The sequence below is a fragment of the Cricetulus griseus genome, chromosome 5 (genome assembly GCF_003668045.3).
Source record: "Cricetulus griseus strain 17A/GY chromosome 5, alternate assembly CriGri-PICRH-1.0, whole genome shotgun sequence".
Lineage (NCBI taxonomy): Eukaryota > Metazoa > Chordata > Mammalia > Rodentia > Cricetidae > Cricetulus > Cricetulus griseus.
The window spans coordinates 88,379,380-88,523,558 of NC_048598.1; the positions used below are offsets into that span (position 1 = coordinate 88,379,380).

A 144,179-nucleotide genomic window follows, 5' to 3' on the forward strand; every position below is an offset into this window, starting at 1 on the left:
GCCTTTGCTGGCCTGGAACTCACTGTGTAGACCAGGCTGGCCTGGAACTCGCAGAGCTCTATCTGCCTCAGCCTCCCAAGTGCTGGGATTAAAGGGGTGTACACCATGTCCCAGCTGCAAACTAAGCCTTTAAATGTATTGGACTTGTGTTGCTTCGATATATAACACTAACTGTTTTCAGTTCCTTCCCAGGGTCCTTTATCTTCTTCATACACTGCCTTTGAAAACTCATTGTGGGAGCTTCAGATGCAATCCCGACACCCCCCCCCCGCCTCCCTCCTCCCCCCCCGCCCCAGAAGAGAGGGAGAGTTGAGCCAGGATGATTGCCATGAGACCAACCTACACTACAGGGTAAGATTCTGTCTCAAAACAAAACAAAACAAAACATGGTGTAAGAAACACCAGGATATGGGATCATCATATCCACAATAGTTATACTTTATAGTGTCTTTGGGCTACTACACTTGACCTTATCTCTAAGTCAGTGAGGTGGAATCTTTTCTTTCAGACAGGAAAGCTGGGCCTCAGACATGTTTGTAGAAAGTTGAACCTGAGTGACCCTAAGAAGTGGAGGCCAGAACTTGAGCTACAGGCTTCCAACTCCAAGCTCCCTGAACTTCTAGGCCAAAGGAAGACACTGGGTGTGGAAACTGCGTTTAACTGCATGGCCGGCCCAGCACACAGTGCCTTGACCTTCTCAGATTTGAACCCATCCAGTTTAAGCACTCAGACTTGTACACTCCACTGTTTCCAGTACTCGTCATTTCCTCCTCCACCGTGCAAGGAAGAGTGACTTCCTTCGTTTTAGCAGAAAAACTGATTCAGAAACAATAGGGAAAGGGAACTCTCTCCTAGCTCCTTCTCTGCCACATTTCTCCAGCAGCCCCTGACTCCACGCCCATTCTAAGGTCCAACATAGAGCCAAGTTGTCAATACTATCCTGAGTGACGTAAGGCCACCAAAGCTGGCTTACCACATGACACCTAGCTGCCTTTCCCTCCAGTTCTTCCTACACAGAAGCCTGGTGAGCTCTGCTGTCTCCCACAGGGAAATAGCTCTCGCTGGACAAGGCTTCCTTATCTAACTGATGGATCAGCAGGGTTGTAACCAGTGTGCTCACTGACACCTTTACACTCAGTAGAAACTTCTGGAGATAAAGAGATATTCACTAGGAAGGAGGAACAGGGAAAGAGAATAAAAAGGGGAGGTGAGGGGAAGGGGGGGGACTCAGAGAGCACAAGTCAGGGTGTGTGTACTCCAGGTGGGATGTTTAATGAAAACCTAAAGGGTTCCAGGTGTTCCTGATATGCCCTCTCCCGGCTCTTGAGCCTCCCTCTGCCATGCATACCTACACTTTGAGACACTTTGATTTGCCTTTGACCCATTTAACATCCCTAGGATGGTACAGCCAAGTGCTGCTTTGCTCAGAGGACTTGGCTCTCAGAGGGTCTAACACTCGTGAGAATTTCCCTCGGGTGTGAATGAATGCTTGTTGTGCAAAAAATGCCAGGAGAAGAAGAAGAAGAAGAAGAAGAAGAAGAAGAAGAAGAAGAAGAAGAAGAAGAAGAAGAAGAAGAAGAAGAAGAAGAAGAAGAAGAAGAAGAAAAGAAAGAAGAAGGAGAAGACTAGAACGGGGTTTGTAAAAGTTGTGCTGAACAAAAACAATGTAAGCTTTGCTCTTGAAGGACATGAAGTAGCTTCCTGGCTAACTGAGCAGGAGCTTCTTGGGCCAAGCAAGTAGCCGCTACTTGCCAAAGGATTGCTCACTCACTGCTATAGTTAGGTATCATTCCTGCCTCAGTGGTCACTGAATTATCAGGAACAAAATGCAAGGTGGGAAACTGCAATGCTAGGTCTGAAAGACGAGGGTCGTGTCCAACTCACACAGAGCATAAGAGCAACCACAGCCCACTCTACATAACTGGTAGCCACTAGCCTAAATGTCCCAGGACTGTAGAAACTAGCAAGAGCTAGAGATCCAAGATGGCTGGTGACCAGACTCTACCAAAGGTTTGAGCGCCTTCTATAGGGCTGGCCCTTGGCTATGAGTCTGGAAGAAAAAACTCACTTGCCATCTTCAGCTTCTCTTATTAGGAAACTCCTGGTCACCCTTCAAGATTCATAATGTCACCTTTTCTAAAGGCTTTCCCTAGCTTCTCTCTCCCTCTTCTATTTCTAACCAGTCGTTTCTCACCCTGAGCTCTTAGACAGGCAGGCTTTTTAAACTTCAAGGTATGGTATTTTACCTGTCGGGACATCTATCTCCTATAGCAAACTGTGAGGTCTATATAGTAGGTAGGACGACATGTTGTCCATCTCTCTAAGGTGAGTGTTAACCACTGTGATGATCATGGGCTCAACCCTCAGACACAGAGATACAGAATGAGATAAATCATTTAAGCAAAAAGTCACAAAAATGCAGTCAAATGGGATAGATAGTGCCTCAACAGAATTTGAAAGGGGAAGCTTGGAATACTGTGTTATGTCAACACTATCATTTTTATTAGTTTTTAAATGAAGTGTGTGCTTGTAATTGGTATAATTAGCTTGAATCATCTATGGGTTATTTTCCCAGTACTTTTGTAATTATGGCTCTAATTATTCTTTAAAACCTTGCCACACAAGTTTCACTCTGTAAGCTATAGATATAAGATGAACTCTGGACTGTCTATCCTGGAGTTATCTGCTGAGTGTTACCTCTAGCATGTTTTTAGGCCAGAAAGCAGCTTACCTCCATAAATGACTAAGTAGGACTCACATTAATTTGGCCAAAATAGAAATAATTAGAAGAACTGATTTACAATGATGCAAATCAGCAATGATCACAGAGCGTGTACTAATATCTAAAGGATTTTAAGCATTCATTTCTCTCTGTTCTCCCATTCAGATAGGACGCTGGCCATATTGGGCACAGCTGGCCTTGGACCCCCAGGATTTATATTCCAGAACCTTCACCTCCCTGAGAAGATACAGAGAAAATTTTCAGGGTTTAAAATCTTAAGTATTTATAGACACATTCTCCACATTGTGTTCCTGGTTTTCTTCAAAGTGCAAAGACAGGGGTATGCACTCAATTTGTGTGGGAGCTTGTTTCTTGGTGTGGCACCTGCAGAGATACGTGAAGCGTGTGTATAGGTGCTTTTAGGAGTACCCTGTGTGTGCTTCAGTAGTTGCCATTTTAATTGTTCCTCAGACATCTGCACCTCAGAAAGGCCCAGTTTCCACACTCATTGTGATACAGATTCCAGGGCTCTTATGCAAACCACTGGAGACCATGAATGGGCAAACATTTCCCGCTTTGTTATTTATCACATGTTCATTTTATGCCAGGTACCTGCTGCCCATTGAGGATGCCAATATATTGCCACCTAGTGTCTCTATCCTTGTTTCAGCCTGCCCTAGCCCTGAGGTGTGTGTGGGGCGGGGGTGGCGACAAAGAAAAGGTCTCCCTTCCTTCCTCCCTCCTTCTTTCCTTTCTACCCCTCCTCCTTGTTTTTGAACACAACAGGTACAATCTCTCTCTGGTTCTCTCTGGCCACAGCAGGCGTGTCTCTCTTTGGTACCCATGTGTTATCCTTGCAATCACTGGCTTGTCTCTTCCAGCTAAAATTCTTGAGGTTGCAGAAGGGGCTTCTCCCTCCACTGCCCCTTGTGATCTTCCCTCAGCTTCTGCCTCTAGGGACATGATCACCCTTTTCTTCTGAGATCTTTTTGAGGACATTCATGCAGACAGCCTCTCGTGAAATATTCCAGGTGAAGCTCATCTTGTGGATTCCATATCTAGTCCCAAATATCATGTTTCATATTAGACCTCTCCATCACTGCTCCTCCAGAGTAAAAGACATACTTACCCACCCACCGCCACCTACCCAGACGGTATCTCCAAAGATCATATACTAATCCATCACTAATGACTGCTCAATGCAGGGGTAGCAAGAGCTATTCACCCTGCCATGGACCAATCCAGCTTCAGATGTTTCTAGAGAGCTGGAAGAGGTTGAGGCTGCCTAGAAACTCCACTTGTCCTTCTTTCAAGTCTTATTTCCTCTGTTATGTCAACAAAGTGTCACCAGGGAGCATGTCCTAAATAAACCTCCATGAACTCTCATCTTGCCCCTTAGTCAGAGTCCAGGGAGTCCAACCTGTTCCCATGCTGTGATGCAAGCAACTGGAAGTCACTTCTCTATGTGGACATAGCCAACCTTTCTGCACACCCTGCATCCCCCAAGCTCCAGGAATATCCACGAGCTCCCTATGTGGTCTCTCAGAGCTCCAGACACTGGCCTTGGAGAGAGCAGTGCCTGTTCTCCCTTGGGTAGACCATGGTGCTGACAACTGCCCCTGGAAATCTAGTTGTGAGTCTTCCTTGTGGGAAATCACGTGCTCCCTTGAAGTGGACGGTGGCTAGGGAAAGTTCTCAAAACCATTTTCCAAAGCTTTCTTGTGTTCTTCATTTTGGAAATGGGGGTGGGGAGTATCTGCTGTTTGAGACCTTGGTTTCAACAGCAATCAAAGAGGCTCACTTCAACATCCTGTTACAGGTCAAGGCTACTCCAACTAGCCCGGGGGGTCACTCTACCCCTACTCTGTGCCATTTTTGTCACCCAGTCTCTTGGCAGGGATGGTTGGGCCCAGCATCATCATGTTTAGTGACAAGAGAAGTTTCATTTATGTTCATGCTTTTTTCCAAGGTGGGGCTAGTATTTCTTTCCTACCAGCTATTCTCACAGGAGCGTTACTTTAGCACCTCACACGTCACACTCACCAGCCTGCCAGGCTGAGCTTCTCTGTGTCCTAGGAGCGGACACAGCTAGGATCCTAGATTTTCCTGCCTTTCATTCTCTTTCACCTCCCCCACCCCAACACAACCAAATTCTTACATACCTATTGTGCAGAAAGACTATGGTTTGCACTCAATTTTCATATTTAAGAGAGTCTCAAGAGGATATTCATTATTGGTATAGTTTGCTTTGTTTTGCCATAATAAACACCATGACCAAAAGCAACTTGGGAGGAAAAGGGTTTATTTGGATTATACATTAAGCCAGATTACAGACCATCACTTGAGGGAAGCCAAGGCAAGAATTCACACAGGGTAGGAACCTGGAGGCAGGAAATGAGGCAGAGGCCATGGGGGAGCACTGACTCCTGACTTGCTCTCCATGGATTGCTTATCTCATTTTTTTTTATATGAACCAGGACCACCTGGTCAGGGATGGTATCACCCACATCGGGCTGGGTCCTCCCACCATCATTAATTAAGAACATGCTCTACAGACTTGCCTAGAAGGCACTGTGATGGAAGCATTTTCTCAATAGAACTTCCCTCTTCCCAAAGGACTCTAGCTTGTGTCAAGTTCACACATACACACACCCCAAAAAAACCTGACTAACCAGTACAATTTACCAGTACCATTGGTAAATATATTCATTCACCAATTTAAAAACTATTGCAAGGAAACAAAAAGTATTATTATTACTTAAAGGTTGTCTGCTGGTTTCAAACATCTTAAAAGGGTGAGTGGATATACATTCATAATCTAAGACAGACAGTGTTGTGCAAATGGGTCGGGCCCTCCTGGAGGGAGAGAAGTAGCCCGATGTATTGTTTTCCATGGAATAGCACAGCAGCAGAGTAACTGTGGATCAATGACTGCTCCATTGACTAAGCCACACGGGGAGAAACACATACAGCCTCTCACTGCCACCACCTTATTCCTAGAGCCATCAAGAGAAGCCACTGGCCTCTAAGTCACTGCCAATCCAGGTGTGAAGGAGCAGCAGTGGGATCGGTTGTAAACAAGTAGCTCCATCAGAAGCCACTCAGACAGTGGAATAAAATCACAGAACCTCTTCAGAATGACAACAAATCCTGAGTATATGGGCCAAAAGTCATAATGTTTAATAACATATATAGCACGCGTCTAGGAAATGACCTCAGGATGTTGGCCAAGAGCCACACATAGGAGGATGATAGTCTGGTACCAGTGTTCAGGGTTAGAGCATGAATATAGAAAATAGGTCTTGTAAAGTCATGGCATAGGTTGGTTTTGTTTGGAATGGAGCTGTGTGTGTGTGTGTGTGTGTGTGTGTGTGTGTGTGTGTGTGTGTGTGTAGGGGTGAGTGCCTATTTGAGTAAAAGTAAAAACCTTTCTTGTTATTGTGATACAAGAATGGTTGTAGGAGAGAGGAGGGAAGGTGGAAGGAAAGGAGAGAGGGAGAAAGAGAGGGAGGGAGGGAGGAAGAGGCAGAGAGGGAGAGAGAGAGGAATGGAGGGGGAGAAGGGAGGGAGGGAGGAAGAAAGAGAAGGAGAGAGAGAGAGATGAATGCAGGTGTTCAGCTCACTTCCTCCTTTTTATTCAGTCTGGGATTCCAGTTCATAGAGTCTGGAAACACCCTCATGGACAAGCCCAGAGTTGTGTTTCCAAAGTAATTCTAAATCCAGTCAAATTGATAATGCAGATTAACTCTTGGGGGTGAGTCAGAAAGGTTTGTCAAGGGGGAGGAGCAATGACCTCTCCCAGCTAGCCCTTCCTCCCATCTCTGCTACCTTCCTTGTTCCTGACAATTCAGAGGACTGTCACATGAGACAGTGTACTTGCAGGACAGTGGCAAGTGCAGGTTTTTGTGAATTTGAGTATCTCCTTCCATTTCTGAGTCCTAGGGGCTACTCTTGTCTTTCTTCTTGATCCCATTGTGACAAGGAACTGAAAGTCTGTCAAACACTAAAGCAATAGCCCAGCCTTTCTCGGTCTCTTCTGCTAAGACCTAGCCACTCCAACCTGATTACAAACCATATCCTGGGTCATGTCTGTCACTCTGACAGGATTACTGAGTCATCCTCACACCTTCCTGCTATATCCCAAGTACCTGCTTTCCTTAGGTTTGTAGGTTAGCCTTTATCAACAGCTGTCCTTCTAATGGGACACTCAACAAAGAAGGGAAGAAACCAAAGACCCAGGCACATCCCTTATTAAAACAAGTAGGCAGTCCCTTGATGTCACAGCTGTTGACTCCAAGCAGTTCAGTGGAGAACCAAGAGACAGGACACACACACACACACACACACACACACACACACACACACACACACGACAATGGGATCACGGGACACCGGTGGGGGATGACTTCCTAAGGGATAGGTCATCTGTGTCCCCTTTAAGCTTTCCTTCAGGATACCTTCTGCTGTTCTGTGGCCCTAACATCAATGTCTCTTGAGAGATTTTCTCTAAAGCCAGGGGCACCATTCCCCCACCCCTACCATCTATTTTCAGAGCTTCTCCCCCCACTTTTAGTTCTCCACAGGTGCTAAAACTACAAAGAATGCTGTGACTGGTTTACACTCTTAGCTCCATACAAAGGTTGTTGACTAAATTCTGGAAGACATGTTAAGAGGCTTTAGGTAGACCAGACGGTTCTGCTCTGTGCAAGGCTGGGACCTTCTGGGAATTATATAGGCCCATTTCATGTGTAGGTTAAAACCCCAGTTAGAAAGAGGGGATGTCAGCACAGGGAAGGGGCTGTGCTAATGTGGCTGCTGTGCTTCTTGAGTGACTTTTGTAGCATCTGCTGCTAGGGGTTGAACCCAGGGCCCCACACATGCTTGCACCTTAGGGCCCTACCTTTCCTCTTAAAAACAAAAATCTTCCAAACAAATTTCATAACCTCAGCCCTACTGAAATGTTCCCTGCAGGTTAGAGGTATTGCATAGTCACCTGTCAAGCACAGCTCAGGATTCAAGAGCTCTAGAGGAAAACAATGTTAGGGTCCTTGATGCTGCCAAAGTGCTTGGGTTTATTTTTTTTTAATTATTGTTTGACTTTCCCCCCTTCCTCCATTCCAGTCTCAAGTGACTTAAATATGCTTACCGTTTATTATAACCATGTCTAATAATTTGCGTTTCTCATTAAGACAAATAAATGAGTCTGGCAGTGTTGTCTGGATGGAGAAGTGCTGTAGGAAATCACCCACCAGTTTCTTTGAGTGAAACAAATGAATGATCTTTGAGATCACGGTCAGGTATGTGGATTGATTTCCAAGTTCTCAAGGAGAGTGTCTATCGTTTCTGATTTCCCTGCTCTCCTGGTTCCTTCAGATACCTTCCCAAGTCTCTGGGAAAATGCCTGAAAAGTGCCTCTCTTCCTGTGTACCTACACAAACTCAAGATCCGTGTCCCCCCCCCCCCCCCCGCAGCAACACACACCGGGTTTCTGCTTATAATTTTACTAAGAAACGTTGGTGAGAGAGTAATGCAGTGCGTACTGGATTTGGGTCCCAGGACAGCTCACTTTGCAGTTGCTTGCTTTCTGGGTAAGTCACACATGTGAAGCTCATGGGCCTTTTTCCCAGTCTTCGCTTGTTCCTTCTGGAGATCTCCCCTTGGATCACCTAATTAGGAAATGGGAAAGTGTCAGGGCAGGAGCACCTCACAAGTGGAAAAGGCCAAAAGAGCTCTCTGCCTGCTCGTGAGGGACTTTAGATCCATCACTTCCTGAAGGTGGTGTTATTATTCGATAACCCTGGAGCCCAAGAGGGCGGGCAGATCCAGTGACTTGGGGTGTGCTATCAACGCTCACCCCCAAGATCACACCAGGGAACCCATGGTGATGCTGGCTTATTTATTGAGGCCTGGCAAAGGCAGGCCGGAGAACTCCAAGGCCCTCTTCTCTAGTATGCGCCATAACCTAACAGCCGACCACAAGCACCTCAAACAACCCACAAACTGGTAGAGAAAAAGACACCGCAGGAGCAACCCTAAATAATTTTATTTTTGTCACATTTTCTCCCACACCTTTTCCCCCTCCTGCCTCTCGGGACTCAGAAGTCAAGGTCAGCTGCGCTTCGCCAAAAAGAGCGCACCACCCAGGCTGGCAAGCAGCACTGCAGTCGGAGTCCTGGGAATTATTCCCACCTGTCAGGGGAAGCCGCACAGCTGGGGCAGGGACGCATAGCAGCACCTGTGAGTGCGGCTCACGCCTCCGCTGCGCGTGGGACCCCCCCCACCCCACCCCGACCCCGCGGTCCTGCCCTGGTTCAGGGAAATGTGCTACTGAGAGGACCCTGGAGCGAAGTCACTCTCTGGGCTCGGGTAGCCGACCCCTTCCACTACTCAGCCCGGCGCTGAGAGTACCACAAAAACAAGTGCTGATCTGCGGAAGGAGGAGGCAGGGCTGGGCGAGCTAGGGAGGAGCTCAGCCGGAGAGAAAGGGGCGGTCCCGGGTGAGGGCAGAGGCTGTGCCGGCGCCTCCTCATTGGCCGGGACGAGGCAGCCAGCGGGTAGGGGCGGAGCTTGTCTGTCTCCCCGCCCCGGCCCCGCCCATTCCCCACCCCGGCCCCGCCCCCGGGCCGCTGTTGGGACTCCCGCGCCCCTCGCGCCCTCCCGCGGGCGGGCCGTCCGAGTTTTTAAAGTGGGCTGGCAGCCGAGGAAACCGGACATTCGAGAGCGGCCGGTGCACAGCTTCGGAGTCTCCAGCGTTCCGCTCCAGCTCTCCTGAGGCGGCCGTACAATCCTCGGCAGTGTCCTGAGACTGTATGGTCATCTCAGCGGCCGCACTCGCCTGGCCCCGGATTCTTTCCAACTCGCTCTCTTTGAGCCACTGTTTTTGTTTGTTGGCTGGTTGGTTTTGTTTTGTGACATCCCAGAAAACTGACTCCTGTTTGCGGATAAACGGAACTTCAGGTCCCTTGTCTCTGCTCTCTCCTTTGGCGTCTTACAACCTCCTCCCACTCCTTTCCCCGGCCCCGCCTCCTCCTACAGGTTCCTCCCCGCCACCCCTCTCCTCCCTCCTCCTCCTCCGCACCTAGCCAGGCGTCCGCCAAACTTCCACCTGATTGTGCGGGACACTCGGACCTGCGAGCACTAAAGACCTTTCACACCTGCCGGGGCGACAGAGAGCCGCCGAGGGCCACAGCTAAGGCAGCGGCTGCAGCCCCTACCGGCCTAAGGAACCCAGGTGCTCCGGGTCTCGGAGGGACACTGCAACAATGACAGCTGACAAGGAGAAGAAAAGGTAAGCGGGCGTCGGAACCGGCGACCAACTCAGTGCCAGGCAGTGGCGGAACCGCGCGAGGCGGGCGCGACCCGGGACAGTTGCGGGAGGTCTCGGAGGCCGGGGGACCGCTCTGGAGGTGGCGGTGGGTGGGTGGGTGAGCGAGCAGGTGCGGACTTTACGGACGCGCAGCTGCCGCTTCACAACAAAGTCGCGAACCCGATCGTTCTGAGACCTTGAGTCACAGAGAGGTGGCCCTGGAGGTCAGGGGTGCTTCCGCGGCGCCTTCCAAAGTCTGTCGTCCCCAGAACACCAAGCTCTGGGGTTTGAAATGTTTCTGGGCTGATGCCCTCGACTTTCTCAGGGTTTACCTGCTGAGCAGACACGCCTTTCTTTTCCTAAGACCCCTTCAGGTCTTTCCGAGAGCTCTCCTTTGCGGGCTCCGCGCCCCAAACTAGTAAGGGACAGAGGGCAAAGCGCAACTCGGGGGCGCTTCCTGGCCCCAGGAGCCGGAACACGGCCAAGTGCCCTGCTCCTGAAGGCACTCAAGTTTTAGAACACCCCCTTCCCTCGCCCTGCATCTGGACTCCACCAGAGAGTGGGTAGTGACCTGGATTGCCCTGCGGGGGCAGGTGTCTTAGTGTGCAGAGAGAGGACGGCGACACCGGACCTCTCCGAGTGTCTGAAGAAGACAGAGAAGGGCAACCACGAAGGCCTGTCCTCGCGAATCTTTCCGCACTGGGTGAGAGGCAACTCCGGCCAACTCGCGCTGCCCTAGTGTCTCCTTCAATCCGCCCCGGATCAGGCGACACCGGCAGGGCTCTCTCAGAGCCTGGGTGCGAGCGCACCACGCTGCCGCGCAGCCCTGGGTACACCCTCGCCTCCTGCAAAAGTTTGTGGCTAGTCGCCTGGCCCTTTGCTCCTGTTTCGACCGGTGCGAGCCTTTTGGGCTAGAGCGTCTAACACTGGGCTCAGCGGCTACTTGGCTAGGGTGGCTGGAATCGAACGCAGGATGTCAGAGTGGCGCGGGCCGCGCGGGAGATCCGCAGGCAGGATGGAAAGGACTGCGCTGAGGACTCGGCCCCAGAGCAGACTGGCTTTTGTTTGGACTTCCACTTAGGGACCCGAGCCAGGAACAGTGTATCCTCTGGTCGAAAGCGACAGCTCCCACCTCAGGGCACCGATAAGGATTTGATAAACGAGCGAATCGCACCCGTCCTGGCCAGGCGCCCGCACCGTGCGCTGACGGATCTCTAGGGGGAAGGTATTGAGTCGGGTTCTAGATTCCCCGTTGTTGCCCACCAAACAGCTCTGGGGTGCTGTGTCCTTTGAGGTTATACAAGCAAGGGAAAAGACTCAAGCTGTAAAGGCAATCAGAATGCAGTCATAATCAAAACCGCGAAGTCAGACAGCCCAGAGCCGCCAGGGGAACTTACTGAACTTTTTATTCCTGCGGTGCCTATGGGTGACTGTCGCATTTGTACAGATGAGGCCTGATGGTAATCGGTGTGAAGTGTCATCTTGCTCTTAGGTCTACCAATCATGGGAAAAGCTGCTTCCATACCCGACTTACAGAAGCCTCCTTAGCAGAGGGCTGTTGGAGGGTGCGGGGAGCCCCAGTAGGAACAGGAAGACAGTTGCATAATAACACTACAAATTACCGATGAGTGCAAGCGGCCGCTTTAAGAACCAGTGAAACACGCTGGCCTGTGAACCTCCTAGGAGGCCGCTGCGGGTGTGCAGCTCCCTAGTGGTAGCCCAGCAGGGATTTTGCGTGTGTTAAGGTAAGGCAGGGCAAGCCTTGTGCAAGTTCCCTCACTGCCCAATGCCTGTTAGGCCAATGGCATTGAGACTCTGGTTATATTGGCTGGCTTCTTAGAGCATCGAGATGTATTTAAAAATTGTGAAGCAGGGCATTGAATGCCTCACGAAATTGTTGTGAGCTGCAGGGTTTCCTGAAAGATTTGTATTTTTATTGGTTTAAGAGCTGTTTCTTCTCTAGAATATAATTGAACATTTTTCATTCTAGAAACAGCCCCTCAAGAATCCAGAAGGATTGTTTCTATTCCCAGGCATCCCTGTATATACTAATCCATAACAATTAAGAGCAAGCCTTTTCATTGTTGGCTGGCTAACAGGCTTTGACAGAGGGAACCATGTCCAGCTCTATTGAGTTTAGATGAAGCAGAGGTCTCACCAGTCTTCCAAGGTTCCTGACTCTGGGAAGAGCTAAGTATGGATGTGCTCAAGTGGAGATTTGCAGGGCAGAGCAATTAAGATAAATAGAAGCCGGGTCCCAGGATGGCCAGGAATCCAAGTCCAGGCCCTAAGCCAGACTCTAGTCTAAGTACCTTTCAGCAGTATTCTGGTACTTGATGCCAGGGCAAGGGTACCCAAGGAATGGAGACACCTGGACCTTCAAGTTTCCAGACTGCCGCTAGCTTCTCATGCTGGCTGGAAAATGAAACCAAAGTCCATCATTTGTCCAAGTCAAGGAAACATAATGCAGGATAGGTTTCTCAAGTTGAAGCTTATTCTCTAATAAGAGTTCCTTCAACACTTGTTAGCATTTTTTGTTGTATTGCCAGAACTATAGAACACTAGAGAACTGTTATGTAACACTCGAAGTTCGGGCACTTAAACTGTACTTGGTGTATACAGCTTTCATAGAGTTTTTAGAAGGTGTTGTGACTTAACGTTCGTTTATTATGGGGCTTTAAGATTATTTTGTAAACAAGCATGGAAGCCATAAAGATATTTTCTCTTTCTGGACAAGGCCCAGGGAAGGTAAAATGGCATCTCTCCTCACCAAGAAATTTAGGGCTGATAAGAAGCAGAATACTGGTTCATTTAAAGTCAGTATATGGTCAACAGAGCCCCAGCCCTGACATGCCTCTAGCCTCTGAGGATTTCCAAAGAGTTAGTGCAGCTAACCACCACCACCACCACTGCCAGACCCCTGAACCTTCAAAATTGGAGATTTACTTTCCTAGATAATTGAAAGAGCCTTCCAGATGTGACAGAAATGAAGTCAACCAGTCAGTTGGCAATGCTTTTCTTTATTTCAGGTAGAAAACACAGACACACACACACACACACACACACACACACACACACAAAAAAAAAAAAAAAAAAAAAAAAAAAAAAAAAAAAAAAAAAAAAAAAACCCTGCTGCTCTGCTGGACTTCACTGAGCAAAACCAATGCAGGGACCCTCCTCAGTTCCTGGATGTAGCAAGTTGCTTTGTAAAGTGGAGAACATTCCACAGCTACCAGATTGTTGTATGTCGAGGTTAGGTGTTTTCACAGGGATGAAATGAAAGTCATGAGATAGAAACCGTCCACTTTATTCAAATTTTATTTTATTTTATTTTTTGGTTTTTCGAGACAGGGTTTCTCTGTGGCTTTGGAGGCTGAACTAGAATATTCACATTTTAAATCAATTTCTCTGTCACAGCCTCTCTCTCTCTCTCTCTCTCTCTCTCTCTCTCTGTGTGTGTGTGTGTGTGTGTGTGTGTGTGTGTGTATGTGTGTGTGTATTCTAGGAATCTATGGTATAAAGTGTTTAGAAATAGAGGGAAACAAGCAGGTAATTCTTAATGCTCCAGGACTTCAGCCCTGGAAGTACTTGTGATTAATTCTTCCAACATTTAGGCTTTCCCTCTTTTGGAGAAATCTTTTTCTATTCACTTACTTGCTTTGTTTTTGTTTTTTCAATCTCCCCCAGTTCTGTCCTATAATGGTTTCCCTTTTCATCTTACCCTGTGATCTTTCCTTAGTTTTGACTCTTGACCAAACTAAGGCAAGTTTTGCAGTACATGAGCTACTGAACTTTTACCCTGCAGCCAAGTCAGCACTGTCTTCTCCCAGGACTAACTATTCTTTACCTGTACCCCCCACTCCATCCCCATGTTGTCGATTCTCATGATGATTCATACATGATAGTAAGTAGTAAGGCAACAACGGGCCCAGGGCAAACACACCTACTCTGAAAAAACAAACAACAATGCTGAAAAGTAAGAAATGGGAAACAGGTTCCTTTCTTTTCAATTGCTTGGTCTGTATTGGGGTGCAGAGAGGACCACACAAGAAGCCTTAGGTGTCGACACCCATGTGGGTTTTTTTTGTAGGGTTCAAATATTTGAAACTAAAGAAAAGAAACTACACACACTGTTATCTAGACGCATTGGTATAAGTGGGGAAGCTGGCTCACAGTGTCCCTGAAATAATGAAGGGTAGATGATGGACACCAGCTTAAACTGGATCCCGGAGACAGTCCAGTGGTAGAAGTTAGCACTTGGGGGGTAAAATAAATAAAAACATGGAGGCTTCAAGGATGTTCTCCGTTGTGAACTTTGGCACCATAGACAAAATGACTACCAAATTTAACTGATGTACACACTTGCTTTGGGCAAGGACTATGGAGAGAGGACTCTTGTAGGCCTCCACAGCGACAACTAGATATTTCTGCTTCCGTTGAGGGCAACAGTGGAGTTGACTGACTCCTTGAAGACTGAAAGGCGAGTGGACTCTTTTCCCCAAGCTTTGTAAATTGGCCTCCAGTATAGTATTCAATCTCTAACATTCTATTAAGTGCATGTTTGTTTCTTTAGGTTTTTTTAAAAGTTAATCTTGATCTCCCCTCCTCATGAGGATGGAATCCGGGACTTTGTACATGCTGGGCAAGCAATCTCTACTACTGAGCTATAGCCCCATCCCTTGCTCAGCTCCTAGCAGCCTTTCAAAGGTGCTGTCATTTGGAAGAGGCAAGGCCTTCTTCCTGGTTGTCTTGTTTTGCAGCCTAGAGCTGCCCTGAGTTTTAGGAACTTTTTGGTGGAGGCTGCAGACTGCTTGTGCCTACATCTCAATGCCAATGTCTTTTCTTGTCTTGGAGAGTGCCCATGAAAAGAAATTTACACTCACATTTTCTATTATTCTCCGCTACCTGGAGATTCTTTCGTACCCTGAAAATGGATGTGTTCTTAGGAGAAATGAGCTGCTACATGCAGGAGGACAAGACAAAAAGCCGAGCACTCTGCTTTCCTGTGCCAGCGATGTCCTCAGAACTTTACATGGATTAACTTTCTTAATCCTTGTAACAACCCTGTGAGATAAGCCCTGTCATTATCCCTACATCACTGATGGGAACTCAAGTACAGCAAGGTTGCAGCCCAACATCCCAGGCAGTATAGTAGAGCTGAGACGCTGCTTGGGCAAAGTGTCTCCAGAGTCCACAGTTTTACCAACTGTTCCATGCCTCCTGGCCCTACCTAAGAGGCCTATAAAGCACTTAATGCCCTGTGTGAATGTGGTAAGTGCTCTATAAATGATAACTTCTTTTGTTGTGTTTATAATTATTATAATGACTTTCTCTCTTGTGATTCATCCCTTGTATCAAACCTCACACATAGGCAGGAACTGCAGATCCAAAGGGTATTCCTGGAACTCCTGGAATTTTTTTTATATAGATTTTTTTTTTCTCAGCTCGAACAGGAGACAGTTCTCTATGGCCCCTAAAAGTTCAAAGCTTTCCACCCACCCTTTGCTGGTGGCAAGACTTCAATAACTAACTACTCAGTCTTCGGACTCCATTGTGCAGGGGAACCTGTTAGGCGCTCTTCCTCTGCGGGTTCTGAAGAGCCATCTACAAATCAAGATGAACAGCACTTCCTCCGAGCCTTTGATCTTTTGAAATTTCCAGCACAGGAAGGAAAGAATGGATGGGGGGATAAAGAATGCTTATGATTGTTGTGATCATATTTTGTATTTTTATGGAGCCCTATCTCTACTGAGCACCACCAGTCTCTGTACTAAAAACCCTGAGGTCTTTCGGGGTTTCCTTGTCACAAGCCATGATTGTATTGAAACATATCATAACGGAGGGAGGGGCCGCCACTGCATTAGCTGTTGTGGGTCTCAGTGTGTATGTGTGTGTGTGTGTGTGGGGGTTGTCTGTAGATATATGCAGCTAGCAAGACTTGCCATCTTCAAGGAGAGTTTGTGTGCAATTTGGTGTGTGCAATTTGGTTTGTGTGCATTTGGCCTTGTTAGTTGAAAGACAGACTCAATCTGAGAGCATTCGATTGAGGGGAAGAAATGTTGAGTTCCTCTGAGATCCCCCAAACCAAAGAGATGTGTGACAATGACCAGAGTATTATGAACTTCTGAGTGGCTTTTCTTTTCCTGATTGCTCAAGAAATACTGGTTTGCTTATGGCCTCAGGCTGTTTCCAGGGGCCACCAGTACATCCTTAAGGCTCCTGTAATATAGTGTCACCTACCAGAAAGCACAAAATTCTTTAAGGCTATGAGTAATCTGTATGCCAGACCCTAGGGACCAGACACTTTCTCATACAGAGTGAGGTTTCAGAAAGAATGGCTTGCTGGTAAATAAAACAACTACAATCAAGTGTGTGTGTGTGTGTGTGTGTGTGTGTGTGTGTGTGTGTGTGTGTGTGTGTAGAGAGAGAGAGAGAGAGAGAGAGAGAGAGAGAGAGAGAGAGAGAGAACTGGCTCAACACTTAAGAGTACTTACTGATCATTCAGAAGACCTGGGTTTGGCTGTGTGCTCATAACTGCTTCTAAGCCCAGCCCCCGGGGATCTGACACCCGGTCTCCACAGGTACTGCAGTTACCTGCACATGCCCCCCCTCCCCATAATTAAAAACAATATATGTAATCTCCATCTGTCATTTTCTTAATTCCACAAAGTATGGAAATGGACTGTGAGAAGTTTCCTATATTCCCCCAGTGACCCACTGCACTCGCCACTCTTCTAGTGACAACTTTCAGTTGAAAAAAAAAAAAGTAAATGTCGTAGGTAAGTGCTAAAGATCAGAAGATCCATGATTCCCACCTGGATAGACTATGTAACTAAACACAAACATGGATCTACTGTGACACCCTATTGACCATGGCATTCATGAGCAGTGTTGGGTCTCCACCCCTCTTGAGGGGTCAAATGACCCTTTCACAGGGATCACCTAAGACCATCAGAAAACATAGATTTTTTTTTTTACATTACAACTCATAACAGAAGCAAAATTACAGTTATGAAGTGGCAATGAAAATAATTTTATGGTTGGGGGGGTGTCACCACATGAGGGACTGTTATTAAAGTATTGCAGCATTGGGAAGGTTGAGAACCACTGTTTTAGACGTTGAGCCCTGCTGCCCTGTTGGCTACTCCCAAATGCCAGGCCATAGCCACTGGTACTCTCATATGTAAATGAGTAATTTTAGTGGCCTCTTTTGGACTCATGTTGGCTTGAAGTGAATAGTTAGTTGGCCTCTAACTGTGGGAAGTCAGTAGTTTACTAAGAATAAAAGGATACATCGGCTCCATCTAAGAAAGTTCGGAATGTTTTCTAAGTCCCGCTAAAATATGTCAACTACCGTATGATTTGGGACTGGTAATAATTTAAACCATGATGCTGTGCACCAAGTGTTCTCTGTCTTCTGATGGCCTTATTCCTGTTAACAAATACACATCCTCTGTTCATGATTAAAAACTCTCAGGCTGTCATCACTGTGTGAGATTTGTCCTGACCGCCTCTTGTTATGGGGAAACAAGAAGCACATGCTCACCTTTTTGCATTTGGGAACTAGAGCTGCTGAGAGAACCAAATCACATCATCTAAAGCCAAACCTAGACATGGATCCAGGTGTGGCAAGGCTGGGCCCCAGGATACCACCTCCTGGTTTGGTTTTGTGTCATTTGGGGGCATAGTTAGGAACTCAAAGGAGCTACTCAAACCACAGCTAGCTCCTCTTATTACTAATGAGTAATTACAGCAAATATTTACTGGCCTTCTTCCTACCTTTACAACTTCCTGTTGCTGAAGCACTTTGGAGTGTTGGGAAAGATTGTTCTGGAAAATACGTCATACAGGGTTGCAGGAAAAGAGTGCCTTTAAACACACACACACACACACACACACACACACACACACACACACACACACACACACACACAGTCACTTGGCTTTGTTTATGAATTCCATGTGGAAATAACAGAGAATTAGGCCTTTGAGAGGCTGAGAAGCTTACTTTTTTCAAAGTTTTAAAAACCAGTTCTCTAGGTGAGTGAGAAAAGTAGACATTATGCTTGCAAAGCAGCCTAGAAATAATAAGACTTTACATGTTTGTAAAGTAAAACTTTGGGATGAAGTATAGCCATTACATAGATACTTTTATTACCATGCAGCCTCTACAATATTTTATGAACCTATGACCCCATAGTGCTTTCCGAATGGAAACAGTAGTACTTAGCAGAGTAAATAAGATATATAAAATATGCCACATAGGCAATTCCCTAAGTTCCAGAAGTTCTAAAAATGCTTATTTCCTATATGGGTCCAGTGAAATAGCTTTCTCAGGAGGTTTCTGTGAGCCACTGTACCCTTGTGTTCCTCTCTGGTGTGTCCAAGAGTTCTCAGATGCTATTTTAGAATGGCAGCCTTCACTCCAGCCCTGGCTGAGGTCGATGGAGCTAATTTTGGTGTCTAGGGTAAAGGGAGAGAGAGAGAGAGCATGTGCAGAGCCAAAAAGCTTTCTTGTCCCAGGCTTGGAGCAGTGTGGCATTACCAGACACACCACATTTCACCTTTAGAACCTTTATTTGTGTGCTTGCACAACAAATGTTTACCTAGATATTACGACAAGGGAAATATGAAGGTCACATTTCACTGGTGACAAGGGAGCGTCTATAATTGTAACCATATCACCGTGTAGCAGGAATCTCTTTTATTCTATACCCAGGACTTAAGGGGATTAATGGTGGGTGAGGCATAGAAGCCAAGGCCTTTCCCAGCTTCTCTTTCTGGCTTTATTACTGGCATTATGCTATTTTGGCCCAGCCAGTGTGCCCCACCCATTTGGTGAAGCCTTTTGTGGTGGTCAAGGAGCCAGAGGGAATCCTAGTGCACTCTGTGGCCCCACTCTGGAGTCATCTGGCAGTCTCTGGAAATTGGTTACTCATGCATGTACTTAGAAAGGCCCTGACACTGGAATGGGTTTCCTAGGCTCCCAAAAGATGCTTACATGCTACCAACACTGCCCTGTTTCAGGCCTTATCTGTGGTCCTGGAAGCATGGCAAATTTTCCTATTGGCAAGGGGATTCTATGCCGACTTGGGCATTTCTCTGAAGATCCCCAAGGATTAGCTAGATTCTCAGAGCCTAAATGAAGAGGTAGGAATGTGACCCAAAGTCCTTTCCAAGGGGAACCTATGGGATGGTTGACTTTGTTGGCAATGAGGAACCCACTCCAGGTCTACTTGCTCCACTCACTCTTACCTATGATGCCTGCTGAGTTCTGGTCACAAGAACTTACTTTCTTCTTTCTTTCTTTCCTCTGTCACAAAGGCATTGCCATTGTACTCATCCCTGCCTGTTCTTTTACATTAGTCCATGCCTGGTTGGTTTTCCCTTCTTTCTGCCCACATGGCTCACACTTTTCCTAAGCTCCTTCCCTTTAGTAGAATCCCATAGTCATTTCCACTCTGCCACTCCCCCCTCCATTTAGCTTCTGCTTATGTTTGCCAAAGAGGCGATTATATTTCCTTGTTATCTAATGACATTTTATTTGTTCTTGCCTTTCCAAGAAGATTGCACATTGCTCAAGAGCAGGGATGTCTGATTTTCTGGTGTGGCCTATAAAACCTTGATCCTTTTCATTTCTCTCTGAAATCATGTACCATTTTTAAAAAATTACAGAATTGCTCTGTTGATGTTCCTGAGGTTAGTTACAAAGCCCATTTCTTGGGCTCAGCTGTCTCCATCCACACAACTTGTCTTCACCCATTTCTGCTTAGAAAGAACAAAAAAGAAAATAGCTGGGCCTGGACCAGATGAACAATATTTGCTGTCAAATGCAAGGGTCCAGCACCTTGGTATGTCATTGCCTCACATCAAGGGTGTACAGTACTCTAAAACTGCAGAATTCCCAGATTGACTCAGAAGTTAACCAATTGCCTTGTGGAGAAGTCATACAAATAGATACCAGCCCTCCAAGGGATTCTTCCCTGGAAAGCCTTCTCTGGTCAGCAGCACCCTGTAGCCCTGTATCAATTGGGTCATCAGTCTAAATTTTTTAATTTGCATCATGATCTTAAAAACTTGCTTTCTTATCTCCATTTTAGGTGCCCTGTAGTTGTTTGTAGAGGGGATTCAGGAATATGGGGACCTTAGTGCAGAGAGATGGAAAACACAGGCTCAGATCAGCTTAATCCATCTTTATTTGATAGTCATCATGCACGATGAGGTTTGTGGTAACGGTGGTCTTGTACTGAGTATGTGTGTTACAGGTTATCTACTAATCTGGGGCCTATGCTGCACAGAAAGATCACAATGAGGCATTTGACCAGCTCTGACCTCTTCAAATGACTCATGTGTGGTGGTTGGCATTGATGAGTATCCTAGCTGCATTTTTAGGACGTTGCCATCTTGTTGTGGAGAGAAAAAAAAAAAAAAAAAAACCAAAAAAAAAAAAACCATAGTCCAGATAAAGCATTGAGCCAGAAGCGGAAGATAGATAGGATTGAGATCTGTGTGTTGTGCAAAGTTAAAAAGACAAGGTGATTTGAGAGAAGAGCATTAATTAAGACCTCAGCCTCAGAGATGAGAATTTGAGTTTGGACAAGCAGTGTCTATAGGCTGCCCCAGTGGAGATGGACTAGGACTGAGCAGATGGCAAGGCAGAAGTACACAGACCTGGGCTGGCGAGTACTCCTTCCAGCGCTGAAAATGGTAGCTCTTCTAAGAGAAGAGATGGGGCCTGGGCCTGGGCCTGGGCCTGGGCCTGGGCCTGGGCCTGGGCCTTCTCAAGTCAAGTTGATGGAATCTTTAGCATTCCTCTTTGAGGACAGTAGAAGCTGTTCAGAGCACTGTTCTTATCCTTCTCCTGTAAGCCTAGCTAGAGTGTGTGAACACCCAGGAGTGACTGAAGGAAGCCTTGGTGGTCCTCCATAAAAATTACCTCAAAGCACAGCATCCACAGGTCTTACGAAACTGTCTATCATTTAGTTGCATGTTTCTTTATTGCTTGCACAACTACTTGGGAGTAATAGGTGCTAGAGTTCAGAATGGAAGTCAGAAGGGGATGGCTTGCTGTTACCCTAAAACAAATGTCTTACACCCTCAGATTCTCACTCTGATGGCAAAGCCTTTGTCCTCTTAGGGATTTGGTAAGGTCACTCTATCCCTTCTTGCCATTTCTCATTAGAGAAAGATAAGGCATCCCTTCAGCACCTACCATATGAGGGAGTTCTGCAGCCAAGGCCAAGTCAGATCACTCCTTTTGTCAGTCCCTTTACTAGTAGCTCTTCATCACACATCCTGCCCAGAGTGCTCTGGCCAAGTAGCTCTGTGACCTTCTCCTTTTCTGTTATGTAGCCATGCCACTCCCTAAAACCCAGCTCTGATGTTCTGGGTCAGATGGTGCCAGAAGAGTGGGGGTGAGGGGGGAAGGGCACCGTCTTTCGGAGTCACCTGGATAGGATGGTTGGAGCCCTTTGCTCTCCGCAAGCAGGTGTAACCTTTTCCCTGGAGGAATTTAGAAGCACTTAAGGTCACAGCTGAACACTTGTGGGCCACGAGTCAGTCAAAGATCCCAAATCCCTGGACAAGATCCCACCTCAGGGACAGCCGAGGCCGGGCAGCTCTGATCCTGGTTTTTTTAGCTCACCCTACCCAATGCTACTTCAAGGGAGGTTATAGCTCCCGAATGCCTTTGGCTTAAAATTTAACCTCACACTGCCAACTATATGTCTCAGCTCGTAGTTCTTTTCTGTCCCCAATGGTTGGGAAGTGGTTGTAGAATGGAGAAGCTGCTGCCCAGTCCTGGCTGGTCAGTTAGGCCAGTTTTGCTTTGATGTGCCTACAGTGTGAGCATCATGCCTGAGCCCAGAGATGGGTTTTCTGGAGCCAGGGAGCCCTAATCACCTTGCCAGAATCTGAAAGGGACGGGAGGCAGTGGAACTTTGCAGCACAGCACAGACTGAGACCTTGAGCAATCCTCTGGAAGCCTGCAGGAAACTCTAAGAAACCCCAAGACCAGAGAGTGGCATGTGCTCAGATCATGACACACAATGTGAGTCTAACATCTACATGCCCATCGCTCCTTACAGGCCCCAGGAAGGAAAAAGGAAGCTGCCTTAGCCAGGTTCACCTGTGATCTGACAGCCTGTGAATGGCTCCATGTCTATGCATCTGTGTTTATTTTCTAAATGTATTATTTTTTCAATGTTTAAAAAATGTATGTGTACGTGTTTGTATGGGTGCAGGTACCTGCAGAGACCAGAAGAGTGTGTTAGATTCCCTGGAGCTGTAATTGCAGGTGGTTGCAAGCTACCAGGCATGGGGGTTTAGAACTGGGTCTGGATCATCTGAAAGAGTAGCATGTGCTCTTAACTACTAAGCCATCTCACTAACTTCCTTAAAAATAAATTTCCTCTTTTACTTTTCCAGAACTTACAGCAGGTTCTGTCTAGTCTTGGTCAGTGAGATGCTAGGGTCTAGATATATCTCAAACCGGTGTGGTCCCCATGTTCTGTAGCTAGCTGGAGGCTGTGGGGAGAGCTGAAGGACTGGAGGAACCAGGCGGCTGTCTGTGTCACTGAGCATGGATCTGTCAACCCTGAGCCATCTCTTAAGCACATTAGAAACTCTATTTCATCTAGATCAACAGGTGCCTTGTGGTTCCAGCCACCTGTAGTTCCTTGTATGGGTACAAATATCACAAGGGTGGTGACTTCACCTTAATTCTCCTCGAGTTAGGTCTCTAGGGCCTTTGTTTATTTTGGGGAGTGACAAGCTTTCACCCACTTGAATTCCTTGGCCTCCAAATAGCGTCAGAATGACCACAAGCATTCTGTGTTTCTCTGCTTTTGTTTTGCCAAACAGATTCTAAATGCTCTTGGGGCCACCTTCTCTTGTTTTGTGTCCCTGGCAAAGCCTGCCACCCCATGAAGTTCAAAGACACTTTGGGGTGTGTTGGGGAGTCTGAAAGATTGCTCTACATTGCTCTCTGGTTTGTGTGGCCTAGAATGGAGAGTTCACCCCTCTGTGTGTTTCCCATGAGTGCTAGATATATGTGCGGTTCTCTCTGAATACCATTAAGGGATTAAAACCAGGTAATGTTTTAATAAGACCACACATTTTAAAAGTATACTTAAAAGCTCACTTTGTAAACATTATCTCAATGAAAAGAACTTTGAAAAGTATAAAGTACAAACCTTCAAGGCATTGTAATTAAAAAGCCCTGCAATATAATCATTAGGCATATTATTACCTCTTAAAGGGAACCGACTCTTTGGAAGGAAGCCTTAGGAGAGTCTAAAAGGAGATTCTGGTCTCCAGGCCCCTAAGTGTCCCTCTCTCTGGGTTTTTTGGGCCTGTGGGCCTTGCCAATCATGACATTGAGTTCAGTGATATTTTTGTCTATACCCTGGGAAAGAGGAAATCTGATTAATGCCAAGGGACTGAAGAAAGCCCTGCTAAGTGTCAGATCATACACCCTCCAAGCTTGGTTTGTCCCCCTACTCCACCCCCAGCAGTGGAGAAGGAGAGGGCACAGGCCAGTGTTCATGTCAAAGGTGAGGATTCCTTCAATGTAGCACACGATTTAATCTGTAGACTCCAGGGAGGCTGATGCCACCACCACACATGTCCTTCTTGTTGCTTTATGCTAAAGGGTAATTGATAGCCTAGAAACAGCGGTGAGTATGGGCACCTGAAAGCAACCTTGGTCTCCCTAGTTTCTAGAAGTGAGGATGAGGCTTTGGGCACAGAGGCCTGGCTGTGCTACACACTGACCGTGAGACTTGGCAGGTCATTCAGCTCTGGCCTCAGACCCATCACCATCAGTAACATGTCTGAACCACATAGCTCTGCGCTTGCTCTCCCTTTAGCCACACCCAAGAGCCTGGTTTAAGTCTCAGCTTAAATATCGCCTCCTCAGGGAAGCCTTTCTTGACCTCCTTCACTGACCTCTAGAGTTGTCCTATTTCTTTCCTAAACGCTTCCCACATGTTGTAATTTGCGTGTTTGCTTATATCTGTCATGGCCCTCCCCTGCTGAGGCTAAATTGTGAAGGTGCAGGCTCCATGCATGCCTTGCTCACCATTCTAGTCCTTAGCGTTTAGGACAGCCTGAGCATATTGGTGTTTTCTTAAATATTCATTCAATGAAATAACTGCCCTGATACTGCTGAGGCATTGCCCTCAGTATTACCACTACACTTATTTGGTGTTCAATATTTTACCAAAAGCTGATTTTGTTTTTGTTTTCTGAGGTAGGGTCTTGTCTTGCTATGTAGCCCAGGCTGGCTTCTCATGTGCTGGGATTACATGGATATTACCATATCTGGATCCTCAAAAGTTCTTGATGTAAACTTAAGGAATTACCATTTTTAGCTTACAGATGAGGTAATTGAGACCCAAGTGTGTAATGACCATGCCAGGGATTGGCAGCATCTATGTGACCAGATTCCCAGCCCCAGACTATTTGCAAAGACCCTTGCTGCCTCTCTTGGCACCTTAGTTTTCAGTTGTGGCGATGTTATTGTTTGTCATATTTGGCAATGTTTACACCGGACAAGTAGGGGCCATTGTGTGCCGGTAGCGTCTGGGAATGCACAACAGAGTCCCAGGGGAATGGCCACTGCCGTTCTTACCACAATTAGAAATTTTCAGGCCAGGAGCAGTGTGGGGTGGGTGCTATCCCTACACAGCAGGTTCTATGTCTCCATGGGGTGGGGTGGGAGTTCTAGCACCACAGCCCCATGAATGCCCACCCTGACCCTCCCACTAACTTTAAAGTATGGACTTTCTGCAGGGGAAGATGTGCTATGTTTAATGAGTTTTCTCAGAAGAGGTGGGGTCTAGCCAGCTAGATGACCATCCCTGGCCTCAGTTTCCCTACCTTCAATATGAACCAGTAGGGGGGAACCAGAGCAGATAACCTCATAGCTCTCTGGGCTACTAGCTCCACTCTGAAGGGGATTTCTGATATTCTGGCCTCCTGTCTCTAAGGAAGTTGAGGGTTATTGGCAGGGGCCAAAGAAGTCTCTCCATCTCTTATACCTCTCCCTCTCCAAGAAAATATTCCATTTGATCAGGAGTCACTGTTGGGCCTGGCTCAGCCCATCTCTGTGAGTGCAGCAGGACTAACACCCTACTAAATAAAGCTGACTGAGGTGTGATATATGCTATGATAGAGGGTCCCCAAAAGGAGACAACTGGATGACCAGGAGGGGCCATGTCTCCATCTCCTGATGATCGATCCAGGCTTCTGGGGTGAGAGAGAGCACCTAGATTGGAAAATGGGTGTTCTGATACCATCACTCACCAGTGGCAGGACGCTACTACCCCTGTGGATGAGTTCTCACCTCCATCAGGTGGCTGTTATGCTCCTTACTGTTTGGATCAGAGCTTAAAAATACAAACTGCTGCAAAGGAAGAGGTTATTGCTACTGTGATTCCTATACACGAATGTATATGGTGTGCTCAGGCCTGGTAACGACTTGAGTTGATTGACACAAGCAGCCTGAAAAACACGGTGTGTTCAGCCTGAAGCATTGAGGGAGAAGTGAGCTAGAAAGCCAGGGAGGCCTCGAGAGAAAGAGGCTTAAATTATTGAGTGAAGTCATACTGCACTGGGGGAGGGGCTAATTGTGCTGTAGGACAGAGGTGAGTCACAGTGCAAGAGTGTTGGGGAGTCACCTTGAACTTGGGCCAAAAAAGTAGAAATATTGGGACTGGAGTTTATCTGCCTTCTATCAGGTACATCAAGTTCTGGATGGCCACCCACTGGCCAGAGACATGATGTGGACGGCTCTGCTTTGCCGCCCGCCCTGGGAAGGTTTTCTGCTGGCTTCAGCCCTGCTGAGCAAAGTCCGCTTGTTCGCTGGAGTTCACACAGACTCCTTGCCAGGCCTGCCCAGAATCCTGTCTCCTCTGACTTCCTGTGTTCTTGCATAATATTTCAATGGCTGGCCCCAGTGTGGGGGCAGCTCACTGGCCCTGCTGGATGCAGAGTAGGATGTGGAGAGAGGACGGGTGACGTTTAAATCCAACCCATGGGTGCTCTGGGTCCTTGTGGTCGAGGGCCACAGATGCAGAGCTCCTCAAACTGCTTGGAAGATTTTAGAAAGAAGGGAGTCAGGTGGATGCTGCAGACAGACAGACAGACAGACAGACAGACAGACACACACACACACACACACACACACACACACGCTTGTACATGAGCACACGCTGTCTTATGTTCATGTATCATCTCTCCTGTAAAATTGTTGAAGTAGTTAAGTTGTTTTCTTCTGATCATAAAAAAATGAATTGTTCCCATAAGTTTGAAATACAAGAAGCCTAAAGGTGAAAATCATCAGAATCCTATCACCCCAAGACAAGTTCCACTAACATAGTGAATATAGCTTCTCCGGTGTCAGAAACACCAATACATGGCTATGGGACATCACTTTTATTAGCTATATTAAGTTCTGCTCAGGGGTGCATCTTCTAGTCTTAAATAGCAAGTGGTAACCAGCCCAACAATTATTTTCAAACCTGAAAAGCAACGTCTCTTCTGATGTTTTGACCAGTCTGCTGGTGTCCCAGAAGGAACTGCAAAAATAAAAGGTTATGTACCATGTAGGACTTTCTGTAGGCTTAGAGTAATTCACATGATTACACAGGAGGAGGCTGTGCCGATGACAGCTCCAAGGGCTGGGCCAGGACTCACTTTGGGTAAAATGATCTTTGAGAAGGACCTCGCGCACATGCCTTAAGCAAGGAACCCACTAGCAGGTAGAACAAGTTTTCCTTCAGTGGCTTTCCCGTGCCCAAGATTTCAAAGAAGCTCCGTTTAAATTTTACTAGGAGATCACCTTCCTGAAAATTTGTAACACAATCCATATCTTTAAAGAAGTGACCTTTCCTTGTCTGGTGCTATTATTATGCTATGGGAGCTTGGAAGCATCCATAGTGTTGTTTGGATTTGCTTTCAATTTAATTATTGAAAACAAAAGCAAGCTGCAGAGATGGGGTTTCTACCTTGTGTCTGAAAACTGTACTTTCTTAAGGGTGGTGATGAGCATGTACACTTCACATGCTAAAAGGTTGACAAATAACAGTAACCATCAACTCAATGAGGGCTCCTGACTTGGATTTGGGTGTCTGTGGCGTTTGCCTGTTTTGAGTGTTCTTTAAACTGGATTAACCATCTCCCAAATTGGTACTGGGGATTGCACCCAGGGCCTCACGAATTGCTACAAAGTGCTCTACCACTAAGGCACATCCTCTGCCAAATACATATATACGTGTGTGTGTGTGTGTGTGTGTGTGTGTGTGTGTGTGTGTGTGTGTGTGTGTGTGTAGGCCAAAAGTTCCAGTTTGAGACTAGGCTTAATTACTTGTGATTGCAATTGGGAATTGCTTGTAAGGTTTGCTTTTGAGTTGAGATAAGTTGTTTCCTAAACTCTCTCTATGCCCCCCCTTTTTTATTTTATTTATTTATTTATTTATTTATTTATTTATTTGCCTAAATCAAAAAGCAGGAGAATGACTCTTGGCTTTAAACACATTTACATTTAAACCTTTTGGGGCATCTTTTAAAACAAAAACTTGCTACAAAATTTAGCACCAGGAGACTGCATGGATTTACTTTATTTTGTTGTTAGTTGCCTGCAAATGATCTATTGTAACAATTTGCATAATTATAGTCTCTCCTTCAACTTATTCACCCTGCACTCCCTATTCTAGATTTACTGGCCAGACTGTTATTACATCAAATTCCTTGATGTTGCCTTCCTGAGGAATGATGGGACTAAGAGTTAAAGAGAGGAACTTATGATCTTTGCGTTTCAAAATTCTCAGTATGGACTAAATTAGCGAGCAAGTTTTGAGACTTTCCTCTTTTCTCGGTCAGTACCTGATTTTGCTGGGTGCTTGGCCACGCATGCTCATTTGGGAAGCAGGAAGGGACAGGACGCCTGAATTGGCAGTCAGAATTATGAAACAGGACTTTGTTAAAATTGATAGGTCTGTACAATGAACGTGCGGCAGCTGTTGGCATGGCAACTCCTACGTGGCAAAGTGCACGGAGCTCACAGATGACTTTAGCAGTACTCCGTGTTAATTTGATAAATGGCTTTTTTTAATAGTAGTTTGTGGGCTAATGGAAAGGTTGAAGCAAAGCCTCATTAATGGAAGGGAGGATGGGGACTTTGAAGCCACTGGGTAAAGCTGGAGAGCCACAGCCAAGTCTCCATTTTCAACTAAGTGTCTCTTTTCACAGGAGACGAGCTTGAAGTGTGACAGACCCAAGGACAGTAGGGAGCTTCCCTGAAAGCAGGCATCAGCCCTAATTTTCAGTTTTAGGCTGAAGAGGTTCCAGGGCCCTTCTTATTCAACGTGTTTACTTTGTGTGGGAGTTTATGTTAAGGCACTGTAAGAGCTTTGCATTGTTTTCATTTTCCTTAGTGGTGATGGGGTGGGGGCATTATGGTAGCTGACATATCTGGCATACTTTAGCCGTGTTTGTTTGTTTGTTTGGGTTTTGGTTGTTTGTTTGGGTTCTGGGTGGGTTGTTTGTTTATTTTTTGTTTCTGGTTTGTTTGTTGACACAGGGGCTCAAGTAACCCAGGCTGGCCTCAAACACCCTATACTGCTGGGGATTACCTTGAACTTGTGATCCTTCTACCTCCAACTCCAGAGTGCCAGGATGAGGGTCATCAACTATATACCTAATTTATGTGGAGTAGGGGACTAAACCCAAAGCTTCCTGCATGCTAGGTAGGCCCTCTATCATTTAGCTGTGTGTTTTCCTGGTTCTAGACATTTTTTTTTTAAGATTTTATTTATTTATTATGTATACAACATTCTGCTTCCATGTATATCCGCACACCAGAAGAGGGCACCAGACCTCATAACAGATGGTTGTGAGCCACCATATGGTTGCTGGGAATTGAACTCAGGACCTCTGGAAGAGCAGTCAGTGCTCTTAACCTCTGAGCCATCTCTCCAGCCCCAGTTCTAGACATTTTTAACTGTACAATTCAATGGTATTAATCGCACATGCTTTGCTATGTTGCCATCACCACTGTCCATCTCAAGAGCCCATTCCTCATCCCACAATGAAATTCTGCATTTATTAAACAGTGGTTCTCTGCTCCTGCCCCTAGTAACTACCATTCTACTTTCTCTATGACTATGACAATTCAAAGGTACCTCAGATAAATAAAAATATAAAGTATCCTTTCATGTCTGTTTTTGTTTTGTTTTGTTTTTTTGCAACTTAGCATCTTTTCATTTCATCCAAGTTATAGCAATGATCAAAACTTCATTTCTTTTTAAAATTGGACAATGTGGTGTGTATATGTACCATGTGATGTTTATCTACTGGTCATCAATGAACAATTCAGTTGTCTCCCTCATTGGCAGTTGTGAGCAATGCTCTGTGGGTGTGGGTTTTAGTATTTTAGGGTATATTAACCTAGAAGTGAAACTGCTGGGACATAGCAACTTACTATTTAATCTTTGAGGCACTGCCAAACTGTATTCTATAGCAACTATTCTACCTTGCGTTCTGAGTAACTCAAGAGTCTCAGCTTCTTCGTGTCCCTGCTCAGCAATTAAATTCTGGTTTTTAGATCATAGCCACTTGTCAGTACAAAGAGATTTCTCATTTTTCAAAATGGTCACTGATTTAATTGTCATTATAGACATTTTACCCTGGCACCCCCTACACATGTGGCTTGGGTGGGAACATCACTGACCCATTGTTTATGCCTGTGAAGCAAAAGAGACTTTTCAGTGTAGTATTGGGGGAGTGAAGGATATAAGGAGGGAAGGTGAGACCATGTGATCATCGTCTGTGGTCTGGGCACCTCAGGGGATCTCCTGTGAAGAAGATGAAACAATTTTAAATAGAGGCCTTTGAGATTTACATGGCAGCAATTCTCAGATCAGTTTTAACTAAAGCAAGCATGCTGTAGGCTGGCTTTACCGTGGTAATCCTTCCTGGTTTAGCATCACAGATAGGTCTTAGGATCTCTCTTCCAGAGAGCAAGCATGCTGTCATCTGCTATAGGAGCCTGGCCCGTTTTATTTCCTCTTCTTGGGGGGAAAAAAATCACCAAACATCTTGCCAAGTGCTTGCTTAAGGCTTTCAACCATTCTGCTATCTAGTTTTTCTACTTGAAGCAATCTATAAATCTCTCCAGTTCCCCACTCCTGGGATGTTAAATTATCAGTCTAGACTTAGAACTTATGGGACATCTGCTGTGAACTTGAAACAATACCTAGCATTTGTGGTGGATAGAAACCTAGCCTCTGTCCTCATAGGGAAGCACCCCAGGACCTATAACGAAGTATCTCTTCCTTAAAACAGTCATCCGTACTGGGGTATACATTCAAGCCACACAGGGTTCACCTAGACTCAGAGTGCAGGCTGGGGAGATCCGGCTTAGTGGTTAAGAGCACCAGTGACAAGAGGATCTGAGTTTGAGCCACTAGCACCCATATGAAAGCATGGCCCTGCATGTCTGTGACCCCTAGCCACTGAAAGGCAGAGACTGGCAGATTCCCAGAGTTCATTGGCCAGCTGGTATAGCCAAAATGGCTAGTTTCAGATGCATTGAGAGATACTGTTTCAAAACAGAAAGGGAAGAGTGATGGAGAAAGATTAGAGCCATGTGCATTCACACACACACACACACACACACACACACACACACACACACACACACACACACACACATCCCCCAAACACCTCTGGGTGCTGGATGTCCTCAGAGTTTCTTATGGAAGAAGTGTGAGGTTGTTGCATTTCTGTCAAGTTCCCAGGAGATGTTGACAGTGCCGGTACCCAGTCCAGACTTGGAGAACTGAAACCTTACATTGACACTGAGAAATGGAGAACAAGGCATAGAGAGGTCAAATGGCCTGCATCTTCAACACTATGAGTAACAGAGTTTGAGCTGGAATATGGGTGGGGACTCTAAAGCACCCAGTGTTTCTATCATATCAAAAAATGGGGCAGAAGTACAGTGCTGGAACATCCCTTTTCTGCTATCCAAGGATAAACACAGTATTAACCTGTCATTACCCAAAAGTGGCCTCAGAGACCTGCTGCTCACAGCCATCCCTCTCATCATTGGAGCTGACATTTGTTAAAATCAGCCAATGATGGCTAAAACAAAAGACTTCATCTAGGCTCTAGTCTGGGCTGCCTCAGAGGGAAGTGGTTGGCAACTTGGAAATGGGAGGCACATGGCATCCGCAAATTGTGCTAGGCCTGGACAGATCACAGCCAGAGTCTGGGCCTCAGGCAACACAGGGTGCTTAAAAAGTTTAAGACACAGATAAAGTTACTAAAGAGGGTTTTGTTGTTGTTGTTTGTTTTGCTTTGCAAAATGTAAAAACATTTTCACTTTTTTTTTTCTTAACTCACATCTCCTTAGTTCCAAACATTCCACTATTTGGCACTAAGTATAGTGGCCGATATTAAGATCATGCTCAATAAATACTTGCTAAGAAAGGTAAACACAGCAGGTGCCAGAGGCAGCTATGTGCAAATATGATGAAATCTTCAACCAAAGAGCAGGAGAGATAAACAAGATCAAACAAGAGGATAACACCTTGGATTTATGAGACACATTTGGTCCCAAAGTCATCTTCAGATTTGTATCTTTTCTATGTTCTTAAAAAATAAAACGGATGTACATGTACATACACACAGATGCATATGCATGAACATACTAAAAATCTTTAAAGTGCCAGCACGCCTTTAATCCCAGCACACGAGAGGCAAAGTCAGGCAAAATCTCGAGGCCAGCATGCTCTGCAGAGTGAGTTCCAGGACAGCCAAGGCTACACAGAGAAATCCTGTCTAGAAAAACAAACAAACAAAAAAAATCTTAAAAGAAATTTTAAAAATTCATGAATTATAGTGTTTGTTGCCACTGTTTCTGTCCCTAGGATGCTTGCTATGTGTTTCTACAAGGGGAGGATGAAGCCAAAGTGGGGTTTTGTGACCCCAGGGGTCCTCTAACTAATAGCTGTGATTCTTCTGGCTTTGGAAATAATCTACCGCCATCTTACTGATGTTTATGTCAACCCACATGATGCCTAGTCCTCATTAACACCAATAACAAATATTTAGTCTGTGACTATTATGTATACAGGGCCATCTCTTGTCTCAGTAACTGTTTATAAGGAGCTTAGCAGGGCGGGGCTAGGGGCGGGGCTCTGTGGTAGGTTGTTTGCTTAACATGCATAAGGCCCTGAGTTTTTGATCCTTAGTGTGGGGTCAGAGTGAAAGGAGCCAGGCAGGGCAAGAGAAACTATGCTTTTGAATAGTGGTGGTGGTGGCGGGCGGGCGGGCGTGCGTGCGTGCGTGCGTGTGTTTCTCTCCCTGCATCATTTACTTAGTAAGGCATGTATATAGTCAATATTATATGCAGATATTCACTATATTAAATATTATCTCTAAGTGCAAATTTAATTTATGAAAAAATATAGCATCCATGTCAATTGGGGAGGAGAGGTGGCTGGAAATAAGACTGTTGTAGGTTACCCAGAACACATTCAGGAGCACAGGTACCCTCCTTTGGCTACGATACGCCCTGTGGTGGAAAAGAATACAGTAAACTAGTTAGGATGAAAAAAATGCACATCCTTGGGCAACTCCAAGATGCCATGGGTTTTCCACATCACATTTTATTTTATATTTTAAAAAATTGTTTTCAATGCCAGGGAGCCAACGTAGGGCCTCAGAATATACTAAGCAAGCTTTTTTCCACTGACATCCACCCATTATGATATTTTTTTAAAGTCACATACTTAAAACAATTACATCAGTGGGAATCTGATTGCAGCTTGTAAAAAAGACTTCACAAGAGTGCCGAGTCCATAATTCAGAGACATTTTGCTAAATGTCAAGACTTCAGAAACCTAAAACTGCTTAATATTTCTGCTTTCCTCAGCAAATGGATTGGCCTGGAACCAGACTCACAACCTTCCCTGGTCTTCTCCTCCTGTAGGGTACCTTTGGTTGCTATAGTATTGCTATAATGTTGGATTAAGCAGATACGGGCTTTAGTAGGGAGGTATGTTCAGGGGCTCATTTAAAGAGACGAGAACAGCGTATAGTTTGGGGTGGGCTGAATTTTCCTGATGCAGCAGGGAGATTTCCTAAGGTCAGGTCTTTGTCAAAGCCCCCTTCTACTTAAAAGCCCACCAAGGAAGACCTCCTAACCTAAACCTGTTGGATCCAGTGCCCTCTGCTAGGCAATAGTTCTGTATGCTTAGGTTGGAAATCTAGAGGTAGGGGTTGTGGAAACCATTGCTGAGTTACATCAGAATATTAATGTCCTGTGGAAGTTTTTAGGTCATTACCTTTGGAGGGAAAGCTATTTTGTTGTCCATTGGAGATGGGAGGAGAGCATAAAGCAAAATTCTGCCTACGTGGGTGTTTGCTTAGAGCCAAGGGATTGGGAGAGGTACCAAGGGTGTGCTTCCTTTATGGTAAAAGCCCCACTCCGCTGGCCTCCATTTAAGAATATCCTGTAGGCAGGTGAAGGGTGGCATGACTCATCTTGTGGTGACTTCCTCTTGGTTCAGCCGAGCCTAGCAAGTCAGATCAGTAGAGGTAGGCTATCTGGGACCGGTCAGCCTTTCTATTGGTCAGCAGCAAGACTCTGGCGTGGGTGCTGGTGGTGCCAGGCAGGTGTTGGAGAGTGAGTTCTATTAACCATTTCCTTTATACTTCCCAAGTTGTATAAGACTCCATTGTGTTTTAGAATACTTATGTACACTGTAAAGATGTGTCTCTGCCTAAGGCACCTTCTGGTTGGTGTAATAAAGAGCTGAATGGCCAATAGCTAGGCAGGAGAGAATGGGCAGGATTTCTGGGGAGAGAGAGGAAGAGGAGGAGGAACCTAAGCATGTGGATTTCACCAGCAGACTCGGAGAAAGTCAGATGTGCCTACTAAGAAAAGGTAACCAAGCCACGAGACAGAATGTAGATTAAAAAATATGGGTTAATTAAGTTATAAAAGCTAGTTGGGAAAAAGCCTAAGCTAAGGCCAAGCTTCCATGATTAATAATAAATCTCCAGGTCATTATTTGCAGGCTGGTGGTCCAAAGATAGTCTGACAAGAAAGCTTGCTACACCACTGGGCTATGCACTCTCACTTGAAGTGCATTTAATGTCCACTCATGACTGCTGTGTGCATGAAAATGTCAGTGAAAAAAAAAAAAACATGAAATTCTATCACCATGATTGTTTCAGAACTCACACTAGATCTTTTTGTTTTCGAAACAAAGACCAAAGAGGTAGTAGCAGAAACCCACAATGTTTAAGGTTAGTGAAAGCTACCCCCTGCGCATCATTTAAATCCTAAAGAGAGAATCTGCACACTACTGTGATTAGTCCCTACAGAGAAAACTGTGGCTATTCTTCCCTGAGGAGAGCCTGGCTTAACATAGGTGCTATTTTGGATATCTGAGAACAGAGGAGAATCAAGATGCAAAGAAAATGATCCTATGCCGGGCTACACAGCCCTACCCCATCCACCCCCTACCCCCATGAGAGCAGTTTCTTCTCCTTGGTGGATTTGGAAACCACTTGAATTTTGTCATTGCTGTCCACCAGCAGGGAAACAACTTTTACTCCAGGGTGAAGCTGGGGAAGGAAGAATAGTCCTTTTGCTCATTGCCTCCCAGTCCCAGGTGTGTATTATGAAGAATCACTGCTTCCTGGAGCCGCTTTGCTGAGTCTGAGGGCTGAGATGAGTCTGCAGGACGGAAGACCCGTGAATGGGCATGGGTGCAGAAAGGAGTGGCTGCATCACCTGCCTGGGGGATGAGCCACCCATGTGACGACTTCATAGTTGTGCAAGAATTGGGCAACATTTGGCCAGGGTGGAGAGGTCTTGGCAAAGGCGTTTTCACTCCTAATAGATTCCTATCTTCTCCATGGGGGAAAAACAAGTATTAGGAGATCTATACAGCATCTTAGAGGACATTGATTGCCTTTTCAGAAACCAGTGGAGTTTTACTAAGCACCCAAGATAGAGGGAAAATTGGGCTGAAGACCTTAGAAGATTAAAGATGGCATCCCTTTTCCTTCCTGTGGTAATTATGGGGAAGTGGAGGGTAGGTAGAATGAGTTAAGATAGGAGACAGTCAATGCCAAGATACCGGCATGGGGCAGATGGTTTTAAAACTTTTGGAGAGGAGTCACAGGAAAGAGTGGTATTAGGCTTGCATGTTTTAGAGACTGAAGGCCTGGGTTCAAGTCTTGGGTCTACCGCTTAGCTGAAGGTATCTTGGGAAAGTAATTTAAACACTCTGCTTATGTGTTTAAACTACAACATGGAAACCATCACTGTACTTGAATCAGAGGGTAGTGGGTTAGTCAAAATAAAGGTTAATCCTAGCTCCAAGACACCAAAGGAAGGGCTACACTAACCTTGAGTTTTTTGCTTAACCAGATAAAATCTTCTTTATCTGACTTTATCCCTTGTCTGTACAGTAAAGGGATAAAGTCGGATAAATTCTAACATTTTGTCTATTCTAAAATGAGATAATTCTATGGTTGAATAAATGTTAACTGTCTGTTGTATGTCCCAGTACTGCACTGGGCATGCTTGGATAGTAAAGAGTAGACAATAGGGATCCCTATTCTTAGATCTTGTCTAAGTAAGGAAAGGACACCAATGCACAGGAGAAAATTTGAGAACAGTAATAATTAAAAGCTTGGAGACATAGCTGCTTAGATGATTCATCAAGAGCACTGGCTGCTCTTTCAGAGGACTGGAGTTGGATTCCCAGCACCCCCACGGTAAGTCATAGCTATCTATAAGTCCAGTTTCGAGGGATCGCATGCCCTCTTCTGGCCTCCACAAGCACCAGCCATGCTAGTGGTGCATATATAGAGAGATGCAGGCAAAAGATCTAGACACATAGAACAAAAGTAAATAAAAAGCCCAGATACGTGAGGCATGAAACTGAAGAATATTGAGTGAGTAGACTTGACAGCAACTATTCAACTTGTTTGTCACACCCCAGAATTCTGACACTTGAAACATCGGCATTAATATTGAAACTGTAGAAAAGCAGCCACCTATTTGGGACTTAGAAAGACCACATTTTGTAATAGTAGTATAGACTGAACATATAAAATGGTCCAAACTGGTTCCTTATATATTCTCGGTTGCTCATCCTATCAGAACAATGTATCTGGCACAAGAATAGGCACAGAATTCACTTTCCAATGGTTGGGAAAATCTAGGGCTCTACATTTTTCAGATTCAACAGCAGGTGGTGTTCTCAGCCCTACCTCTAAAGGACAGTGCACAGACAATACCCGGCTCACCATAGCTTGGAGAAGAGCTTCCTATGGCCCTATGCTTCCTGCGCCAGGTTTTTCTAAGTTGAATTCTTCCAGTGCCTAAACTTTTCCTACCTTGGGGGAGCCGAGGATAGACAATCCCTACCCTGCAGTGTCTACATCGACATTTTGAGGAAATCCACTTGAATTTGTTTCATAATAAACCAAGCCATAGTCCTCAGGGTTTGTATGCAAATTGGCTGACCCAGGCAACATGGGAGTAGTCCAAAGACTCCTAATGGCCAGAATGGTGGAATAGACAGTAGTTTGAGTCATCTCAGAGAACTGGGATGGGTAAACAAGAAGAGGGCATTCAGGAGATAGATGGGTTGAGACCTCAGCTACCTCCAGCTACCTCCCAGTTTCCATGCCACCTCCCCCCCACCACACACACACAAACTATTCCCCACTAGCCAAACATAGTATTTAGATCTGGTGTATTATTCTCAGGGAGGAAATGAGACAGAAATGGCAGGCAAGGTGGGTGAACTCCCTGGTCTTGCCCACTCACTGATAATTCCTGCTCATGGCCCGAGAAGTCAGGGATGGCCTGGTGACGCTACAGATCAGCAGACCACAGCTTTCTTCTGAGTCTCCTTCCTGGTACAGACCCCAGAAATCCTGGTGAGATGTGGCACATCACACAAGGACATGCCACACTTGCCGTGAGAACCCTCCTTCACATAGATACCCCAAGCAGGCAGGGTGGATGGAGTCATGGGGTTCAGAGAAGGACAGGGATTTTCTGCTGAAGCCCTGTGTTCAGCACACGAATCTGCCTTTCAGGAGGCCTCCTTAAGCACTGCTCTCCCAAATGTCACCCTCGTCTCATTCCTGTTCCCTCCCCTTTTTGTTCATAAAAAGTTATTTTCTTCCAAATAAGCAACCTCCAAGTATATGAAATAAACATTATTTCTAATGAGCTTCTGGGAAAGTGCTCACCTTTGAACCCAGCTGAGGGTTACAGAGGGAAGAAAAAGTTGGAGGAACTCAATGGAGCACTAGAACTTCCTGGGGTTTCTAAGCTGTGTTGTGTATTACATTTCTTTTCCTTAATAAGGACGGTTCCAGAACTCTGTCTGGGATAATTAGGCCATGTCTGAAGAGGCCTAGGATTGGTTCCTGACCCTAGCTTAGGGATTATTATCTGGGTGCTAGGCAACAATAGGGTAGGAGGCCCTGTTTCTAGAATATTCTGTCTTTCCAAGGACTCAGGATCTTTTCTGATGGTCCCCATGGGGAGTCTGATACAGGGAGACAGACCTAGGAAGCAATAAGATGATATTTACAGGAGAGCAGCTAAAGGGGAATAAAACTGAGCAATTGCTCCACTGACACAAGCTTGTTTTCCAGACCTTGCCTCTTCGAATAACAGAAATAATTTTCTGAAAGAGAGGCTCTCAGCCTGGGTTGCCTCTGCCTGCTTGTCTGGAACACTACACGTCTTAGTTTTCCCCAACCTCCTCCTCACAGACAAGAAGTTCACTTCCAGCCATGAGCATAAATCATTCCCAGAATGACTTGCATCTGACTAAGGATGTGTAGCTACAACTCTAGCAAATCCCAGTTAAGGAAGGTCTCTGAACATTTATGCCCTGTAGCAGGAACCGTCCTTTCCTTTTCTTAACACTCTTCTTCCCTTATGCTTTCCTTTTAATGCTTTTACTCACACCAAAGTCAAATAAGCTGTCACATCCCTACTGTCCTCTATGACATGAGTATGACTGGGGTTTCCATTCTACTAAAAAACGAGACCAGAAATCAAAGGCTTTCCCAAATCTAGGAACTCGGACGATCTTTGCTGAGCTGCAGGTACCACTTAATGGCATGGGCTGTCTTTTTAAGATTTTTCCTTCCTTCAATGCTGGCACACAAAGTAAGGCTTGCATAGATATCTTCCCTCGATAGAAATGATCCCATGCGTGCCTAGCTTCCTCCTGCCAACCACCTGTTTAGCAGGAGCCAGCCTTGACAGCAAGTCACCCTGCCACGAGCAGTTTCTCTGATGGCTCTGAGGTCTGCTGGGGGTTCTCTAGAACTGGCAACATTGCTGTGACCTCAGAAATCTTGGCTCCAGCAAAGCTGGGTCTTTGCAGTAAAATGGGCTCAATGCCCATGGCGATAATCTCCTCTTGTAATATCCACACAATCATCTCATTGTCAAAGTGCAAGGAATGCAAAAACAGAAGAAATGCCACAGTAGGGCTGCCCGTGGTTCAGTGAGCCAGTCTGCTCCCTGCTGAGGGCACCTTGGGACACCTCAGAGCTTCAATCCCATCACCCTGAACGTCATCTGACTCATAAGGTGTGGGCTTATATAGGAGCCTCCCCAGGCCTGACAATGCCCTGTGTTCTGGCCAACTCCTGTTTGTCTTTTGAAACTCAAAAGAGAAAGCCCCTTCAGCAACTTCCCTTGGTAATGTGCCTCTCTTTTGCCCCCAGAACACTTGCTATTAACTTCTGTAATAGCAGTAGTAGCTCCAACGCTTGGGAGTGTTCCCTAGACACTAGGCACTGTTCTGAGAATGTTACAAATGTGGCATTTCTTCCTCTCTAGTGCTCCATGGAACAGAGACCTGTAATGAAAGCTAAAGTAACTTGCCCTAGTTCAGAGCAAGCACTCAGGGCTGCAGGCCCAGGCTGCCTAGCTGTCTGCTTGTCCGGCTAGTCACTAGGCTTTTGTCCTCTTAAAGGCAGAGGGCCATGTTACCACCTAGTAGGTAGGCACTTGTAGATGTTCAGTAAGCCAAAGCTTACCATTCACAAATACCTGGTGGGATTTAAATTCCAGAGAGCCATGCAGCTTACAAAGCCACAGAAATGCAAAGGAGTACTTACAATGTCAGGGTGATGTTTATCGTTTGTTGTTATTTTTAAATTACATTGAGAGCGAGCGAGAGAGGACAAACCACTGCACATCTGTGGAAGTCAGAGGACAGCCTGCAGGAGTCAGTTTTCTCCTTCCACACTGTGGGTCCTAGGGATCAAACTCCTCAAGTCTTCAGATTGGTAGCAAGTGCCTTTTCCTGCTGAGCTGTGTCACTGGTCCAGGGATGGCGCTTTAAGACTCTGGTTGCTTCAGAACTTTTTTCTAGGCAGTGTAGACAGAGCTGTGGGATTTGGCAGACTGCTATGGCGGAAAGGATAATGTTTCTGTCAGAATATTGGTGGCCATTAGAAGTTATTTCAATGAAGCCAAAGCTCTGTCTGGCATCTTAAAAATAATTAAGGGAAGCAAGCAGGAGAGCAGGAAAGAGTATTTCATCTGTAGTTACAGAGAGGTGAGCCTTGCCTTCTACCCATTAGCAGATCTTGGAGTGTCCTAGACATAACTGACAGCTCAGACAAGCCTCTGGGGTCACACAACCCCCCCACACACACACTTCATATCTTCCCACGCACGTGGTCATTTTCCAAATGGTTTGGTGGCACACAGTGCTCCTCTGAGGCTGCAGGTTCCTAGTGGGTCATATAGCCTCTCTGCTGCTTTCCACATGGTAGAATTGGTAGAATTAGCCGAGTGAGCAAGGGGTGTTGCTTCATCATTACCATTTGCCATCTCCTCCTGGTGCAGGGAGCATTACAGGCCTAGAAATTGGTTCCTGCTTAAGCAGTTCTGGGAAGAGGTTCCAGGTACCCCCAACTGCTTGGCCTGGGGACAGATAGAATATTGAGCCGCCTTCTCAGAGACCTCATGGGAGCTAGCTCCCCATTACCTGTCAGCACTAATGGGTGTTAAGCAGTGTTGCACAGAAAAAAATAAAATAAAATAACCAACTTGTTTTCTTTTTGACTGCTGGGCTAGATAATGATGTCAAAATGACATTATCCTTAATAAACGTGATTTGCAGAGATCGCTGACCACCCACCCCAGTAGCAGAGACTTGCATTAGCAGGTAGACAGATAAGGGGAACAGCTGGCTCCACCAACTCCTCCCGGTGACATGTGTATCTAGATCTGGTATGAATCGAAGGCTGGGGGTAAAGCAGAGACTTTTTTTTTTTTTTTTTTTTAAGAGAATCAGGCTAATGGAGGGAATTTGTTTTAAAGTGTTGGCTAGTCCTTAAAACTACTTAATGATTTTGAGGTTGTCGTGGAGTTTTATATGTGCCTGTTTGGTGGTGTTTCTTGGGGGGAGGAGTGTTGTATTGGAGTTTTATATGTGCTTGTTTTGGTGTTGTTTCTTGTGGGGAGGAGTGTTGTATTTAGTCGCTTGTGGGGTGTTGGCTTGTCCTATTTTCACACCTCTGTGTTATATCACCAAAAAAGGTAAAGGTGGGAACAGTGGTGAATCCCTAGCACTCTCTCTGACAGAAATGACACTGAGGAGGGCACCCACACATGTGATGTGGAGGCTCTAGTCAATGGATGGTGCTGAGTGATACATCGTTCTGTCATGTTAAGGAGTTGTGTTCTTAGAAAGGGGATGGGGAGAGGGGGTGGCCCCTGTCTGGGCTTGTTCCCCTGCACCAGTGGGCGCTGACTGGCAGCTGGCTCAGTATATAGGTAGCAGGCACAGGCAACCACCTCTGTGTGAAAATATCCCCAGGATATGTGGATTAGTTAGTTCCCTGGGGACAGTTGAGTCCTTGGGTATCAAATAACCTGACAATGAATACAGCCGCCATTATATATCTTTATATATATATATATATCCAGGAAGTACCAAAGCATTAAAACTCTGCCTTACTGTTCCCATGGCTGGAGGAGTGTTGCTTGTCTAAACCTCACACCAGCTGACCATACCATATCTGAAAAAGTTACTTGATGCTAACTGTTGTCAGGGGGAGGTGTATGACTCATAAGATTGCTGTTTTGCCTGTCCCTCAGAGAGGACCCCAGGATAAGGAATAACAAAGGGGCCAGTAGCTCACAGTTAAGTGACACAATCAAACCACAGAGCTCAGCCAGGGCTAGGGAGGAAGCATCCACGTGGACAGGGTAGAGGGACAAGAGAGCCTCTGCAGGGTGGCAGGCTATGCTGGACCTTAGGAGGGCTTGAAAGGTCAGAAGGAAGGAGACCTTTCAACTAAAGCAAAACAGCTGGGACCTAGCTGGGTGGCGGAAGGGTGTGGCATTTGGGAAGGCACTGATGTCTGGCTGGAGCAGGTACTGCGGCTCAGATGAGGGGATCCCAATCTAGAGAACAAGACTGGGTCTAGGAGGCCTCAGAGGGCATGTGGAGTGTTTTCCCCATGAGGGCAGTTGTGAGCTACTTCCTGTCCTAACGAGGGAAATTGCACTCAGGGAGTGGCTTGGGAGAAAGGGCACTAGGTTTCTGAGCTGTTCTCTCTGGCAATTGCATTCTTCTTGATCCACAATAAACAGGTGAGACACAAAGGACATCGGTGGAAGACAGGAGCAAACATCTGTGAAAATAAATAGAACAGCCATGCAGCCCAGAAGGTATAGCCTGGGTAACATTGTGTTCCATCCCATGGGTAACATATGTGATGTGCTCTGCAATTCAGAAAGAATAACCTTGCCAGGGTCTCTGGACCCAACCAGAATCCAGCCTATAGGCGTCTGGTCTATGGACCTGTAATGGTGGCCACACCCCCTTGGGTATGGTTTCAGGTGGGCTGAAGCAGAAAGAGAAGTTTGAGGCATGGCTTTCCTTTGTGCACTCTTTCTGGTGGGTCAGTGGATCCGGTAGAAAGAGAAGAGAAATGCTCCAGTGGTTCTTTGTGTTTTTCTGTGCAATTGTTCCCCAATAAACACCCATTTATCATTTATCTTGGGTCTAGTGATATCATTACATCCTCACCTTCACCAGCCTGTGGTAGCCCAGGCATTGTTGCTTCTAAAAAGACTTTAAAAAGCTTCTAATAAAGATTCATTTCTTCTGGCTTTGGTGTCAAGAGAGATTCTCCTATGTACTGCCCCATGTGGCCAACGGAATGAACAGGATGGGGGCTGGCTGCTGGGCCGCCTACCATGGCAGCCTCTGATTGCTTGCTTGGCAATGTATGTACTTATCAGGTGCTGTCCCACTCTGACTTGGCACCTTACCCCTGCCACTTTGCAGTCCCCTGGCCACAGGCTACTCTTGTTTCCTCAGTGGCACCTGTGTCCTTCCTTCCCTCCACCAGCACCACCTTCCCATGACGTCTGCAACCGTTTGGACTTTCTCCTCTCACACTCCTCTGGTGCTGACTGAGGAGTAAGTCAGCCCTCTGCAAGCTCCCCGATGACAGAGGAGTCATCTCCACGTGTTACTCTATTGCTCAGGGACCCAGCATGTGAGAAGGAAATCATGTTTGTGGAATGAGTGCAGGGATAAGCTATTGCTGGGGAAGACAGCCTGGTTTCCCAGGTTGCTCGAGCTTACTGTTGGACTGGGGGTGGGGGTGGGGGCTCTTGGCATTTCCCATGGCTTTGGATGACTTCTTTGCAAAGGAATGGAGCAAAGCTTCCTAAATATGCACGGACAGTCAATTCTCATAGGAACAAGAAGGGACAAATTTGGGAGAAAACAAGTGCCTGCACTGTGGCCATGAATCAGACCCAGAATGCCAGACATGAGACCATGTAAATAGGCCACAAACAGGAACTCTTTATAGTAGAAATAGTCTCTATACCTGGTCTTTCTCTTTTCCAATTTTCTTTCTTTTTTTTTAAACAGGCTCTCGTGTAGCCCAGGTTAGCCTATAATTGAGGATGGACTTGAACTCCTGATCCTCCTGTCTCCACCTGTGGAGTGCTGAGATTACAGACATGCATGACCATTCCTAGTTTACATGGTTCTGAGAACCCAACTCAGGGCTCCTTGTACATTAGGTGAGCACTCTACCAAGTCGGCTATTCAAGCCCTTTGAATAGTTCCAGTAGCAAATGGAGAGGCGGAGATGTAGACTGGAAAATAGATATCCTTCAGGGTTCATCCCCTTGTCTTGTTTCCAAACACACGAAGGTCCCACAAGCTCTTCTGGCATTTAATCCGATGAGCATGTGGCCAAGAGTCCGTCTGTCCTGATGAAAAGCCAAACAACTCGTACTTTTTTTTTTCTTTTTTAAAATTAAAGTGCCTGAAGTAAAGAGAAGATTGACCCTTATAATTATAATTTGTATCTGAGTTGCAGCCAGCAACCATCCATTCCACTGGAGACCCCTCCCCCTTCAAACCCCCCCCCTTTCTGCATTCTACTGTCTAACACTTCTAGGGGAATTTCTGCCTCCTCCTTCCTGCGTATACCCTCTGCTGGCCCCAGAGGCAGCCCAGCTCTGTTTTCTCATGACACAGTGATTATTTTTGGCATCGCACATATTTTCTCTAATGTTATTATTACCTCCTCCGCCCTTCTGGTGGCCGTGTGAGGAGCACTCAAGTGTTTTTGGCAATTCCATGTAAAATCAGAGGGTTAATTTTAGTACCATGGTGAAGATGGACGGGGCAGGGAGAGAGGGGTGATGCCTTCTCCTTTTGTGCCATTGCAGCACCCTACCCCCACCCTAGAAAGAGATGAGGTTCTCCATGCCTGCTCGTGAAAGAACTTGCTTGGCTTTCTCTGGCTCTGTGCTCGCCTTTCATCCACTGCCGGGCCTGGGCTTGAGGATGCTGCTATCCAAAGGTGATGCTGCTCCCTCCCCGGGGCTGGCATCTTAATGACTTGACTTGGCGGCCTTAGAAGAGCCTCATTCAGAGTGAGTTCACTCCCTGTGCAGTTGGCCTGCTCAGCCTCTGCCCATAGAGTTCTCTTGTTCCAGCTACAGGAGGAAATGGAGATTTCCAAGTGGGAAGCAGCCTTCCTTCCCAGTGCTTTAACTCTTCCCTGTAGGGAAGAGAGCTACAGAGAGCAAATGAAAACCCTTAGCTGGCCCAGCTGCACATCCCAGCAAGAGAGGAGGGAGTGTGGCTGGGGGCTGAGGCTGGAGGCCAACACAGCTGGGATCACTTTCTCTTTCCTCGGGGAGGTGGGAATGAAGAGTGTGGAGGGCACTTATGAAGAGCCCTCACATCAATTAGCGGACATTTACCCGGTTTGTGCAGAGCTAAGGGCCTATGAAGAACATCCAAAAGTAAAAGGTGGCATGTCTCTGCTTCACAGTCCTTAATAGCAGCAGGGCATGCGCACAGAAAAGTCAGCAAGATAGGGCATCCTCTAATGTGGGCAAGAAGTGCCTAAGGCAGCTGGGACCAAGGATGCTACTAGGGAGACAAAGTGTGGCATCTTAAAGAAGGGGAGATGAAATGATAGTCAGAGGAGAGTGACATCAAACAGGCTTAGAGAAGCTCAATGATGAAACATATGAAGTGAATGGGATTCTCTCTGGCAGAGGAAAAGGTCAAATCCATTAGATAGTAAGTTCCCCTGGCCAAGGACAGCATCAAGGTGGCAGACACCATCCACTGTGTCTTTGGCCTCAAGATCTTTTAGTTTTTCAAGACAGGGTTTCGCTGTGTAGCCCTGGCTGTCCTGGAGCTTGCTTTGTAGACCAGGCTGGCCTCGAACTCACAGAGATCCACCTGTCTCTGCCTCCCGAGTGCTGGGATTAAAAGCATGCCCATCACCACCTGGCCTGGCCTCAAGATCTTAAGGGTCCTGGAATTCTTTCTATTAAAAGTGTGTGAGGTCACAGATCAGCAGCACCCGAATTGGCTAAGATAGTGCTGGAAATGCAGACCTCAGGCCCTGGCCCAGACCTCCTGAAAAGTATGCTGGATCCAGGTCCCTAGTGTTCTGAGTGTGCAGTGTAGGTGACATCACAGGCCCATGTTGGCATCTCTAGTTCACATCCCAATATTTATTCAGAGGGGATAGATCACATACACGCACACACATGCACATAAACATGCATGCATGCGCACGAGAACACATATACACACACCTACACAGACACACACACACACACACACACACACACACACACACACACACACACACACTTTTACCTTTGACATCTCTGCACTAATAACTGTTCCCAGGTGGAAACTTCTCGCTCCCATCACGCGCTGGATTAGAGTTCTTAGGGAGGATTTAGAACAGTGAGCAACGTTGAGGAATTTGCACAGCAGAAATCACTGAGGTGGTTTTTATGTCTTCATTTCGTACTGTGTGTGCTTTGGAGAACTCTGAGAGAACCCGGGGTGGGGGCCCTTCCCAGAAGAACATGTCTACACGGGGTGAAATAAAAAAGGAGAACAGCACAGGGCTGACTGTGCAGTGTGGGATCTCTGGGGCAGGGTGATGTGGAGGGGTCAGGCAGGGCAGGTCCTTCCTGGAAAAAATGGGTGCCTTGTGGGGGTGAACAGAGGAGCAGCACAGCATGGACAGGCTAAGGCGGTGCAGAGGAGGGAGCATTCCGGAATGCTGTGGGAAGTGCCGGTGGCTAGAGCTACATCTTGAGGGACCTAGGGAAGCTGGTCAGCTGCTTGCCACACCACAGAGCCTTGTGCTAGGGAGTCCATTCTACCCTCGGGTCATCCTTTTCTTTCTTCTCTTGCCCTTCAGTTTTGTTGTTAGCCCTCTTAGCTGAAAGTAATGCTGTGGGAACAGACTCACATGTACTGTGGTTTGAGCCAAACCGCAGATTGTGCTGTTGGGGGCTTGTGGGATCCAAAAGGCTGTGAGGACACAGAAGCCCCGAGGAAAAGCCCTGGAGCCCATCTGGCAACAGCTTAGGCATGGGGCTTATGCCCAGGCCTAGGAAAGAGGCCTGAACCAAATAGTCCAGGGAGAAAGAAATCTCACCAACTGCATCCCGTGCATCTGACAAACAGTAGGCACTGCCCCTGCATCACTCCCTCTATCTCCACTCATTCCCTTTCCTCCTCTCTCTCTCTCTCTCTCTCTCTCTCTCTCTCTCTCTCTCTCTCTCTCTCTCTCTTCCCCCTCCTTTTTCCATTTCCCCCTTTATCTTTTCATCTTTAGATAGAAATCTCTAAACAAGGAAAACTTGCCCTCCAGGGCATGTTTGCCCCTTGAAGTGATGACCTAAAGCAGGTGGTGACCCAGTTGTCCCCTCTTGCTCTTCTCTACATCAAGAATGTATGTTTTCAATGGCTCATTAAATTCAGTATCCTTAGAGGTCTGTATCCTCCATGTGCCCCATGAAGGGAAGCCTTCAGAGTTACAAGGGGGCAGGGACTGCTTGTTGGCATTTGTGGAAGATGGCCCAATTACAAACCAGTGTGAAATGTGTGGGTGGGGCTCCTGTGGACCCACCCAGGTGTGGGTGCTAGCTCCATCTCTGGGGGCTGCATCTTCATGCCATGTGGCCTGAGGCAGTACTCACTTCATGAGATGAGAGGAGTGCATCTCTCAGAGGCAGTGGGATGAGTGACCTTCATTAAGTGGGAAGAATTGCCTGTGGTTACTTGCTAGTTGTGGCTGCAACAGCATCTTAGTTTATGGATACTGATTAATCCTGTAGCTAGAGTCTGCACAGTGGTGGGGGTCAGGCAGTAATGGGCATGGGAGGCCAACTAAGAACAACGCCTAGACAGACAAATGCCCCACTGCTGTTTGCTGTCTCTTCTTTCACAGGTAAACCTCTGAAAGTCCTCTCCAGACCTCCCTGTGTGGGGAGAGGAAATAATTCCTGATCCCCAGGTGTCGGTGTCTCAGGACAGGATTAAAGGCAGCCTCCCATTTCTGTGTCATTGGTCATCTCTTCAGACCTTTCAACCTAGATCTAACAAAAAGGGGAAGCATATGAGAATGGGGGCCTAGTGGGGGAGTTCAAGCACAATTGGTTTTCTTACCTTCTGCTATCTCCCTCTGCAACCATTCAGGAATGAAGGCTATAGTCATGAGTCTGCTGATGTTGCCACATCTGTCTACTCAACTTCGAGGTTGTTATGGACATAGAGTTGTCAGGTTGTCAGGATACAGGCCATTTTATTCTAAAAAATAAACCACAAAGCAATCCATGATGCATAGGCACACGTCATAGTGTTGTTTACAATAGCCAAGTGTTGGGAACCCTAACTAAGCGGTGGTAAGGGAGTCTGGCAAAGCACTGGGATCCCTGTTCACACAGTATGCTGTTGCTGGCTTTTAGGAATGTTTTAAAGAGCATTATACACAATGTTAAATAAAAAGGTCAAGGGGAAAATCCATACATCCAATGAGATCCCTTTCTATAAACATTTGTGTGTTTTCCAAGTTACCTGTACTCAATACAGGTAACTTCCAGGTTACAAGAGACACATGGATGAAGGTCTCCTTCCCCTTGTGTTGTATGCCTAGAGAGGGGTATGGCAACTCTTCATGAGTCCTTGAAAATACATCTAAGGCATTCCATCCATCCCTACATGTTTCCATTTTCTAAGCCTCAGTTTTCCTCCTCTATAAAATGGAAATACTGGTAGCTGTTCCTTCTTGCCTACAGCGTGAGATTTACTTTCTTGTAGATTCAACATAAAGTGCCTTAGAAGCTGTCACGTGACCCAAATGTAAAGTGATATTATTCACTGATACATCAGTGGTTAGCTGTTGTCATAGGCTATTCGGATTGCTGAAACAAAAGCCACAGCCTGGGAACCCTTTTCAAACAGCAGAGATTTATTGCTTGAAGTCCTGGGAGCTAAGCAGCCAAGATCAAGTTGTAAGCACCAGGACCCACTTTCTGTTTGATGCAATGTCACCTTCTTTGTGGCAACATGATGGAAGCTTAGAGGGAGCCATTTGAGCCTGTTTTACAAGGTTATTAATCTCATCCTGAGAGGTCTACCCTCATATTGCAGACAAGGATTTCAGTGTGAACTTTGGAGACATAACATTCAGATCAAGGTACTCTGTCCGTAGAGTGAGGCTAGCCCAACGACAGCTTGTCATAACTACTCTGGTCTATGCCCACCTTTCCCAGCAGGGCTGGGGAGTCCACACGTCCTAAGGTGATAGAAGGAGCTGGGTATCTGGGTCCCCAGCTGGGCTGCTCAGTAATTGAATCTAAATCTGCTACTGTCTTCTGCAAGGCTGCCTGGGGCAGGGGAGGCCGGTGCGATAAGCATCTCCAGTCAGCCCTGTGCAGAATTGACCATTAGAGGGCCAAGCTGGGTGAGCCCCAGACGTTACTGTCAGCCCTGAATGCAGTCCAGGCCTGCTGCTCCAGAGATACTGACCCTCAGAGAGGGTCAGGCAGCTGGGAGCTAAACTCCCCACAAAGAGGAGGTTGGGCTGAAAGACAGTTGTCTGGACTCTGCCTTCAGAGACGGGAGCATGAAGGCTTCACCCTCACTTTACTTAGCCACTCCAGCAATCATGCTTCATTCCTTAGTGCCACTCTGGGTTGTTAGTCTTCTCTTCCAGAACACCCTCCTTACAGAGGGCCCATGTGTCTGAGCGTACTGATGTCTCTCCTGCTTATTCTGGTCTCCGTTCTTCCTGAGTTCATAACTTGGTATTTTCCATTTTGACTGATAGCTTTTCCTTCCCTTTGTAATAGATGCCCCTGACCAACCGACCGACCACTATTGCCTTTGTTTGGACAAATACCAGAATGCTCCCAGAAAGTGAGCCATCAGAACACTGTCTCCATGGGATACATTCTTGCTAGCCTTTAGAATTATCCCCCCCCCCCCGCGCGCCAGAAATTCTTGTGAGTTGTCTTGCTGTGTTGAATACCTCCAGTTGGGCAAAACCTTATCAGTTGAGAGCACATTTTATTCTTCCCAAGAACTATGAGCTGTCCACAGCCTGGTCTGGTGACTGAAAGGGTGTGTAAGTTGGGGAAGATAGCCAGGGGTTTAGAAAGATGTCGACACTATTAAATATTGTAACTGATATTCTCATGTGGCTCCAAAATTAATTCCAAAATGACCTTCCAAAATACTTAGAGCAGTGGCCACCTCACCAGAATAAGCCTAGTCCTCTCCTGAAGTGACTCTCACAATGGTCACCACATTTTGTATCACAGTGCAAATTTCTATGCCATCATTTTGAGTTCTTCTTATAGTAATAGCATCTAGTAGATGGGTGGCCCCATCAGCCCCCAAGTAATATCTGTTTGGCTTATGATGGTGACTTCAAATTTGCTAGATGTGATGATTGTGAACATCATGTAAGGTAGAGGGGAAGTATGTGGCTAGGTCTCAGATGCAGACCTGGCATCAAGACCCCTGTGGAGTTATGATAATGAGCCCAGATATCTGTATCAGTAAGAACTCCAGGGGATTCTGCTGCAAGTTGAAAATGACTGTTTTGCCAGACTGACATCAATAACAGCACCCTCAATATAAAATGAACCCAAAGGAATTATTCAGAAAAAGCACTGTACTCCGGAGCTCCATAAACACCAGTTTCTTTTCCCCCAAGTGTGTGAGAAAAAGAGTAAATTGTTTGTATTTCCAAGATATCCACAACTCCAAGTTACATAATACACACAAAGATCAACCAAAGGAACCTTCAAAACCTGACACCTTTGTAACAGTGGTTCTAGGCCCTGGCTACATCATGATGCCCTGTTTTACCTCACACATCAGACCCAAATCTCTGGAGCCAGGACCCCAGGACCCTCTTTTAAGGCTCTTGCAGTGAACATCTGAGATAAAGAATCCCAGAGGCTTTGTTTCTGTTTCTGCTCTGACTTCATCTGTGACGTAATTAACTGCTAAACTCAAGGTCTGGTGACTCTTGATCCTCTCTGGGACCTGAACTTGGTGTTTTCTTTTTAAAAAATATTTATTTATTTATTTATTTATTTATTTATTTATTTATTTATTTTTATGTGTATGGATGTTCTGCCCGGCTGCATGACTGTGCACGGGCTACATGCTGGGTCCACAAAGGAGGGTGTAGGATCCTCTAGGACTGGAGTTATAAGTGGTTGTGAGCTGCCATGTGGGGTTGCTGGGAATTGAACCCAGGTCCTTCAGAAGAGCAGTCAGTGCTCTTAACCTCTGACCCATCTCCCCAGCCCAAACTCAGTGTTTCTCCCACCAGTCAGTACAGCAGTTTCACAAACTCGTTGAAGAGTCCCCCTGCTTACCGATTTCATTTGCCCCCTATTTCTTGCATTCACACCCTGCTGTGATTTGGCCTTATTAGCTTGGAACCTTGGGTCAGAAACTGGTTTAATGAGCCTCGTCCATCTCCCTGACCTACTGAAACTCACTTGACTTCTCGGCCTCTTGACCTTATAAGGCAATAGACATATGGCTTAGATACCTGATGACTGTAGTCACAGTAACAGTTAAGAGTCTAAAACTAACTAAGCAACCAACTTCCTTGATGGTGTTGGAGACAGCTAGGCTCCCCTTCAGGCTCTGGTCCCTTGGAGGTCAGAAATAAGGATCATTTGGACCAAGAGTAGGCCACTATGGATAAATGCATCAGGGATCCCCTGTCACACTTTGAGTTTCATATACTCTGGCCAAAGGTTATGTTGCCTGGTTGAGTGGTAGTGTCTAAGTTCATCACTTCATATTCCAAGGTTCCATATCCTTTGATTCAACTAACCAGATCTAGAATATTTGGAAAGAAATTATGTATGTGCTGAATATATACAGCCTTTTGTTCTTATTATCAGCCCCTCAATAATACAGTATAACTACTTACATAGTGCTCACACTGTAGGACACATTATAAGATATCAAGAACTGGTTTAAAGTATAGAAGAGGATTGTGCAGGTTCTGGGCAAACACTACACTCCTTAAAGGCTTGAGCATCTGAGGACTTTTGATGTCTGTGAGGGGTGTCCTAGAGCCAGCTGTCCACTATCAAAGAAACAGTTGCACCTGTACCTATCGATTGATGGATGCTTCTGAACAGTCAATTTTGTTTTGCTGCTTAGTGCTGAAGTGCTGGCTTCATTGACTTGGGATTAAATCTTTCAGAATCATGTGTGTTTCCCCCTTAGGAAGAGCAAATGAAGATAAATGAATATAGGAGGGGCAGAAGAGGTCCAGCAAACCAGAATCGCCTCCCATCCTTGACTGCAGTATGACAGGGAGGGTGTGGGGCTTCTTGCTGTAGCACTGGACGCCCATTGTTCAACACTGCATTGCTATCCAGCTCTACAGCAATGGGTGCTTCTTGTGCCCTGCCTTCCTCCTCCTCCCAGTTTCAATTCCAAGACTGGTTCTACTCTTTGGGTTCCAGGATTTCCCTACAGTTATTGCTGATTCAACGACAAAGCTGTCCCAGATCCACAGAGTCTCAGTCCTCCTTCTCTTCCCATAGTATGGATAAGGATCTGCTTTGTATGAAAGCTTGCAATAATACCAGCCATGTCAGAATGGTTCAATAGTTTCCTTGCTGCCAAGGAAAAGTTGAGGGGTGGGATGGGGTGGTTGAGACCCAGAAAAGCTAGGATTGAGAGAAATATTTAGCCCCTCTAGCTCCTGTCTTTAGGGTTGTTGTGAAACTCAAATGAAATTGCCTATATTTCTTTTAGAAAATATTTTCCAAACTCCTAAGCTGTTATAAGGGCGTAGTCATTATCCTTCAAGGTGAACTGGAATCCTGCTGCCCTGAGTCCCTGTCCTTGCTGTTAATATGTTTGTCCCTATTTATTAGTTCTAGTTAATGAAGACAAGTGTAGTTGTTGCCCCTAACTAGACTGCTTACTCCTGGAGAGCAAGGCTTGTGGGCCTCGTTCACTCTCTAGTGAGCACAGAAGCCAGCATGGGGCCCAGCAGGCACGTCTCGGTGTGTGTAGGGACAGGAGGCAGAGCTACATTTAGGTAGTGTATTTCATACACCACATATTATACAGGGCCTCCCTGTGAGAACAGAAGAGTCACCAAGGATGGGAAGAGAAACTTCAGAGAAAAAAAAAAAGCATTGTGGTGTAAGAAACTACTAAGTCATTTCTAATTATATAAACATTTAGGGTATGATAACTTCTTAAGAGAAGCCAGTGGATTCTAACATGTAAATTTCAGGAGTGTTGCTCAATAAAGAAAAATCAAAATGTGATTGTTGTAGGACCCATCTTGGAAGAAAAGTATTTCAGGAAACGAAATACTTTGTTGGCCTAGAAGATGCCCAAATGTGACATGCAGAACTGCTGGGATCAGCTTGCTTGACATAGCTCTGTACCCCATCAGCCTGCTAGATGACAAAGGACAGGTTATGGCAGAGTCCAAATGCAACTAATGCCCATAGTAGCCAGGCGATGGATCTTCAGTCTGCCGTGATAGTTGCCACTGCCAGAGAACCTCCTAGAGTGTCACTGACCTCATTTTATCCTGACAAAACACAGAGTCTCCTTCCTGTTTTCAGGTGAGGGAGGCAGAGCCCAAAGAATGCAATTTCTTCTCCGAAGTCAGATGGGCAGACAGCACTGTGGAAAAATGTACAAGCTTGAGCTTCTGTTACTCACTATTCTTCTTTGTGTTACTTATTCCTGTTCTTCAGGGTCAATAATTAAACGATTTCAGTGCTACAATAAATTTTTGCAAAAAAAAATTAGCCTATTTTTCTAAGAGTCAACATTAGACATCTCTGGACTATGTCAAAGTTAACTAGGGAATCTAATTAAAACCAAGCTGATTCTAGGATGCCACCGGGGAAACAAGGAAGCTAAAATGAACCAAGGGCCTGCCACAGGTTCTCAGCCTTTCTTCTTCTCAATGGTTAAGATGGGGAAGTTTCTTCTTTCTTGACAAGGAGGGGTACTTCCCCCATCAGATGAACATTGAAAAGAGTACTAGTGTGGGCAGAGGGGTAAGGTTTCATCCTTGGCTCTGCCACTAATTAGATAATTGCTCTAGGCAAGCCACTTAGCCTGGTTGTTCTCAGTTTCCAGGTCCTGAAATGGGAACATGGCTACCGCCTGCCTGCTCTCCTCACATGGATTCGATAAAACTAGGAGCCTGCCTGCTCACTCACTGGAAACTCTCCAAGGGCTTATGCAGGTTCTGATTTTAAGATCTGGGGAAAATGGCCTAATATATTCTGAGCCTCAGTTTCCCTATCTGTAAATTGCACAGAGTCCACTGAGCTGTGTCTGGAAGAAGAATGTAAATGGGGTGATATGGACAGCGTCCCCCTGAGCTGTGCCATATGGACAGTTCTCGGTGCAGTGGCCGAACACATGGTGTATTAATGTTTGCGTGCTTGAAGGAATGTAGCACAAATCAAATCTCCAATGCCAAACAGAATCCTGCCTCTAAGTAGCCTCTTCTCCATAGCTCTTCCTCAGCCATGGGACATCTCTTCTCTAAGGCAGGAGTCTTGACAAGGTGAGGGGCTTTGTCCATGAAGGTGTTGCTGCTAATACACAGCCTGTGATGATTTCGCCACACCAGCATGGCTGCTTTAGGTGTTTCTAATGACTAGGTCATGTGTTAACCCTGCTGTCGTCAGGAAGGGTGCGGGCTGGTGCTGGAGGGGAATTCAGCATCTCCTACCTGGATCTCATGACCCAGAGCTACAGTGTAGGATTCCACTGTAGGCACCCCTCCTGCCTGCCTTTTCTACACCAAGAAGGCTGGGACCCCTCAACACATCCCACCTGGTGAACTCAGGATGAAGATGCAAAATCTAGGGACCAGTAAAGTCTGGTAGAAGATGCAAAATCTCCCAAAGGGCGGGTTCCTAGAGGGTGAGGTGGATTGGGTGAAGAAGAGTGGGGTTCCTGAGATCTGAAAGTCAGAGAGAGTGGAAGAGAAAAGGGGAGATGAGGGAAACAAAGGGGAGAGAGGACAAGAAAACCCAATTCCCTCACTTCACAATTCTCACAAGGTTCTGCTTGGCCATCAGTGTGTGTATCCAGTGGGTAGTCCATCTATCCAGGGATCTGTGTCTGCCAACCAAGTATGCGGGAAAGTCAAAACAGGGCTTCTGCCTCAAATCTGCAAGGGGATGAGGGGCATGCCAACATTCCAGGAATCCCCAAATAGTGATTTGCTGTCTAGATAACAAGAGGCTGGAAGCCAAATGAAAGGGAGAGCAGCCCCCGGGTTTGGCAACCTCAAAAGGGAAGGTAGAATGAGCCAGGCTGGAGCTGATTAGATCAAGCCTTGACAGCCACAAAAGGCACTGAACATCTTCTACAGAAACACAAAACAAACTAATGTCTTTATTATACAAGTAATCTATGTTATTTATAGAAACACAAGAAAACATAATCAATAGGCTGGGGATGGGGGTGGGAGCTCCCTAACTCCATTACTCTGCAGCTCTTAACAGTCACTAATGACTAAGTGCCTGGATTCTAGGGTTGCCCTGCCCAGGGCAGAGTTCAAGTCTCCACTTATCAGCTGGCAGCCACAGGTGGATTATTTATTTAGCTTCTGTGGGCCTGCTTTCTCATATTTAAGGCAGGGATGCTAATAATTGCTACTCTCGAAGAAAGCTGTGAAGTTTGAAGATGCTAACACAGTACTGTCTAAAATCGTAGCTGAACTGTATCAAACTACATGATTGTGATACTGTGACCATTGTAAGAATGCTTATTGTTTACTGTATTTCTAGCTGTTTTCCTGGATAACATAACAGAAAATGTTCTGTGTAATTCATGCATTTTTCTGAGGACATAGTTGCTCTATCTGTTGATAGGTTGTCTTTTTGTGGACAGGCTGTCTTTTGGGGTTTTTTGTTTTTGTTTTTTGTATGTTTTGACTAGTAAGCTAATGCTGATTGCTTATGGTGGGCTGTGCCCAGTGCTAAAGGTTTCACACAGATGATCACAATTAAGTCCTCACAATAACTGTCAAGTGGGTGCCAACAAGGGGATGTTAACGTGCCTTTGTAGCTGAAACTTATGGAGTTAGTGAGCAGAAAAGTTAAGACTTCTGGCCTAGATGTTCTGACTCGCCCATGCTAGCACTTGATATGGACTTCATAAGAAGATTCCCCTTTTCCTTAGGACCTCTTAAAAGTGGCAGGTTTGGGTGTGGGTGTGTGTCTTCCTCTTCCTATCCTGCAACAAAGAGAAAAGCAAGCAAGAGTTGGTCTGGTAGCCCAGGCCAGCGGGGTTTGTATGTGCTGCCTTTTACCTCTTGTAGGCACACACTTTGTGTGAACTGAAGTGTCTCTGCCTTGTGCTCTCTCTGGGCTTTACTGGCATCTTCAGCCTCTTCTATGACATCCCTCTCAGATCTGAAACAGGATCAAGGCCCAGGACCAGGCTTCATTTTTACTGAGTGCATCTTACCTGGGAAAAGAGAACCTTGTTCTCCATAGCTTTTGACAGTACCATGTGTGCCACTGACCATAGTTTCTTCATCTTTCCCTTTCCATCATTGGATTTTGACCCCTGCCCCTAAGGTCTGTTAATTAATTTAATCAAGTCTTCATTGAAACCCTATTCATGTGAAGCCAAGTTCTGGCTCCCACAGGAGTGTGGGAGAAGGAAGCCATGTGAGAAGACACCAATACCCACAAACCCAGAACAAGTAACAAAAAAGCAGCTTGCTTGCAGTTCCACTGGGCTGAGCCAAGACTGGTTCAGTTGGAGAATGACTTTACAGTAGATAGGGGGATAAGCGTGGCTCTACCAGGAGTGTGATAGGATGCCAGTGATGTTCCAGTGACTAACCCCTTCCTTCTTCACTTAGGAGCAGCTCGGAGCTGAGGAAGGAGAAATCCCGAGATGCCGCAAGGTGCCGACGCAGCAAGGAGACAGAGGTCTTCTACGAACTGGCTCATGAGTTACCTCTGCCTCACAGTGTGAGCTCCCACCTAGACAAAGCCTCCATCATGCGGCTAGCTATCAGCTTCCTGAGAACACACAAGCTCCTGTCCTCAGGTAAGGCTGACAGGTCTTGCCTGAGGCTGGCATACTCCTAGGTCTTACCCCGAGACATATTACTCTACAAATATCCACTCACAAAAAGGAAAACAATGACCTTTAGTTTACATGAGTTTATCTGTGGGTTGAGTGTATGTATGTGGGTACATACAGAGGTCAGGGGACAACTTTCAGGAGTCCATTCTGTTCTCCTCTTCCGTCATCTGGGTTCTGAGGCTTGAACTCAGGTCACCAGGCTCGACAGCAAGCGCCTCTACCTACTGAGCCATCATTCTGGCCTTGTTCCTTCATTCTAGCCATCTCCTCTCTGTCGATGGTCTTATCATGAGTACACCCAGGGGAAGAGGTCAAGGAGAGGCCCAAGCCTAGGGTCTGAGCACCTGAAGCAAGGGAGAGAAGGGGCTGGGAGAGCAGGCAACAGCTGTTAGAAGCCCAGCTCGGCTATATCTGGCTGTGAGCCCTATGCTCTGCTATGGTGACTCTGCAGGAAGCCTTTCATCCTTGTCTTCCAGTCACATCTCCAGGACATGGTTGAGGGTGTACCTCATCCATTTATCACCTCCTTCTAGCCAGTTACGCAGGCCATGCAGTATCTCAGAACCTTGGTTTTGTTGCCTATAAACTGGAATTATCCATGCTTACTGCAGGGGTGGTGGTGGTGGTGGTGGTGTAAGGATTAATGGGGCCAGTGACTTAACTGCACTTGTTCCTGCTAGGATAGCCCCTTGGTAGATGACAGTCTCAGGCATCACATAAACTCAGCCAGCTGATGTGTTCTCCTTCCCCTAGAATCTCTCCAACAATGGTCCATAAGAATTTTTTTTTTTCCTTTCTCAACGTTACATTCTTCAAAAACCATTTCCTGTTAGGCTCCACCAGGAAGAGGAGGCAGCCTGGGATTTCCACTTTCAGAGCGTATGTGCAACCCTGTTGAGTTTATCAGTTCTGTAAGGAAACTGTGCGGCATGTGAGTTTATCAGTTCTGTAAGGAAACTAGGCAGCATGTAGCAGCCAGACTGGCACTACTGGCCAGTGTCTGAGGGCACGAGCAAGGGAGGCAACCAAGGAGGAACAGAGATTCTGTTGATTCAGTTTTCCTAAGTGAGTGTGGCTCTCTGGGGGTGGACTCCTTCTGCCGTCCTGTAATGACATAACTATTTTAGGAAAGAGCCCCTCACTCAGAGGGAATCCAGTGTGAGGCAGGGAAGCCAGACTGGCCAGTGCTATTCTGGGCCCTGTGCACAGGAAGGATATTCGGGAAAGACCTTCGGAGGAGAGGATGACTGCTCAGGGGGCCCAGAGGCTGGAGGCTAAACCTGTGCTCAAGGCCTGGGTGACTGTGTTGTCACAGAAACAAACAGATACTGGGGGAAAGCAAGGGCAGCCAGCAATAGTTAAGCACTCAGTTAGTTGCTGGTGCAAATGGCAGAGGGAAGAATGGGTTAGGGCCCTGTGAAGCCTGGATTGCCAAATAAAAGGCAGACTGATGAAGAATCTAACCCAAGGCTTTTGCATGCCTTTCTTATGCAGAGGTTTGTCCTGCTGGAGAAGTGAGAAAGATAGATCAGTGATTCATAGGATTCTGTTAAGCCGGTCAGGCAAAGATGTTGATGAGGGCCAGGGAACCCATGTCCAAGGGAAGCAGTTGGAGACTGACCAGGCCTAGCCACAAGCAGTGTATGGACAGGAGGTTCTCAGAGCTGTGTCTGTGTCTTGCTCTTGTAGCAGGAACACATTGTCTGTGCCCGTCCACAGAAGCCTGTGTATCTCCTCAGCAGTTGCAAGGCTTACTGGCTGAGGTCTGGGGTAGTGCTAGATTTTCTTAGCACGCCTGTGTTCACATGTCTTGATGCAACCCCCCCACACACACACACACACACGCTGTGTGTTTCATGAAGCCACAGATAAAGGACCAGACACTGCACATCCCAGATCAAGAGCTCTGAGTGTTGACAGCAAGGACTGCCTATCTTCTAGATAGTCCAAGCATGGACAGACCAGAGCCACGGGCACATCAGCTCTAGGGCTCTCTGTCCTACAGAGAGAAAAGTCAGAAAATGATTTTTTAAAAATTTTATACTTGAGGTCATCTGGTCCCGGTGTCCCTGATGGAAAAGTTCTCATAAAATGAGCACACCCAGGGGAGGAGGTGATGGCTTAGCTGGCCTTTTCCTCTACCATTTCTCTACCAGGCCTTCTCTGGACCCATTGTAGAAACTGTTAGAAATAGAATGCAAAACATCCTTTCCCCTCCCCTTCATTCCCCCCATTGGGGTTTTTGCTCTATTGCGTCCACCTCATTTCTTTGAGGCAGGGTCTCTCATTCAACCCAAAGCTCACTCTTTGGCTAGGTTGGCTGGCCAAAAAACTCCCAGGATCCACCTATCTCTGCCCCTCATGGGCACACACAGCCAAGTCTGGCTTTTATATGAACACTGAGGATTCGAACTCAGCCCTTCATGCTTGTGAGGAAGTGTTTTTATGCGCTTAACTACATCCCCAGGGTCCCCCTTTTCTTCTAATTTTAAAACATTGTTTTGTTTTTGTTTTTTATTATTTGAGACAGGGTTTCTCTGTGTAGTTCTGGCTGTTCTGGAGCTCACTTTGTGGGCCAGGCTGGCCTTGAACTATCTGTGCTGCCTCCCAAGTGCTGGGATCAAAGGCATGCGCCACCACATGTGACTAAATAATTGTTTTGAAATTTTACTTATTTGCATATGTGGTTTGTATGTGTATGTGTGTCGGTCTCTGTGTGTGTAGGTCAGAGGACAACTTTTGGGAGTTGGTTCTCTCTTCCCACCATGGATTCTAGGGATCCAACTCATGGTGCTGAGCCATCTTGTCAACCCTGAGTCATAGGTTTTTATGTTTTGTTTTGTTTTGTTTTCTACATGACTAAAAGATTACAGATTTGAGCAGATATCCTCCTGCATTTGGAGCATTAGTGTGGCTGTCATCTCTCCCAGCAATGTTGTACAAATCTTTCTCTCACTGGAACTGTTTCTTTATAACACAGAGGGAATAATGATATTCACCCACAATGGTGTTGAATGATATGAAAGACCTTATTCTCTCGGCTACTACACAAGTTATAGCTTGGAAATGATTTTGAGAAAAAGTATTGATATTCTGGAGAAATGTAAAAGAAAAACCAGGGTGAAACTAATGTCCTTGGGCCCAGTGTTACTGCATACATATGCTTTCCCAAGTCAAAACAGACTGCAAGCTCATTATCTAAGTAAGCTGAGGTTGTCTACCTCAGAATTCAAACGGCTACAGAATACCAGGTTTGGCATTAGGATTTCTTCTTTACTTAGTAACACACTTCCCTTTGATTTTCACAGTAGGCTGTTTTGTGTGGGAATGTTGGAGAGGAAGCCTTGACACTGAGACATCCAGGCTGTGAGTTGGGACCTCAGTTGAGATCCCTATCACAGGAAGCAAACTGGAACAATGGCTTTACGACACTCTCTTCCATGCTGGGCTGAGGACAGAACACATTCTGGGGGGACCATGAGTCGAATATCACTTAATTGTCTTAAGTTCTCTTTTGAGATGAGCCCTACACTCCGGGACTGAGGGAGAGTAACTTCTGCAATCCGGGAGCTTTAGACCACAGTCAATGTGCAAAACTGATCCGAGGCCTCCCCAGATTCAGACCTGGTAAAAATGCACATTCTCTTTATTGAGAGCTGGAAATCAACACAAAGCCAGATTTCTAGAACTGAATGTCAGGTTTATTTTGAATTCCTGGCATTTGCCTAGTGAAGGCACATAGTCTCCACAGGAGATGGTGATGATGTCCTTCCTGATCCCCAAACTGCTCAGGGAGACATTAAAATTCAGGACACATGATTTTAAAGTTTTCGCCGTGACCTTTCCATCAGGAAAAGTGGGACAAGGGGACAAAATTACGGCAGCAGATGTGGTCTTTGTGCCCTCTTCTGCCTCATGGTCAGACCTATTTTTCCTGGTTTTCATCCCAGTTGTCTTTACTGTACCACTCCCTGGCCCCACCTATACTCCAGATCAAGGCATTTTTCTGTCCTGTTTGGAAGAAAGCCAGTAAGATGATTCATGCCAGGATGTCTATGGTTGAGAGAGCCAGCAGTCCCTTCAAGAAATACTAACTTTGTTCACAACATTATCCTAAAGCTAGTCTAGTCAATCTGTAGGTATCAACTGAACATAGCCCTTCGTAGCATTTTATGGAAAAGGGAAGATGGGATGAGCAGATATGGAAAGAACAAAATAAAAATCTCCAGTGGTGAACTTTTGGGGTACACCAGGAGTCCAGTGATATCTATCCCCCTGCCAAAAGTGTGAGATAGCCCAGGCCTGCCCATGGTGGGCAGTAAGTGGCTCATACTCATTGCCTTGTGGCTTGTGTGGCACTGGATTTGCTGTCCGTGTACCTGGAGGGCCTGAGCACTGCGGTGGTGCTGGGACAGGGGGAAACTGCACAGGCAACAGCTTTGTAAGGAAAGACCCTGCAGACGTAGCTAAGCTGCAAGCGCCCTTGGAGCAGGAAGCCTGTATCTGACCTTGTTAAGACCGGTCAATGTCTTGAAGAAGGAAGTGCTGAGAGGAATGATCCTGGTAGAGGAAGAATGTGGCCAGCATCCTAGCCAGCCTCACCACTGGCAGAGGTGGGCCTTCAAGACCCAGCCAGAGGCTGCCTGTTCTGCCACCTGCCAGTTTACCCTGGACGGTCAGCTCCTGCTGTCCTGGTGTGCCACCCAACATGGGTGGTGCTGCCATGAAGGAAATGAGTGGCGCTCCGGAAAAGGTGCTCCAAGCCCTCCTCACTGCACATATCCTGGCTGCGGGGAGTCATCAAAGCCTGTTTACTGGCACTATTTTTAGCATTAAAGAATCGTGTTGTGCTCTCTAGCCGAGACCGTGCTCCTCCTCAGCAGAGGCAGCCGGTCTGTATACCCCAGTCCTTCTCTGAGATTTGAACCCTGGCAGGTCTGGGGAAGCAAGTGGCCAGCATGTCAAACCCAAGATAATGAAAAGACCCAGCCAGTACCTTAGTAAGCACCTACTTTATTTTGTGCCAATGGCTTACTCTCCATTGTTGTCAGGGTCCCCAGCAAGTTTAGACTCGGAAGATGGCTTCTTTGGAAGTCTGTTGATCTCTAAAGAGGTGGGATTGCCTTTATCCTTTCAGTATCCCCCGTTCTCCCTAGGACAGGACTGTGTGTGTAATGGGTGGCACTGGTGAACCGATTACTTTTCTGAAGCCCAGGACAGACAGAGTAAACTCTCAGTAACTGTGCAGGGAGTTCCTCTTTTCCCACGCCAGTGCAGGATCAGATTTTGACATTTAGGGGGAGAGCTGATGTGTACAGTGGCAAGACATAGCAGTCTTCAGCAGAGACGAGGCATGAGGCTCGGGGCTCTGGGTGCAGGAGCCGGGGACATCAGCCTCCCTTGTCCAGGCTGGGAGTGACTTGGCTATGTTCCTTGGGAGACTCTTGGGAGGATAAGCAGGTGCTGCAAGAGCAAATAGTTCCATTGAAGGAAGAGGCCACGCCTGAGCCTGGCTGCCCCAGGGTCCCAGGGAAGGGGGGGACAGGACGGACTGCTGGTGTCCTTGACCCTGTAGCCATTGTGACTTCAGTCTCAAGATGTTCTGTTAATCTTCATGGCCCCAGAGAACTCTTCTTCCTTCCCTCCAAAGGCTAGTCAACCCTCCACTGTAGCCAATTGTAGCCAATTTCGCCACCTCCTGGAAGTAAGCAGACTAGACGCTACAGAAAGCGCTTGGCTGTGCTAGGCCTGTTAAAAACAGGAAACTTTAAGCAGAACTCTTTTCCCTGGGCCTAGTTAACCCAAATAGGTTGTGTTGGGATTACTCCAGGTTTTGAAGTCAGTGTTACCACTGAGATCAAAGACTCTGAAGAGAAAACAACTTCTCAGTAGGCTTCAGGGCTGGACTCGGCTTGTCTGGGAAAAGTGGCCACCTAGTTAGTGTAACCCAAATGCAGCTGAAGCCCTCTCATTGCCTATTTCCTAGATCAGGTGCCCCTGCCCAGACTGGCTGGTTTTCTCTACACAGGGGCTAGTGATATAACCTGGAATTGAGATAGGCCGCAGCAAGTGATTCCTGGAGCAACAGCTTTGACACCTTCTGAACATTTTTTTTAAAAGGTGAGGGAGGAAATAAAAGCACACCCAGATCCCCTGAATTATGACAGAAGCCCTCCAGCACCATCCTGGGTGGGGTATAGTCTCCTCACACTGGCAAGGGTCTTGGGCTTGGCTTAACTTTTCAGCAGTGGTTTCCACATTTTTCTTTTTTAACTTGGCACAAAACGCCATAAATGTCATAGCAGTCCTGGGCCCAGAAGTTCTTTCTTAACCTCCAGGAGGCCCTAATGCACCCTGGTACCCTCTCTCCTGACACCCCTGTTTAGTGCCCTGGGGGCACTAACATTAGCAGCTACTTCTCTTGCTCCCCCACAATGAGCTCATCCTCATTAGTCCAGAAAACTAGTCAGCTGCCAAAGGGCACTGGACTGAGCTCCCAGGAGGGTATCCAGTGTGGCATAGGGAGGCAGTAGGATGTGTTAGCTGCTTGAACTAGGTATGAAGAGCTGGCATTGCCTTCATTGTGTCTCATCGCTTTGGTAAACTAAGGAAAGGTTACCAGGAGAAAGTCCCATTCCAGCCCTCTGTAGTAGTGGCAGGATCCATGACCCTGGCATGTTCTATGGTTCTGTGCCCTGAAAAGTAGCTGGCTCCCAGCAGGCCCACCAAAGCCCCTTCATAGGAGCATCTGCACATCTGGGGCTGTTCTTCCAAATCTCACATTTGAGGGTTCACAGAAAGGAAGAAAGGAGAACCAAACAAACCCAGTGTCCTTGCTTCAGCAAGGGTCTTTGATCTTGACTGTGCAGCAGAAATGATGTCACTGGCCAAGTAGCCCAGCTATCTAATTGCATTTTATGCTCCCTGGAAGAGTCTCCATTTGAAAGACTCCTTTTACACCAGTGAATATTAACTATCTTAAGTGGCAACCTAATCTCTAAGCCTCTTGTTCTGTAAATCAAGCCAGGCATTCTTGGACTGATGCTTATGCTAGATTAATCCATATTCTTATAGTAGTTGTTGTTCGTATTCTTTGAGACAAGGTCATGTTATATAGCTCTGACTAGCCTTAAACTCACTGTATAGACCGGGCTGGCCTTGGATTCAGAGATCCACCTGCTTCTGCCTCCCAAGAGCTGGGATTAAAGGTGTGTAGTACCACACCTGGTTGAATGCAGATTTTCAAAGCACACGTACATTTGGCATTAAATAATGAATTAGAAGAAGGTACAGTCTGTAGTGTGAGGACAACAGCAAAGGGCCAGGGCCTGGGAGTTCTTTTTGTCTGGACAGGAGCAGAGCCTATATTTTGCAGATAGCAAAGGTGTACTTGGTAGTCCAGGGTATACAGAGTGCATGGTTGGGGTTAGCTCTTCCCCACGTTAGCCCCAGCATCCACCTGTTTAGTCTGTCACTTGCTCTCTCAACTCTGTTTTGTGCCTCTAAGTTTCATTCTCTTTAAACTATTCTGTATGCTATTCCCAGGCTAACGTCTCCAAAGCAGTGCTTTGAGATGCCACCTCTCTGCCCCATGGGCTGGAAGAGGAGGTTCTTCAGAATGCTGGGCTTTCTTTACTTGTCCAGCAAGACAAGAATGGAGCTTCTATATCAAGGTGGGCTCTTTCACCCCTCACCACTGCAGACTAATTCTCTTCTTCTGACCCACGGAGGACTTGCTCTCTGTACCACTACTTGGATGCCCCACTGTAGTATGTGTGAGTGTTTATTTAGCTTTGTGAGGTGGGTGCTATGAATTCTCCACCTTGGCTCTGAACAATGTGAGGATGGTAGCAGTATCTTAGATGGGGTAGATGGTGGTAAATAGCTCACAATGATTGATACCAAGGTGATAGAAATCACTATTCTAGTTTTGCCGATGAGGAAACTGATGTTCAAACAGTTGTTACCCAAAGTCATAGATGGGTGGGAGACAGATCTAGGAATAGATACAATATTTGACTGCAAAGCCTGCAGGATAGTTGGACATGGCCACTCCATTCAGCCCCTGGGGCTTGCTAACTTTCTAGACTTCACAACCTTGTATCCAGCTCTGTAAAATGAGAGTAGGAATAGTCCCTACTTCATGAGTCATTGTAACTTCTATGTTTAGTGCAGTGTCTGCCTGTGGTTATTGCACACATATATGAGCAGCTAAAATATTTCTAGCCTCTACTATCACCATTACTACTGATACCTCAAGTACTGTTACCACAACAACCACGCTGTCCCAAAATCATTGTCAATATGTTCAGGGTGTTTCATCTAGTGTCCACTCATCAGGCATGGGGCAGACACTTGGATAGTTGGCAACATGCATTTCCCAGGAAGTCCACCTTGTGCCCTGGAGCCATGCCTGGCAGTCCTCTATCCTTTCAGTCATGTCTGTTTTAACACCACACTCATGTGTGTTGTCTGTCCTTTTTCCAGTCTGCTCTGAAAATGAATCTGAAGCTGAGGCCGACCAGCAAATGGATAACTTGTACCTGAAAGCCTTGGAAGGTTTTATTGCAGTGGTGACCCAAGACGGTGATATGATCTTTCTGTCAGAAAACATCAGCAAGTTCATGGGACTGACCCAGGTGACACCCTCCTCTGCCTCATTCCAAAGGGACAAATGTTTTCATTTGGGGACAGAAACTACTAGGAGGCCCTGGCCACCATCTCTCTTGGCTTCTTGGCATCCTGATGATTATGATTCTTGGGCCATAGGCTTAGGAACCTGCTCCCAGTGGCATGGGGCTTGACATTGCTTGTGACCAACCTAGCAGATCTCGTATTGCTAGATTAACATGGCAACCCTTATGAATCAAGTCCCTGTCACCACCAATAGCACTGTTGCATCTGTAAGCCCACAAACTTAATGTTGGCCAGAGATTGTCAATGACCACTCAAGTCAATCTTCCTCCTTGTCTCCAAATCTAGAAGTTATCCCAGCTTCCCTCTTGGGATCTGACCTCATTATGAGGAGTGACAAAGTCTACCTTTGCTTTTTAAACAGGTAGAACTAACAGGACACAGCATCTTTGACTTCACTCACCCTTGTGACCATGAGGAGATCCGTGAGAACCTGACTCTCAAAAATGGTAAAGTGTTTGCATTCTTCTTGTGATCCCCTCCCCCAAGCCTGCTCATAAAGGCCAGATGGATCATGGCATGGTGCCAGGAAAACTGACACCCATAAGCTCCAGTTGGACTAGCTCGTGGGTGGATGTGCAGCCTTTGAGTTGAGATTATATGACCCAGGACTCAGAAAAGCTGCTGGTGGCCATACAGGACACCTGATGTCATACTACCAGGGTACTCCATCAGGTCAGGGTGCCATCTCTAGGAGGTTTCATCACCTGAGATCAATTATCTCTGCCAAGTGACACCACCCAAACCAATAACTTCATCTACACCAGATTATTTATGGGAGATGCTACAGATGTCTTTTGTTGTATATCAAACCAACCAAAACACAGGCTTAAGCAATCTCCCAAGTTTCTGTGGGTTCTGTGGGCGGGTCTCTTGTTTTAGATGACATCAGCTGGGTTGCAGTCATCGGAGGCTGGACTAGGCAGAAGTGTTCAAAATGGCTCACCTGTTCCTGGTAGTTGGGACACAGTGACCGCAGCCCACTATGGATCCTCTTAGTAGCTTTCTTCATGAGCGGGCTCATAGAATAGCCATCTTACGTGGCAGCTCAAGACCACGTAGCTCTCTTCTTCCTGCCAGCTGCAACAGTAGAAGTGGACAGACCCTCCCAAGCCTGAGTCCTGAAACTGGGACATCATAGCTTCTACCCCTATTTTGCTGATTAATGTAAGGTTCAGGCCTATCTGTCTGGGTGTGTGTCAGGAGGCATGGCCCTTAGGATCACCACTGAAGACTAGCTATTACAGGAGCCATGTAGTGAATGGAGCCTGTGACGATGAGACATCAATCAGAAAGGTTTGATGGGGGAGATTTTAAAGCTCTGTTGTACTGATCTCTGTGGGTATCCAGTCAGTGTCAGTAGGTATGATGATCACACAGGCAGAAGGCATTTGGCTTCATCTCTAGTAACATTCAAACAAAAGCATGAATGAGGCTCTTCAGAAGAACCAAACCTCTGGGGCTGGAGAGATGGCTCAGTGGTTAAGAGCACAGGCAGTTCTTCTAGAGGAGCCGAGTGTGCCTCCCAACTCCCATATCCAATGGCTCACACTACCTGTAACTCCAGCTCCAGGACATCAAGTAGCCTCTTCTGGCCTCTGTGGACACTTGCACAAAAGTACACACAAATACACAGATAAAATTTCAATAAATCTTTCAAAAACAAACAAAATGAGCTACAGTTGTAGGCAGCAGTGGCAACCTTTGATTTCCAAGATCCTCTCTGAACTCTAGCACCTATCACTGGGCTGGACAGACTGCCCATCAAGACATCATCCTTGTCATCTCTCACCCATCACCACAGTAGGGCGTGTGCTCATCTGACCTGAATAACAAAGGCACTTGACACCACACCTGCAAGGTTTTCTCATCACCATGCATGCTGCAAAAGCTGATGTTTCATTGGCTCACCGCCGCTGTTGGTACAGAGCACTGTAATCCTCACTTGGACTTACCAAGCTTTGTAAAATTATAGCCACCTCCCTTTCCAGTGCTACCCCAGCCTCTTACCTGGATCATTGCTTTCTATCCAAAGGCTTTGCCCAGGTGGCTCCCAGAGTACACAGGCTGGGGACCAGCATGGGTCCATTTAATGTATTGTGCTGCTGAGAAATTCTAGACTATATAGAATGATTAGTTCTCTATGGTGAAGGGGCTATCATACTACCCAGGCCCCAGGATGGGATCTTGTAGCCCAGACTAGCCTCAAACTTGTAATCCTCCCTCCCAAGTCCTAGGATCAGAGACATGTACCAACAAACCTAGGGTTCAGAGGCACTTTATTTTAAAAACTTTTATTGGTTCTTTATGGATTTCACATTGTGCAGTCAGATCCCCCCCAAAAGAAATTAAAACTAAATTTAAAAGAAAAGCCAGAAACCAAACAAACAAAACAAAAAGAGGAGAAATCTTGTGGAGACTGTGGTGTGGCCTGTTCAGACATAGTTTATTTACCCTTTAGCCCACTCGTCTTTTCCTGCAAGCTGTCAGAAAGCACTTTTTTGTGTGTGGGGGAGGGGAGTTCCTCTGTATTGGAGCCTGTTCTGGCACTTACTCTGTAGACCAGGCTGGCCTCCGCATCCCGAGTGCAGGGACTAAAGGCGTGTACCACCAATGCCCAGCTTCAGAAAGCACTTTCTAAAGAACTGACTCTTGCTGCTTCTTTACTGGAGAACTCACTGGCCCCTAGGCTCTTGGTCTCAGTTCAGTACTGACCAAGGCCTCAGATTGATTCCGTGACCTAAACTCAGTGTCTCACTCCCATACTGCTGTTTCTTTCTTTTCAAGTTAATGGCAAAAGGCCAGGCTGAGTCCAGGTTTTCTAGCTTTCAGATGCACTGGCTCACAGTTAAGTGCTGTCTCCTCATCTGAGTAGAACTTTACGTCTTTTGATTCATGAATGGGATTTGGGATCAATCAAACTCAGTGGATCAGCAAGTGCTCACTGAAGGTTTCAGTCTGCATAGACTCGACTCTGGGTGGTCTACAAACAGAGGGTCAGGGTGGATTCCTGGAGGAAGAAAAGACGGGGCGACAAGCCGTAGAATGCTTTGCTGGTAAAGTGGAAGGTCTTCAGACGTTGTCCCAAATACAGTTGGGAGCTACTGAAAATGTTTAAGCTTGCTATGGTATGCCAGAATGGGGAGACTCTGGAGGTTAGCAAGATAAGAGCCCACTAAAACAACCCAGACAAACAGCCAGAAATGAGTCTCTTGTCTCCTCATCCCTAATTCCTGGGGGCTCCCCCAGCCCGGTTACAATCCCTCACCTCACTAGCCCCACCAAAAAACCAAAATCATAAGAGTCATAAATATGAAACAGTTTATCAGAACAACAGTCAATCTGTCACTTAGCGGGCTCCCCAAAAGGTATTTGAGTCCAGCTCAAGAGTCCTGATTCTTTGGATACACAGCCCTTCTAGACTGTGTCAGTCAGTCAACTAAGCCAGGTTCCTCAGAGGTGTGGGTGCAGCTGCAGCTTCTCCTAGAAAGAGTAGTATGACTATTTGAAGGAAGGCTCTAAATTTCTCTGTGATGCTGGGCCTTGAAGGCCCAGAATGGAGATGGCGGTATAGATACCATTTTCTTAGACACACCTGGCCTTTGATTTGCCAGTTTACCTAACAAGAAGCAGAAAATCTGGGCAGGCATTGGGGACTTGTACGGAAGGAAAGACGCTGTGTGTTCTTTGTCTCGGTGATTTGTTTAATCCTGGATGAAAGGTGATCTTAACTGATCCTTGTCAAGAACACCTTTAGGATAGACTTGTCCACCCAGTTCCAATTAAAACAAGGTGTGTGTGTGTGTGTGTGTGTGTGTGTGTGTGTGTGTGTGTGTGTGCATAAGTGTGTGTGAGTGTGTATGTATGAGAGTGTGTGAGAATGTGTGTGTGAGTGTGTGTGAATGTACATGTGTGTATGTATGTGAGTGTGTGTGAGAGTGTGCATGTATGTGAGTGTGTGAGTGTGTGTGAATGTGCATGTGCACGAGTGAGTGTTCCTGCATGTGTGTGAGTGTGTGAGAGCGTGCATGCATGTGAGTGTGTGAGAGTGAGTGTGCATGTGTGTGAGTGTGTGAGAATGTGTGTGTGAGTGTGCATGTATGTATGTGAGAGCATGAATGTGCGTGTGCATGAGTGAGTGTACATGTATGTGTGTGAGTGTGTATGTATGTGAGTGTGTGAGAGTGTGACTGTGCATGTGTGTGAGTGTGTGAGAGTGTGAGTGTGCATGTGTGTGAGTGTGTGAGAGTGTGAATGTGCGTGTGCATGTGTGAGAGTGTGTGAGAGTGTGTGTGTGAGTGTGCATGTGTGTGAGTATGTGAGAGTGTAAATGTGCGTGTACATGTGTGTGAGTGCATTGTGTGAATGTGCATTGTGTGAGTGTGAGAGTATGAGTGTGTGTGTGTGTGTGTGAGTGTGTTCATTTCCCCCCTCCCCTCCCCTCCTTGACACATGTCACCATAAAGAGAAAACTAATGGCACATTATCCAGAACATAGTGGTCCCAGGATGCAAATAGGACATAAATTGTTCCCGTTCCTGAGAGATGGGTTAGAAAGAGCAGACTGGGAAGACTATGTCTTTGGAGTAACCATAGTCTCCCTCAAACTTGTGACTAGAGCACCAGGCCTACCCCCACAAGAGGCTGCTGAGATTGATCAGAGCCTTGCTGTTCTCAAGTGACAGCGTTGAGTGCACTGACTGACTGCATGCTAAGTGCAGAGGGTACCAAATGATGGGGCAGCCCCACCTTTGGGTGTTCATGTTCCTGGTGATGCAGTAACACAGGACCTTCTACTCAGTCTTCATTGGGCCTAGCACCTGTCTCTCCAAGATGGAGAGAGGCATCTGGTTTCTGCCCCTTCCAGTAGCCCCTCCACTGAGCCTGCACGGACCTGGTATTAGCCAGTGGCCCCTGAGTGGAAGTGGCCATTGATAGAAGTTTTACAGAAAGCTTCCTTGACACACTTTGTCCTCTAATCTGACCACAATTGAGGCAGGTGCAGCTGCAGAGGTACCATTAGTCTTTAGGCACGAAGGACTCTATCTATGTCCATGGCACACTGCAAGCACCGAACTACAAATGGCCAGGAAACATGACACAAGTTGCCAAGAAACATTGTGATTTCGGTTAAATCAACTGGTTCCCACGCTCTTCCCCACTCAGGCTCTGGCTTTGGGAAGAAAAACAAGGATATGTCTACCGAACGTGACTTCTTCATGAGGATGAAGTGCACAGTCACCAACAGAGGCCGGACTGTGAACCTCAAGTCAGCCACCTGGAAGGTAGGCTATTAGCCATGGGTTGGAGTCATGTGACCTAAAACCCTGGCCCTGCTTTTGGCACTCTCAGACTTTTCTGACTCCTGTCATTTGTCCTCAGGTCTTGCACTGCACCGGCCAAGTGAGAGTCTACAACAACTGCCCTCCTCACAATAGCCTGTGTGGCTACAAGGAGCCACTGCTCTCCTGCCTCATCATCATGTGTGAACCCATCCAGCACCCATCCCACATGGACATCCCCTTGGACAGTAAGACTTTCCTGAGCCGCCACAGCATGGACATGAAGTTCACCTACTGTGACGACAGGTGAGGCATTGGGACTATGTGGCATGAACACACAGGGTGGCCTTACCTGAGTGTGTCTGTGTGTGAGAGTGTACCTACAGTGCAGGGACGGGGTTAGGACCTAAGTGCTGTATTGCTGCCTGCAACTTCCTAGACTTAGGTCATTTTACCAGCCCTACCAGAGGACCCTAGCATCATAGTTTGAAGTCTCCCATTGACACAGCCTCAGGGTCTGTCTGTCTTCAGAGCTATTCTGGTGTGATTATTGTCATTACTATGGTATGTGTGTATTTGTTCACTTACCTATCTGGTTTTCTGAAGAAATTTTCAAGGGCAGTTTCTTGTCCCATGTGACAAGAGTCCAGAAGAAATTCTATAAGTATTCTGATTTGTAGGTCAGCCAGAAGTGTAGGGTTCAGGATAGTGACCCACACTTAGTTGTCTTTCTCTAGTTCTTTTCCATAATTGACAGGTTTCACTCAGCCTTTATCCTTACTAGGTACAGCCTCATTCTAAGCAGCTGGCTTCCTTGTGAAGACTTTATAGTGAGCTAGGCTGAACTCTAATCCCTAATTCCAAAGCAATTAGACATTCCCTTGGGAGACCCAGAAGTGATAAAGAGTATGGACTTGCTAGACAGCCTAGGCTCTGATGTATTCATACATGGTCAGTGTGAGCTCTTTTTCTCACCCCTTTTAAAGCTGGAAGCCCACAGAAGGATGCACAAGGAAGGCATGCCATCTTTATTGTTGGGGTCATCATTAGGTATAAGGTGTGTGTAGACTATACCACAGTTCTAACTCCCTCCTGTCCTGCCTCTGGGATCTGGATGTAGAGAACAGATTGTGATGAGCAGTGTTTTACACCTCAGGCAGGAAAGCCCAGAGAGGGACTGGGCTGGGTTCCGCCTAGCCTGAGTAAATGCCACCACCATGCCTGACCACCTTACCAACCATGACCTCTCTGATGCAGTGTCCTGAGTCAGCTTTGTACTACCTGAAACTCTGAGCCACTCTCCCTGAAGTGAATGATTTATTCTTGGTGTATTTCAGAGGGTCATGGCACAGTACCATTCCATAGCATAAGGAAGTCTTGTGTCTTAGCTCATACCCACCCCTGGCCTCCCCAAAGCAAAGATCTTCTTCCTGAGCTCAAGGGGATGGGCTTGCTTCTGAAGCCTATGACTCACATGAGCAAGTAACTGCCTGGTCTTCCCCAGTAGCAGGAGGCCTCCCAGGCTCAAGACATAAGCTCCTACCAGCCTTAGGCCCAGCTCCTTTCTTTCCCAGTTAGACATCTATGGGCATCTGTTTCTGCCAGGGGAGCATCCCTGCTTTCCAGATTAGCTTAGATTCTTCACTCTGAGTCTAGAAGAACCCGTGAGAGTTAACGTCCTCATGTCAGGATTGGCTGTCATTTGTGGCCCCATTTCAGAAGTTATGTAAAAGAATCCTTGACATATTCCTGTGTCCTAGTTCTGACCACAGCAGAGTTAGGGCTCAGGGCACTGGGAGGTAGTAAGTGTTTATTAAGTAAGTTTATTACTAAGTAATTAGGAAGAACATTACAACCTCGTAGGGAGAGAAAGCTGAACTTCATCAATTAGCTCTGATAGTCATTTTAGTGTTGCTACTGCTGTTACGGTCGTGGTCCCTGGAACCATGTTCAAGGGAAGTTGTTCATCACATGTGATCCTTGATCCACACTGAATATTCCAGAAGACAGATGGTGTGTGCTCTCAGCAGTCCTCTGAGATACTCTGGGAAGTGTCACCAGCTTTGAGGTGAAATGGTACTTGGGACCCTTATCCAGCCACTTAAGGGTGGCCAGGGCTGTGGGTGATGAAGCTGGAGGTACCTCTGTATAGACCTCAGCCATCACCAAGCTTCATAAGCAGGGAAGCCCTGCTGACCTCAGATCACTTGCCATCTGTAGATCACAGAAGAGAAAGACTTTAGAAAGGAACCCTCAGACTTTGGTTATTTTTAAGGTTGAGGGAAATATCCCTTGGAAAAGTTAGTTCAACATTAATCTGTTTGTTCATTATTGTGGTTTGAATGGGTTTTAGGTAAAAGTGCTAGCCTTGGGTTAAAAGGGGAAGGGATAATGCCACAGGAAAATGGGCACCTAAAGGGACTGAAGACACCATGTACACAGAAGGGGGTAGAGTACCATGGTGACTTCTTCAGTCTGGCTCAGGACTGGCATGCAGAGTAGATTCTCAGTTGAAGGATCCTGTGATTTAGGGCGTTGTGAGTCATCGTGGGGGGAGATGCTGTTTGTGATGTCTAAGGACACATTGTATTTCCGGCATAATCTGGCCTTTCAAGGAACCTATTGGCATGGCCCAACACACACAATTCTATTGTGCTGGAGAGATAAGTGAAGAGGATGCAAACACCCAGTGCTGTACCACACAGAGCATTTAACCGATTAGCGGATTAGGTATCCAGGGTACAGGCATAACGGTTGACGAAGGGACTATTTTAAGTATTTAATCCCTTAGTGTTTTATGTCTCGATTGCTTTGGGCTGTGGGGAGGGGCTAGTTCTGTTTTCACTGTGTTGGGGAGCAGTGTGTATGTGTGTGTACATACACCCACTAACATACCCTTCTGGGAGAAATGCTCCAAACCCATTACCCAGGGAATTCCTCTGGTCGGTGACATCTGACACAAAGGGGGTGGTTTTCCCCTGGTGAAAGCTAGAAGGAAGCTGAAGAAAGGCAGGCAGTTTGAACCCACAGTAACATGTGAGGCAATTCTGCACTTTCCTTTGATAGTGTCTATGATCTTCACGTATCTAATCAGAGAAAAAGGGTGGGGGTCATAGAGAGGGAGAGAGTGGGGAAGGCAATACCAGAGGTCTCTGATCACTTGTTGAACTCTCAGGTTTCCATAAAACTTCTGCTTCTGATGCACCTGCCATTCAAAATGAATTTATGGTCCCTTAGTGTGTGTGTGTGGGGGGTGGTGCTTGATGTTCTCTATTCATTATTTGAGACAGTAAACACTTTAAAACCCCCCCATAACTTCTGCCATTCCCAGCTATGCACAGCTATGTACAGGACACAATCGTGACTTGGACATTATTGCTTATCTGAAAAGCTTGGAGCTAAACACGTTTCAGATTTGAGAATTTGGGGAAAATATTGTATAGATTTTCCTAATTCAACCTGGAAATTCAAAATCCAAAGTGCTCTAGAACCCGGAACCTTTTAGATGTCATGTTGGGCACATGTGAGCATCGCATTTTCAGATGCAGGTTGCTCAGCCTGCCTACAGCTGACTGCGATAGCCCAGATGACAGGTTGTAAAGTCACTTATGGAGGTTAAAATAAAAGTGTGTCTTTTTCCCTCCAGCAGCCACGCTCCCAGGGATGGCCTGTTATTCACAACAACCCTCCTGCCTCAGCATCCTGAGTGCTAAAGATGTCTTTATTATCAGTATAACTGATGCTCTTCTCTACTGTGTGCTCAAACATAAGAGTTATTAGCCTGTTCTTAAAATACTAAGGAACTAATTCATGAGCTGTTACTCAGGGACCATCTGCTATGTATCGAAACTATTATATCAAGGAAGAAATGACTCCTGGTGGGTAAGAGTTCTGAGCTTGAGACACAAGCATCTTGGTGAAACCACAGTGAATTTGTAGTACAAAACAGAACATGCCATTCATCCAAGGAAGACCAAAGTCATTCCCAAATCCTTTACAGGGGCTGGGATTTTTTTGTTGTTTTGTTTTTGTTTTTGTTTTATTCATGTGGACATGCCATCTAGTGGCCATGTAGAATAACTGTGAAGAAAGCCAACTCATCAAGAGGATTAAGAGTTTTCTTTAAAAAAAAAAAAAATCATGTAGTCCCTGTGTGATTCTGTGAGTCTTTCTGTGTCCTGGCTGGGTTTTTTGTGCCAATTTGACATGAGCTAGAATCATCAGAGAGGAAGGAGCCTCAGCTAAGGAAATGCCTCCTTGAGATTCAGCTGTAGGGCATTTTTTTCTCATTTACTGATTGATCACCATGGTGTGTGGTGCCAAGTCTGGGCAGCTAGTCCTGGGTTCTATAAGAAATCAGGCTGAGAAAGCAATTGGGCACAAGCCAGTAAGCAGCACCCCTCCATGGCCTCTACATTAGCTCCTGCCTCCAGGTTCCTACCCTGCTCGATTTCTTGTCCTGACTTCCTTCGGTGATGAACAGCAATGCTGAAGTGTGTAAGCCGAATAAAGCCCTTTCCTTCCCAACTTGCTTTTTTGGTCATGGTGTTTCATCACAGCAATAGAAACCCTAACTAAGACATCCTGTAGCTTCGAAAGACGTATGAAAATTACAGTAAGCACATGAAACTAATGAATAAAAATAAACCATTTAGTCTTTACAGGCAAGGAACTTGAGAGCAAGCCTGTTTTGTCAAAACAATGCAGGGCATAACCGGGAGTCAGGTTAGTAAGTTAAGAAGACTTATGGTGTGGGGCTGTAGTGATGGCTCAGTAGTTAAGAGTGCATACTGCTCTTGCAGAGGGCCTGCATGAAAGGTCTGTTCCCTCCCAACATACATATAATTACATCCACTTGTAACTCTGCTTATAGGGGATTCCAACCTCTGGCATCTGTACTCACATGTACACACACATACACACACACACACACACACACACACACACACACACACACACACAAAAAATTAAATCTTTGGGGGAAAAAGATTTATGGTGAGTTCGTTTTATTCAGAGAGCTTAGGAACAATAAGATGAATGAAGTAAGAGAAGAGTTGAAGCCCATGAAAAGAAACCAGTGAGATGGCTCAGCTAAGACAGGCGTCTGCTGCCAAGCCTGAGTTCAACCGCCAGGCAGGACCCACATGGCAGAAGGGCAGATCTAACTTTCACAAGTGATCTTCTGACCTGCACACACATGCCATGGTGTGCACACCCACACACAGACACACATACAATGCAGTTTTCAGGAGGAAATTACAAAGAATCAAAAGGTGTGAAGACTGCTATGAGGTGTTTTAAGTCAGAAAAAAAAAAGATTGATTTCAAGCAAATTGATTGTAGAATATCATGTTCTTTTATTGCATATTGGAGATGTTTCATAAACTGTTTGCTGCTTTTTCTCTAGGATGGTATAATCTTAATTTCAAGGTTCTCTCTTGCAGGGACAGTGCATGTATTCTGGTTGATCCTACGTACTTTTGCGGGCCCATACCTCTCAGGAGTTATCATGTGCTTCTTTAGATCCTAAAGTTAGACTCTAATGTGCTCTGTGTCCTTGTATCTATCTGCTCAGCTGACCATGTTCTGGAATCAGCCCTAATCATGTTTGTGTAAAAAATACTTGCATGTTGTCCTGCCTCATCTGGACTGCTGGAAATGCCCTACAAACTCTCTCTAGTTTATCTCAGAGTTTCCTAGCTCTCACAGTTCAAACCATTCCATGATCTGCTTCTCACATTTCTCTTGTACCGTTTGTGGGGTTTTGTCTACTGAAAGATAGCTGGTGTCATGCAGGGTAGGGCTGGTCTAGAATAGAGACCAGGCTACCTTCTGGTGTGTAACTTCACCCTCCAGACAGACAACACATCACACAAAGAGGGTAGAAATTGATTTTTCATTAACCCCAGTGTTGGCTGTATAGACTTTAATATAACTGGCCAATATTTTAAGGAGTGGCAAGGTTTAAGTGCTGTTACTTAGGGCAAATTATACAACACAGTATACAAATACAGTCTATATAAAATGTATTAAAATGAATAGGTCTTGATATCTGAGCAGTGAATAATCTAGGTATCATTAAAGAAATGCATTGCCAATGCTTATAAATGTACAGAATCTAAAATGAGTGTCTTAAGGGTTGTTAAGGCGCTGAAGGAAAGGTCAGTCTTAAGGGCCAACGTTTATTAGTGAAACATTCTTGGGGGAAAAAGTAGGTGGTTTAAAAGTACTCAAAACCTTTGCTTTCATAAAGAGTTCAGACACTCCATAGCCATCTTGTTTATATGATTAACTTACTTAGCAAACCTTTTACCTCTGTTGGGAACAGGGATAGAAACGGCATCCAAACTTCCCTAGCCTCCAGCCAGGGAGCTCGCGTGAACCAACCTAAGGTGGTTAACAGCTGGGATGGATAAAGGGAGCCCCGTGAGGCATGTGGCTGGTTTCTCCTGCCTCTTGAGGGGACAACACTCAGAAAATAATTCCCTTCCTATCCTTGTTCTGATAGGCTATACAGCACTTCTAGACATGAATTTTAACATACCACACCTTATTTTGTGTGCATCTGTGCGTACATGTATGTATGGGTTTATTGCCTGCGGGCATGCTTTTGAAGGTCAGAGGTCAACAGTGGCTGTCCCCCCTCTGTCACTCTCTACCTTGGTTTTTGAAACAGACTCTCAAAGTGAGCCTGGAACTTACTGCTTTGGCTAGACTGGCTGGCCGGGTAAGCTCCCAGGATCTGCCCGTCGTACCACCACCCCTTACCTCCAGCACCCAGGTTCTGAACAGATAGGTTCAGCCATGTAGCAGCTTTCATATCTCCATGCCTGCACAGCAAGCACTTAACTCCCTGAGCCATCTCCCCAGTCATACTTGTAGACCATTTTAAGAATAGAGGCATTGTGGGCAATGAATAGGTCATCTCACACACTACAGGCACATCTCATTTTGAAGGCTGGAGTCAGTGTCTAGTCCACCACGTGCTTTCTTGGGGTAACACTGGCCTCAGAACCAAGTAACCAATGCATTGTCTATTTCCTATTTTTCTTTCTCTCCTGACTCCTGGTAGCTGCCCGGCCTTGTCTCTGCTCCCTTCATCCTTGGCCGTCTTCTCTTTCTGCTTGACATTAAAGAATACACTCTGTCCTCCGCTTTGAGAGCTGATGAATTACATCTTTTTACATTGCCCTCTCCTCTCAGATCAGCCCCGAGTTGACTTTCAAGTTTACAGGTGACCCCAACTGATTCTTCTTCCAATGAGCCAAGGATCTCTAATTAGGAAGACAGACATGGTTGCTCCACCCTGATGGAGAGACCAGCTGCCACTCTTATCAGAGCCCGTTCATACACAGCCAGGGAAATGAGCAGGGAAGGCCCCACGGGCCGTAGCAGCAACCCTATAAACAAGTACAGTTCTTTAACCTCCCTGTGGCGTCGGTATGCCTGCCGTTGGGGGCAAATGGCCATTAGCTTTAAGTTGGGGCTTCCTGGCTTTGTGACGTCTGGCGACCCAATGTTCTGTGATTGTTTGGGCTGTGTGTATTTCCCAGTTTTTACAGGAGTCTTTTTAAAGGAGCGAAGCGGGGATATTAAATATTTATTTTGGCTGACAAGATAAATGAAAAGTTCCTAGTGGGAAGATAACTGGCAAGTCTGAAACCTAGGTTTGTTTGTCTTCCAGAACTTGCCCATTGTGTGCCTCTGAATGGATGATACAGTAATTAGATAAAAACATCTTATTGTGTGGCTAATTATAATATTTACTTGGAGCATTTTGGTAGAAAGATCCTAATCATGAAAGGAAATGGGATTCCTTCAGGAAAGAGAATTACCTCTTTCTTAGAAGGCCAGTGGAGTCAGTATTCAGGGTTTCTAGAGAATTCTGCCTCTGCCCAGTCAGACTTAGCAATCAGTGACCCTGTAAGTGGTCATCCTGTTTTCACTACAGTTCTGATTCCCAGGCAAAGTTTAAAATGTACTTGACTTACCAAGAACACCATACAGCAGCTAAAGCGCCTTTGAATGTCTGCTCCAAGGTCAAAGCTACTGGTAGCACGTCCATGGCCAGTGATCTACAGACCAAGTAGTTGAATCCTCTTGCTGTGAAGATGGCAGCTGGCACAAATATTCAGCCAGCCTCTCACTAAGCACACCACAGGGCTGAATGAGATGCCCATAGCCTTCTGCTCGGTGGAACTAACCTTTATTTGACAAAGACTTGGACCTCCGGCATTGTACCTAGTCAGAAAACTTACCTCTCCTCTGCTTACATAATAGCAGGCACCATGTGGGATAGAAGGATAGACTGAAGATTATGATGGGCTGCTAGAGGGGTGTGTGTGTGTGTGTGTGTGTGTGTGTGTGTGTGTGTGTGTCCATGTGTCCATGGCATGTGAACATACATGTAAACATGGTTGCAGTGAGGTAGTCAGTCATGCTTAAGGAAAGAAAGGAGACAGTTAGTGACCAGGTTCCTTAGTGGTGCTGGATTGGCAGGCCTCGGTTGTACCTTAGATACAAAGAGGATATACATGAGTTGAGTGTTTACCCAGCACTCACTGTGGTGGAGACAACAGGAGAAAGCACAGGATGTAAGAGACAAATGTGTCCTTCCTAGGCTTTCTGCACGTGGTCTTTGGGACTCTCTGCAGGACCTACAGGAATTGTGGGGGAGGGGCTCTGTGGAGAAAGAGAGGCCCCAGGCTGACCCTGCAGGAGTTAAGGCTTGCAGGAGGTTAGAGGAGAGGAGGCCAGGACCAAGGGTACATGGAGCATTGCAAGTGAGCTAAAAAGTAGCTTGGAAACCAAGACTGGACTCTGGGGACACCTGTAACCTTGGCAGCTCTCCCTAGTCCAGAGAGCAGCAGGCCTAACATGGTCCTTTAGAAGACAGAGTCTGAGACACACATGCATGTTACCACAGGGGTAGAAAGGATACAGAACAGCAAATTGAGCACACGGGGCCTATGGTTTCCTCTCCTTGTCCTTAGCCTCTGCCCAGGGGAAGTGGGAGACAACTGTGTCCAAGGGGGTGTGCTTCCCAGGAGGACTATCTTAATGAGCCCCTATCATCAGCTCTGATTTGTGCTGAGTAAACCGGACAGGACACTCATGAGAGAACATGTATAAAGTATCAAACATGGAGACATCGTACACAGGAATGACATGTGACACAGAAGGTTGCCATCACAGTGGTCCTAGGAGAGGCCTTTGTTCACTCAAATATTTCCACACAGAAGGCTTCAATGCTTCGCCACAGTTTCCCATATTTGCTTTCCCCTGCCCAGTTCCCACCAAAACCAGATGCCAAACAGAGCGAACACATCCACACTCAGTACAGTCATACTCTGTTCTGGCCTTGCTGCCTGTTTATCTGCAAAGACTGGTTTTATGTTTCCTCCTCTTAGCAACCACTGTCCACTCCTCTCCTGGAGATGGGGAGAGATGAGCAGAGCAGCCATTAGAGATGTACCTAGGGTCACAAATGGCACCTGAGAAGCATCTAGGGGGTGACACTATAGCACAGGTGGCTCACCCTGCTTGGTTCTTCCTTGCCAAGTTGTCTCCCCACCTGGGTCACAGGGTTCCCATTTAAACTTTTCTCACCCGCCATTAGAATGAGCTCACGATGGGAGTCAGGAAGTCTCAGCTCTTGTTCCTGTTCTGACCTGGGTACTTGCCTGGACAACAAGACAACTTTCTGCCCTCCTGGATCTCCATGAATTCATCTGTATGAACCAGGATGTGGGGCTATGCGGACCCTTCCTGACCCCAGGACTTCTTAGATAGATCTGTGTATGTAGTGGAGTCCTCTGGGATAGGACTTCGGGAAGGGCAGGAGGTGTAGGGCCGGGAGACAAACCACAGTTGTGGGCCCAGTGTGATGGGATTTTGCTTGAATGAATAAACAGTGTGACCAGGGCATGTACTTCATACTTGGTTGAGCTTCTGAAGCTACTGATTGCTTGCTCTGCCAAGCTCATCTGGTCTTCCCTCATCACCTGTTGGTTTCTTTTTAATTCAGAATCATGGAACTGATTGGTTACCACCCTGAGGAGCTACTTGGCCGCTCTGCCTATGAGTTCTACCATGCCCTGGACTCGGAGAGCATGACCAAAAGTCACCAGAACTGTGAGTTCCTAGAGTACCCTGTGTTCTTGTCATCTGCCCTTGAGGAGTATGGTTAACAAGACATAGCCTTGCTTACTTCCTTCCCAGAGTCACCAACTTGGTTGGCAGATAAGATAGATGCCATCAAGATGGTCAGAGAATAATGGCTGCCACCAGCCTATAAATGCTTTTATGCAAGTTAAGAAAAGACTCTGGGGTCCTCTTAGGTAGTCAACATTCTATACAACCATCAGGGGCAGCCCTGAAAAAAATCTCTACAAGTCAGTGTATAACTGACTTACAAGTCAGTGTATAACGTGCTGGAGCACAAGTACCTCAGCATAGAAGAAGAGCCTGGGAGAGTTCAGAAGAAAGTGGGCTTGTACTGATCAATTGTAAGGGTAGAGGAGGATGGGGATAAACAGGAGAGAGTGTTAAGGGAGAAGCCTATCCAGACAGCACAGTGTAGGCATGTGGGAAAGCCTGCACAGTCAAGAGACTCTGGAATGGAGGTGTCCAGTAGGATCTCTATCATGGAAACTTTCTGTATCTTCATAAGCCACACATGACCTAGGTGGTACTTGAAATGTGGCTGATGCAATGAGACACTTTTTCTAAGTTGAATTTCTAAAGAATGTAAGTAGCTTTATTTGGCATGTGGCCAACTTCTTGGACAGGGTGATTCTGTAGTGTTCCCTTGGCCGCCTTCCCAATATGTAGTCTTCCCATTTTTAGATAGTCCAGGGTAATTTCTTTGAATCCATAAAACCCATCACAATGTATGAACCTGTACTTGGCTCTCTGGGGACTAGGAATTGGTAGAGTTGATCTCTTCCCTGAGGGGTCTTGTTTTGGAGGGGAAAGGAGGCTGAGCTCCCCAAGTTGGGTGACCTTTAACATAGCATCTCATAGTGTCAGGGCAATACAAGCATCAAATGAACAATCATCTCATAAATAAAAGTATATTTGGGAGAGAGAGCATCCAAGCATGGCACTGGTACAGTCAGGGTTGATGAGAGGGTGGGATAAGAGATTCAAATGGGTAAAACCCTGAGAAGCTTCCTAGCAGCCATACTGACAACATAGGAAACAGATGTGTGGCTTTTGGTTCCTAGTCCCGACTCTGTCTGCCATTCCTCTGTCTCCCAGTCAGGACAGCTAGGGCTCAGATCTACTAACTGAGCAGCAGAAGGAGGGTGGAGGGAGGGAGTGAGAGAGGACTTCTCTTTTAGATTCACACTTCTCTCTCCTCCCTGTGACCTTTGGGTTTCATCTGATCTACTAACATAGCAGGGACCATTACAGTATCTCAAACAAATCTTCCACTGTGAAGCAAAAACAAACAAACAACAACAACAACAAAAACCAAAGACAATAGACTCCATCCAGCCCCACTCACACAGGGACACAGGGATGGCAGAGAGACACCAGAGCATTCTTGAACGACATGACTGTGACCCAGCTAGAGATTTCAGCCTTCTCTTGAGGAGCCAAATGTCTTTGTGTTTCCTAGAGGTTCCCCACTCCCACAGCAGGTTGGTAGAGAGAGACAGCTGTGCTCTACCCAGCTCTGGCCTAGCTCACCAGCCAGTGCCTTGGAGTCTGACTTCCTTCTTTCTTCAGCCTTCTAAGGCAAGGGCCAAGGGGTTTTTTGTTTGTTTGTTTGTTTGTTTTTTGTTTTTTTTTAAATCTGGGAATTCTTGGAGGACAGTATTGTACTTTGTCTTCTGGGGAAGGGTGAACAGAAGAACACAGTCAATGGGAGGGGGGCTATGGACATCTCACTGGGCATATGGAAAAGCTACTCCCCTTGAGAACACCTTGAATCTATAAAAAGTTTTGAAGCTGACTCCTGGGGACATATGTGGGAAAAACTTTTTTGTTGGATGTTGTTTTTAATTAATCTGTATATTTAATCCCCAGCACACTTAACGATAACTCACAGTCTAAACAGACTGGGGGGGGGGGGTTGGTTGGTTGGTTGGTTGGTTGGTTGGTTTTGTTGTTGTTTCCCAGTGGAGTTAGGTAAAGCCCACTCTGAGCACACAGGCCTCTGCTTAGCCAAGAGCACTTTGCCAAGCCAAGTTTATGTGGGCTGGAAACAGGGGTCAGTGTCAGGAGTGACATTGTGTCTGTCTTCATCCCCCACGCCCCACCCCCACCCCGGCAAATACAGTTGCACTATAGACGGGCACTCATCCCCTGCTGAGGTGGAGGTCAGGTTCGAAGCAAGTCTAAGTTACATGTCTCCAATTCACCTGTGCGTGTCTCAGCCTGTACGTGTTTCCCATCAAAATGCCTGGAGAAGCTCAGTCCTCAACCAGATTTAGATAATTGAAAATCATCCTTTCCAAATGGATTAATAATTTATACATTGTTACTCTCAAAGGGGGGGCTGGAGCGGTCTCTCTTTGCTGTGCTCTTAGGAAAACAAGATTAAAGGCCATAAAAAGCCTATCTCCCTACCAAGTAGCAGGCCCCTCACCAAGGCTGGCATTAATGAGATGATTAGGACGCTGGTGTGAATAAGATTCTACTGATAGAGCAGGCCCTTGCCTGCAATTACTAGAAATGCAGTTACAACCTCTGCTTGGTGAGCTGTTTCATCAAAAAGACTAAGAGCCTTGGATGTGGCTTGCATTAAGAACTGTCTAAATGAGTTAACTCCAGACTTGAAATTGTCCAAGAATCATTTCCCTGCAGCTAGGTGGTCTCCATTAGCACCAAGAAAGGGACAACAGAGAAGACCAAAGTTCCTTCTTTTCCCAAGGAACCCATGACGGTTTAACAAAGTGGCCATAGCAGACTTTTCCTTCTCACTTGTTTCTGGGCTCAACATAATGTAGTCAGGGAGGACCGATGGCCCTGGGAATCCAAAGATGACATAAATGCTGTTCCTATTGTCCTGTGCAATGTGAAGTGAGTCATGGCCTTACTAGCCTGAGTCTCCTCATGTTAAAGGGTGTGTCACCCCTCCCTGCAGTACAATATTCCACTTAAAAGATTAGATTAGGATGACACAACCACTTTGAAAAATAATTTGGCTGCCTCTGATAATAAAAACATGGTCTTAGCATTCAATCTAAAATTTTCACTTCTAGCTACATGCCTGTGAGAAATGAAACTATGTTCAAACAGAGATCTGAACACAGGTGGCTATTGCGATTTTATTCTCAACAATTGAAAACTCAAAAATCCAGATGAAGGAATAAACTAGTCATGGTATCCATACGATGAGATACTACTCCCTCATGAAAAAGGGAGGACAAGACATCTACTGCAATGTGAAACTCAAAAACACACTAATCAAGTACAGCGAAGCCAGGCACATGAAATAAACCCTACAATAAGTGTAGGAAGGACAAGAGATGCTAATAGAAAAAGATCAGTGGTGGTCTGGAATCAGAGGTGGAGCCAGGATTAGTTAGGCATATGGACCTTGGCTCTGGGGGAGATGAAGTGTTGTGTGCCTTTGCTGAGGTACTGGCTACAAAGCTATCCACAGTTGTTGCACTATATGCTTAAAATGGGTACATTTCCACGGAAGGTAAATAAAAATCCAACAAAGCTTGTTTAGGAAAGGCAAATAAGGTTGAAAATTGGAATCTAATTTAGACTCTTAAGTCTGAGACTTTTGTACAAGTCAGCAATAACATTTAGGAAAAGGAGGTTTGGGGGGGGCTGCAGCCACTGCAGGTGTGAAATGGGTGTTTCACATGCTAATGATAAGCCATACTGTCAAGTGAGGCGACCATGGCTCTGGTCTCCACAGGCCCTGAGCTAATGGATACAGGGACTTGAATTCCTCTCACAAGGCAGCTACAGGCTCTGCAGAGCAATGCATACAAGTAATTCTCAGCCATTCCTGCCCCTCACTGCTGCTGGTTAAGATTTTGAGAGGGTAAGAAGTGCCAAGACACAAAGATTATGATCAGCGTTACTATGAACAAGGCTGTGTCCCTCTACTATGCAGGACCAATGAATAGGAAGATAGATGGCCTATGAACTGACCAGGAAACCTGGGGAGACTGTCTACAGGGAGCTTGGATGTTTTCCCATAGAGCTCCCAGAGACATTGCCTGTAAAGTTCTGAGTGCTATAACTGGGACAGTACCTAAGCACTGGACATTTCAGCTCGGGGAAGAGGAGACTTCTAAACAACGCCTGTGTAGTTGATGAGGTGGGCAAGTCCATTTGATCCTTATGAACAGCAGTAGCATCCTGGATAATTAATAATAACACCGATGAACATTACAATTATTCTCAATACCGAATTTTGCAGAGGAGGAAACCACACCAAGATTGTTCCTTCCCCAAAGTCCCCAAGTCAGCAAGACTTCCTCATCAGACCTCTCCCCAGTTCTCTAAACCTGGACCCTTCTGGGCTCAAGCTCTAAACAATGAACTCCCAAGGGATGAAAGTTGAATGGACAGTTGAGAAAGCTAGCAGACATTTCTGAAGTTGGCAGACATTAGTGAAAAGAAGCTCTTGATCTCTTTGGAACAAAAATGGAAAATGCATTTGGAAATGGGGACAAGGACAATCTAGGATGTAGAACCCCTCCCCTGGTGTTTTTAGACAGTGATAACACATGTGAAAGTAAACTCTTAGAACAATCTAGAGGAGGAAAGAACTCTAAGCCAGTAGCCTCAGTGAGTAGTTGGGAGGCAAGTTTAAAGAACTTCCAGTGGCCAAGGAAGAGGCTGTGAAGAGACTACTGGTCCTGGGTTTTAGGTCTTGATCTTAGCTGAAGGGTACAGTATTTGTCTCACACTGTTTCCACCACCTAAGGTGTAATAGACATAACAGATGGCCTTGGAAGTTCAAAGGTCATGGTTTTAAAAATTAAAAAAAAAAAAAACAGACTTCAACTGGGTCTTATGGCAACCCTTCACAACCAATCAGAGACCTTGTGTCAAAATAAAAACCAGTGGCTGGAGATGTAACTCCACAGTAGGGTAGAACACTTGCCTAACATGCATGAGGCCCTCTGTTGTTCCTTCACGCTCAGGGAGTGATGGGGGGGGGGGTCAACATCCCTGCAGCTGACCTTTCTCCAAGATGCGATCTAGCCCCTACTGCCTGCAGAGCGTGAAGCCTGTGAGGAAAGTAGGATACTTCCCACTGAGCTGTCTGGGGGTCTGATCATGGGGGAAGGGGGGCTGAGGGGGCATGGCAAAGCTGCAGAATGATGACTCCCCATGCTGGGAAGGCAGTCATCCGCTTCCCTTAGAGCCTCCTAGTCCTCTTTTTAAAACTGGAGCGTTGGCTACAATGACCTTCCCAGCTCACTTTTTCCAGTCCGCAGTGTCTGTCTGGCAGCTCTGTCTGTCCCCCTTCACCAGGCAGGTGGTGCTCCCTGTGGGATCTAAGTGTAGACTGCACACTGCTCTCCCCCCCCACCCCCGCGCCTCACACCTTTGCCTCCTTTCTTCCCTAGTGTGCACCAAGGGGCAGGTGGTGTCTGGCCAGTACCGGATGCTGGCAAAACACGGAGGTTATGTGTGGCTGGAGACCCAGGGGACAGTCATCTACAATCCCCGCAACCTGCAGCCCCAGTGTATCATGTGTGTCAACTATGTCCTGAGGTGAGTAGGGGAGGAGCCCCCCAGCCTCTCAGTGCCCTGGGCACGACCTCCTGCAAAAGCTGTTTGCAGTGGGGCTCCTTCTGAGAATACTTTACAGTGAGATCTTAGGAGTAGCGTTCTGGAGATGTCTGATCTACCTTTCGTAAAGCCTTGTCTGTCCCGGTGTCATGTCTCTGTCTTGTGTGAAGGGGAGAAGATTTGTACATAGTAGTTGCTTAATATCGTGTGAGTGGGAAGCAAGACAGCTGGTTGTGCTTTTTCGGGAAACGTGGATGTGGTCCCCTCCCACCACCACCATCCCTGGGAAAAACAAGAGAGGCAGCCATTGCTAATACAAAGGAAACTGATATAGCATCCGTGCGTCTTGTGCGCCAGCAGCTCAAGCACAGTGTAGCCATCTGAAACAGCCCATAGGCAGAGGTCACTCTCATTGTCTCTGCTTCCGTGGCCCAGACTTCAATTCTTTCCAACGTGCCAACAGTATCCCTGTGTAACAATAAGTCTTTCCACCAAGCCGCCTGAGCCCTGCTGCCATGTGGGCGCTTTCCGCCCAAGTTCCGCCCACCATCACATTATAGTCCCAAGTAACACAGAGAGACTTATATTAGGTGCAAATGCTGCTTGGCCAAAGACTAGGATTTCTCATCTGTTAGTTCAGTCTTAATTATCATAAATCTATATATTCTATAAGACATAGTGGATGCCAGCAGAAGTGTCCAGTCTTCCCAGGCTCACATGGTGACTCTGCGCTTTCTTCTACCTTTCCCAGAATCCTCCTTGACTCCTAGTCCCACCTACCTTGTTTACCTATTGGCCAACAGTACTTTATCAACCAATAAGACAATCATATACACAGAAGGACCACCCCCGCTATCCCTGTCCATCTCTTTTGTCCAAGGTTTAGCGATCAGGCTTCCTATATGTCTAAGGGAGCAAAAGGCTTTGGCTAAAACAAAAAATGCAGAAACTCTGACCAGCTCTCTCGTACCCTTAGTGAGATTGAGAAGAATGATGTGGTGTTCTCCATGGACCAGACTGAATCCCTGTTCAAGCCCCACCTGGTGGCCATGAATAACATCTTTGACAGCAGTGGCGATGCAGCCGTATCTGAGAAGAGTAACTACCTGTTCACCAAGCTGAAGGAGGAGCCCGAGGAGCTGGCCCAGCTGGCCCCCACCCCAGGAGATGCCATTATTTCTCTGGATTTTGGTGGGTATTTCCAAGCCCTAGTTGAACCATGGAACCCTCTTAGACTGGGAATAGTTCTTATGACAAGTCTTCACAGCCACACTTTCTCTAAACCAGAGCTACACTTGGCGTTTGCCCATGTGCCAATCACTTGTTCGTGGTCAGGCTCTGCTAGGTGCAAAAGAGCCACAAACTCCCTGGCCACTGACCTATATGCCCTCATGAAGGGGTAAAAGGAGGCGGGCTATGAGAGGACTCCATTTTCCACCTGGCTGTGAGAGTCTGAGCTGAGGGAGCGAGGCCTTTCTGGGCATATCCAGAGAGACGGTAGAGCCCCTCATCTATCACCTCAAAGAGAGTGCCCTTATTTAAGCAGAAGGATAAGGAATGATAGAAGGAATAATGCCAGAAATACCAGTGGGGAGAAGACTCAGGCCCAGGATGAAGCCCTCAAGGCTGTCTCTACTAGAACAGTCACTGTGGTCCAAGCAGAATTCTCAGCTTTTCTGACTTCTTGGAGTGTACATGGAAAGGCCTACACAGTTCACAACCTTCCTGAGGGAACCATGACTACAGGTCTTTGTTATTGCTTGCCCCCTTTGATGTGTGCATTTGAGAGGTCACAGGAAAGTTGATACCTCAGAGAATCCCAAAGGGCAGCAAACCCTTGCATGAGATGCCTTGCAAACCCCAGCTTCTTGATGACACTAAGGCAAATGGCCCTGTCCTTCTCTGGTAACTTCCTCATCTGCATTCTGGAGTGTTCTGCAGGGGACAGCTGCTTCTAGTAAGTTAGTCATCCCTGAAGGGCAAATGCTGTTGGAAACTCTTGTTGTTAATAAAGAGTCCCTAAATGGAATCACGGCTCTGGTCAACGGCTCTTTGGTCCTAGGTTCCAAGGTACTGAGGGTGTCAACCCCAGGCCCACTTTCAGGAGGACCCTTTCAGGACCTTTGTGAAGCTTCTAGGCTTCTTCCTCCCTGGGCTGAGGGTAGACCCCGTGAATGTTCACCAAGCATGTCTTGTCTTTATAGGAAGCCAGAACTTTGACGAATCATCGGCATATGGCAAGGCCATCCTGCCCCCAGGCCAGCCATGGACTGCAGAGCTGAGCCACAGTGCCCAGAGTGAGTCCGGGAGCTTGCCTGCCTTCACTGTGCCCCAGGCGGGCACCCCAGGGAACACCACGCCCAGTGCCACAAGCAGCAGTAGCTGCTCCACGGTGAGCCCCACCCTCCGGGGGAGCACACAGAGCAGGGGACCTCATGCTCTGCTACCAGATGACTGAAAGGCATTCTGAGAAATACTATCCCCCTCAAGTTATTGTAGCAGCCCCTGCAGTACTGGGAGGGACACTTATCTGCCAGTGACTACAGAGCTGACTGCTGGTTCTTCATCTCTGTCTTCCACCCCTATCGAAGTAGTGATGCCTGAAGTTGCAGTAAGAACCGAGTTTGGTCTCTGTGCAAACAGAAGACTTCAGTCATAGAGCCCTGCTGGCCACAGCCTCTATACAATTTGCACCTCAAGACACCCTAGGACAGTGGTTCTGAACCTATGGGTCGTGACCCCTGGGGTTGAATGACCCTTTCACAGGAGTCACCTAACACCACCAGAAAACACAAATATTTACAATTCAGAACAGTAGCAAAATTACAGTTATGAAGTAGCAATAAAAATAATTTTATGGTTGGGGGTCACTACAACATGAGGAGCTATATTAAGGGTCACAGAGTTAGGGAGGATGAGAACCACTGCTCTAGGAAGTGATGCAAACATCTTATGAGGAGACTAAGGTTCAGAGAGGCTGGTGAGAGGATCTACTTCACGCAGCTAGTAAATAGCAGCCCCCTTCATAGATGCTTGGTGGAATGGGGGCAGAACGAGTCAGGAAACACGCTTGTCTGCTTACATTGAACTTCTGGGGAGGCAAGCACCATGTTCTTGACTTGGTCCTCTCCTTCTCCGTCTCTAGCCCAGCAGCCCTGAGGACTATTACTCATCTCTGGAGGATCACTTGAAGATTGAAGTGATCGAGAAGCTCTTTGCCATGGACACGGAAGCAAAGGACCAGTGCAACACCCAGGTAGGCCCTGTGGGTGATGAAGACTCCTGCACCCCTTTGTGGAGATCCCAGGGATGCTGAGCAAAGCTCCAGGCACAGGGAGCTCCCCATCCCCCTCCTCCCACCTTTTCACTGCTCAGTCCAGTGCTTCTGTTTTTAACTCTCAACTCCGTCCCCTCCTTACTTGGACAACCGCCTTTACACAAATGCCAAACCAAAACTACACCACCAAACCTGTAAGGAGGCATGTCCAAATTCTTTAACCAATGCAGACACATTAAAAAAAAAAATCATTTCACAGCAGGTGGTGGCACACGCCTTTAATCCCAGGAGGTAGTGGCAGGCAGATCTCTGTGAGTTGGAAGCCAGCCTGGTCTACAAAGCTAGTTCCAGGAGAGCTGGGACACAGAGGAACCCTTTCTCGATGCCCTCCCCCCCAATTAAAAAATCATTGTACTTTAAATGCTTTTTAAAAAAAGACTGAGTGTACAACTCAGGAGCACTTTTGTCAATGTCAATTTATTGCACAAGGCCACATGCTCCTGTACAAACATTCTGGGTGGATGTGGTAATGGCCAGCACTCTAGGGGCAATCCTCACACACCAGTCTGTCTCAGACTGAGTTCTCCATCCAGGCTTGCACCTTGCTCCTCAGCGTGTGCCGTTGTCCTCTCCTGCAAATTTTTCACTGTTCCTGGTTGTATCTATGACACTTCTTAGCACAGACAAGCAGTGTTGCTTCAGTACTAGTGACCTACAGTGAGGGGCCAGTCACTAACTGTCACCACAGCTTGTGTCTCTGTTTATGGGTATTCTCTTGTGACAATGGGAACACTATGGGGTAGGGGTGTCTCTGAGTACCTGCAGGTGACAGTGGCAGTCTCTTTACAGGGCTTGTGAGGGAAGTGAAGGTAAGCTGCCCCTCATCTCAGGAACTCAGGTGTAGCAAGAATAGCATAAGGGGGCAGCCCACGCAACAGAAGCAGGGAGCTTGCCTGACTGAAAGAGAATGGAGTGAGAAGACATTGCAGGTCAGGGGTGGGAGCACCCAGTACAGGAATCCTTGCGCCCTCAGTGGCAAATCTGAGTTTCCCACTGAAGCGTGCGGATGGAGGAGAGACCATTTGGAAAGGCCTGGAAAGGACATGAGCTCTGCTCTATTATCTCCTCAGACGGATTTCAATGAGCTGGACTTGGAGACGCTGGCACCCTACATCCCGATGGATGGGGAGGACTTCCAGCTAAGCCCCATCTGCCCGGAGGAGCCTCACGTGCCAGAGAGCCCCCAGCCCAGTGCCCAGCACTGCTTCAGCACCATGACAAGCATCTTTCAGCCACTAGCCCCGGGGGCCACCCACAGCCCCTTCTTCCTGGACAAGTACCCGCAGCAGCTGGAGAGCAGGAAGACGGAGCCTGAGCACTGGCCCATGTCTTCCATCTTCTTTGACCCTGGGAACAAAGGGTCCCTGCCCCCCTGCTGTGGCCAGGCCAGCACTCCTCTCTCTTCTATGGGAGGCAGATCCAACACTCAGTGGCCTCCAGACCCACCATTACATTTCGGGCCCACCAAGTGGCCTGTGGGCAACCAGAACCCTGAATCGCTGGGGGCTCTGACATTGGGGCCATCACAGTTGGAGCCTCCCAACACCTCACCACATGTCTCCATGTTCAAGATGAGGTCAGTGACAGAAGCCTGATGGAAGGGACCTTACTGGACAGGGAGGAGTTGTCAGTCCACACCCACTAGTGGGCGCTCTGGAGCCCCACATAGGCTTCCCGCCCCACCCTATGCCCTCACTTTGCAAGCAGCTGGCATTGCTTCCTTCCTACCTAGTTAGAGAAATGACATTTGAAAGCCAAAACCCCCGAAGAAAGGAAGAAGGGCTTATTGAGTATCTGGTGTCTATCTTTGGATCACCCCAAAGGTACTTCACTTACCTTAGGGCACAGATAGGTATTTGAGAGACAATTTCTTCATTCTCCCCATACTCCGGTGCTTCCCACCATCCCAGGCTTCTACCCAAGAGCTCCTGCGGGACACGTGCAGGTGCCAGCATTCCCAGAAGCGGGGGTGTGTTGTCTAGAGTGTGCGTCCTTTGTAATAAAGGACCCCAGGTGGTCCTCAGTGGGAGGCACTGAACCGAAATCCTATAGAGACTGACATCATCTAGCTAGCAGGACAGCCACCCGTGAGGACAGGGCTACCTGAGCATAGTCAAGGTAGACAGCGGTGTGGAGGGAGGTATAGGTGACTGGAATGCTTTGGCATCTCACCAGGTAAAGGAACAGGGCGGAGCCACAGCTGTTCAGGCCCATTGGTGCTCAGAATCCTAGGTCCATAAATTACCATCGTCCTAAGTATTGGGTCCTAGTGAAGACACCAGGCAGTGGGAGGCCATAGACTCTGTCACACCTATTCTCTCTTCTGGGATGTGGCAGGTCTGCAAAGGAATTTGGGGCTCGTGGCCCATACATGATGAGCCCAGCCATGATAGCCCTCTCCAACAAGCTGAAGCTAAAGCGCCAGCTGGAATACGAGGAACAAGCCTTCCAAGATACAAGTGGGGTAAGCCATCTCCTCACCATGAACACCATGGGCATCTCAGCCTGCTGGGCAGGAGGCCAGGCTAGGGCAGAGATGCAGACAGTTCAGTCCAGTGGTGAGCACCTCCCTGTGTCTGTACCGGCTGGATCTGTGTGGTACCCCCACCCCACCCCACTCTGCTCCCCGGCCCTCTTCCTCCAGCTACACTTCACGTCTGCAGGGGGATCCTCCGGGTGCCAGCAGCAGTTCACATCTGATGTGGAAACGTATGAAAAGCCTCATGGGAGGGACCTGTCCTCTGATGCCTGACAAGACCATCAGTGCGAACATGGCCCCTGGTAAGCAGGCCGGGACCAGGGGTCTAGTGGAAGGTCAGAGGCTCAGGGCCCATGCCGGGAGTGGGCTCCAGATATTAAGGTCTCTACATGACCTCTGAAAAGAAAAAGCAGGCTGAGAGCTGTCATCTATCCCATCAGCCGGTACCACATTCACTCTCTGGCTTGGATCCTCCAGATGAATTCACCCAAAAATCCGTGCGAGGCCTGGGCCAGCCACTGAGACATCTGCCACCCCCACAGCCACCATCTGCTGTGAGCCCAGGGGAGAATGCCAAGAGCGGGTTCCCACTACAGTGCTATGCCTCCCAGTTCCAGGACTACAGTCCTCCAGGAGCCCAAAAGGTGTCAGGTGAGTGTTTGGGAGCTCTCACTCTACCCAGGGCCTGATGCACACAGGTGGCCTCACGGGGCAGGACGTTGGGAAGCAGCCACTCATGCAGCAGGATTGCAGGCCATGTTCAGAGCCTCTGCTCAGGTCTGGGGCAACTAGTGACAGTCTATAGGGCTCGTACAACCAGCTGGCTGCATGAGCATGGGCTAGCTAGAACCTGCATGGTACCAGGCCCAGGAAGTGTTTGACAATGACTTGTTCAAAGAGCCCCTTGAAGGCCCCCTCAATGAGAATCTGAACTGAGAAAGGGCTCTCTGGATGTGTATGGGCACAGAGAGAGGGCAAAGCTACAGTTAGTTCTAATTCAGGCTAGGGAGGCTTCCGGAGAAGGACGTACCTAGTATGGTGAGGAGCCCAAGGCTGGGATGGACTGCTGAGGAAGACGGTTGGTGTGGAATGGGGTACGCAAAGACAAGCTTGCTGCTATGGGAAAGGGGTATGCAAAGACAAGCTTACAGCTCCGGGAAGGTGGGCTTGGAAGACTGTGTCTATGGGATTGTAGAAGGACTCCTCCAATGATCAGGTCACCTGCAGGCTCTTGGCACCTTAAGACTGCAAGTCTATGTCTTTTCCTTTGTTCCTCATTGCCTTAATATCATATTGTATGCACACAATATGTTGGGCATCACTACAGGAGGGTAGCCTGGAGATCTGGAAAAGTTCAGCTGTTGCCACTGACATACAGATGTGTTCCCACAGAGGCCTCCCTCTGCTGGGCACAAACAATTTGGGTTTTTTTGGGAGGGGGGCGTGGCAAGGAGTGCTGGAGCCTTGTCTGCTGTAATCTAGTTGGGAGAAATTTATAGTGGTATTCTCAGTCTGTGGAACCCCCAAAGCCCTGGGCTTTGATATTCCAGCCCTGCTGAGCAGCAGGTGGGCTGTCAAGCCCAAAAGTTTAAAGGAGAGAATCATGTGTCACTCACCCCTCACCCAAACCTCCCATACATCTGGTCAGCAGTAGTCAGCAAACAAAGGCTTTCCCTGGCAGTTGAAACAGAAGCAAAACTAACTTCAACTTAGATCATTTTCTGGCCATGACTGAAAGAAGAGGTGAAATTAACAAGGGGTGGGACATCTATTCATACGAGTGCAGGCAAGAAGGGGAAAAAGGGGTCTCCCAGGAATGAGAGACCACCCAGATATCTCTCTGTACCTAAGCTATGAGACCCCTGTTGCTGCATCTGCCTTTCTTGGGTCCCAGCACTGCTGAGATGAGTTCTGGCTCCATCCTCTGAACCAGGTCAAGAGGGCTGTGGCACCTGGAGACACAGACCTTCTCCCTGATTGTCTACAGTGGAGTAGGTACTGTCGGTGCCTGGGTTTAAAATCCCCTTCCCTTCTTGCAGGCATGGCAAATCGACTGCTGGGGCCATCGTTCGAGCCTTACCTGTTGCCAGAACTGACCAGATATGACTGTGAGGTGAATGTCCCCGTGCCAGGAAGTTCCACACTCCTGCAAGGGAGAGACCTTCTCAGAGCTCTGGACCAGGCCACCTGAGCCAGGGCCTTTGGCTGGGCATGTTCCTGCCCTGCCACCTAGTCCTGTCAGCTTCACCTTCCGTCTGTGTTGCAACTAGGTATATCTAACACCAGCACACTTAAGAGATGTACTGACCTGGCTGATTTGCCCAGGTCACCAAGCAGTGGCCTTTATCTGACATGCTCACTTTATTATCCGTGTTTTAAAAAATACATAGTTGTTTTACCGTCGATGAAAACATCCTAAATTTTGTAAGATTTCCCTCTCCCTCCCTTGAATTATCTCTAATTTATATTCCCCAAAGGTTTCTCTCTCACTCGGTATCTGTACTAACAAGTATGGAGGATGTTGGCTCTCCTGTTAGGGAAGGCTTTGGCTTCACTCGACTGAAGTGATTTTGTCATTGTTGTTGCCAAAGAGAAAAGGATTTTCCCTTTCCAAGCTCCAACGCGGATGCGCTCTCTCTCACACACACACACCCCTAATCACCATATTGTAAAATTTAGTGTTGTTTTTAAAAAGCCAACTCCATGCTCTGGTTTTGATACAACTCATGGGGCAAAAAAGCAAATGTGAAGGGTGAACTCCAGGGTCACCTGTGATGCTACACAGTGGCCTTCCTGAACCATTTGGTGGCGTCCCCCCATCCCACCCCCAGGTTCAGTGGATTTTTTATTATTATTACTCAAAAGCAAAACTGAGGGTTTTTTTTTAAGGAAAATTTATATCTGGGTTTAGTGTTTATCATATATATGGGTACTTTGTAATATCTAAAAACTTAGAGATGGAATCCTGCTCACAAAATCACTTTTAAGGTCTTTCTAGGGCTGTTATTTTCATTTTCCTCAGTGCTCTAGACACCAGAGAACTGCACAGTACTCCCCGCAAGCCTATACTAACAGTTATGGATCCTCTCTCTCTGGTGACCTTTTTTTGCTTTTGTGATAGGCCATAGGTGTGATAAACAATCCCAGGGGTGGAGTCATTAAGGGGCAAGCATTTGCGGCTATCTTCTGTTCTCATGTTCTCTGTGCATTATGTACGTATGCATTGTTATTGCTGCCACGAGAGCTTTGATGGCACGTCGGGGGATGGGAAGGATGCGTTTTTACTCTGTTTGGGTGGTGTTGCTAGCCCTTCAAGTCCACTGAGCTATGTGACCCTACCTGTCTCTCCATGCATGCGGCACACTGGGGTATTTCCACAGCTACCATGAAATGGTTTGAGTGGGAATTCACAAATAATGTAGTGACCCAGTTCTTGGAGCTAACTGGGAGATGGCACCAGGTCTGCCCTCCGCCACACCCCACAGCTTGCAGGGCACATGGCCCTGCAAAGCCAAGGTGCAGCACCGCCTGTTGGAGAGCAGCAGGCAGACCTCTGGGGACAGCCCCTAGCTGAGGTCTCAGTCACGTGAAGTGATGTGAATAGGTAGGAAGCACTGAAAATAGTGTCCCCAGAGCACTTTGTAACTCACTGGGGAAGAGGGAGGCCACCTTTCCAGTGTGCGATACCAATCGACAGAAGACATTGTTGACTTGGGTACAATAAACTTTAAATACACATGAATCCCATCAGGCCAGAATGCAGTCAGCCTAAAAGGACTTACTGCTCAAACCAAAAATTAACTTTCAAAGTCAATCTACCTAGGCACGGTGTTGTCCAAGTCGCACATTGGTGCACAGTGTGGCCTGACACACAGGGACAGAACTTGAAGGGTTATTGACATGTAAATGATGCTGGTATTTGATTTCCTGTGTTGTTGCCTCAGCGTTAAGGGCATTTTCCCTTTGCAGTTTTACTTAAAAAAAAAAAAATCTGAGAAATATTCCGAGCTTCATATTAACCTTTCCTGTCGATGTAACAACTTCGTGAACATTACTGCATTGTCAAATTCCTACTGACGACATTATAACTGTATGGGAGCTTAACTTTATAAGGAAATGTATTTTGACACTGATATCTTATTAAAGTATTCTGATCCTATTCCTGCTGGTGCCTCTTGTTTCCTGTGCATTTGTCATGGGCTATACCAGTGGAAAATAAAGTCCTTATCTAATGGCATACGGAAAATGAACATTGGAACCAAGCTGGATCAGATGATTGATACCAGCCCACAAGTTTGGTGAAGGAAAGAAAACCTTTGTACCTGGCTAGTGCCCAAGGTCAGACACTGTTCACTGTCATCTGTATTTCTGCAGATAGTCTACCTAAGGGCCCTCTCCTGTGTAGGGTAGAAACGAAGGGAAGAAGCCATGGTCTCTACCTTCAGAAATCCACATGAGGCACTGAGGAGTGTTCTGGTCCTTGTGTCTTCGTGCCGTACATCCAGCAGAGGTTCCAAGGAGAAGGGCATCTTGGGCCAAGGTCAAGGAGGACTTCAATGTGTAGTCAAGGTCTTCCTAGGTAGACGGTAGGTTGAAGAGAAAAAGACGACTTCAGCCAGAGACAGAACACAGCAGAAGGCCAGCACTAGGCATGGAACTGATGGGTTCCCTATTCCAAATATGACTTCCGTCAAAGTCACTCTGCTGGTGATCAAATGGGGGATCTTTTTGGAGTGATGGGGGGAGAGGAGGAAGAAGGCCCTATGACCAGTGCCCCAGCATCCCCTTGTACTCCTGTCTTTGGTTCATTGTTACCTTGTTAGCATCCATCAGCCTAAGGGATGCTGTGCGTATGCATCTTGCAGAGGGGACCAGGACTCGGTGGTTTTCACATGTCCCCATTTGTTTCTAGGATGCATACAGCTCACATCTAGTGCTGCTCTCCTCGGGCCCCAAAGCTGGCTATAAGATATATCTTATGCTAGGGCCCATTTACAATTTCAAATAGAAAAGTCCTGTCTGAGATAAAGAGCTGGGTCTGTGATTAAGAGCACTTGCTCTTTCCCAAAAGTCTCAGGTTGGATTCCCAACACCCATGTGGCAGCTCACAACTATCTGTAATTCCAGTCCCAGGGGATCTGATGCCCACTTCTGACCACCACAGCCACCAGATATGCACACGGTGCACATATGTCCATGTGAGCAAAACACACATACCATATAAAATAATAAATAAATCTAAAAGGGAATTTTAAAAAGATAAATGACATTCCAGTCCTAGTTTGACCCCAGAGCTTCTGGGTATTTTGCTTCTGGTCTGCTTGGTTTCTGAACCTTGAGTTGGATTGTCTGGTCCCTGCCAGGCTCCTCCTTACCTGAATCTGCCATCTCAGGGTTCCTGCAAATGTCACCTGCTCTTTTCCTAAGCTCTTCTGAGGATGACACACTTCACCTTGAGTCCCAGATCAACTCAGAGCATGAGCAAATTCAGGACTCGAGCCTGGAGGAACACTCTCCTGGGTCCCAGTGACTTCATAGGGCCTGAGGAGCCTATAATGCTGTCCTGGGGCAAAGTATCTGGCCTTAATCATACACCCAAAACTGTGGTTGACCTACCAGGCTCTGGTAGAGTGGGGGACAGTGTCCAATATCTCTGACTTCCAAGTCCAACAAGCAAGAAAAGGGGAAGCATAAGGATGTCATTGTCCCCACGGGGCAGTAGGAATTTGGTCTCCTTTGCATCACATAAGCACAAGGCACAGAGCCCACCTCAGCCAGCACTGCTTCAAATTTTGTCTCAAGGTATTTAGAGAATACTGGCTTGACTGTTCCCAATTGCATATTGTGGTTTAGGAGCAGGTATGTGCCTACATGTGATGCACACAGCCCCAGAACCAGGTCCCTACACAGAAGTGACAGCTGTTGAGCCCCTTGAGTGCCTTCTGCCTATAGGTGTGTTCTCCCCTCAGTGGTACATGCTATCTCCACATCCTAGCTAGTACCCTCTCTCCGGGAGGGGAACACAAATGCAAGGTTGGAGTACCAAGAGAATCTACTGGCCCTGTAGAGCTTGGCCAGCCCCATCCCCTCAGTGCAGACAAACTGGCCAAATGCTGAGCTGTGGTTTGGCTGAAGACATGATGTAGTCCTTTATGGTGTTTAGGTTGCAACCATCACCTGCCTTTTCCTCTTTGCCTGTCCATCCTGTACTTTTGTGAAAAAAGAATGTATACTCTGTAGAAGAGTGATCAGATTAACCTGTTCTTTCTTCCTTGAGGCAGGGTTAGTGCAGGAACAGTGAGATGGATGAGGCTAGATGTGTTAACACAGATTGGCTGTGGATGCTGACAGGAGCCTAGAGAGCCCTGAACCAAACCTCATTCTCTAAGTTATCAAGCGTCCATATTTTATAGCTTAGGAGACTGAGTCCCAGGAAAGTGAAGCTTATAAGTGACTTACTTACAGTTCTACTGGGATTGAGAGGCAGGACTGAGAACAGACCAAGGCTAGCATCATAGGGACAGGGACCAATTCCTTAGCCAGTAGATAGGAACTCCCACACACTACCTATTCCCCAGTATAGTCTCCAAGTCTCCAGCCTCTTCCTGTTCATCTCCAAAGGGTACTTTCCAGTTCTACAATGATCAAAATGCCACCTCTGCATCTTCAAAATGCTCCTTCAAACCCAGTGACCCATAAGGGAACTACTTGGTCCCTCTGTAACCGCAGTGAAGTCTCAATGGATTCCAAGGGGTACATGTCATCATCACAACTTATCATGGCCAATGTGAACCTTGACCCCTCAACTGAGATCATGTTCATCAGCTCTCCCAGCTGTAAGCTCATTGGTTTTTCAGTGTGTGTGGTGGGGGGGGGGTGTTGTGTTTACGGATGGTCCATCCATATTAGGAAATGTTTACATGGCGGTGGTGGTGGGAGCACTTGATAAAGGCAGAAAAGAGAAGAAATATTCACAAGAGCAAAGATGAAGGAAAGATGGGGTGGGTGCTGAGAGAAGCCGATGGGACATGGGGGTGGGGGAGGGGATGGCTCTGGATAGAGGCAGCACATCATTCTGACGAAGGGACAGCAGAGAATGGGCAGGGGACATAATCAGGTGGAATTAGTGGTGTGACGAGGATGACTAGCTCCAGTCTGGCTGCTTCCCATCCTCTAGGGAGCAAACCATGAGCTGAGAGAGAGAGAGAGCGCGGGGCTGGCTGATGTTTGAAGAGATACAAGCATGAACTAGTCATGTTAGAAGCTTGGGTTGATGGTCGACATCAGGGGTGTAATGCAGAGGTGTGGTCCAATGTGGACCTATTTTCCTCCAGTTACGTCTTTCTGTTCTAATGGAAATAGACAAAAAACTTGAGTCTACCAGGGTAAGGGCTCAACCAGGATGGTGCTGGAGAGAGACTTACTGTGGCAGAGAGCGCCTGTGGGATGGCTCAGTGGGTCAAGGCCTACAAGTTGTCCTCTGACCCCCACATGCACACCGCAGCAGGAGTATCCCTGCCTTCCCATCACACACAAAATAAATAACTTTTCCAATAAGAATGCATTCCGGTGGACTGTGAAATCTAAGTCGTGGGATGAGCAAAGGCAAACAATTAGGAAGTGATGGTACATGAAAACCAGGGATGGGATTATGGCTCAATGAATGGTCAGAGAGAGGGAACCATGCAGAGGAAAGGCGATTTCACACATATTAACCACAGGCTGTTTATTCTAAAGAAGTGGAAACACTTTAGGTTCATACAAATTCTGCACATGAATATCTAAGCATCATTTTTTTTTATCATCACCAAGAAGTGAAACCACCCGACACTTTAACAGGAGCGCATGCAGATCAGAGCAGCTATGGTGCAGCTGCACAATGGACCAGATGCAGGGAGCACTAACAGGGAGCACATGGGACTCAAGCAACAGCGCAGAGAATCCCAGAGGGTTAAGCACAGGGAAAGAAGCTGGTCAACAGGGTATTTGCCCACATTCCATGTAGGGCATGTCCCATGCTCTGAAAGGGGGGGGAAATCGGAAAACAGGTCTTTGTCAGAGCATAGAGGTGAAGGAACAGTTTAAATTTAAAGGGACATTATGAGAGAGTTCCCTGATAGGTAGGAATTATTCTATGGAGTATCTATGATTGTGAGATTTATGTACACACACACACACACATTTAACAGGAGGGGATTTTATAGTGTGTGAACTTAAAAATGAGATCAAGATTTGAAGTTTCAGAAGTAGCTGAAATAAATGGAGGAGAAGGTCTGAGGGAGGTTTGCCCACTTGCAGGGGACAGTAGAGGTCAGGGGTGAGGGGAGAGCCAGGGAGGATAGAGATCATGACTAGAGGCTGGGGCTAACAGCTCTGAGAAGTGGAAAGGGGGGAGGGGTGGGTGGTGGGGGAGGGGAGGGGAGGGGGAAGTGATTAGGAAGCAGATAAGTTCCCGAGACTGCAGTGCAAAGACCTGGAGAGACAAGGGGAAGGGAGGGGAGAGGTAGCAGTTGTATAGGGCCATGGGGACAAGGCGGTGACTGGTTTGGTCTGTCCTGACTTCTGAGACAGAGACTTGAGGAACATTTTGAATCATTGTGGTGGTCCCTCAGAGGCTCAAGTCCAGGACAGACCTCTCCTGAGCCTGTAGGACCAGCATGGCAGAGAGCTTCAGATTCCTGGGTATCTATAGAAATTTCCACGCCTCCTTCATATCCTGTCACATGTAGGAGCCATCACACACACGCACTCTCAACATGTGGGTTTGTTTGCGTTTACCCTGTTTTCTAGCAGCAAGTATAAGAGTTGCCAAGGCAGTTTGTCTGATCTGGGCTTTAACCCCTATGAGGGGGCCCAGTACACGAACAAAGAGAAAAAGGACACAGTTGCAGCTGGGAGACCCATTTGGCTCCAGACAAAGGACAATTCCCCAACCCTCATTAGCCTGGATGAAGCGAGGGCATCTGAGCGTGAACACTGACTGGTTCAGGGGCCTCACGAAGGAAGGGCCGGCCCATGCAGGGCTCCAATATTCAGCTCTGGATGGTGAGGGTGACTGGGATTGGGCAAGTTTGGGAATGCAAAAACCTATGTGTTCGCCTGCCACTTAAATCCCAGAGCACTGGCTGCACTGGCCAGGGTGGCATCCGGCTGAGGGTGACTCTGATGGAACACTCAGCTCTGGGCTGAGCCCAGATCCTGAGGGCTAGTTCTGGGCACTTTCTATCTAAGTGGTGTGGTGTGGTTGAGAGGCGGGAGGGGGTGGATTACAATGCTGGCAAGAGATCAGGACTTGTTTATTTAGTGACACACCAATAATGTGACCCTGCTCTCCACTAATGGAAAACAGGACTGAGTCAAAATGAATCGGCAATCCTACTGTATTATGGGTAGCTAGGTAGCCTCCTCTACATTCTGTCTCTCTGTCTCTGTCTCTCTCTCATCTCTCTCTCCAGGCACCATAATTTAACAGAGACATAGAAAAATAAGAATTGGTTCAAAGAAAGATGAACAAAGTGGCAGAGAGACTCTTCAACTATGTCACCAAAATTAATGAAAATAGATGACATTTTTCCAGAGAAATTAAGATTCTCTGGAATCTCAAGAAATCTCAAAGTCCCACCTTCAGATGCCTTGAGTGACATAGTAAATGGGGTTCTTCTAGGGGCTCTCCAGGATGGACACAGACCTCCAGATGAGGTACAGGGCTCTGTCCATGCTGTGTGCCCAGAACCTCATTTGGGTTTGTTTGCTCAGTATGACAAAGAAAGCATAGCAGAGACAGGAAGAACATGATGTCCTACAGAGATGTGGGAAGGTTAACAGCAGTCCTTTCAAACCCTTCTAGGGACTTTGTGCAGGCCACAAAGTGGCTGGCTCTGAGATCCAGCCTGGAGAGAGGACTGGCCATCAGAGATGGCTGGCTCTGGAGATCCAGTAACAAATCATGTAAGTGGGAATGGCGCTGAGAGCCCTGAGGAGAGTCCTGAGAGCCCTCATACCTGGCGGGTCCCTCCTCTGATGCCAGCAGACTGGCTCCTTGGGACAAGCAGTAGCCACAATATTTAACTTACATCAAGAGATAGCATGTAAAGTAAGTCACCATTAGCAGACATCCAACTGACACAGCAGATGCCTCCTGAAGATGGACAGGTGACCCAGGCCATGAGAGAAATCTGATTTGTCACATCATCATCTTTGGGGTGCATGTCATTTCTGCACTAGGGTAAGTCTGGATCTTGAGGAGTCAGTTAATAGCATGTATCTCCGTGGGAAAAAAAAATGACAGTATGCCTCAATGGCTTTCCATCCAAAGGTCTCTACCTGGATCTAATTACAGGAAAAAACTCAAACAAACCTCAAAAGAGGGAAATTCTTCAGGCTAACCTCACCACTATTCCTCAGAGTGCCAGTTCTCCCAGAAGATATGTGGAAAAGGTTCTCTATCAAGGACAGCCAGAAGACAACTAAATACAGTGTTGCTTCTTAGCTTGCAATACCAGAAACGAAGATAGTTGTAAACACCAAGGAAACCTGAATAAAGTAAGGGCTTTGGTTCCAAATGATGTGTCGTTTCATTCCAAGTAACTGGTTCATTGGTTTTTTGTTTGCTTTTTTTTTTTTTTTTAATGTATCCTAGTAATGGAAAGTGTTGAGGGGAAAAGCTGGGCGTGAGTATAATAATCCATCATTATCTTTATAAAGAACTAGTCCAAAAATAAAATTTGTTTTAAAAACAAGCCCTGCTAAATCTCCTCACAAAATATATGCAAAATATAAGAAGGAATACAAAGCAAAAAGTATGCAAATGAGCAAGTTAAGTGAATACTAAAACTGTTAAAACAACAATATTAACTCAAAAGAAGGGGATCTAAGTGAACATCTAAGTGGAAGTAACCTGGGGTGGATGATGCTCAGCAGTTAGGAGCACTGGCTGCTCTTGCTGAGGACCCAGGTTTGGGTCTCAGCACCCACCCACTTGGTGGCTTATAACCATGTGTAATTCCAGGTCCTGCGAATCTGATGCTTTCTTTGGATTTCTGCAGACCCACAGCTGGTGCACATACATACATGCGAGCACAGTATACATATAAAAATTAAACAAGAAACCTAAAAAGGCAATAACCCTGTAGTTTTAAGTAAATACAAGATTTACTTTAAGATTGACATATAGTAAATAATAGCATAAAGGGGCAAAGAGTGAGTGGAATTAAGTGGGGTACACTCTTTGAATCATCTAGAAAGTAGTGAATATACTCATTGTGTGAGGCCTTCAAAAGTGATGGGTGTGGATTGCAATCACCTGGGTGGCAATCGCAGGAGAATCCTAAATACAAGATAACTAGGGAAATTTAAATTACATATTTAAAAGTGTGTGAAAAGAACAAAAGGTGAATAACTACCTGAGAGTGGGTGGGACAAATAGAAGCTAACCAGTAAGATGATAGATTCAATCATATGTGTTAGTTGTGACATGAAATACAAGCAGGCTAGCTATCACTACTAAGTGACATGCATCACAGCAAGTTAAGGAAACAGAAAGAGGTTACACCAGAGGCACACCTTGTAACTAAGGGTGCAGATGAGAGAAGAGACAAGCACACAAAAGCTACGATGCAGATGCTAGATGCAGATGCTAACTGAAGAAAGGGCTGGAACCCACACCAGTGCCTAGCAGTGTGTAAAGAAGAAAAGACAAAACCTATGTGCTGGAGCAGTAGTTCACAGCAATGAGAGGGTCCACACCACAGTAAGGTGCAACCATGCTATATCTGCCTGTTCATTTTTCTATTGTAGTAGTGTGGGATCAAACTCAAGGCCTTGCCCATATTACACGTGCTTTCTCTTAATGAAGCTATATATATATGCTTGATAAGCCTACTAAGAAAAATAGAAAACCTACAAACCTAATAGATTTTTATCACATGCCACTACTCCACGACTGGTAGAACAAGTAGAAAAAAAAAATGAGGGGTCATGAAAGTGAAGACATCCATACAAATAGAGATGCTGTTTTCAAAACGAGTGTCTTATAAGGTACTTCTCCAGAATATATAAAGGGTACTTATACACCATCAACTAGAAAGAAAGTAACCCAATTTAAAAACAGTCAAAAGGCTTGAATAGACATTTTTCACAAGAGGATAGGCAAATGGTCAATCAAGTTGGTCACTAGTCATTGCCATAGTCAGGAAATGCAAACTAAAACCACAATGAGGTACCATTCACAGACCACTAGGATGAGTGGACAACACAGTGGATGGGTTGTAAAATGTATGAAACCTGGAAACCTCTAGAAACTCTTCTGAACAGAGATACCCCACAATCCTGCAGCCCAGCTCCAAGGCACAAATCCCAGAGAATTAAAACACATTTTCACACAGAAACTTTGTACTCAAATGTTTGTAGCTTCGTTATGCATAAACGTCCAAAGTCAAAATGGCCCAGATAGCCATAGGCTGATAATAAATAAGCTGCTTGGGGTATATCCACAGCAGGGAGCACTACCAACTATAGAAAAGCAGTGAAGTGCTGAAGTATGTAAGGACCTGAAGAAGCTCACAACATGCTGAGTGACCAGAAGGCCATGTACTGCATGACTGTGCTTAGATAAAATGGTCAGAATCAGTAACCACAAAGACAAAAAGTAAATCCGTGGTTCCCAAGGGCTAAAGGAAGGGGAAATGGTGATGGCTTCCCCCTTGGAATTGTGGAAGTGTTGTGGAATTGGAATTGGTTTCATAACCCTGTTAATACACTAAGAACCACTGAATCGTACATTTGAAGGGTAACTATTGTGGCGTATGGATTTTTATCCCTTTGAAAATACAATAATGTAACAACTTAAAATGCATAACTAAAAAGCAAGAGCTGCCTGAAATATCCTTTGCCCAACAACTACAAAATAGGCATGTTGAGGGGTACATGGCAATTTCCTACGACCACAATACCAGTGCTGAGAATGCTGTAACACATTTCAAAAGTTTAAAATTACTCAGAACATATTTCCTGACCACAGTGAAATTATGATACAGATCAATAACCACATGCAAGTTTAAGAATCACTAAGTATTGAAGTGAAGTAACCCATGGATCATAAGAAAGAAGAGAGGGGAGGGAGAGAAAAAAGAGGGAGAAGGGCGAGCCACTGTGAGCCACTCCGAGTTGAGATGGCTGAAAGGTGGAATGCTTGCCCAATGTGCTCAGGTGCCTAGAGGCTCAGTCCTTGGCCCCACCAGAAAGAAAACCATATAATCAAGCAAACAGAGTAGCTCACAGCACTCTTAGAGGCTGAGGCAGCAAGAGTCCCATGAGAACCAGGCCAGCTTAGACTGTGGAGTAAGGCTATCTATCTCAAGAAAAGCAAAATAAAACAAAGAAAATTGGCATACATCTTAACTATCAATGGAAACAATGAAGCCAAGCTCTAGGACCCAGGTACAGCTGCACTTAAAGAGAAACACAGAGCCAAACCTTAAGTGTGACTCAGAGCTCAGGGGCAGCCTGAAAACCAATCATATAGATGTTGATAATGAGAAGTTGGGAAGGAGCCTGGCAAGGTGCCATACTGTAATCTCAGCATTCAGGAGGGTGAGGCAGGAGGCTCACTGTGAATTATCAGACCAGCCAGGGCTACTCAGCAAGGCCCTGCCTCAAAACAAAAGCAAAAGTTAAAAAGCAAACAGCACTTAAACATAACAACAACTACAAAAGAATTTAAAAAATCAGCAAAGCCATAGTCAGTTCTTTGAAGATAACAATAAGATTAGTAAGCAACTAGCAAGATTCATCAGGAGGAGTCAGCACAAATTAATAACAAACTAAAATGTAAAGTTAATACAATCATGTTGGGGCACTACACCATGTAAAATATACTAACTCAGGCTGGGCGGTGGTGGCACATGCCTTTAATCCCAGCACTTGGGAGGCAGATGCCTGCTATCTCTGTGAGTTCAAGACCAGCTTGGTCTACAGAGCGAGTTCTAGGACAGGCTCCAAAGCTACACAGAGAAACCCTGTCTTGAAAAACCAAACAACAACAACAAAACCCAAAACTACTAACTCATTGTGAAAAATCAAATTAACCAAGAATAAGAAGAATGTACATGAATTGGTCCTCTGTTTATTTATTCATTTGTGTGTGTGTGTGTGTGAGAGAGAGAGAGAGAGAGAGAGAGAGAGAGAGAGAGAGAGAGAGAGAGAGAGAGAGAGAGAGAGAGAGAGAGAGAGAGAGAGAGAGAAAGAGAGAGTTTATAAGCACCACATGTGTGCAGGTGCCCACTGGGGCCACAGAGAGCATCCCCTGAAACTAGAAATATCAGGTTGTTGTAAGTTACCTGATATGGGTGCTGGGACCTAAGTTCTGGCCCTCTGCAAAAACACTAAAGGCTCTTAGCCAATGAGCCATTTCTCCAAATCCAACTAATTTAATTTCAGTAAAAGTTTCCTGTGAGGAAAACTTCAGTTCCAAAAGTCTTCAGCATTTCATTCTCCCAGATAGTTGAGGGACATTACTCTAGCTCAAATATGCTTAAGAAGGTAAAACGGGAGAAATGCTGTGAAGACATTTAAGAGCCCAAACTTAACAAGCTCAGAGCAACACAGCAGGAAAGACATTTTATAGTCACACATCTGTTCAAATCCAACAAAATATCAATGCTTTGTGAACAAACTGGGGTTATCACAGGAATGCAAAGTTATTTTAACAAAGGACAATGGATCAATGTATTTACTGTATTAAAGCTACATAGGAAAAACCTATAACAAAGACATAGGGAAAATGTTTAGTAAACTTAGAATGCGTTATTTTTTACTTAGAGATTCACTTCTATAATCTGATTAAAATTTGCACCAAAGCTCACATTTAACAGTGGGGAAAAAAAAGGAAAACTTTGCCCAGAGAAACAAGACAAAGACACAAACCCACATCCAACTTTAAATGAGACAGACATGGCCAAGGTCATTTTCTTCAGCCCTGCTCTCACACTTATGACACACACTGGGAAGGGTTTTCCCCACAGACCAACCAAACAATTCCTCAGAAGACACCCACTCAATTCATTTCTGACACTCTGCTGGAGATAGCATCAGATCCCACCTGGTGAAGGTTTGGTCCCACAAGAAATGCCTCCACTTCCGATGCCAGCAGCAAGTCACAGATACCACTTTTAGTTGGTTAGCACAGTCCGCAGAAGTCAAAGACGCTATGCGTGAGCAGCCGGATGCACAGGGAGGTGGGAGCAGAGCTTCCCCGCCCCTCAGGGACCTCCGAGTGTTCCTAGAACATGTTCAGCTGATGGTAGCTCCTTGAACCCTATCCTTTTGGAATTTCATGGAAGCCTCATTACTCTGTTATTATTAACTTATTGACCATTGGTGATCAACCTTCATTCAGTGCCTGTCCCTTCACTAGAGTTTAGGGGCTGAAGGTTCTTACTATCTAATCCTGCCTTAGGTTTTTCTGAGGATCAATCCCAATCCTGAAATTATCTAGGGTCCTCCAGGTAACCAATCATCTTAGCATACAATAGCTTCTCATCATTCTGAAAATTCCAAGGGTTTTAGAAGTTACTAGAAAAGACGATAAAGATTTAATGGACATTCGATAGTATCGTAGACATTATATTAAAAGACCTAAGCAATGTTATAGGATAAGAAAAAATGCATGAGCCAGGCAGTGGTGGCACACACCTTTAATCCCAGCACTTGGGAAGCAGAGGTAGTCGGATCTCTGTGAGTTCAAGACCAGCCTGGTCTACAAGAGCTAATTCCAGGATAGGCTCCAAAGCTACACAAAAAAAGCCCTGTCTTGAAAAACAAAAAAGGAAGAAAGACAAAAAAGAAAAATGCATGAGATTATAAATATGAAAATATTATTTACAACTTATATGATTGTATACATACAGAATGCAAAAGGACCTGCAGATCACTGTAATTAATTAGTGAATTTAGATAAATCAGTGATTCAAATATGACACACAAAATTACATTTTATGCATGCCAACTAGTGATTGGTAAATTCTATTTTAAATGGGTTATAATGCACTAAATCAATGAAAAGCAAGAAAACATTCAATCTAAAACTTTTGTGGAAATACAGCAGAGAGTATCAAGAGGACAACCAGGAAGAACAAAGCGGTTGAATTTACACTGCTGGGTGTTAAGCTTACTTTAGAGATAAGGAGATGGCTCAGTGGGCAAACTGCTCTATGTGGAAGCTCGGGACCCAAGTTTGAATTCCCAGAACCCATATAAACAGGGCAGCACATGCACGAACGTGTCAGCAATCCCCGTGCTTGTACTGTGAAATAGAAGGCATAGCAGGGTCCCAGCCACTGTAGGCCTGGCAGATGCAGCATCGAACAACAAAGACATTCTGCCCCAAACAAGGTGGAAGATGAGAACGACACCCAAGCTTGTCCTTTGACTTCCTCACACAAGTGCCCATACTCACATATATGCACACACTGTGTACTACACACACACACACACACACACACACACACACACACACACACACACACACACACACGAGAGAGAGAGAGAGAGAGAGAGAGAGAGAGAGAGAGAGAGAGAGAGAGAGAGAGCCCAAACAAGCCTTTGGGTGCATACAGTGGATGCACCTTCTCTGAATCCTTCCCTCCCTACACACACACACACCGCCCTGAGCGGGGGTGGGGAGAACACTGCAGAGTTCTCCCTTCCTTTGAGACAGGTTCTCACCATGTAGTCCTTGCTGTCCTAGAACTCACACTTAGACCAGGCTGGCCTCAAAATCAGATCTGCCTGCTTCTGGAGGATTAAAGTCAATTAGAGGCATTCCGTACTACACAAAGCTTCTAAATGTTTTCTTAGCCCCCATATCCAATACTGATAAAAGCACAGTAAGCGGCATGCTTTTGATAAGGGACATCTGACACTTAATGTAGCTGAAACTATATCTGAGTAGTTGTTAACAGTAGTCCAGCCAAAGCTTTGCTTGCTGTCTTTCCACAATGGCAGGAAGACCCGTTGGAGAGCTGCTTTAAACAAAAAACAAAACAAAACTTTCTGTAATGGGGATTTTCTACAACTGCACAGCCCAGAAAGTATCAGCTTCTGGCATGGCACTAGGAATGTATGTAACTAGTACATGCAGCACCTGAAAGAAAAGTTGCTGTGTCAAGAACTTTGAGAATTCTGACACCAAGGCCATCCTTTTAACAACTGGTTTTCGTGACAGGTGGAAATTGTGAATGGCAACAAAACTTCTAAAGTATACAAGGCATTTAAGTTCTTACTTAAAAACTTTATCAATTAATAAAAAAAATGTAGTCAGCACCATGCCTGCACGATGTCATGCTCCCTGCCATGGTAATAATGGACTGAAAAAAAATTATCAAATCACTGCCTATCAAACAGGAAAGTACTTCAAATGTGTCTGGTAGTTACTTTTGACATCAGCCCAGGTGCCCCACATTCTAATGCAAAGGAGTAACAGCAGTCATTAAAAACCTTGGTTAGGGGGAACCATAAAAGATTTTACACTCCACAACCAAGTGAGAAAATTCACACCACTCCAATTCTGAGTCTAGTCTCATTTTCTCAAGGGTTTACTCTAACAATTCTTTTTATGCCATCATTTTTTCTTTCTGTATTGGGACATTACTAACATACTAACACACCATTAGTTTTCTCCACCTTTAAGTTTTTAACTATAGCTAATGGTTTGGTATTGATCTGTTACATTATTTAAAAACTCTTTTATCTTGCATTCCTAACACACACACACCTGTAAAATTTGTTTTTCATATTAATTTGTTTTACTACATACTAAGGATTATCAAGATAATCGTTATCTCAAGTAATAAGAAAAAGAAGGCTATGAGGCTTCAGGCTGTATTTCCTATCTGTTTAAACACTTCTATGATAAAATAATGCAATGCTTATTAAATGCCTATTTCCCTCATTGAACTGTAAACTCTTTGAAGGCAGTTCATATTTCTGCTTGTCTATCACAGATGACCATGTTGGAGGTATACTGGAAGGCAAAAAAGGTTCAAAGATGAAAAAGAATGTCATTTCCTATTTTAAGGCATTAAAAAGCTGATTAAGAAATGCAGCTGGGTGGTGGTGGCACATTCCCTTGATCTTACCAATTTGGAGCAGAGGCAGGTGGATCTCTATAAGTTCGAGACCAGCCTGGTCTACAAGAGCTAGTTCCAACACAGCCTCCAAACCTACACAGAAAAACCCTGTCTTGGGAAGAAAAGAGAAGAAAAATGCACATGAAGAATCACTTGTCTTGGCCTCAGCAGCCTTGTTCCAGTAACTCGCCAAAGGGAAAGAGGAGGGGCACTTGCTATGTTCTCTAGGCCTTTTGGGAGTTGCTCCTTCGGCCACAAACATGTGAATCTGCAAAAAGGGTGATATTGTAGCCATCAGTGGGAGGGCCACTGTTCAAAAGGAATGCCCCATAAGTGTTACCATGGCAAAACCAGAGGGGTCTACAATGTCACCCAGCATGATGTGGGCATCATTGTAAACAAGTTAAGGACAAGATTCTTGCCAAGAGAATTAATGTGATGACTGAGTACATCAAGCATTCTAAGAACAGAGACAGCTTCCTCAAACAGGTGAAGGAAAACAATCAGAAGAAAAAAGAAGTCAAAGAGAAGGCACCTGGGTTCAGCTGAAGCGTCAGCCTGTGCCACCCAGAGAGGCACACTTTGTGAGGACTAACAGGAAAGAGCCTGAACTGCTGGAGCCCATTCCATATGAAGTCATGACCTAATGTATAAAAAGAAATAAAGAACCTGGACTGTAAAGTGTTTTTTCTTAAGTTGAAGTGTGGTGTATCCTCCCTGAAAAAAAAAAAATGTTAAGCAATTTTTAATTGTGCTGGTACCAAATTTATCCTGCTAAACGAAACAGCTTGGTGTGCAGAAAATACACTCTTGATTAGGAAAAAATAAAAATGGAAGGAGGGAGTGAGAGAGGAAGAAGAGGGAGGGAGGGAGGGAGGGAGGGGAGGGAGGGAGGGAGGGAGGGAAGGATTTCCTGGGGGCTGGAGAGACGGCTCAGCGGTTAAGAGCATCTGCTGTTCTCCCAGAGATCCTGAGTTCAATTCTCACCGACCACATGGTGGCTTACAACCACGTATAATGATTACAATAAAAAGAAATGTCAACACACCTTACGTGGATAACTCCTATAAATGGGCTGGTGGTGGATTTCTGTCTACAGTGGGTGACCTTCTGAAGTTTGGGGATGCAATGCTGTATGGTTACCAAGTAGGGCTGTTTAAGAATTCAAATGAAAAATCTCTCGCCAGGGTATCTCAAGCCAGAAACGGTATTGATGACTTGGACCCCAGTCCCTAACACCGAAATGTCCTGGGATAAAGAGGGCAAATAGGCAATGGCATGGGGTGTTGTAGAAAAGAAGCAAACGTACAGTTCCTGCAGGAAGCAGCAGCACTATGCCTCACACACTGGAGGTGCAATGGGTGCCAGCAGTGTCCTGCTGGTCCTTCCTGAAGAACTGGACCCAGAGGCCATAAATAACAAGGTTACCCCACGAGGAATAATCATCTCTATCATATGCAACATGCAGTCTGTTGGCCTCAATAGCACTGCTTTCAAGATGGCCCTTCTGTGAGCCTGGCTTTTCCTCCTGTGGGCTGGCACTGCAGTGCTGAACAACCTACACAAAGAACCACTGTCTGAGCATGGCTGTAAACTGTAGTAATCTTGTAGCAACCTGGACATTTCACATCCATGAAGTAAGAATTTGGGCTCTGAACCAGCAGTTTCTTCTTAGGTTTTTTTCTTTTCCTCCTCCAAGGAAGGATGTAATAGGTCTCTAGCCAGAGGCATGGTGACGGCTCTGCCAACACCGGTGATCCAGCTCTCACAACCATCTATAATAAGATCTGGTGCCCTCTTTTGGCCTCCAAGCATACATGCAGAGCATTGTATACATAACAAATAAATAAATAAATAAATAAATAAATAGATCTTCTTTTAAAAATTAAGGAAAAAGGGAAAAGAGGTGGGGAAAAAAAACCCAACAACAACAAGATACTTCAAAACTTCTCATAAACTCTCCTCCCTAAAAGTGTTTTTCTACTGAAATCAGAAGAGGAACAGCCTAGCCCATCTACAAGTAGGCCAAGACTGCATCCACTACAAATAATCCACAAATGCAGTTTCACAAGAAATACAGACCCCTGTCCACAGCACCAATTTCCAATTACAGCAGCTAAGAACCAGAAGGGGGCAGCAAAGGCCCATCCAAACCCAAGCCCACTGAAAGTCTCCCTTAGCAGCAGTTACCTACTGGGCTTTGGGGCAGTTGAGTGGTTAAGTGGCTGTTCCCACTGTGCAAGTGAGAGACTACAGTGGTAGGACTACAGACTGTGGCATAATGGAGGAAAAACATGCCAGCGAGATGAGAAGGGGTGAAAGAAAACCTAGGCTGAAAAGTCATCAACCAAGGAATTCCAAACATGCCCAGGACCAACAGACTCAGAACAGGATGTCTGAGATGGACATGAGACGCAGGGAGCCAAGAGCACAGGCATGCATGGTGCAGCATACTCCTCTCTAGGACAGGATATGTAGGCAGGAATGGACCCTGAAGCAATAAGGTTTCCTCTAGTGTCTGCCTGTACTTTTAAAAATAGAAATCCATTTGTGAGTGTCTGTGCAAAGTTGACTGTATGCAAGAACACAGCAGTCCCATGCCACAGCACACATGCTGCAGTGAGAGGATGACCTCAGGTGTTGTGATAGGGTCTCTTGTTTTTGCTACTGCTTAGGCAAAGATAGCTGGCCCAAGAGCTTCTAGGGGTTCTCCTATCTCCTTTTATTTCTTCATTGCAGCACTGGGATTACAAATATATGCTATCATGTCCAGCTTTACGTGGGTTCAGGGAATTCAAAGTCAGGTCCACATGCTTGGGCACTGATCCATCTCCCCAGCCCTTTTATACCTTTTAAAACAGAGCTGTTACATAACAAAGAGCATCTTGGGTATAACTGTAATTATAACTCTCACTATATATTACTCTATAAACCTAATCTTAGGAGTATCCTCCTATCATAACAGCATAGCTTTGCCCAGTTCACTGTACAGTCAGACACAAGAAAAAGCTAAGCACAGATCTGTTATCCTTTCCAACAAATCCTATACTTTTATTGTTAGGGATGGTCTTTTAATCACGAAAATTCTTGTAAAATGTAGTTTGGCATATATTTGAAAATATATCCGTAAGAGCAAATTTGTAGCTGTGGAGTTGCTTGTGCAAAGAATGTGCTTTACTTTTTTTCTAGATATAATCTAAATTGCTCCTAAAAGATTGCCATTTTTTCTCCTGCAACCAAGAGTAAATGCAAATAGTTTAGAGTCTATTCTGACGTAGAAAACAGCAGTGTTTATTTAAGGGTACTGTCTTGGAAAGAAAGGATAACTCCAGGGACAGCAGCAAGCCAAGCACTAGAGCAGGGAAAGATAAGCCCTGAGGCTGAACTTAGGCCAGTTTACTTTGAGAACAGCGACACTTCATAGTCAAATTATAAGTTTTCTTTGTTATAATGCCCATCTGTTAAATCCCGGAGGCTTTACTATGGTTTATATGGACTGTAGTAACCTAGGAAATGGACCCATACTTAAGCTAAAAGGACTCATGGGACCAACACAAATAGCAGTCTGCTGTAAAAGCTAGTGACCAAAAGACGCCTGGGTTAAAAGACCTGCTGAAAAGACAATCCTTAGGACACAAACAGGGTTCCAGAAATATCTGGGGAGGAGAGAGATAAAACTAGCCAGCTGCAGCCAACAGAAGCAACAAGAAATTAAGGAGAAGTGTAATCAAAGCCAGTGAAATAGGAAGTAAAATTAATTTACTTACAAAAATGCTTTAAAAAATTAAGCCAGGCGTTGGTGGTTTACCCCTTTAATCCCAGCACTCAGGAGGCAGAGGCAGGTGGATCTCTGTGAGTTCGAGGCCACCCTGGTCTCCAGAGGGAGTGCCAGGATAGACTCCAAAGCTACACAGAGAAACCTGTCTCGAAAAACCAAAAATAAAATAAAATAAGGACCAGAACAGCACAGGTAAGTTCCTTCATTTCAGGAATGACCAGGAGAAAAAGGCAATCACTGGAAAGGAATATATGGACATGAGAGCCTTAGAAGACTTTGAGTGAAAGGCATACTACATCATCTTGGCTGACTGGACCACATGAACACCTTGTTACTGCACTGTGTTTGAGAAGAAAATAAGGTTTCTCTAGGGAATCCTAGTGCACTTCATGTATCTGCATAATCACAACTAGTCCAACTGACACACACTGCTCTGGAGACTCCTAGTATCGTGTATGTATGAAATGTTACCCACTTAATGAACTGGCAGTAGTTAGTTCCTGCTACGGATACATCTTCGGACATTTGTGATACACGAGACATCTTCACAAAGCCAGCAGCTTCCTGTCTATGCCACTTTCTACAGACCTTTCCAGGCTCCAGCTCAGGAAATATGTGCCCTGAGCAGAATTCTAATCAGCACAAATCAAAACCTTAAAAAAAAAGTGCTTAAAATAGTGTAACTTTTTATGGGGTAAATAAAAAATTTAAAAATCTGCTCCCCTGTTCTGGCTAGTATTCTTTTTTCTTTTTCTTTCTTTTTCTTTCTTTTTTTTTTTTTTTTTTTTTTTTTTTTTTTTTTTTGGTGGTGATGGTTGTTTAACAATGGAGTTTTCTTTTTATGAAAAATTAAAAGTATTCTGGCTAGGTCTATGAAAACTTGACACAAGCTAGCATCATTTTGGAAGAGGGAACCTCCACTGAGAAAATGCACCACCAGATCTACCTCTGGGTAAACCTATGGTGTATTTCCCTTGCTTGATGAGAATGATGTGGAAGGGCCCATCTCCCTGTGTGCAGTAAAACCCCTGGGCTGCTGGTCTTGGGTACTATTAAAAAAGCAGGCTGAGCAAGCCATGAGGAGCAAGCTAGTATGCAGTTCCTGCTTAGTTCCTGTCTTGAGTTCCTGCTCTGACTTAGATGGTAAGATAAACCCCCTTTCCTCCTCAAATTGTTTTTGTTCATAGTATTTTAACAGCATTATCCTTGCTTTCTTGTTCCAACAGTGTCTTATAAATAGAATAATAAATATATCACATGACAAATAACAGTTTGAAGGCCAACAAAATATCAATAATAATCTCAAGATATATCATACTTCCAATTACCTCAGCTTTTTTTTAAACAATAAAACAAGGAAAGAGTCCATGTAAAAGACACACCTAATGCCAAATATCAAACACACCTAATGCCAAATATCAAATAAATTCCAGGTAGACCAGTAAAGATGATGCAAAATTAACAGAACATTAAGAAAATACAGGTAGGGCTGTCAAGATGGCTCAGAGGATAAAGCTGCCAATCTGCAAGCTGAGTTTGCATCTAAGGATCCATAAGGTAAAGGAGAGAACTGACTCCTGACAATTGTCCTCTAATCTCTACATGTATACCAGAGCACACACATGCCTCTACACACAAAATAATCAGCTTGATAAGATTTAGAATCACTTAGGAGATTAGCCTCTGGGCATACCTGTGGGCAATTATCTTGATTAGGTTAATGCAGGTGGAGAGCCCACTGTGGGTGGCACCATTCCCGGGGCTGAAATCCTGAACTGTATACAAATTTAAAAAATCAGTTGAGCAGGTACATTCATCCCTCTTTGTTTCTTGACTACGGGTACAACATGACCAGCTGTCTCATGTTCCTGCAGCTGTGACTTCACCACCACGGTAGGCTACACCTCCAACTGTGAGACAAAATAAATCCGTCCTCCCTTAAATTGTTTTTGTCAATGTATGCTATCGAAGTGACAGAAAAAAAGAAAAAAAGAAAAAAACAGAAAAGCACTCAGCATCATTCATTACTGTGGCAATACAATAAAACTATAATGAGATGTTACTTCACAATCACTAGAATTACAAGAACTTAAAACACATTCTAAACATGTCAGGGAAAAATCATGAACCCTCATACACTATTGATGGAAATGTATATGCTATGGCCCTTTGGAAACTGTTACTGAAAATGTTAAACAAAAATATATCATGTGACTAAAAAGCAAAAAATGCAAAAGTTCAGAAGATCATTATTCATAATATCTACAAAATAGAAACAATCCTAACGTCTACCAACTGATAAGCAGATAAACAAATGTGTTATATCCCTTCAATCACCCATTAAACCATTTAAGGTATTAATTTATGCTACAGTATAAACCTTGAAATGATCATACAAGTGAGAGAATCCAGACACAAAAGGTTGCATACTATATAAAATCCATGTACTACTGAGAGAAGGCTTGAGCACAGCTAGTATTTGCCTAGTATGCACAAAACCCTGGGTTCCAGCCACAAAACTCTGGAAAACAGAACATCTCCCTACAAAGAGCCACCAAGATATTGATGCCCAAGTCCTGTGCTGTATACAAAAGATAAATGGTTGTTAGGAACTGAGGAGATAAATGGCAGGTGACTGCTACTGGGCACAGGTTTGGGGCTTTTGGTGGGGGGATGGAGGGATGGGTTTTGAGGATGTTCTAAAATTAAATAGTAGAGATAGTTACTAAAAAGCAGGCCAGTGAGATGATTCAATGGTAAAGGACTTGCCACCAGGTCTGACAACCTGAGTTTGATACTTGTGCCCACATGGTAAAAGGAGAAAACTGACTCAAGTTGTCCTCTGACCTCCACATGTGTGTTTTGGCATGCACTGACTGGAATCCCAGCACTAGGGAGGTGGAGACAGGAGTATATGGCTGGGTGGAGAAAGTAATATAAGGAGGAGGAGACAGAATCTGAGAGCCTTTTGCCTCTGAGGATTTGTGGAGACAGGATTGCCATTTCAGCTGGATAGAGGTAAGATTTACTGGCTTGGCTGCTTTGCTTCTCTGATCTCCAGCTCAAAGCTTGAACCCCAATATCAGTCTCTGGATCTTTCTTTTATTCATCATGCTACACTAGAAGAAGCAGATCTTCCTTAATTAGGCTTCCTAAGGAGAATACAGCACTGTTAACCCATTTAGCCATCCTATACTTCCTAGCCACATAAAGTAGGAGGTAATAAATGTATTATTAAGAGCTTTTTAGGCCGGGCGTTGGTGGTGCAAGCCTTTAATCCCAGCACTTGGGAGGCAGAGGCAGGTGGATTTCTGTGAGTTCCAGGCCAGCCTGGTCTACAAGAGCTAGTTCCAGGACAGCCTCCAAAGCCACAGAGAAACCCTGCCTCAAAAGAAAAAAAAAGAAAAAAAAAAAAAAGAGCCTTTTAGGCAATATATTTCATAGACTATATCTACTTGTCGGCACGATAATAGAGTGGTAATCCTCCTACAGCATCAGAATATTCTCTATACCTGGGATTTTATCATTTCTTTCTTATTCTTAATGGTTTTTGGCTTAAATATTGGGAATTGAGTAAGGAAAAAAACAATTAAATAGTTTTCTGCTCTAAATAACACAAATATTAACACAGAAGACTTCCTAAAAGGTAAGGCGTTTCCCTACCAACAAATATGCAAGGCTGCAGCAACCTTTGATGGATGTCCTTCCATCCACCTGGATGTCCATCCAGCCACTGGCTAGAGGACCTTCACCTCAGTTCTGTCTGTCTACCTGGAGAAAGAGGCAGATCCCACAGGCTTAGTGCTCAGCCCCCAGCATAGAACCCTTCTTTACACGTTTTGTTGATGTCTGTTTGGCATTTGAGGGGTTGATTGTTTTGAGACAGGTGTGCACCACCACACTCGGCTCCCTTTAGATGCTAGCACAAGCCTCAATTTGTGACCTGTGCTTCTGAACAGCTAGCTATATATACACTAGGTTTCCCACACCTCCCAGGTTTGCTAAATTTACTTGATCAGATTATAGAACTCAGGGAAACACATGCTTAGCTGCCCTCCATAAAGGACACTACCAAGAATACGATGAAGAGATGGATGGCAGGCTGAGGCCGAGGGAAGGGACACAGAGTTTCATTGCCCTCTCTAGGTGCACCCTCTACAAGAACATTCTATATGGAAGCACTCCAACGCTGGCCACTGGATTCTCACAGGGATAGCACTGTAGAGGGATGACTGAGGCAAGGGCAATCATATCTGTTACTGGGTCTAGGCCTAGTTGTTCAGATTCTCTAGTGCTCCTTACTTTGTGCAGAAGCAGTACCATAGCCAGTGAGGTATGTCTAAAGAGGAACTATTACTAATTGAAAACTTACCCCAGATTCTTTAGTATTCCCTTCCTCGTGGATTTGGAGAGTGAAGGCTCTTGCCACTTGTATCATACAAAGTAGGTCAAAAAATTTCTTTATGGACAGCTCCAAGGCAGAAACAAAATTAGAATTTTCTAACATGCCTTGGGGAGTTAGTTATGAGCCACTAACCATGAACAAAAAGTATGTACCATAGTATCAAATATATTTTTGTTCATGATCCTATATTAACTACACATACCTCTTGACTCTCTTGTACAGATTAATAATGTATGATCTGAATTCTACTAAAAAATGTCACCTCTATTTGGGTCAGGTGACACCTTTAATTCTTGCATTTCAGAGACTGAGGTTTCCAGAAAGCTCAGGAATTGACCTATGTTACATGAGACTGCCCCCTCTCCCCCCCAAAAAAAAATCAATTCTACTGTGTGTTCACATCCACATTGTTTTCTTTGCTTATTTTTGTGAGCCATAGTCTCATGTCACACAGGCTGTTTTCTCAGTCCCCAGTCTTCCTGCCTGTGCCTCCCAAGCGCTGGGATCTTACATGTGTCACCATCTCTGACTCCTTGCTTACCTTTAATTTTCAGTTTTTGTGCCATTTTGTTATATGTCTGTTTCTTGTATAAAACATAGGGTTAAAAAGTTATTCTTTAACCAAGTTTGTTACTTCACAAGTAACTTTAACATTCACATTTTCTATAACCAATTAACTCTACTCCAGTATTTTGTTTACCTTTACCCATGTCCTACACACCTCTTAAACCCTTACTGCATGCTATAAGGCTTTCTATTCCTCTTCTGACTTAAAATTATACACTTTATTTCTACAATTTGTATCTAGCAGCTCTAAATTAAAAAATCTAAAATACTATTAAAATCAGAAACTTTGGGTGTGTGTGTGTGTGTGTGTGTGTGTGTGTGTGTGTGTGTGTGTGTGTTGTGTGTGTATGTATGTATGTATTTAAGAGTGTGTTTTGGTGTGTAAGTGGTTGTTGTGTGTGAGATTATGTGAATGTGTGTGATTGGGTGTGGTATGTGTGAGTGACTGGTTGTGTGTGAGTGATTAGGATATGTGCTATATGTGACTGCCCCCCAAACACACACACACACACACACACACACACACACACACACACACACACACACCTGTGCATTCATGCCAAGGTACACATGTAGAGCCTGGGAACAATTCAGGATTCAGTTTTTGTATTCCATATTGTTTTGAAGTAGGGTCTCTCTTTTCTGCCACTTTATTTCCAGTGGGTTTGGACAATTCTCCCATGAAAATGTTGGGGTTCTCCTGTGGAGGGAATTATAGACATGCACTACCACACCAGTCATTTTAAATGGGTCTGGGAACAAACTCAGGTTTTCATTGTCCATCTCTCCATGCCCAACCACAAACTTTTTGATGTACTACAAAAGGGTCTGACAGCGAGATGGCTTACTGGGAAAAGATATCTGGCACACAAATGTGCCCTGGTATGCACACACACACTCTAAATAAAATAAAATGTAAACAAAGTTTACAGTGTTTCTAATTTTGGATTAACAAGTAGGAAATCTATGAAATATTCTAAAATCTGAAACATTTCCAGTCCTAATGACTTCAGATAAGGGATATACCCTACTCCTAACTGCTTTTCTAAACAGATAAACACTGTTCAAATTTTTCAAAATTTATTTATTTTAAGCTAATGGAACTTTCTCTATTAATGAATAATCAAGGGACATCAAGATAAATGACCAACACACATGTCCCTAAGAAGCAGTCCCTAAAACAACTTTCTTTGTGTTGAAATTGGTACTTCAGTCTACTGGTGGCCTCATGGTCAGATACCATCAGTTCCTTTCATTTAGAACTACTACACGTAGAGTGAACTTCAGATGCCATCTAACCCAAATAGGTTTTCTCAGTATCAACCTATTTTGATCATGAGTACCCTAAAAGTCACATTAAGAATATTTCTGAGGCTGTGTTAATTAGCAACAAAAATGCTATCTGCAAAATGATATAGAAAGTGGAGGAAGCCTTTAGTGAATGTGTAAGGAGGGGATGGAGTTCTGAGTGAACATAGATGAAACTGAGTAAATGTTGTTATTGACATGAACACAGCCATGTCAAGGACTCCAAAGCCTCAGAATCATGAGACTGATAGACAAAGCCTTCCCCAGGTGACCTCCAAGGGATGGCAAAGCCTTCCTCTGTCCCAAGTGCATGGACTTAGGAGATGGACCAGCATATCTAAAAAACTATCAGCTGTGGCTTCCTCCATCTACAAGACTGCAACCTGAGACAGCTTCCCTACAGTAACCTCCTAATGAGACCAGCTAACTCCTCCCTTAATAAAAGCATTAATGTGCCTGGTTGTTGCATAGTTGGTGCCTTTCACAGCCCACCAGCTCCATCTGTGTCTGTCCTTTCTTCGTCCCCTGGTCACCCCAATCAGGTTTCTAAGTCTAAGCTGTGTGAGTGGTATTCAGACTGGGACCCTGGAGTACATGGCGTTTGCACTGGTCAGACCAGGGGATGGATGCTCCTAGGGAAGAAGACAAATGGATATAAAAGTAAAGGAAAGTGGGGCACAATTCTAAGCTTTGGGCATAAAACATGGGAGACTTTTGAAGATCTTCAATGAAGAATGAGAGCATGGCAGCTCATCAGTTTTTAGACTGTGTTCTGGAAACATGCCCTTTGTTCCCACAAGAAGGGTCAGTAAGCTTGGATACTGATGATTAAAAGGGAAATACTAAACCCCACATGTAACAAATCTACTATTGCTGTCCCAGATCAAGAGCCCTTACTACTCCGTCCCTCCTTCTCCCACACCCCCACCTACCCACCTGTGACTTCTGCCAAACCATGGAACAGCTGGCATTGGAAGTCACACTTGGTTACACAGATCCTGTTTTTCTAGAATGTTAGACAAGTAACAGCTTTTTTAAAAAACAGAAATGGCATAACCTGAAAAGAAACACAAACTCAAACACAGTAAAGAACCTAAATACACAACAAAGTGAAAAGTGAAGCTCCATGGGACACAGGGCTTCACTGCTGTCCCCAACCAAACAGTGATTTCATTTAACCTGTTTTTTTTTGTTTGTTTGTTTGTTTTTTTTAAGGTGGGGAGGTACAAGAGGAGAGAAGAAGGAAATAAAGTACTGATAAATGAGATGGAATACATAAAACAGCTTATTTAATGAGTTCACACATTATAGTGTTTTGAATAAACTTAAAAAGTTATATTTAAATATTATACACTTTTCAGAACAAGGTGTTCTCAAAAGAAAAAAAAATGGCTAATAAATATCTCAAAATTTTTTCACCATCCCCAGAAATTACAAAAACGCAAATGAAAACAACTTTGCGATTTCATCTTACCAGAGTCTAAATATCAAAGATCAACAAAATAACTGACAACAAATCTTAAAGGGAGTATGGGAAAAAGAGAACCCTCACTCACATACATTGGTCCAGCCTCTCTGGAAATCAGTGTGGAGAATTCTCTTGAAACTAAAAATAAACCTGCCACATGACTATACCACTCTGTGACATATCCCCAAAGGACTTGCCATTCTACTCCAGATGCTCAGCCATGTTCACTGCTGACCTGTTCACAGTGGCTAGGAAATGGAACAATTCAAAGTCCTCCAGCTGACAAATAGCTAATAAAAATGTGGTACATATACACTACAGGATGCTACTCAGCTGTAAAGAAAAGTGAAATCATCAACTTTGCAGGTAAATGAATGGAATTAGAAAAGATGGCGCATGCCTTTAATCCCAGCACTAGGGAGGTAGAAGCAGGTGGATCTTTGAGTTCAAGGCCAGCTGGTTGACAGAGCAAGTTCCAGAACAGCTAGACCCAGAAAGACAAACATTGAATGTTCTTTCATCTGAGACTATCCAGCTCCAAAACTTCACACGTGAGTGCATATTCTAGAGTAACTGCAGAAACCAGGAAAGCAAAAGGGGACCATTGCCTGGGGAGGTGGAGAGGGAAGCAACAGAGAGGGGAATAACAGGGTATTAATGATCTGATCAGGAAATGGGAGAGATGGGGGAGGGAAGGGAGAGGGAGATAAATACAAAAGAAGGAAAAATACATAACGATGTCTGAAACAGTCATAAAGAATCATACTATAACAATCTGCCTTTAAAAAAAAAACTAATACAGGCAAGTCTGTGTATAAATATACATACATAGTTTAAATGAAATTTTCTCATCTAGGCTGACAGTGTTCTCTCTAAGACCCAAAGACCATTTAACAAATCCCCCAACTGCAGGCATGAGAAGCCCTCTTTTGAGTTTTGGTTCAAGAGACTCTCCGAACATTACAGACTATTGCGATTGCCCTAGGCTGCCTTCCAGAGGTAGAAGGCAAGTCCCTATTTCTAAAGATAACCATGCCATTCAGATGCAGGCTCTGAGGCCCCTGAGAGGAACTGACTTAAACACCTCCCGTGGGAGGACTAGCTTTCATGGTACCAGAAGGCACCATGCAAGCTTCCAAAGGAGGGAAACAATCAAGGGTCCTACCCAGCTATGATGCCTAAGAACCACAACAACCAACCTGGCAAAATAAACCTAAGGCACAGTAATGGCATGTATATTCTGGAAGTACCAACAACTCTCTAATTGGACTTAAGACTCCTCAACAAGAGGGACATCACACCTGGCCCTAGAGAGCTAGACAACTACCCAGGGCAAGTGAAGTCATGGATCTTGGAGGAAAACCTACAGCTGCCACTTTACTAACCCAGCATAATCACTAACTACACTCTAAACATTTGTCCTTATACCCACAGGTAAGTGTAGTCCTCAACTCTCATCAAGGAAACTTCTCTTTGCAACAGATCATTACAGAAAACCACAACCAATCAAAATGCAGAGCTGTGAAGCCCAGTCTCCAAACCAATTCCTATACTTGAGACACAAAGATCACTGTGAAAGAATGGGCAGAAAGACTTTAAGATCCAGAGGGTAAGAACGCTTGCCCTGAGTGTGCCTTTTAATAATGCCAGAAGCTATACAAGGACAACAGACATAACAGAGAGAGGAAAGTGCACAAGGTCTCAATCCTAGACCAAAAACTGTAGGCAACTAAGGAATGTTGAGCGCAGAGAAGCACATATGATGGGGGATGTCCTTCAGTATATATGTTTCTCTTATTGGCTGATGAATAAAACACTGTTTGGCCAATAGAGGCAGAAAGATAGGCAGGGCTAGGAGACAAGGAGAATTCTGGAAAAGGTAGACAGAGAGGCCCAGCAAAGAGACGCTGTGTAGTCGCAAAAGTAGTAACAGGTCCGGGCATTCTCCGGTATGCCAAGATCACATGGAAATACACAGAGTAACAGAAATGGGTTAATAATTAAAACAGAGCTAGCCAATAAGAATCCCTAGCTATTGGCCAACAATTTCATAATTAATACAAGTCTCTGTGTGTTTATTTGGGGCTGGGAAGGGTGGTGGGACCTGGCAGGAAAAAGAAAACTCCAGCAACACACAAATTGGTTATCCCATACCAAATGGTAAATTCCCCAAACATACACAAGTAACATTACACAGACTGAGAAGGGTGTATTTATGTATTTAGGACTATGTATCTGTATGCATATGTATCTGTGTGTGTGACAATAATTAGTGAAAAAAAAGAGGCCATGAGTATGTGTTCATGTAACTATTAATGGAAAAGGAGGCATGTGTGTTTGTGTGTGTGTGTGTGTGTGTGAGAGAGAGAGAGAGAGAGAGAGAGAGAGAGAGAGAGAGAGAATATAACAACACTTAATAAAAAAAAAAGATGCCATGAATTTGAAAGACAGCAAGGAGAGTTTGAAGGGAGAAAAAAGGAAGTGGGAAATGATGTAATTATATCATAATCTCCCAAAATAAATGATTTTTTAAAAAAAAGGAAATGAAATGGCATGGTCAGATCCACAGAAACTAAAACAGAGAGTCAAGAATAGTATTTGGCAGCTTTTAAAATGCACAAAGCCTATTAATATATACTTACTTTGCTTTCTATTTTCAAACTTCTTTAAAAGAAATAACACCATTTAAAAATTTTAAAGTGTTCATTAAGTTGTTTAAGCACCATATTAAAAACAATTACATTTATTAAACACCATTCATGAACAAGACAAGACATTATCATGCAATTACACACAAGGTGCCTGAGTTCCAGTCTCAGCATAAGATCTACCAGTCAATGACAATAGGCAAATCATCATACTAGCCTAATAGTTTCTTCCCTATCTTGAAATATGGATAGTAACAGTGCCCACATCTCCTAAGGAGGTAGATAGAAGACTCAGTGCTTAGAGAAGTTCATGGAAGGTAGAAAAGACCTAAATAGCATAACTGTATGAAGGGTTCCTGTTGAAATGGAGAAGTGTGCCAGACACACTGTGGCCTATAGAAGATGGATGCCCCAACATTACAGAGGAACTTGGGTGACTATCCAGGGAATGAGATGTGTCTGTCAATTCTAGAGTATATATATTATCCTTCTGTGGACTTTGATAGAGTTGAAGACAGATAGTTATGGTTATAGTTTTCTTCAGTTATTATAAAAGATAAGTTATCCTTTTTATTTAGACAGAATAGATGATAGGGGAAGTACTTCTGTGTATGTTTATCTTATTGATTGTTGAATAAAGTTCTGTTTGGCCAATGAGGCAGCAAGTTAGACAGGACTAGGAGTCAAAGAAGATTCTCGAGGCAGGTGTACCAAGGAGACTCATATTTAAGCAAGGAAAAACAGGAAGTGTCCTTTTTTCCCCTCTGCTCTTCCTCCAGAGGCATGATGTGATCCACCGGCAAGGGGCAATACCAATGGAAGGCATCTGATAAGATAAGTCTTATAATATATATAGATTTATAATTAAGACTGAGCTAACAGATGAGAGATCCTAGTCATTGGCCAAGCAGCATTTGTACCTAATATGTCTCTGTATTATTTTGTCCATCCACATGGTGGGCAGAACTCAGGTGGCTTGGCGGAGACTGCCCAAGTGGCAGTAGGGCTCGGGTGGCTTTGGCGGAAAGATTTATTGTAACAACTGTACATTACACATCATTTACCAACATGAACCGTGGCTATTTTTCCTGTTTAATTAATGAAGAAAGTCTGACTTAAAGAATTTGCCTACAGTATACTGCTTAGCAGGTGAAAGTGGGAATTTTAACTTGGGTCTTAGACACCAACCAACATACTTTCCTCATGTTGCTTTCTAAGTTCACTTCACAGACAGTGGGGGTGTGAGGAAGCTATGTTTTTTTACTGAGCCTTAAACATGCTCTGTCATCTTTAAGAACTAATCACGGATATCCAAACCATGGCCTAGGCCAGCTTCAATGAATGTAGTCTAACACAAAATTAAACTTACTTAAAACATTAACTTTTATTGCACATCAATTAGCAACAATGTTTTAACCCACCATTGCAAACTATTAGCACTTAACCTCATAGAACATAAGTGTTCCATTTTGATGACTAAAGGTGCTACCACACCTCAGCCCTAACTCCATGAGTCACTCACTCAACTATATGATCGGCCCTCCACTTTGTCCCGCTTTGACAGTTGAATGTGGAAGGCCCAAACTTTGTTATTTTCTTGCCAATTAATTTTATTGTAAAAGTAAATGTATGGGGCTAAGAGAGAACTCAATGGTTAAGAGCACTGGTTGTTCTTTTAGAGGACCTGGGTTAGATTCCAGCACCCACATGGTGGCTCACAACAGTCTGCAATTCTAGTCCCAGAGGATCTGATGCCATCTTCTGGCCTCTGTGGGTATCAGGCTCACATGTAGTACACAGGCATACATGCAGGCAAAGCACTCATACACATAAAATAAAAATAAATAAATCTAGATAAAAAGTGATAACATCATGCAGACTGTCATCAAGACTGAAGTTCCTAGGGGCTATCACTGATGTGGCCTGGTCTGTTCCAGATCAAGAACCACTAGAGCTGTTACACAGACAAATCCTGTCTTGAAAAACCAAACCAGCCAGGCAGTGGCGGTGCACGCCTTTAACCCCAGCACTCTCAAGGCAGAGGCCAGCAGATCTTTATGAGTTCGAGACCAGCCTGGTCTTCAAAAGCTAGTTCCAGGACAGCCTCCAAAGCCACAAAAAAACCCTCCCTCAAAAAACACCCCCCAAAAAAGAAAGAAAAAAGAGAAACCAAACCAAACCAGAGAGTTTAAAAACAGTTTTCCATATTTCCAGGAAAATAATCAAATTCTGGCATATCTGTTACTTGCTAGTTTCCAAGTGAAATGCAGAGCTGTAACTTGACACTCAACTTGGCTATGCTTTCCCAAGCCCTCCCTTTGCTGCAGCAGCAGCTATCCCTCACAGCACATCTTATGGATGGCAATGATCTCTGGCAGCACCTTAGGTTTGTGAGCAACTGTTTTCCAGGATTAAAGCAAAGCATCTGAGGAGCACCGTGGGAATGCATAAACTACTTCCATGGAACACTGATGGTGTAGTCCTAAAATAGTGTCAAACATGCTATTACTTTTATGTTGTTCTCCTTTTTCATATTTATAATAAAGATATACTTAAAAATCAGTGAAATTTTGCTACTTGGTTATGCTCATGTCCTTAATAGTGATCATAACTACGACCTGCTTGGCAATTTTAAAGGACTCTTCCATAGGGTGTCACATTACCATGGGAAGACCTCTTTGCTTCTAGGTGTACCCAATGTCAAGAAAGTCATTTACAGTGTTTACGTATATCGTGGGTGGCCTGAGACAATTCTTGGTCCAACGTGGCTCAAAGAAGCTAACAGGTTATGTATCTTTAAACTAAGCAAATCATTTTTAATGCTAGTGGCCTTTAATCCCAGCACTCAGGAGGCAGAGGCAGGTGATCTCTGAATTTGAGGCCAGCCTGGTCTACAGAGTAAGTTCCAGGACAGACAAGGCTACACAGAGATACCATGTCTCCAAAAAAACCCAGAAGAATTTAAAGCTATACATTCTGTTCACAAATTAGTCTGCAAAATGAAAAGTATTTCCTAGAAATATTTCCTGAAATCTGTTTTTAAACTCTTTGTTTCTTTGGTTTGGTTTCTCTTTTTTTCCTTCTTTTTTTTGGGGGGTGCATTTCGATGCAGGGTTTTTCTGTGGCTTTGGAGACTGTCCTGGAACTAGCTCTTGAAGATCAGGCTGGTCTCGAACTCATAAAGATCTGCTGGCCTCTGCCTTGAGAGTGCTGGGGTTAAAGGCATGTGCCACCATTGCCTGGCTGGTTTGGTTTTTCAAGACAGGATTTGTCTGTGTAACAGCTCTAGCGGTTCTTGATCTGGAACAGACCAGGCCACATCAGTGATGGCCCATAGGAATATAAGCCAGGTATCGTGGCATACATCTATGTCAGCACTCAGGAGGCTGAAGCAGAAGAACTGCCATGAGTTCAAGATGAACCAGAGCTACAAAGTGACAATCAGGCCACCAGGTTTACATAGTAAGATCCTGCACAGAAAATAAAATAAAACAGATAAAAAGACATGTGAACTGAGTGTAGTGATACACAACTTTGATCCCAGCACTTGGAAGACAGAGACATATGGATCTCTGAGTTTGAGGTCAGCTTTGTCTATATAATGAGCACTAGGCTACCTAGGGCTACATAGTATGACCCTGTCTCAAAAATAAATAAATAGAAAAATAAAAAGATACATGTAACATGTATGTGTGTGTGTGATGTGTGTATATGCATATATATGTATATATTTGTGTGAATATATATTATGTATTTCAAAATCCTGATAATATAAAGTTCCAATTGGAATTATTTCTGGAGAAACTGAAGGGGTTCCTACATCTCTTTTAACAAAATTGGAAGTTTTTTTTTTTTTTTTTTTTTTTTTTTTTTAAAAAAAAAAAGGAACTATGACCCTGAGTCTGGAAACACCTCACTCTTCTTTCCTGCTCCACCAACCTGTCCCATACCAAGAGCCCTCATCCAGTGGCTGATGGAAGCAGAGACAGACATCCACAGATATACTCTGAACTGAACTCTGGAACTTAGTTGAAGAGAGGGAGGAATGAAGATCGAAGGGGTTGGTACCAGGTTGGAGAAATCCATAGAAACATCTGGCCTGAACAAGGGGGAACACATCAACCCCAGACTGCTGTCTGGGAGGCCAGTACAGGACTGATCCAGACCTCTGAACATGAATGTCAATGAGGAGGCCTCTGCACTCTAGGGGGCCCCGGGTAGTGGATTAGTGTTTTTCCCTGGTGTAAGAAGGGACTTTGAGAGCCCATCCCATGTGAAGGGATGCACTCTTGCCCTGGACACATTGGGAAGGGCCTAGGCCCAGCCCAGGATGATGTGGTGGACTTTGCGGAGCCCTGGTTGAGGGCCCTACCCTGCCTGGGGAGTGGAGGGTGGATGGGGTGGGGGGTAGGTCTGGGGTGAGGAAGGAGGGATGGGGTAAGAGGAGGGAGAGGGAGAAGGGATCGACATGTGAAACAAGCTTGTTCCTAATTTGAACTAATAAAAATAATTTAAAAAAAAAAGAAAGAAAAAGAAAAAAAAAGGAAGTATGTAGCCACAGAAGAAATGCCACCCCCCTCACTGAAGGCAGTCTGTAGGGATGCTTCTTCCCAGGACAATGTATCAGGTTTACTGTAAGAGATTTGTTCAGAAGTCACCATTCACACACAAGCATCTCTCTGTGTCTCTGTCTCTGTCACTCGAGATTCCTTGTGACATAGCAATGCTATGTAAAGTGCATAATTGAGGCTACAAGTTAATTCACCTCATTTGAAAAGAGGTTTGTTTGTTTGTTTGTTTGTTTTGTTGGTTTTGGCTTTTTGAGACAGGGTTTGTCTGTAACGGCCCTGACTGTCCTAGAACTCTCCTTGTAGGCTAGCCTCGAACTCAGAGAGACCCACCTGCCTCTGCCCACACACACACACACACACACATTTTTGTGGTTGTTGTTTTCAAGACATGGTTTCTCTATGTAGTCCTGGCTGTCCTAGAACTCACTCTATTGACTAGGCTGGCCTTGAACTCACAGATCTGCCTGCCTCTGCTTCCTGAGCGATAGGATTAAAGGCGTGTATCACCATCACTGCCTGGCCACACTAATATTTTTAACTTTAAAAAAAATTGCAAATGATCTTCTGAAAAGAATAGCAGTCCTGAGTTTTAATCTTTGAGGGGGAAAGGTTTAATTAAAACTTTCATTAAACATTTAACACTTGGAAGGGGAGGTTGATGTCTGTGTGATCCATTGTTCAAGTAAGGGGCCGTGAATCGTTAGCTGAGTGCAGAGTGGGGCCAGTGGTCTCATCGCCAAGTTACAGAAGCCAATCAGGTGTGGAGGCAGCACAAACCCAGAAGGGAGCTAACAAGAGCAGCCTGTTCCCAAAGGAGTTAGTTCTACACCTCTTCCAGCATGCGGCTAACCTCTGAAAGTCGCATGCTCTAAAGACCAGCCACTAGTACAGTAACTTAGAAAACTATTCAAAGCAGCCATTACCAATTTTTCACTAGGACCCCAACACTTACTATAGTATCCAGAGCACTGGGATCCTAGTACTAACTCACAGCTAAAAAAAAAAAAACAAAAAAAAAAAAAAAAAAAAAAAAAAAAAAAAAAAAAAAAAAAAAAAAACATGCATGTTCTCATCGCAATGGGCTAGATGTAGTTACAAGGTCTAAAACGAAAGTGCTGGCATGAGAAGGGGGAAGGGGGTAGAACATAACAATGTTTTAAGAGGCTTGCCTATCTGTACTCTGAGTTGTCTTTGAAAATAGTTTCTTGCACTCACAAGTCTTTTGATGACATGAAAAGAAAGTTCTGAGGAGTTCTGTTTTTTTCTCTCCCGCCTCGCTGTCTAGACAGTCCCTTGGCTCATCCCACAAACCCTAAGTTTGCTTCATTTTTCTTACCCATACAAGTACCACACTGAGTTTGGCCATTCCAAAACATCACTGGCAACTTCAACTTAACAGATGGCAGATCAATGAATTCTAACAGGCCACCTCTGACCCCAAGAAGTTATACTATCCTTCCAGAAGTCACAACACGTGCTTTCCAGGCTGGACTCATCCTTTGGCCAAATGAAAGAATAAAGCTTGCCATCTTTCCATCTAGATCAATGGACTTGGGGAGCAACTCAAAATAGTCTTCAAGGTGTTAAGAGGGAAGGGCCTGCCAGAGGGCCTTCCATCCTCCCGTGATGTCGGAGAGCACTATGCAGTAGTGTGTGGCCGGCCACAGTGTAGGAGCTTAGCCACAGTGACTGCCACTTCCTTTATCCAAGGAGCTGTGTTTGATGTCACACATAAATTATCCCATGCATACATCTTGTCATTTACTCTAGTAATTCTCCTAGAGCGTTGTCCGACCCCCATTCTCAAGATGGGGAAAAAGAGACCCTGGAAAATGTATACACTCACCCAAGATGACACAGCTGGCAACTAGCAGGCTAGGATTTGATCCAACACTGCTGCCCAATGCTAAAGCCCAAACTCTTTCCAATTCCCCAGGCTTCCTTGACATAAAAATTTCAAGAAAGCTGTAAGCTCCCCCACTGAATGTTATACCAACGAGGAAAGGCGCAGGCATGTAAACTTTGACTCGGTATGTCACATAAGTGATGTAATAGTTACAAAGTCCAGCAGTAGAAGCATGGGACAATGAATTCATTGGGACAGAAACAAGATTGTCTGTGTCAGTAGAGAGAAACCACTACTCTGGATGTCAGGTTAAATTAGATGATCTCGATATCTAAGATTAAAAAATAGACTGATTCTAAGAAGTGAGGCAAATTTAAATTCAAGTTCCTTTAAAAAAAAAAAAAAGTAGACTAGGAACCTTATATATAGCCAGGTGTAGCGGTACACGGTAATCCCAGCACTCTGGAGGCAGAGGCAGGCGGACCTCTGTGAGCTCAGAGGCCAGCCTGGTCTACAGAGTAAGTTCCAGAGCTTTTACACAGAAGCCCTGACTTAAAAAGCAAACAAAGACCATTATATATATGACGCATCATGTTTCGGGAGAAATGTGACAAAAGACATGACTGGTGATGTGGAAGGGGTCACTCTGTGAGGTCAGTGTCAAAGGAAAATCAGATGTCAGAAAATGGGGTGTAAAAGTCGGTTGTTTTGCCTCGTTATAAATGGAGGAAACAGGATATTCAAATATTGCAGAGGAGGCTTACAGAAACTGTGGTACTTCCCCTAACATAGGAAGAAAAGCTCGGAAACATACACTGAGGCCAGTTACAGAGGATTTGAATGACTAAGAGATTTGCATTTTCCTTCCTTGCATTTGGGAACTATTTCGTCTTTTGATTTCTGCCTTTGCCCTAGATGCACCAATCTGAATCCTAAATATTATCAAACAGAATCCAACTATGTAACTAAGTGAGATTTATCCTAGACTCAACATTTGAAAAGCAAACGCTATAAAACACATCAAGAAGCTAAAGAAGGGGATGGAGACACAGCTCAACGGTTAAGAGCACCTACTGCTTTTCCAGATGACTCACAGGGCAGCTTACACCCACCAACCTGTACACTGCCCCTTTTACACACACACACACACACACACACACACACACACACACACACACACACCACATTTTAAAAAGGAAGCTAAGAAAAGTCTTAAGTTCACATCAATTGATATAGAAAAATCATCTAACAAACTCAATACCAATTCACAGCAAAAACTCTCAGTAAACTAAAAAATAGAGGGAACTTCAACTTTATTGAGAACATCAACAAAAACTCTATAGATAATACCACATTTAATGATGCTACACAGAGAAAGAGATTAGAAACAACATCACAATGTTCAATTCACTCTTACAGGTCCCTTTTAGTACTACTGCAAATAAGACAAAAAAAAAAAAAATGACACTATTTTTCTCCATAGAGAACATGATTACCCATGCAGTTAGATAAAACTTACACCCGCTATTCTATTGGAGAGAACCTTGTTAATATTATAATTCCAAACCAAGAGAGTAAAGCTAATTTGTTAGGCACATGATACAGGCCACCAGTGGCCACATGATAAAATAAAAGGTTAGAAAGCTAAACTCTGTAAACAGCAAGTTTGGGCTAAGTTGATATGGATGCCAAGACACTTAGAGGAATGGCACAGAACTCCACAAGATGTCAAGTTACCAAGGTAACCTGTCTGTTTAGGCCATTTGGATTACAGCCTCCTCTACCCAAGGTTAGACCGGACATTGACTTCCCTGTCCTACCACTGAAGGGGCGTGACCTGGTGGCTGAATACTAATGAGCTACTTTAAGAGGACAATACATTTATTACATCTCCTTTGCCATCTTCTAGGCTCAGCCCAAACAATGTGTGCTTTTTCAAATGGCCACAATTCAACACAGTGTGTCCACGTTTTCTTGATGGTTGCTAGATGTCCATCTGTCGTTACGAACAATTCAATAGATGAGACTATAACTGCATGCCAATAACATGAGGTCCAACAGAGGTCCACCTATAAAAAAAATAGGTGTGGATAGTGTGATGGAGGGAAAAAAGCAGGTATAGGGTCAGACAGACAAGCCTAAGTTGTGAGTCTTACACCGTCACTCTCACCGTTCTAACAAGCAAGTTTTTTAATCTCCCTGGGCCTTGTTTCCTTAACTTTACAATGAGAATGATTTTTAAAAAAATGCCTGGTGATGCCTGCTGGCTGCTGGGAGACAAGACACATGAACTTAGCTGGTTGAAAATGTCCGTTCAGTGTGTTTACCCTGTTGGTAAGGTCAATTGCCAATGCCTACTCCCTTAAATGCCCACTGCAGACTGGGCAGAGGAAACATAAAAAGCAGGAGAATTCTACAGGGTGCAACAGACAGCAAAGGCATCTCACATAGGACATGGATCTCGGAGAGATCTTAAAGAGTTTGGAGTTGGATTCAGAAAGGCGGAAGAACATTGCCAACACAAAAGGGGCACTCAAAGTTAGTTGAATGAATTTATGAATGAATGCATAGAATAAATGAACGAACAGTTGGGGGATAAATTGAAATGTCTAAGAAATAATTTAGAAGCAGTGAAAGATCTGAGCATAAAATTAGTTAACCATTGATTTCTACAGAGATGTGTTTCTGTAAGTAATTCATTCTTAGGCAACCATGTGACACCCCCAGTATTTTCTAGAGATGGGCATTTACACCCCCTTAACCTGCGACAAACATCTGTCTACAGAAACCACACTGTGTCTGCTTTGACCTCTGGCACTACGCTATCTTCATGACCTATCTGTGACCTGCACTTTTGGATGAATATATTTCCTGTGCCCCCAGTGGGACAAGACAACTTTTGCACCTGCTGACATATTTAGACACATGTGTTATCTTAACGGCCACTGTTCTCTGTTGATAACCACCACGTCACCTAGATTGCTAGTCAGCTTCCTCCACAAACCACAGGGCAGAAGATTCTCATGGGAAAAAAAAAAAGAGGAGTGCCAAGTCCTGTTAACTTTGATGTTTGTGTTTTCAAAATGAAGCTCTCAGGAAAGAAGCAAGCTCCAGGACACTAAGGACTAGATTTCCAGGGAGGTGCTAAGTTACAGGCTGAGGCTAGGAATGAGAGGGAGGGGAGGAGAAGCCTAAAGCTGTGGGTTCTAACTTAGGACTTTAATCTGTTTGACCTTGGGTAAATCATGTAACCTGTGTGGATTGCAGATTTCCAGAGGAGGGCAGAGGTGGCTTCTAAGAACCCTGCAGCTCCAGCCTTCTGGAACTGCAAATAAAAGAGGTCTTATTTTCTATGCTGGAGGAAAGCAAGCTGAGCCCAATTTTCTTTTCTGATCCCCTTTATCCAGTCTCTATCTTTGCCCCCCTAATGAGCCAGGCAAGCAACTGGCTCAGTCATCAGAAAGCCAGTGGGTGACCAGAGTTCTGTCAATTCTGTGTGTCAATTTCTTGGGTTCTTTTTCACCATCCATAAAGAAAAAGGCACCAGAAGGAGGCCTCCTCTGCCTGCAGAGACTGCAAATGGGATTTCTCATCAAAGGCTGACCCTAGAAGTGTCATCACTTGTTGTTAACAAACTAGACTTTGCCCGGAGATGACTAACCAGAACGGCAAGCTCATCTGATGAGGAATAAGAGTGTGGCTGGATGGGATGGGCACAGACACAGAAGCATGGTCACCATAACAGCAGCATGATGGACAGGGGAGACAGTTTAGTTTTACTCTAAAGGCCTACCAGAGCACACACCTAGAAAGCAAGTGTATCACCACATCAGAGCCTCCAAGGGCAGCTCAAGGGGGCGATGGCCTTCCTGACTCCCAAAAGGTTCCAACCCACCAGGCCCCACTGCCATCTGCCAGGAGCCCTCTCCCCAACCCCCCCCCCCCCCCGAGAATGCAGACAACAAAACAAGGGTCCCACAGCCCTTCTGCCATGGTGACTCTCAAAGTCAGCCAGTGCTGCTCAACACAGTTTACAGAGGCTTGGGGGCTGTGGGTTTGTGAGCTGCCTAAATTGTCATCAGTTGGATCCTGTGACATGCAATCATTTGCCTCTGCTTTTCCATAGACCTTCAAGGGGCCAGGGAGGTCCATGTCTTGGCCTAATGCCCCCCTGCTCTGTGCCCCCTTGCCCAATCATCAGTCTCACCCCTGTGATCAGTCATGAAGCACTTGCTACGTGAGTACCTTATAGATGTAGTGGTGATCATTTTATTTTCAAGTTGGGATAAACCAATTATCTTTCTGCAAAATGAACAGGTAGCTTTGCAGGCGGAGTGTCGTAGGCAATGAAGAATTAAATGGTCACACTTTGAGAGCCCCTGGGGGGGACCTTACTAAAGCCAGGGACAAAGTCAAGGGATTCAGGAGTACATCAGTCCACCCCAAGGGCTATCGAGGGCAGCAAGGAACAGTTCACAGTGGAGCACTGTAGTGGAGGTTTTGAGATTCCGCACCTACAATAGAGTCCTTTGCTTGGCTTTCATTTCTCAAACTGCTCCCTAATCTGCACTCAGAACACCCCTTCTCGTGAAACCACTGAATTTGAGATGGCAATCCTGTTTCTAGGAGAACATCTGAGTCAAATTCTTCTATGTGTGAGGGATGTGTCCTTCCTCTCTAAATGGCCGGTGCATTACAACACAGCCTTGGATGAGGAACATTTAAAATCCACAAGACATCTATGTAAAAGAAGCCAGGACCAAGTGGGGGAAACGAACATACTAGGGTTACATCACACTCTATAAAACATGCACCCAAAGGCACATTGATATAAAAAGAAAAAAAAACTGAGGCAAAGAGTTGAAATGATGTCAGGGATACCCTAGAGAGCAGGCTCCTCTCCCCCCCCCCCATGGACCTATATTTAAATTTTCCAACAGTGTCTTAAAATTGTTTGCATGGCAAGTAGAAATTTATACAAATATTTGAACATTTCAGTATTATTTACCTCATGGAGGCCAGTTTTCTTCCCTAGAAAAGAGAGTCATGTGTCAACAAGGGCTTGTGTGGTGAGTCTGACTTCTATGTGAAGTAGCCACAGACAGCACACTCTGAGGGTTCTGTGGATGAGGTGAGACCATAAGAATGTCAGTCAGGTAGGTGGCTCTGTCGGTTTTTCTTAGCCAGGAAAATGTTCTAAAGCCCTTATTCCAAAGGCACTAAAAAGGTACTAGCCAGTTGTCATGACTTAAATATTTAAAGTATTGCTTGCCAGACAAACAATTTTCAGAAAATGATAGGATTTTTAAATATAGATGCCAGGGAATACTGCTCTGGGTGACTGAGCTTAGCCTGTCTGGGGAAGCAGTATGTTCCTTGTTTTTCCTACATTTTAACCTTTATCAGCTGAGTTCAGCCCCCTGAACATGTGTGTGGCCCAGGTTGAAGTCCAGTTCCCCAGCCCTCTCCTTGTCTTCCAGTATTCACCGGGCCCCCACCTCTTTTTGTTTGTTTGTTTGTTTGTTTGTTTGTTTTTTTCAAGACAGAGTTTCTCTGTGTAACCCTGGTTGTCCTGGAACTCACTCTGTAGACCAGGCTGGCCTCAAACTCACAGAGATCCACCTGCCTCTGCCTCCCGAGTGCTGGGATTAAAAGTGTGCACCACCACTGCCTGGCCAGTGTTCACCTCTCATAAACAAGCACCCAGGCACAGGCAGCCTCTGAAACAGAGCCCCTCCCCACTGAGTTATGGTCACCTTAATGTGTCCTCTATAACCTCTCTAACCTGCACCATGCTTTTTGAGGCAGGGTCTCTCGCCGAACCTGGAGCTCATGTTTCTTTTAAGCAGCTAACAAGCAAGCCACCCAGCGTCTGCCTGTCTATACCTCCAGCACTGATGTGACAGGTGTGCACTGTTATGCCCAGCTTCTATGTGGGTGCTGGGGATTCAAACCCAGATCCTAGTCTTCACCTCATCCGGTGAAGCCCCAGCCCCCATGGACCTCTCTCCTTTTTCCTGCTCACATTTTGTGGTTCTCTTTCTACCCCTTACTCTGTTATCCTTCAGCACTGGAACTGGAACTCTCACCTCAGGCAAGCTAGGTGAGTACCCTATCACCGAGTTGCACCTCACTGTGAGTACTCTGCCATTGTTACCCCTCATCCATAATTCCTCTTTCTTGGGGTAGAAGCTGGGGTCATGGGTTAGAAATCTTTCCTAACATGAGTATTTCAGGCCTGTCAATTTCTTCTTAGGTAAAGTCTTCCTACCAATTCCGTTTAGTTTGAAACACTAATATGCTCGCAGTTTCTTTTTTTAATATTTGAATTAGAAAAAAAGATTGATTTACATGACAACCCCAGTTTCCTTCTCCCTCCCATTCTCTCCTACCACCCCCCAACTTAAATGCTACCTATCACACACCCTTTCTTCTATTCTTCACCTGACTCAAACTTTCTGCTCCCTCATGTCCTCTGCATCCTTCCTCTTCTTCCCTTCTTATTCTCTTAGCTCCCTCCCCCTCTTCCCATGTCTCAAAGTTTCTTATTCAACTCATGTGTTCTTAAGTGTATTACATAGTTTTCAGATATTGACTGTGTTCCAGATCTCTTTCCTTTATTGGTCCCTAACAATTCTACTGTGGTCAGAAAACATACTTTGTGTGTTTGTTATCCAGAATCTTATCACTGGATAAGAAGTTCGAAGTCAACTTTTTAAAAGTTTCATTGATTTAGTGATAAGGTTCCACCCCAATGTTTTCTCCCATCACTTCTAAGAACTGTTGTCATCCTTATCATTGCTCCTTTTTCTTTTCCTGGGCCACAAATCCTAAACAATTCTACATACCTTTGTACAGTTTCTTTCTATTTCTGGCACTTGTGTTTACTAAGTTTCTATGGATGGATGTCTTTATCGAGTTTGATAAATCTTGGGCTAACCAAATTCATAAATTCCAGGCCAGTGAAATTATCTCCATAACCAAGAACACAGCTCCTGAGGACAGTTCCCAGGTTGACTTTTAGCCTTTGCTGGTTGGATTTTGTTCTTTGGTTGGTTGGTTGGTTGGTTGGTTGGTTGGTTGGTTGGTTGGCTGATGATTGGTTGGTTGGTTAGTTTTGTCTATTTTTCTCAACTTGATTCAATCTAGAGTCATTGGGGAAGGGAAACCTCAATCAAAAAAAAAAAAAAAAGCCTCTGTAAGATTGCCTATAGACAAGTCCCGTGGGTATTTTCCTGACTAATAATTGATGTGGGGAGATCCAGCCAACTATGAGCCGTCCTACTCTGGGGCAGGAGGTCATGGTAGGCTGAACAAAGCATGAAGAGCAAGCCAGTAAGCAGCACTCCTCCATGGTCTTTGTTCAGTTTCTGCCTCCAGGCTCCTGCCTCAGCTTCCTGGAATGATGAGCTATACACTGAAATGAACCATTTCTTGCCCTTTGCTGCTTTTGATCGGTGTTTTTATCATAGCAACAGAAAGGAAACTAGGGGACACACACACATGTGTGCACACATACATAATTTATTTTGGAAAATCTTAAGCCATAATGTTCCTCTCTTCTGTGGTGTTAACCCATGCGATTAAACACTTCAATACTATTTATTCTTTCCATCTTTTTTCTTCATTTCATTTTGAATTGTTTATTATGTTTAAAGTTCACTAATTTTTGTTGCATTTCATAATCTGCTTTTAATTTGACTTGGTACATTTCGTTTTCATCTCACATAGTTTTGTCTCTGGAAATTCAGCTTAGGTATTTAAAAACTATCTTCTAAGTCTCTACAATGTACCTGACCTTTTTTTTTCTGCCTTTGAACACATAGGATGGATATAGTCAAACTAACTCATAACTTCTGCCTCCTAATTCTGTCATCTGTATCATTTTTTGATCAGTTTCAATTGGCTGCTATTTCTCTCCATTAAGGTGGTAATATACATATATAAACATGTATGAATATATATTTATATATATGGAACTTTTATTAGATGTTAAACATTGTGAGTTTTGTCTTGTGAACTATATTGTAGTCCTAGCATTCTTTTTAAGATTTGTTTTGGAGTACAGGTCTAAAAACCAGACCAGCATTTAGTTTAGGGTCTAGACCTGCCCCTCATCTGCCATAAGGTGGCATGGATAAGGGAAAGAAACCCCCTCCACCTCCAATGAGCTCCTCGAGGAGCTGTCCCTGAGGTCATGAGAGTGGCAGAGCTGGCCCTTTCTCTCACCAACTGCAGCACTAACAGCTGCAGAGTGGCCACTACACCTGCCTGGGCAACACAGTAGAGCTGACCCTGGTGGTTTGTGGGTGAGCCAGCCCTGAGGACATGGGAGCAGGAGAACAGTGCTGGAGAGCGCCCCCTGCTGGTGAGGAGGAGGGAGAGCTGGCGGGCTGACCAACCCAGCAACCACCCAGACCCAGAAACAGGGCTATGACTTGGCACATGCCAACATCCACCCCATCTATGATGTGCTGGAGCATGTGAAGAGGCCAGTCCTGTGGACCCAAAGTTGCAGGATCTCCATGACACAAGGCAACAACAGGATATCTGAGAGGAGTCCCTGTGAGGGCCCAGCATCGATAGTGTAGCAGAAACCAGAGGTGTTGAACCAAACCAATGACTCATTGCAATGCACACTTGCAAGTGGAGATGTCACACTACAGCTTCCATGATGAGATTTTTATTTATGAGATTTTGTTTTATACTGGGGGAGGAGAGAGGTTGCACAGATAAAAAGCAGATGGGATGGGACAGGGAGATGAGTGGGATCAAGATGTGAAATCCACTAAGAATCAATAGAAAGTTAAATTGGAAAGGAAGGAAGGAAGGAAGGAAGGAAGGAAGGAAGGAAGGAAGGAAGGAAGGAAGGAAGGAAGACTACTTCGTAACTGATCTCTACAACCTTGTGAGTTTTAAGGATTCCCAGTCTCTCCTCTCTGTGTGATTTCTGGCTGCTATTCTATGGAGTCTCCCCATTTTATTAAATAGATTTTTCTCCTCACACAATATATCCATATTATGTTTCCCTTCCCTCCGTTCTTCCCAGCACCCCTTCCCTCGTGCCCAGATACATTATCTTTATGTCTCTCATTAGAAAGCAAACAGGTTTCTAAGGGATAATACAATAAAATAAAGTATAATAGGATTAAAACAAAAGCTAACCCATCAGAATGGGACAAAAGAAACCAGCAGAAGGAAAAGGATCCAAGAAAAGGCACAAGAATCAATCAGGGACCCATCTCATTCACAGACTCAGGAGTCCCATAAAAACATCAAACCGGGAGCCATAATACACTGGTGCAGACCTGTGTAGGCCCCATGTGTGCTGCCTCAGTCTCTGTGACTTCATGTGAGATTTGTTCCCTGGTGTTCTCCATCCCCTCTGGCTCTTACACTCTTTCTGCCTCCTCTTCAGTGGGGTTCCCTAAGCCTTGAGGGAAGGGCTTTTATGGCCACATCTGGCTTAGGACTGAGTATTCCAGGGTCTCTCTCTCTTGACATAATGTCTAGCTATGAGTCTATGTATCTGTTCCCATTTGCTGCAGGAGGAAGCTTCTCTGATGATGGCTGAACAAGGCACTGATCTATGAGTACAGAAGAATGCCATTGGGAGGTTTTTGGGTTTTTTTGTTTTGTTTTTGTTTTTGTTTTTTTTTTGCTATTTTTTAGCAGTAGAACTTGGCTTTAATCTAGGTCCCTGGGCTATCTAGTCTTAGATTCTTGATCACCTAAGCAGTGTCAGGTATGTGTTCCATCTCATGGAGTGAGCCTTGAGTCAAATCAGATACTGGTTACTTATTTCCACAAACTTTGTGCCACCATTGCCCTCGCATACTTTGCAGGTAGTATACCATTGTAGAAGAGTGGGTTTGTAGCTGGGTTGATGTGTATGTTACTTTTGGTAGCATGGAGAGTACATTCCTATACCACAGATAATAGAAAGTAGGGATGAAATCTCTATTAGGCACCAGCTCTACATCCCCACTGTCAATGAGTTGTATAAGTGCTATCTTTGGCGATGAAGCCTTGCTGTCAGTTTGTGGAGAGCAACCTATAGCTTTGGCAACAGCCTGGGTTGTTTGGAGATTCCCACAGGACCTCTTTGGCCATCAACTCCGTTAGATGTAACCCAGTCCTAGTAATGGAAGCTTCGTTTGGTGATTAGAGATGACCAGTTGGGGCTCTGTCTCCCCCATTATTTGGCAATTTCATTTAGATCACCTTCGTATATGTATATATTTTAGGAAAATTCTACTGCATTAGGTTTCCATGCTAGCCCTCAAATGGCCCTTAATTTTTGTTGTCTCTCCCTATAGCCCCTCCCTAATCCCTGTATCCCCTCCCTACTTGCTCTTCCTGTTCCAGTCCCCCAAATCTACCCTTGACTACCTATTCTATTTCTCTTTCCTAATGAGAGCTATTTGCCTGTCCCCCAGTCCGCTAGCCTATACCTAACCATTATGGTTCTATAAATTGTAGCCATAATTACTGACTGAGCAGATAATAGCCACATGTAGGTGAATACATACCATATTGTCTTTCTTTCTGGGTCTGGCATACCTCACTAAGGATGATTTTTTTTCTAGTCCCACAAATTTACCTTCAAATTTTATTTTTAATGGAGCATGCTTTAGGTATATGTACAAGAGTGGTGTAGCTGGATCTTGAGGTTGATCAATTTCCATATTCCTGCAGAACTGTCACACTGATTTCCACAGTGATATACAAGTGTATACTCCTTTCAGCAATGGATGATAGGAGTACAAACTTACTCCATATGCTCTCCAATATTAACTGTCACTTGTTTTATTGACATTAGCCATTCTGATGGGAGTAAGATGAAATCTCAAAGTAGTTTTGATTTGCATTTCCCTGATGGCTAAGAATGTTGAACATTTTTTTTTTTTTTTTTTTTTACCATTTGAGTTTCCCTTTTGAGAATTCTCTGTCTAGATTGGCACCTCATTTTTAAATTGGGCTATTTGTTTTCTTGATATCTAGTTTGAAGGTTTATTTGTTTATTTTTTAGGTATCTGTCAGATGAGTAGCCATTCCATAGGCTACCACTTTGAATGACAGTGTCCTTTGTCATGAAGAATCTTCTCAGTTTCATGAGGTCCCATCTATTAATTGCTGTCTTAGTGCCTCTGCCAATGGTGTTCTATTCAAAAGTCTTTTCCTGTGCCAGTGAGTTAAAAAGCATTCCTTGTTGTCTCTTCTATCAGATTCGGTATGTCTGGTTTAATATTAAAGTCTCTGATCTATTTGGAGTTCAATTTTGTGTAGGGTGATAAGTATGGATCTGTTTGGATCCTCCTACACGTAGCCATCAAGGTTGAACAGCACCATTTGTTGAACATGCTGTCTGTTTTCCAATGTGTATTTCTTGATTATTTTTTTTTAAAAAATCATGTGTCGAAAAGTGTGTGGTTCTGGTTCTTCAATCTGATTCCATGACTGACGTGTCTGTTTTTGTGCCAGTGCCATGCTGCTTGTGCAGCTATAGCTCCGGAATGCAACTTGCAATCAGGGAGAGTGATGCCTCCCACAGGTCTTTTATTATTTGGGATTGTTTTAGCTATTCTGGGTTATTTGTGTTTCCATATGAAGCTGGAGATTGGCCTTTCAAAATCTGTGAAGAATTTTAATGGGGATTGTATCAAATCTGTAGATTGCTTCTGGTTGTCAGTTTTACTATGTAAATCCTACTGATCTATGAATATGGGAGATCTTTCCATCTTCTGATATCTTCTTCAATTTCATTCTTCAAAGACTTGAGGATTTTATCATACAAGTCTTTCACTTGCTTGGTTAGAGTTACCCCAAGATATTTTCTATTACTTGAGGCTATAGTGAAAGGTGTTTCTCCAATTTCTTTCTCAGTCCATTGTCATCTGTATATAGGAGAGATGATGATTTTTGTGAGTTAATTTTATCTGGCTGCTTTTCTGAAAGTGTTTATCAGCTGTAGGAGTTTCCTGATGGAATTTTTTGAGTCACCTATACTATCTTATAAGCAAATGAGGATACTTTGACTTCTTCCTTTCCAATTTGTATCCACTTAGTCTCCTTAAGCTGTCTCATTGCTCTAGCTGGAACTTCAAGTACTATATTGAATAAGTGTGGAAAGAGTGGGAAACCTTGTCTTGTTCCTCATTTTAGTGGAATTGCTTTGACTTTCTCTCCATTTAAGTTGATGTTAGCTATGGGCTTGCTGTAAACTGCCTTTATTATGTTGTAATAAATAACACTGTATCCCTAATCTCTCTAGGAATTTTACAATGAATTTTATCAAAGACTTTTTCTGCATCTAATGAGATGATCACATTGTTTTTGGTCTTCCAGTTTGTCTATATGCTGCATTGCTTTTATTGATTTACATATGTTGAACCATCCCTGCAACTCTGGGTTAACGCCTACTTGATCACAGTGGATGGTCTTTTTGATGTGTTCTTGAATTTGATTTGCAAGTACTGTATTGATAATCTTTGCATCTATGCTCATAGGGGGAAATGATCCATAATTTTCTTTCTTTGTTGGTTTTTTTTTGTGGTTTGGGTATCAAGGTAATTGTGCTCTCATAAAACAAACTGGGCAATGTTCCTTCTGTGGAATCATTTCAGAAGTATTGCCATTAACTCTTCTTTGAAATTCTGGTAGAATTCTTTGTTAAAACCTTCTGGCCCTGGGCTTTTTTTTTTTCTTGTTGTGGTTGAGAGGTATTTAGTGGCTGCTTCTATTTCCTTGGGGGTTACAGGTTTGTTTAAATTGTTTATCTGATCTTCATTTAACTTTGTTAAGTGGTATGTATCAAGAAAAAGTATGTCCTAATGACTTTCTGATTTCCTCAGTGTTATTTCCCCTGGTTCACTTCTAATTTTATTAATACAGGAATTCTCTCTCTACCTTTTAATCAGTTTGGGTTTTGTCAATCTTACTGGTTTTCCCAAAGAACCAGTTCTTTGCTTCAATAATTCTTTGTAATTTTTTATTCTATTTTATTGATTTCAACCCTGAACTTGATTATTTCCTGCCATTTCTTCTTTTTATTTCATGTGTTCTATCAAGTTACCAGTATGAGATCTTCTTTTATTTGCTGGTCTGGGACTATTTATTCCTTGTGTCTTCTTGGGTGTGGTTAACCTCTTTAGGTTGGAGTTTTCATTGTGGTGCCTCTGTAGATCTGGGTTTGTAAACAGATATTGCTTCAGTTTGACTTTATTATGGAAGGTCTTATTTTTTCCATTCTATTTCTATTTCTATTATTTTTTCCATTTCTATTTTGGTTGAAAGTTAGAGTCTGTAGAACATCAATGCAGGCCCTTCTGACTGTTAGACTCTCCATTGGGAAGTCAGGTGCTATTCTAATTCTAATAGATCTACCTTTATATGTTACTTGGTCTTTTTCCCTTGCAGCTTTTCACATTCTTTCTTTGTGTACATTTAGTGTTTTGATTATTATATGCCAAAGGGACTTTCTTTTCTGTTCTGTTTGGTGTTCTATAAGCTTCTTATACCTTGATAGGAGCCTTCTTTAAGTTAGGGAAATTTTATTCTATGATTTTCTTGAAAATATTTCCTATACCTTTGACCTGGGTTTCTTCTCCTTCCTATATTCCTATTATTCTTAGATTTGGTCTTTTCATAGTGTCCCAGATTTTCTGGATGTTTTGAGCCAGGAATTTTTTAGTTTTAAGATTTTCTTTAACAAGGAATTCATTTCTTCTATGGTATCTTCAATGTCTGAGATCCTCTCTTGTATTCTGTTAGTGAGGCTTGCTTCTGAGGCTCCTGTTCGAGTTTCTAAATTGTTCATTTCCTGATGTCCCTCAGATTGGGTTTTCTTTATTGATTCTATTTCCACTTTCAGGTCTTGGGCTGTTTTA

General features: G+C 45.1%; 1 protein-coding gene across 1 annotated transcript; it reads left to right on the forward strand.

Annotated features, from left to right (window-relative positions):
• The first annotated feature begins 9,341 nt into the window (after positions 1-9,341).
• On the forward strand, positions 9,342-95,733 carry Epas1 (endothelial PAS domain protein 1). Its single transcript, XM_027417972.2, has 16 exons — positions 9,342-10,010; positions 55,833-56,023; positions 64,550-64,701; positions 65,121-65,205; positions 69,923-70,041; positions 70,139-70,344; positions 80,066-80,172; positions 85,593-85,740; positions 86,735-86,949; positions 87,963-88,150; positions 88,904-89,014; positions 90,166-90,671; positions 91,433-91,559; positions 91,759-91,876; positions 92,052-92,225; positions 93,614-95,733. Exons 1-16 carry the CDS (start codon positions 9,985-9,987, stop codon positions 93,763-93,765), a joined length of 2,625 nt encoding a protein of 874 aa, XP_027273773.1. The 5' UTR covers positions 9,342-9,984; the 3' UTR covers positions 93,766-95,733.
• Positions 95,734-144,179: the final 48,446 nt, after the last annotated feature.

Excerpts from the sequence above, each read along its gene's own strand:
- Epas1 (XM_027417972.2), top strand. The coding sequence starts at position 9,985 with ATGACAGCTGACAAGGAGAAGAAAAG. Across the intron at positions 65,206-69,922 it reads GAACCTGACTCTCAAAAATG|GCTCTGGCTTTGGGAAGAAA; the intron begins GTAAAGTGTTTG and ends TTCCCCACTCAG. Across the intron at positions 91,560-91,758 it reads CCTTCCAAGATACAAGTGGG|GGGGATCCTCCGGGTGCCAG; the intron begins GTAAGCCATCTC and ends TCACGTCTGCAG.